Below are 144,179 nucleotides of genomic sequence, written 5' to 3' on the forward strand. Positions count from 1 at the left end.
TTTATTTTGCAACCTGACATATGGCTCCCGAACAGTTTTTGTTGAAATCTCTGGAAATATACATCAAATGTCTTTTGTATCAGAGCTAATTAAGGATTATTATGGCCAACTCCGGACATGTCCTCTGCTATCTGTGCTATGAATCACCCTGCTGGATGTATCCGCTGCCTGTAATGGAAGGGCTGGGAGGTCTGTAATGACTGTGATTTTCTTATTGCAGGATGTGGGATGTGTTCACATTTGCATATATATTACATACTAATTTAAGGTCATTTAAGCGTTAGCTATTAATAAGTCAAAGCAAATATAATCTATTCATGAGTCGGGTTAATGGTTACGATTTATCAGTAAATCAGGCTAAGGAAACAGTGAGCTGAATGCTGCCAGCAATATGTTATGAACAGCAGGCTGATATACTTTGTAATTAAAATTACGTATATTTTGGGTATTACTTTCCTACGCAATTGATCATGTACTGAAAAGTAAAAGGGGGTCAGTCAGCACATACCAATGCGCAGGGGCACGTTGCTATGGCTGAAAACAACACTGTAAAACAAAACATGCAATGCAACAGCTCTCTGCAAACCAAATAAAGTACAAAAATGCATAATAATTGCTAATGCTATACTTTTAAATTAGAGATGCTTGGAAAATACATTTTGTACAAAATTATTTGAGCCCGTCTGCCACACATCAAGGCGATCTCTGTAAGGCTACTTTCACACTAGCGTTCGATCGGATCCGTTCCGAACGGATCCGATCATATTAATGCAGACGGAGGCTCCATTCAGAACGGATCAGTCTGCATTATATTTGCAAAAAAAAGCTAAGTGTGAAATTAGCCTGAGCGGATCCGTCCAGACTTTTACATTGAAAGTCAATGGGGGACGGATCCGCTTGAAGATTGAGCCATATTGTGGCATCTTCAAACGGATCCGTCCCCATTGACTTACATTGTAAGTCTGGACGGATCCGCACGCCTCCGCACGGCCAGGCGGACACCCGAACGCTGCAAGCAGCGTTCAGGTGTCCGCCAGCGGAGCGGAGGCTGAACGCCGCCAGACTGATGCAGTCTGAGCGGATCCGCATCCATTCAGACTGCATCAGGGCTGGACAGAAGCGTTCGGGTCCACTCATGAGCCCCTTCAAACGGAGCGCACGAGCGGACAGCCGAACGCTAGTGTGAAACTAGCCTAAGACAGGGTTCCTAACACCAAATTCTACCATACAATTCAGGGAGTGTAGGTTCCACATCTACACGTTAACCCATTCACAGAGACTAAATACCACACAGGAGAGCTGACAGATCCTCTATACTACACCGCACAGGAGAGCTGACAGATCCTCTATACTACACCACACAGGAGAGCTGACAGATCCTCTATACTACACCACACAGGAGAGCTGACAGATCCTCTATACTACACCACACAGGAGAGCTGACAGATCCTGTATACTACACCACACAGGAGAGCAGACAGATCCTCTATACTACACCGCACAGGAGAGCTGACAGATCCTCTATACTACACCACACAGGAGAGCTGACAGATCCTCTATACTACACCGCACAGGAGAGCCGACAGATCCTCTATACTACACCACACAGCAGAGCTGACAGATCCTCTATACTACACCACACAGGAGAGTTGACAGATCCTCTATACTACACCACACAGGAGAGCTGACAGATCCTCTATACTACACCACTCAGGAGAGCTGACAGATCCTCTATACTACACCACACAGGAGAGCTGACAGATCCTGTATACTACACCGCACAGGAGAGCTGACAGATCCTCTATACTACACCGCACAGAAGAGCCGACAGATCCTCTATACTACACCACACAGGAGAGCTGACAGATCCTCTATACTACACCACACAGGAGAGCCCACAGATCCTCTACACTACACCACACAGCAGAGCTGACAGATCCTCTATACTACACCACACAGGAGAGCTGACAGATCCTCTATACTACACCGCACAGAAGAGCCGACAGATCCTCTATACTACACCACACAGGAGAGCCCACAGATCCTCTATACTACACCGCACAGGAGAGCCGACAGATCCTCTATACTACACCACACAGGAGAGCCTACAGATCCTCTATACTACACCGCACAGGAGAGCCGACAGATCCTCTATACTTGTCACGGACGGTGTACGGGAAACAAGACAATGCAACATGCATATATGACTCACTGGATCCAAAGCTAAGGAACCAAGGGGAGGCCCCTGCACAAGACCTGGCACTTTCCCTGGCTGCTCAGCCTATGCAAAGATCCCAGAGGTGGATGGTTGCATATCCACGTACCTCGACTATATAACCCCTGAACACCCTACAATAGTGAGGGGACACGACCACCGGCTCCCTACACCAGACACGGAGGGAGTCAGGGTCACCTGGGATCCAGCAAACAGAAAATAACAGATAAATGTACAGCACTTAACTTTGTAGCAGACAGGAAAAAAGGATAAGCATGCACACACACTCCAGGAAGAAGTATAAGCCGCCCAGTAATGCATTATGGGGCGGAATTTAAAGGGATGCAATCAGTCCAACTACATGACAGCCGAGAGAGGCTAACGAGATGAGGAACTGAATACCACAACAAAGAGAACTCAAGGAGGAGGTTCTGAAAGGCTTCTGTCAGAGCTTCTCAGCTGTCTGGTTGTGACAATACTACACCGCACAGGAGTGCTGACAGATCCTCTATACTACACCACACAGGAGAGCTGACAGATCCTCTATACTACACCACACAGGAGAGCCGACAGATCCTCTATACTACACCACACAGGAGAGCTGACAGATCCTCTATACTACACCACACAGGAGAGCTGACAGATCCTCTATACTACACCACACAGGAGAGCTGACAGATCCTCTATACTACACCACACAGGAGAGCTGACAGATCCTCTATACTACACTACACAGGAGAGCCGACAGATCCTCTATACTACACCACACAGGAGAGCTGACAGATCCTCTACACTACACCACACAGCAGAGCTGACAGATCCTCTATACTACACCACACAGGAGAGCTGACAGATCCTCTATACTATACCACACAGGAGAGCCGACAGATCCTCTATACTACACCGCACAGGAGAGCTGACAGATCCTCTATACTACACCACACAGGAGAGCCGACAGATCCTCTATACTACACCACACAGGAGAGCCGACAGATCCTCTATACTACACCACACAGGAGAGCCAACAGATCCTCTATACTACACCACACAGGAGAGCCGACAGATCCTCTATACTACACCACACAGGAGAGCTGACAGATCCTCTATACTACACCGCACAGAAAATCCGACAGATCCTCTATACTACACCACACAGGAGAGCTGACAGATCCTCTATACTACACCACACAGGAGAGCCGACAGATCCTCTATACTACACCACACAGGAGAGCTGACAGATCCTCTATACTACACCACACAGGAGAGCCGACAGATCCTCTATACTACACCACACAGGAGAGCTGACAGATCCTCTATACTACACCACACAGGAGAGCTGACAGATCCTCTATACTACACCACACAGGAGAGCTGACAGATCCTCTATGCTACACCACACAGGAGAGCTGACAGATCCTCTATACTACACCACACAGGAGAGCGGACAGATCCTCTATACTACACCACACAGGAGAGCCGACAGATCCTCTATACTACACCACACAGGAGAGCTGACAGATCCTCTATACTACACCGCACAGAAAATCCGACAGATCCTCTATACTACACCACACAGGAGAGCCGACAGATCCTCTATACTACACCACACAGGAGAGCCGACAGATCCTCTATACTACACCACACAGGAGAGCCGACAGATCCTCTATACTACACCACACAGGAGAGCTGACAGATCCTCTATACTACACCACACAGGAGAGCCGACAGATCCTCTATACTACACCACACAGCAGAGCTGACAGATCCTCTATACTACACCACACAGGAGAGCTGACAGATCCTCTATACTCCACCACACAGGAGAGCTGACAGATCCTCTATGCTACACCGCACAGGAGAGCTGACAGATCCTCTATACTACACCACACAGCAGAGCTGACAGATCCTCTATACTACACCACACAGGAGAGCTGACAGATCCTCTATACTACACCACACAGGAGAGCTGACAGATCCTCTATACTACACCACACAGGAGAGCTGACAGATCCTCTATACTACACCACACAGGAGAGCTGACAGATCCTCTATACTACACCACACAGGAGAGCTGACAGATCCTCTATACTACACCACACAGGAGAGCTGACAGATCCTCTATACTACACCACACAGGAGAGCTGACAGATCCTCTATACTACACCACACAGGAGAGCTGACAGATCCTCTATACTACACCACACAGGAGAGCTGACAGATCCTCTATACTACACCACACAGGAGAGCTGACAGATCCTCTATACTACACCACACAGGAGAGCTGACAGATCCTCTATACTACACCACACAGGAGAGCTGACAGATCCTCTATACTACACCGCACAGGAGAGCTGACAGATCCTCTATACTACACCGCACAGGAGAGCTGACAGATCCTCTATACTACACCACACAGGAGAGCTGACAGATCCTCTATACTACACCACACAGGAGAGCTGACAGATCCTCTATACTACACCACACAGGAGAGCTGACAGATCCTCTATACTACACCACACAGGAGAGCCGACAGATCCTCTATACTACACAGCACCAAATAAGAGAATTCAGGGACGTATAACATTGATTTGGCATTATATCTATAATACCAGTGTTTTGGATACAGCCTTGAGTATATTTCGTGTTCTCCTTTTATTCACGTTGACATGAACAGCTGCCACATTAGAACTGTTCCAGAAGAACTCCAGATTTCTAATGTAACAATGTCACAGTCTTTGCCCTTGAGGAATACGTGCAATTTGATTTAGTTTTCCATTGACCTCAGCCATAGCAGACAGTAAAAATAAAACACTTATCATCGAGCAGGCATGTATGATGTCGTAACCAGGACCCCCATGGCCATTTCTTTATTGAATAAAACAATGAGGCATCCCGTATCTTTTCTCTCTGACACAACCAATGAGAATAGACTTCCTTATACCTACAAGCCCAAAAGAGGCCACTTATCTGCCCCCTGGCAACCCACAGTTCCATTACTAGTGAATACATTATCTATTTATTACAAATTACATGTCTGCCTGGAGGCAAATACATTTCACAGACCCAAATATAAAGCCTTAAAGATCCATTTGAATCTAGATATTTTCAGTGAGTAAAAAAAGCTCCTCCATGAAGCGCAACAAGCAGGTACAATGCCCCGTGCTATGTGCATTTCTCAGCTACTAGAGAAAATCCTAGACAACCGCCAAACTCTATTGAAAACTGCGCGAACAACTGTAAAATGGTCAACTCAAGTGTTTCCCTATTAAGAAGGAGGTGAATAAACTATACACATAATGATATAATAGGCCACACAGATCACCGAATTGTCTCTAAATTTGCAGTCGAGTCCCATTATTCTGCCCACCAGCCAATATGAAGAGTAACCGCCACATGCAGCACGGACAGCAGCTAGACGGGCCCGAAGTGACTCCATAAGGTCCTCGTAGGTTTGCACAGGTATCTGGAGCCATGCTGACTGCATCCTACCGCTGCTGGAGAGGACATAGGGGAGGAACCAAAGAGCAAACACGACAATCATCCCACAGATGCTCAATTGGGTTCAGGTCTGGGGAATTAGGAGGCCAGGGTGGTATCTGGACCCTTTGGTCATGCTCTTCCAACCAATGTCGAACATTTCTAGCCGTTGTCTTGCTGGATGATTCTATCCAACCCCGGAGAAGACAATCTGCATGTATGGGTGTACATAGTCTGCAAGGATGGATTCATACCCAAATCAGTGCCTTCCTTATGGATGAGCTGCCCAGAGAATGCCAGAAAAACCTTCCCCAGACCATAACACTGCACCCACCAGGTTGTGTTCCTCCAGGGTGTTTGTTCTCTGATTTTTCTCACCTGACACACAAACATCCATCCATCCATTCGATGAAGCAGAAAATGTGACTCATCGGAGAAGACAACCCTTTACCAACCAGCGGAGGTCCAATTCTGATTCTGCTGCGAACATTGAAAGCCTTTCTGCCCATGTAACTTCATTAGGAGAGGTGCAGTGACCATCCGTCTACTTCAGAGGATGGTCTGAACTCTTGTATAAGACACACGTATGGAAGACCCCTGGTTCATTTTGGTGGTGATCTGCTCCACTGTAGTGTGTCAGTCCGCCCTCCTGCACCTTCCTAGCCGACGGTCACCTATCACATCAATGGCATGTGGTGCTCTGCAGTTTCCACGTCGTTTATTCACCTTGGATCCATTTCTCCACGCACCATACACTTTCACCACAGCAGCACAAGAACAGTTCACAAACTGCGCAGTTTCAGGAATACTGCCACCCGGGGCCCAAAATCCAATAATTATCCCTTCCTGCGACTCTGATACATCACCCCTATTAGGTATGATAGCAGCGAGGGATATGTGTGCAGAATATCACACACCTTATATACCCACCGAGCCAGCTCAGCACACGTCACTTCCTTCATGAGCTACACGCTGTAGGAAGTGGTCAGAATATTTTTCAAATAGCCTAGATTAAAAATCTCCAACCTCTTTTTTTGTACGCAGCTCCCATGCAGATCTACATGTTTTAATGGTTACAGACTACAAAAAAAACCACAGTCATATTCCCTTCTTTTTGTCCATGCAAATAAGCAGGCAAGAAGTAGGAAAAACATAAAAGTTAAGTATAGATCAGAGTACATGCAGGATTTGTTTGCAGTCTGATGCCATACACTGAGACACATGAGTCTGCATGGGAGCTGCAAACATAAAATGGTAGAATTTTTGTGATCAAGACTATTTACTAAGTTTGCAGCTTGTATTTGATGTAATATTAAAGTGTTTTTTTTTCCGGGAATCACTAGTGTGTATGACCTGATGAAAGACTCATACTTACCTGCTGCCCGGCACTCCAGTCCTGCATCCAGGCTCCCGTTTGGCCATCTTCCAGTCCCTTGCTTTTTTACTTCTGGCCAGGGTATGGACATGGTCACCTGCACCTCCTGACTGGCTTCAGCATTGTCATGTCCCCAGGCGGCAGATGACCCAGCAGTGATGTAGCTGCTGAATCTGGTCATTGGCTGCAGCGGCGCAGGCGACCATGATCAGATACCAGCTGTAAACAAGCCTGGGACCAGAAGATGGTTGAATATGATCCAGGGTGCAGGACTGACGTGGCGGTGAACAGGTAAATATGAGCCTTTCATTAGCTTGTACATGCTAGGCTCCTTAAGTATATAGTTAAGATTCCAAGAAAACCCCTTTAAGGAATGTTCTCCTGACACAGGCATTACAGACCAATTATATTCTAAGCAAAACTATTAATGAGGCCAGAACATAATGATTTTGTCTTTTACTTCCAATGCACAACTTTTCTTACAATATGAATTATTTCCATGTATACATACTGTAACTCTTTGGAAACCCCTTCAAGTGAGTCATGAAGACTCAGGGGGCATGCAAACAATAGAAGTGCAGAGAATTATTAATGCCATTCTGTCACAGATGTTATGGCTTCCAGCGTATTTTTATGGAATAGCTGTTAGTTCTGAACATTTCAGGGCCCGTGTGACGGACGTCATCCAGCAGTGAAATAGAAGCTTTACTCTTTGTACGCCGTATAGATTTTTATGTAAGCACAGCCGTAGATCCTGCAGCAAATGGAATGATATTCATCGTGGTCTGGATATGGCATCATGATAAAACTGCCTAATAACTTGGCTGTATTTCATTTAGTCAAAGCATCGATCGATCCTCGTAAACCATTCTTCTTTGTCCAGAATGTTCTCTGAAGAAGCCGCATTCGTTCGGACGCATTATTTCTCTCATTATACAGGGAGAGTACATTGGGTCTTTAATAAAAGTGTGTTAAATTCAATTACATTGTTACAGGAGTTGAAAGTGCTTTTTCTTATAGTACAAGAGCAACATCTCACAAGGATCCAGAATATGGCGCCAATGGCTTGCACTAGGCCCATACGGTACCCATTTGCACCCACATTTATAAGGAGTGTGTGGGTACCTTAACCCATTGCACACTATCTCTGTGCACAAATCAATGGTGGGACAGCATGTTCTATATACTGCGTTTTTGACGCAGCCCTGGCCCCATAGAAGTGAATGGGGCTCCAGTGAAAAACGATCGCATCAGCAAGATGCGTTTTTCACGGATGGTTGCTTAGGCTACTTTCACACTAGCGTTCGGGTTTCCGCTCGTGAGCTCCGTTTGAAGGAGCTCACGAGCGGACCCGAACGCAGCCGTCCAGCCCTGATGCAGTCTGAATGGAGGCGGAACAGCTCAGACTGCATCAGTCTGGCGGGGTTCAGCCTCCGCTCCGCTCGCCTCCGCACGGACAGGCGGACAGCTGAACGCTGCTTGCAGCGTTCGGGTGTCCGCCTGGCCGTGCGGATCCGTCCAGACTTTCAATGTAAGTCAATGGGGACGGATCCGTTTGAAGATGCCACAATGTGGCTCAATCTTCAAGCGGATCCGTCCCCCATTGACTTTACATTGAAAGTCTGGACGGATCCGTACTAGGCTATTTTCACACTTAGCTGTTCTATGCTAAAAATAATGCAGACGGATCCGTTCTGAACGGAGCCTCCGTCTGCATTATTATGAGCGGATCCGTTCAGAACGGATCCGCCCGAACGCTAGTGTGAAAGTAGCCTAAGAGATGCTGTTTGTAAACCTTCAGTTTTTTTATCACGTGCATGAAAAACGCATCAAAACGCATTGCACCCGCGCGGAAAAAACTGAACAACTGAGCGCAATCGCAGACAAAACTTGCTTGTGAAATGGTACGAGTTTCACTAAACGCATCCGGAGCCAATCCGTCACGCTCGTGTGAAAGAGGCCTTATGTAGATTTTCCCATGCCTGCTGAGCCAGGTGATCACAATGTAATTTGGATCCTTATATCAAAGGTGTCCGCCACAATTGGATTGTACAGTGTAGAGCCGCAGAATATTATGCCTCAAGGTACATTTTGATGGCCCGAGACTCGGGCAGATTATTGGGAACGAACGTTCCTGCGGACAGTCGTTCCCAACAATCTGCCCATCCGCTGCTCGTTCATCTGGTGATCCTTCGTTCATGCAGGTATCACCGATCATGGCTTCTGGGCAGCAGATTGTGCGGTCTAAACTGCAATCTGCTGCTCAGAAACCATGAATCTGTATGAGGGATCGCAACAGCGATCCCTCTTCCTCATACTGTGAAGGATATCGCTGCATTTAAATGCGTCTCCTTCACTGAATGAGCAGCCAACTGTCGGGAAGGAACTCTTCCTTCTGCTCAGTCGGCCCGTCTAAATCCAGCTTTACCACAGCATGTAAAGCCAACATAGGATTTGCAGGGAATTGTTCATGTTCCAATTGTTCATGTTCCTTTGCAAATTCCCAGTTATGAAGAAAACTAAAACATTGTCCCGGAGAACAGACACAGGGCTGTTCTTTAACTAAACAGTTGATAACTTTTTCCAAACATATCAGCGGACACAGGAACTGTCATCATCATTACTTACATTTTTTTGAGCAAAAAAGGCTGAAAGATTCTGACAGCCCCAAAACGTCACGATAAATGATGTTCCCTGTCGCTTCCTGCCTGAGTCTAGTTGCTTTAAGCCATAGTATTGGGTGTTCAGCCTCTAAATGTAAAACAGAGTGTTTTTATTCACTGACAGAAAGAAGACATAATGAAAATAATAAGGAGTATTAGCAACTGCTACAAGGCACATGGACTTTAGGCGCTGTTCACACTGGCATGACAGTAATGCTGAATCTATGCTGATGTACACTACTGAATTTAGACAGACCACATTAGAGTTTCGGGTTTGCATCAACATCCTTTAAAATAATTATTTATGGAGGTCGCTGTAATTTTGTAATGTATTTGTTTTATCTTTATTGCTCCAATCTCTCATTCTGGCGGCAGTCACATGACCATGTCCATGCAGTTTTCTTACTTCCTGTGATGTTATGTCCTTGGGCAGGGCAGCAATAGGGGAGTGTCTGTGTAACTAGCTGGGTGGGAGGAGCTAAAAACTAGCTGGGCGGTGCTGGAGCTGTGGCAGAGGAAGGAGAAGTGCATCATGGGTTTGGTTGGATACAGGAACAGGAAGTGCTACATTCAGGAAGGAAACAAACCAGAGGGATTGGTTTACATGGTGAAAATGGGTCAGAAGAGTCCAAACTGAAAATGCGCATATCTGTTGAAAACCATAGTAATCCCAGAAAACCGCTTCAAGGTCATTGGGTTCCGGTATTTTTAAACGTCTGCTCTATTCTTACTTGTAAAAATAGCGGAAAAGATTACAGAAATGCTAACCTTAGTCCTGAACATAAGGCTGGGGCTACACTGCGACATACGTCATGTGACAACAAGTCTGTGACTTGTCTGCAACTTGATGTTACACGACTATTTTAGAGCTGTGATTTGGATGTAAAAACACTGCAAAGTCACAGAAAAGTTGCAGGTGAGTCGCATGTCGTATGCAACTTACTTTAAGGTCAATAAAATAAAACTCACAAAATCCATCACATCAGGATTTGTTGCGATTGTCACTTCACAGTCGCGCCTTGTCACGTGCCGCACTGCGACACCATCGACAATCATTAAATCCTATGTTCCACAGCTTTTATGTGTTAAGTGTGATCCGAGCTTTAGCTAGCACATGGCCTGTTACATATTCTCCCACACAGATATACTCATATTTCACTACACATGGTGGCACATCCTATATAATAAAAGCGCAGTGTGAGTGCGCTGTGTCTGTGTGTGTGTCACCAGTTTTGCACTGGGCATGAGTGGCGGGGCAACAAATCAGGACACAGCGCTTTACACGCGGCCGCACCGCCCACAGCATCGCGCCAACCAATAAGGACACGGCGCTGACACTCTATTTCAAATAACTGTTTAACCCCTTCAATGCCACGGTCCTTAGGGACCGCTGTCTGGAAGGGGCTAACCATCGGGCCCTGGCAGCGGCCCGATCCTTGAAGGGTTAATGCCCCCCACACACACACAACCCCTCTGATCTACCCCCCTTTCAAGCACCCCCCACTTTCAAGATGGCAGAGCGCGCAGCACCCCCCCCCCCCCTTTTTCCTTTCAGGATGGAAAGCAGCAGCGTGGTAGAGTGTTAGCTGTAATGTACCACGGGCCTGTTCATCGTGGCCACAGGGACTCAAATATGTATCCGGTTTGTGCATGTGATGGCCGGGCGATTCATAATTCCTTATGAACTGCCGGCCCCAGAAAGTCTGATAATTTCCACTGAACTGGGGAATGCACTAGAGGTCTTTCCTGTTCAATTAGCTGGGTTCCTGGCTGGCTGAATGGAAGTGTGAAAAGTTGTAAACACTGGTGGACTGCTAGAGGTCCTCTGCCATCTGCTGCTTTGAAGCAGGGCCCCCTGTGGTGCTCACTACCACTGCTACCTTTCAGCTGGTGGCTGGTGTGGGGACATGGCTGACAGTAAAAATTAATCCATATTCCTCACAGACTGTTCCTACTAATGTTTATGCACTACTGTTCTAGCACCTGTTATTGTAACGGGCTTAATGTCTAGTCAATAATAAATTGGGACATTTTATTTTCCTCTCAGTCACACCCATGCTTTTCAGGACTGTCAAAGTGGGTGTAAAAAGTGACAAGAAACATGTTCTAAATGTGAGCTGCACCATGTACCTTGGTGGTGATTTGCTAATTCTGGTGATTTTTGTTTAGTGAATCTTCTCCAGTGAGTGAACCTGTTCACCAGACTGAGACAGTCCTGACACAGCTAAGCTTGCTTACAATACGCAGAGTCTAACCTTGAAATGTATATTCTCCAGTGTACATAATGAACTCTGGTGACGTCCGCTCTTCTGTCTACGGACATAACGTTCATCATTAACCCCTTCAGGACCCTGCCATTTTTCACCTTAAAGGGGTTATCCCATCTTAGACAACGGGGGCATATCGCTAGGATATGCCCCCATTGTCTGATAGGTGCGGGTCCCACCTCTGGGACCCGCACCTACAACGAGAACGGAGCCGGGGAGAGTTGTGGCTGGAGGACCCTCAGTTTCCCAGGGTCCGTCCACCACCAGGCGCAGCTCCCCACCTCTCCCATTGAAGTGAATGGGAGCGCACCGCGCATGCCCGGCCACCGCTCCCATTCCTTTCTATGGGGCTGGCGGAAATAGCCGAGCCAGCGCTCTGCTATTTTCGGCGGCTCCATAGAAATGAACGGAGGGCGGCTGCGCATGCGCCCTCCTCCACTTTCTCCGCTCTGTTCTCCTTGTAGGTGCAGGTCCCAGCGGTGGGACCTGCACCTATCAGACAATGGGGGCATATCCTAGCGATATGCTCCCATTGTCTAAGATGGGATAACCCCTTTAAGGATCAGGCCATTTTTTGCAAATCTGACATGTATCACTTTATGTGGTGATAACTTTACTTATCCAAACCATTCTGAGACTGTTTTCTCTTCACATATTGTACTTCATGACAGTGGAAAATCGAGTCAAAAAAATGTATTTTTATTTATAAAAAAAAGCCAAATTTACCCAAAATTTGAAAATTTCTATTTCTCTACTTTTATGATAAATAGTAATACCTCCAAATATAGTTATTACGTTACTTTTCCCATATGTCTACTTCATGCTTGGATCATTTTGTGACGTTAGAAGGTTCAGAAGCAAATCTTGAAATTTTTCAGGTCTGAAGTCACTTTGTGAGGCTTACACAATAGAAACCACCCATAAATGACCCCATTGTAGAAACTACGCTCCTCAAGGTATTTAAAACTGATTTTACAAAGTTTGTTAACCCTTTAGGTGTTCCACAAGAATAAATGGAAAATATAGATAACATTTCAAAATTTCACTTTTTTGGCAGATTTTCCATCTGAATCCATTTTTCCAGTTACAAAGCAAAGGTTAACAGCCAAACAAAACTCAAAATCTATGGCCCTGATTCTGTAGTTTACAGAAATACCCCATATGTGGTCGTAAACATGCTGTACGGCACACGGCATTGCACAGAAGGAAAGCAACGCCATACGGTTTTTGGACTGTTTTATTGACACCATGTCCCATTTAAAGCCCCCTGATGCACCCCTAGAGTAGAAACTCCAAAAAAGTGACTCCATTTTGGAAACTGCGGGATAAGGTGGCAGCTTTGTTGGTACTATATTAGGGTACATATGACTTTTGGTTGCTCTTTTATTTTTTGTTATTTACAACATTCACCTGACAGGTTAGATCATGTGGTATTTTTATAGAGCAGGTTGCTACAGACGCAACAATACCAAATATCAAATATCAAAGCATTTTTGAAAGAAAAAAAATGATTTTTTAGTGTCTCCACATTCTGAAAGCCGTAGTTTTATTTATTTTTTGGGCAACTGTCTTTTGTAGGGGCTCTTTTTTTCGGGATGAGATGACGGTTTGATTGGTACTATTATAGGGTGCATATGACTTTTTGATTGCTTGCTATTACACTTTTTGTCATGTAATGTGACAAAAAATTGCTTTTTTTACACCGTTTTTATATATTTTTTTTACGGTATTCACCTGAGGGGTTAGGTCATGTGATATTTTTATAGAGCAGGTTATTACGGACGCGGCGATACCCAATATGTCTACTTTTATTATTAATGTAAGCTTTACACAATGATTTCATTTTTTAAACAAAAAAAAATCATGTTTGTGTCTCCATAGTCTGAGAGCCATAGTTTTTTCAGTTTTTGGACAATTGTCTTAGGTAGGGTAGGATTTTTGCGGGATGAGATGACTGTTTGATTGGCACTATTTTGGGGTGCGTATGACTTTTTGATCGCTTGCTATTACACTTTTTGTGATGTAAGGTGACAAAAAATGGCTTTTTTGACACTGTTTTTATTTTTTACGGTATTCACCTGAGGGGTTACGTCATGTGATATTTTTATGGAGCAGGTTATTACAGACGCGGCGATACCCAATATGTCTACTTTTTTATTTATGTAAGTTTTACACAATTTCATTTTTGAAACAAAAAAAATCATGTTTTAGTGTCTCCATAGTCTGAGAGCCATAGTTTTTTCAGTTTTTGGGTGACTGTCTTAGGTACGGTATGATTTTTGTGGGATGAGATGACGGTTTGATTGGCACTATTTTGCGGTGCGTATATGACCTTTCGATCGCTTGCTATTACACTTTTTGTGATGTAAGGTGACAAAAAATTGCTTTTTTTTACACCGTTTTTTTTTTCTTTACGGTATTCACCTGAGGGGTTAGGTCATGCGATATTTTTATAGAGCAAGTTATTACGGACCCGATACCTAATACGTATACTTTTTTTTATTTACTTAAGTTTTACACAACAACAGCATTTTTTAAACCAAAAAAACTATGTTTTAGTGTCTCCATATTCTGAGCCATAGTTTTTAATTTTTTGGGCTGATTGTCTTAGGTAGGGGCAAACTTTTTGCGGGATGAGGCGATGGTTAGATTTGTACTATTTTCGGGGGTATACACCTTTTTGATCGCTTGGTGTTGTACTTTTAGTGATGTAAGGTGACCAAAAGTTTTTATATTTAGCACAGTTTTTACTTTATTTTTTTGACGGTGTTCACCTGAGGGGTTAGGTCATGTGTTAGTTCTATAGAGCCGGTCAATGCAGACGCGGCAATACCTACTATATGTACTTTTATTTTTTCCCCTATTTTTTACAATTTTGTTCCTTTTATTTTGGCAAAAGGATATTTTTTTTTTTACCGTATTACACTTACAGCCAATGCATTCCAATACAGAAGTATTGGAATGCATTGTAAAGGGGATCAGACCCCCTAAAGTTGAAGTCCCATAGTGGTAGGGATGTTGCGGGTATCGAAATTTCGATACCCAATCGATACTTTTGTCCCGGTATCGATACGATACCGGGATTTCAGTTTTTTCGATACTGGGCTGCGCTTCTGCGCAGTCTAGTATCTCTGAACATGAGCGCGCTGCTATTGGCGCGCTCATGTTCTCTCAGCAGCACGGGGAGAAGGAAGCTGTCCCCCCTGTGCTGCTGCCGCTGCCACCAATGAGAAGAGAGGGGCGGGCACACTGCGCCACCAATGAGAAGAGAGGGGCGGAGGAGGGGCGGGCGCACTGAGCCACCAATGATAGGACTATTCCCACATAAGAGTGGCGCCCAGCGATGTCCCAGCACTCACCATTATTCCGGGGCGCCGCTCCGTTCGCCCGCAGTGCCCCATTACTGTCTCCTCTCCTGCTCCACATGCTGCTGATTACTATCGGAGCGATGGGAGGAGACATCAGCTTCACTAGTGGGCGGTCCTTCTCCCTGCGCTGCGATTGGACAGCGCTACAGCCAGGGAGAAGGAACGCCCACTAGTGAAGCTGATGTCTCCTCCCATCGCTCCGATAGTAATCAGCAGCATGTGGAGCAGGAGAGGGAGCACAGTAATGGAGCACTGCGGGCGAACGGAGCGGCGCCCAGGACTAATGGTGAGTGCTGAGACATCGCTGGGCGCCGCTCTGTGTAGCCTAATAGTGAAAGTCTGGAGTCCCATATAAAGTAGTCAGTTTTTAACACAATACAGGAGGCGGGTGCCGACAGGGCCAGTCGGAGGAGGAGAGCGCTCCCTGGCCCTGTCAATCACCAGGAGGAGGGGGCGTTTTTTTGAAAGGAGGATGCGGCGGCTACCAGCAAGTAGACGCCCTACTTGCTGGTAGAGAGGTAATTTACATATTATAAAAGTGCTGTTTTTAAAGAAACTAGCCAACAGAAAAGGGTAAGAGCCCTATATATTGAAAAATCGCAGTATATGGATTTTAATTAGCCTATAAAAAAAAATATTACTTTTGGGGGGTGACAAAAGTCCTTTAATTAGAGCTAGGCATGTATACCTGAGTTAGTCTGTCAATGATTGTCAAAAGATCTGTAATTACCTTATAATAAAAGCTTTCATTATAGTCCCCTGTCCCTTTCCACTGCTCCCTTAATAGACAGTTGCTAGGGCTTGTCTGTCTCCGGCTAAGGCTACTTTCACACTAGCGTTTTGGCTTTCCGAGCGGTCCTTCACACTGCATGTCTGCATTAGGCTTCAGAGTGAGGAGGCGTGTCTCTCAGTAAACCAATCTGATTGGCTGGCAGGGAGCTGCTGGCTACAGCACGTGTGTATGTCGACCTGAGGGAAAGCAGTTTTGGCCTCAGAGAACTGGCAGAGGAGCCATCTTGAGAAGGTCTTCATGTAAATTTTTACAGCCGTAACTAAGGGAAAAACTCAGGGAAAACAGTGGTAAGTGAAGAAACTAAAGATTGCTTTATGCATAATGCTGCTGCAGCAGTAACATATGCTTAAAATAGATTTTTTTTTTATAAAAAAAATGGTTACACTTTAAGTTCCCAGTCCGCCCCTGGTTCTAAGGGTCACTGGGTCCCACAGGTGTGACCGCCTCCAATTAGACGCTGATGTAATATCCCAGTGATACACCTTTTGACTTTGCATAAATCAGTATCACATTTAAATAAATTTAACTTTGTAATATACCTAATTAAGGGAAATAGTATCATACTAAAGTTAGAAGACCACCAAAAGGGAGGAGGAGGCTTATGCAGCTGCAGCTTCTCACTCGGGGTACTAGTAAAATAGCCAAATTGGGAGGGAGAATGAAGAATAACAGGAGGAAAACAGGAAGTTTCAGAACAGTAGAGCTCTCACATCACAGAGACACTGCGTCCATAAAGACAAAGCACAACATGACCGACTTCAGACAGTATATCACAAATGTTAGATTTTTATTACTGGTTCAGGAGTTTTAAAATTACCCCCGTTTAACTTGAATCGACAGAAAAGCAATGATACAGGTCAAGTTGGGTTCAAATGGAGCTTGAGGCAGTTTGTCTGGTTGTTCCATCTGCTAGATGGAGACTTCTTATGTCTCCTTAGTACCATATATAGTACCGGAAGAAAGTATCCCCCTCCTCAGGCTTGGCTATTCGCTCATACTTAACACACAACTCCATCCATCATGAACTCTTCGACAAAGAAGGATGAGATAAAAGTGCAGGGTCCAGATGTGAAAAATAGCTGCCAAATGTGGCTCTACTAAATACAAACAGGAAGAGGGACTCGGTATCCCTTCAATCATCTGTAATGGATCCAGATCACTTTGTAGATATTGGAATACTGCTTTTTTCTTCTTTTGTCGTGCGTCAAAAAGCAAAATAAGATCCCATGTGATTCAGTGAAAGGATACTGCTTATGGGCACCGTATAATGCCAATACAATTCAGCAAAATCTTTAGGTGCATGATAGATGTGCCATGTCTGATGCCTGGATACTGCACTCGGCCTCATGGATCTGGGTTGTTTGAATCTGGCATATGCCACCCATAGAGATCTAAGGGCCATATTGTACCTCCATGTGCATCCGATTCTATACAGAGGCAGATTGAGGTTTTTATCTCAGATATAATGAAACCCTGATAAGAGTTTCTGCTTCTAAAGGAGAATATGGTCCCTATTTGTCCTTACCAATAACCCTCCCCATTTGTGCACATCCATGGCAGATTCAGATTTCTGACTTTTGTCAATACATATCAGCAGTGTGAACATACCCTAAGGTTTATTAAGTCTGGGTTCCTGAAGGGCCTCTCTGTTGCTTGCAGTACCTGTAATATGGCGGGCAATAGAGCATGCAAACTTACAGATTTTACATGGGAGAAAAGTTCAGGCCCATAGATCTCTCTGGGTACCACATTATGGGTATGTACCAGACATATTCACAATCCATCTACACCGACGAGAAAAGGGTAACAATGTTTTGCACTTTTGACTTTCAGGCTCCATATCTCACCATCCACTACAGCTTTGACAACCATCGTTTTATAGACATTTGGCTATCTCATATATAAATTGGACTTGCAACTATTTAGCATATGATTAGTTATGCAGATTCTTGTCATGTGACTGCTTTGTTACTGTAGCAACAATGTAGAGAAAATAAATCGACAACGTGCGGTACTCACCAAAGTAGCAATTCAATTTCTTCTTCATTCTTCCTTCATAGGAAAGTTACATACGGGATACTGGGGCGGACACTCTATTGCAGGTGTTAGCGGCTACGGCCCTACTGCTTTGTTACTGTTTTGCACCTAAAATTCTGAATTAAATTTTTTATTAATTTGTTAGTATTTAGTAAATCCACCTTTGGCTTTCTGCACTGCCTGAATCCCTCTGGGCATGCTATAAATCAGATTCAAGCATGTCTCAACCAAAATCTGTTCCCATGTCTCTTCTACATGTTCCCAATGTTGGTGCATACTGGTCGACTTACTTGAGTACAAATACAGCTTTTTATTCAACTCAACCCACAAGTGTTCGATTATGTTGAGGTTTGGGGACTGTGGAGGCCAATTCAGCACTTCTACTTCATTGTCATTGAACCATTGCTTTGCCAATCTCGATGTATGGTTCAGGTCGTTGTCCTGCTGGAACACTATGTCGTCCTTTTCATACCCATAGTACTCAAGTATACGAAGTAACAAGTCTTGTAGGTTACTCATATATAGCTCAGCATTGAGACCACCATCGATCTTGGTCAAGTATCCAACGCCTTTGGCTGTGAAACAACCCCATATCATCAGGCTTCCTTCACCAAACTTGACAGTTCCTTCAGTTTCTTGATCCAGTAGCCCCCTCTTCCTTTGATTCTTCCAGACCATTTGCTCCCATCAGAGTCCAGTCTATTGACTTTCATCTCATTGCTCCAAATCGCCCAATTCCAATTGTTCACTGTTTTTTGCAAACTCGAGCCGACGCTTCTTATGACGATATTGAAGTCGAGGCTTCTTCAGGTTTTTTTCGGGCCACCATTCTAGACTTGTGTAATGCTTGTCACACGGTGCTTGCATTGACGTCTGTAATCTCCCTATTACGAAGCATACGAGCCGCCTCCACTGCCGTGTTTGTCTCGCCAGAACTGATAGACCTTGTGAGGAGCCGACTTGTTGACTCCGATATTTTGCCTGGACCTCTACCTCTTGGCTTTGGAATGGGTGGACGGATTTAATTTCATATTTTTCCAACTGTTATGGCCTCACATGATGCAGCTTGGCCATTTTCTTGGCCGAGATACCGCTATCGATGAGCTGGATGATGCGGTTTCTCTTTCCTTGGGAAATCTTCATTACTGCTCCTGGATTCGAACCAGGGACCTTTCACTTGGGAATCAACCTAATGACACACTGAGCTATTAGGGAATGTGAGAACAGGTTGTAATGTGTAATGTACAAAAAGAAAAAGATTGTTCCACCATCAGCAGAAAAACAGTAACAATGTAGTTACATGAGAAGAATCTGCAGAACTAATCATATGCTAAATAGCTGCAAGTCCAGATAGCCAAGATGACGGTCTATAAAATGAGGGTAGCCTCTCATTCGTGTAGTGGATGGTGAGATATGGAGCCTGAAAGTCAAAAGTTCAAAACATTGTTACCCTTTTGCTCGTCAGTGTATGTGCAGCAGCCCTTAGACGGTCACGCAGCAGCCCAAAGTATTTCAGGAATCAAAGCAACCCAGTGACCTGCTTACTCATGCGATTATGAGTGGACAAAGGTACATGTGACGGAGCAGCGTCATAATGTCAGGAGCACACAGGTGAATGATGGAAAGATCAGGTTCCACCAACAGAACCGAGCAACATCGAGGTCCCATCACCCTGCATTTCTGTAGCTCAGCCATACTACTTTATTTTTGCTTTATAAGAAGTATTAGACTCTCAGATGTGTATGAGCAGTCACTGGGGGCAGTTATATCCTTTCTGGCACATCTGATTATAATATTTCCCTGCAAACAATGCACTTTAACATCCTAGACAAAATGATATGTTACCGTTGTCCTGGGACCATAAGCCTGATCATTAATGCTTCTCCCACTTATGATTCAGAGAAGGGAAATTGCATTCCTGCTGTATTTTCTCTGCAGCGTTTCACCAAACATGGTGATAAAAAGTGTTTCTTGTTTAGTGTTGTGTGAAGAGACGCAGTCTGATAAAATGTTCTCCGACGCTGCTGCCCATCAGGAAGAACTAACACAACAAGAAGAGAGGGAAAAAGAACTATTGCTACAGGGGCACAATAAAACTCAAATGTGCATGGAGACAGATCTATATGGGGACACGTCAGCAGCGTCCAGACGTCTAAGATGGAAGCGCAATTCATCTATGCAAGCTTCAATGTGCAAAATAATTCACCTGATGGGGTTTGTCCTTTCTCATTGCCTACGCAAGATTGAAATGGAAAGCAAGGGCTCTAGTGATGGGCACACACATTAGATAATTGCCAGCGATTATTTTAACATGCATGACTGTTCCTGGGAGATAATCGGCACAATACGCACTGGAAGGAAATTATCTGCACTAGCTATGGCATTGGCAATGAATATGAATACAAGACCAACAGAGCTTTAAAGGGGTGTTCCGAGATTTTTTTTATAAACTGACAAAGAGCAGGTAGCCTTAGAAAATAAACCCCCCAAAAAAACTAAGTCACCTTATTAAATGTCCCTGCACTCTGTTCCAATGATGACATCACATCCATCGTTCACATGACTGTGGCTGCCAACCACTAGCCTCAGAGGTCACTTTCCATTCATACACATGTGGCCACTGAAGACAGTGAATGGCTTGTGACTGCTGTGGGCCCAGTGAGAACTGGAGCGGCAGGGTCCACAGTCTACGCACTGGAGCAGTAGAACATTTAAGAAGGTTAAAAAGTTTTTTGGGGTGTATTTTACATATCCCCTGCTCTTTGCTAATCTTTTAAAACTCTTGGAAAATACCTTTAAGGGCCCATTCCGTCGTGTTGCGGACCGCAAAACATGGGCACCGGCCATGTGAATTCCACGTCGCCGTGAGGACCCATTAACTTCAATGGGTCCGCAATCGGCAGGATATGGTGAAAGATAAAACATGACCTTTTGCGGAGAGGAGACACGGACCTGGAAGCCCACAGAAGGGCTTCCGTGTATTTCCGCCAATGGTTGCACACAACGAGTTCACACATTCAACACTGGCAAAGCGGCACCACGGCCGTGTGAATGAACCCTTAGATGTATGGACTTCATTTTAAAAGGGCATTCTAACCTTTTTCACGTGGTATTCTCTCACAGTTTTAATAGAGGTATTCTCATCCACAGCCCCCAGAATGTGCCATGAATGCCATAAAGACTTTTGGTTGAAGACGTTACTGCAGACTTGAGAAAGGCGTCCTTGAAGTCCGAAACGCGTTGTCTGTTTCTTAGAAGTTCTAATGATGAAGTTACGGTATAACTATTCTGGTTGTGTTTTCGTACCAAGAGATGTCCCTATCTAGGTGAGTCTGAAGACCACATCTACAAATGGTCTCCAAAAGGACAACCAGAGGAACTTTGAAAGCAGCTTTTCATATGAATGGGGGAAACATTGTAACAGGGGGTGCTATGCGCTGCTGTTCCCCTGCTTACCGCCGCGGTCCCGGGCGCCGCACTCAGCGGTGATCTGTGGCCAGTGCTTCCCATTCACCGCTGCAGTCCTGGGCTCTGTCTGTGTGGGTGCTGTGGTTCAGGGATCCACTCCACAGTTTCCTCTCAGCCCTGGCCACATCATGCTTGCTGTTTGTTTTCTGCAGCACTTCCTTAAGGGCCGGCGCTCGTCACTTCCTGGGCTTTATAGGTTAGGTCATGTGACCTCGCTGACCAATCCTAGCCCTCCTGCGCATATATAAGTGGCTCAGCCCCCTTCCCAGATGCCTTCGTATCAAGGTCCTTGTGCTCTGCTAAGGCTCCTGATAACCACTTGTTTCCTGGCTCATATTTGTGTTATTGGATTCTGCTACCCGTCTGATCCCTGCCTGCTAGCCTCGACTCTCCTGTTGCCGACCCAAATTGCCTGACCTGTACCTGTTCCGCCTGCCCTGACTTTTCGCCTGTCTGACTACGCCTCTGCCTCATCCTTCGGTCCTGCACTGTTGCTCCTGGTAATGACTACGCCTGCACTTCTAGTACCTTTCCCTGGTACCGCCTGGACTAACTGCCTCGTGTGCCTATTCTCCTCATCAGGGGTACTGTGAAGAATCGAGGGGTTCACTTAGACAACGCCCTTAGAGGAGGTAGGACACGTGGCACAGTGGGTTCACACCCGCTGGTTCGTGACAAACATGACATAACTGAAGATTCAATACAAAAACAGTCAAAACAAAAGAACATTTGCAAACGTCCTATGAATATTTGAACTGAGACGTGTTGTTAAAAGCAGAACTTTAATGTCTTCCTGGAGATTAAAATACTTGTCTTTTGCATCAGCAATCACTCGCAGCTTTACCTTCAGGACGTGTGTTATATGGAAAATGGAGCTTCCAGAAACCTGCTTTGCCCTATAAACATTTCTGACAACACCGAGCGATTTTGGCAGTGATCGCCTATGTCTGGTTCTACCTGTCGGAGTAGAGGGCAGGTCTGTGCTGAATCTGACATAATTTGATAATTCATCAAGATAATAACCTGTTGTGTTAAGATCACATTTACTGAAAGCTTACAGAATGTGAATGCCATAGGTAGATATACAGACAGACAGACAGACAGAATATAAATACTGTAGATAGATGATAGATAAATTAGGGAAGGTTAGGACAACCTCTCGGTTGCTGCGGCTTTAGAACAGCCTACTAGTTCTGAGATCTTTATTTATAACTTCAAAGAAATTCTACTTCAATAGGATTGTGCTGATTGAAGTAAAATCTACTCTATTAATGTCAATCTGGTCAAATAAAAAAGCCGCTTTCTCAGATCTGTAACTACTCACCGGGGCGGCTGCAGGTCTGACGTAATGTAAAAACGTAGTCTCTCTCTAAACTGATAAGGGTACTTTCACACTAGCAGTTTTCTTTTCCGGTATTGAGTTCCGTCACAGGGGCTCAATACCGGAAAAAAAAAACGTTTTACCCTAATGCATTCTGAATGGAGAGCATTCGGTTCAGGATGCATCAGCTCAGTCCCTCTTACGTTTTTTGGACAGAGAAAATACCGCAGCATGCTGCAGTTTTCTCTCCGGCCAAAAATACTCAACACTTGACGGAATGCCGGATCTGGCATTAATTTACATTGAAGTGCTCCGGCAAAACGCATGCGCAGACCTTTAAAAATGCAAAAAAAATATATTAATACCGGATCCGTTTTCCGGATCCAGTGTTTCAATGCATTTGTCAGTTTGCATCCGGATTGCCGGATCCAGCAGGCAGTTCCGTCCCGCAAGTGTGAATAAGTAGCCTAAGGCCTCCTGCACACGACCGTATGGCTTTTTCAGTGTTTTGCAGTCCGTCTTTCACAGATCCGTTTTTTGTTTCCGGTTCTGTTTCGTTTGGCATATACAGTATACAGTAATTACATAGAAAAAATTGGGCTGGGCATAACATTTTCAATAGATGGTTCCGCAAAAAACTGAATGGATACGGAAGACATACAGTTGACTTGAATGGAGCCACCGAACGTGATTTGCGGGCAATAATATGACATGTTCTATCTTTCAATGGAATGGAGAAACGGAAATACGGAAACTGAATGCTTACAGAGTACATTCCGTTTTTTTTGCGGAACCATTGAAATGAATGGTTCCGCATACGGAACGCAAAAAACGGCCCGTAAACGGGGAAAAAAAACGTTTGTGTGTAGGAGGCCTAACCTGGTTCTTTGTAAATGTAAGTGATTACTTCATTTATTGGTACCATAATACTACACCTGCTGATTTTTCGGCAGATGATGGCTAATGGGTGTTCATATGAACGCTCATTAGTGATCATCTTGCAGTGTAAAGCCTCATTCACACGTCCGTGCTCAAATCCGTGAGCAGGTGGTCAGTGAAGCATCCGTGAAGTGTCCGTTTTTTGCTGTCCGTGTTGCTTCCATGTTTCACTGACACTGAACAGCTGAGAAAATAATTTTCAAAGCATCTCTTCTTAATGATCCGTGAAACACAGATGCAACACGGATGGCATCTGTGGTTTTCACGGACCCATAGACTATAATGGATGTGATGGATCCGTGATCACGGATAAAATAGAGCGTGCATCTGTGCTAAAACACTGATGTGTGAATACACACATTAAAATGAACGGGGACGTGTGCTGTCAGTGAAGAACACGTACAGCACGCGTCCGTGAAACACTGATGTGTGAATGAGGCCCTAATACTGCCACTGATTACCAGATGAATGGTGCTCAATCATCAGGCAATCCAAATCTTCTGACATGTTAAAAAATTATTGTGTCTAAAAATTATCTGCCGCCAGAAAACCACTATACAGCATGGGGACGAGCGATGGGACAGTGATCGTTCCTCCCTGTGTTGCAGAGGAAAACGCTGTATGTAAAAGCAGTGAGCAGGCAATTGCCGTGAGAGAACTGTCTGCTACATCAGGCTGTGTAATACAGGCTTAAAGGGAACCTGTCACCGGGATTTTGTGTATAGAGCTGAGGACATGGGTTGCTAGATGGCCGCTAGCACATCCGCAATACCCAGTCCCCATAGCTCTGTGTGCTTTTATTGTGTAAAAAAAACACGATTTGATACATATGCAAATTAACCTGAGATGAGTCCTGTCCCTGACTCATCTCACGTACAGGACTCATCTCAGGTTAATTTGCATATGTATCAAATCGTTTTTTTGACACAATAAAAGCGCACAGAGCTATGGGGACTGGGTATTGCAGATGTGCTAGCGGCCATCTAGCAACCCATGTCCTCAGCTCTATACACAAAATCCCAGTGACAGGTTCCCTTTAATGCTGATTGGGCAGAGAACACCTGAATTACTCTGCCTGATCATAGAGAGAACTGTGCAGCCATACGTTTAGCTGCACCGTCTTCTCTACCCCTCTCTACCCTAATCTCTATGATCTGTGCAGGAAAAAAGGTGCTGCCAGAGCCTGGAGAGGGGAGTTACCACCAGAATCCAGGTATGCAGCATTAACCCTTCCACTGTCCTCCACCAGGGATATTAACATTAACCATTTCACTGCCCTAGACCTCCAGGGATCCTTACATTAACTCATTTGCTGCCCTAGACCCCCCTACCAAGGAGCATACATCAACCCCTTCACTGCATTAGACCACTATTTATACAGACCTTAAACCCTTCAATGCCCCTAGACCACCAGGTATACTATCATTCACACATATATATATATATAACAATTACAGCACAGTTGCCTTGCAGCTATGGGGTCCTGGGTTCAAATCGGACCATAGACAACATATGCATGGAGTCTGTATGTTTTCCCTGTGTTTTTGTGGGTTTTTAGAGACTTACTGATGGGGACCTTAGTGTGAGGACAGTGTGATGCTAATGTCTGTAAAGCGCTGTGGAATATAGTAGCGCTATATAAGTGCATAAAATAAATAAAATCACAGGATAATGAAAAATGATGATAGCAGTTGAAAGATTTTGATTTTAGTTGCATAGATGCATTAACTATCTTAACATTCCTGGCTGGAGCATTAAAGCATTAAAGCCATGTTCAGACATGGTGGTTTTGCTAGGGATTTGTTTTTTGTTTTTTTTATATCAGAGCACGCATTGGGATTTGAAACCCTCAGCACGCTTACGATTGTACGGAAAAGCTGCAGATGTTACTCTTCGCAATGCAGAGGGCGAAGTTCGACGTGAAACCGCAGCACAACACCTGCATTTAACACGGGCAGATTCTGCGCCAGAATCGCTGCAGATTTTCTACCACATCTGAAATCACCCTAAGACCCAGTTCAAAAAATTCCTGATCACCGTCCACATCCTTAGCTTCATTTGCAAGCAGCAATGATTGCTCCTGAATGGGGATGAACAATCACTAATACGATTGTTCGTCCCCATCCAGTTTCATTAAGAGCTCATTATGCAACCATGATGCTCAATAAAGAATCCTGGACTCACAGAATTACCATCAGAAATTACATCAATGATCAATTGGTCTGAGGGGCGTCCACACTGCGAGAAGGACCGCGTGACGCTGGAAGTAACCCAGTGCAGCTCGAGGGGGCGAATAGTTGTGTCTCCTCCAGTTCTGCCTTCTCATGTTTGTGGCCAAACTGGACAGTGAACCAGTTGTTCGACTCTTGACTGGATTTTTGAATATCAGTAATTATCACCTTTAATGGTTCGTCTGATGATCGAAACTGCACAAAGTCAAACGCTGTTAATTGGTTTTTGGTGAGGGGAGGGGGGGGTCACAGGACCGGTGAGGAGAGGTGGGGGGGGGGTCACAGGACCGGTGAGGAGAGGGGGGGGGGTCACAGGACCGGAGAGGTCACAATGCAACTACAGTCACGCACTTTGGGTAAAAATGTGGCAGGTTTTCGGTTATGGCGACTATTTTGCAATAGTCATTTAAAAGGGTATTCCTGGGATGCATATATTGATGACCTATCCTCAGGATAGCTCATCAATATCTCATCAGTGGGAGAGTCTGACTACCTGCGCCGCCACCGATCAGCTGTTTCACGTAAATGGGCCTGAGCTGCAATACCAAATACAACCACTACACAATGTAGGGCACTGTGCTCGGTATGCTGTGAGGGGGCCGCAGGACCCTCACTGATCTGATAGTGATCACCTATCCTGAGGTTACGCACCAACAGTGTACTCCCGAAAACCCCGGCATCTGTCAGCAGTTTTGTCCCTATGACACCGGCTGACCTCTTACTTGTGCACTTGGTAGCTGAAGACATCGGCTTTAAGAGCTCATGCACACAAACGGATTTTTCTTCTGTTTCCGTCTCGTTTTTTTTAACGGGTCCGTATACGGAACCATTCATTTCAATGGGGCTTGAAGAAAAAAAACGGAAATGACTCCGTGTGTATTCCATGTCTGTATCTCCGCATGTTCCGCAAAAAAATAAATAAATAGAACACGTCCTATTCTTGTCTGTTTTGCGGACAACGACAAGCATTACAACAGATCCGCAAAAGAAAAACGGATGCAACACAGACATCATAAGTTTTTTTTGAGGATCCGTGTTTTGCGTTATTTTGCAAAATACATACAGTCGTGTGCCCAGACCGACCCTGCGGCGGATCCGTGTGCGGATTGTCCCCATTTGATGGCGCTAATTCAACGCCGTCTACGTGCAGAATGCGCTTTTTGGATTTCAAACCCATGTGTGAAAAAAAATGTGTAAACTGTGCCCTGAATTTCCCATTGGAAACAATAGAAGGCGGCTGCGAAGCGGATTTCAGCACATGGTGTCCAAGCCACTCAACTGTCCAGGAGACTACTGAATAAGGGGCTTCTTCATGACCTCCAAGAAGTCGCAGGTAAGTTTTCCACACACGCACTGTATGGGCCTAGAGGTGACGCAAATGCTCGCACCTGACACTAATAATATATTAACGCTGCCGTCCTGTATATCGCACGTATATTCACACCTACAGCTTCCTGCGTCTTTTCTTTTTTTACCTCAGACACGCGGCCCGCCACCTTCCTCCCTCACGTCCCACCTTTCTGCCTGGCTTGGTGACCACGCCCCCGGGGAGGCGGAGACAAGGTGGGCGTGCTCTAACGGGAGGCTCCTTCTGACGTCACAATCTTTCCCAGCATTCCCGAGCATTCACTGCCTTAGCAACCGCGGAGTGAGACCGAGGCGCGGCCGGGTGAGAGGTCAGCAGGAGAGACACCGAGCCAGGCAACGGGCGGCGGCTCGGAGTCACCGGGAGGAGCGCAGGCCGAGGTAAGAGGAGCCGGAGCCGCTCGTGCTGTCAGTCACCGGAGCCCCGCCAGGAGTTCTGAGGAGATTCCTCTCAGGTGTCACAGGCTGTCAGAACGGGATCCCCCGCCGGATGTTACTCGGTCCACGTTGGCTGCCTGTCACTCCTGAGTGGATCTCTCGCGGACGGATCTCACTGGGTCCTGTAAATCGCAGTAGCTCCACTCCGCTGTTCGCCGGATCACCCCTTGTGTTTATCATTAGGCCGCTGGATCACCTGGGATTACACGTGTCAGGCGATCCTGTTACACTGGATCCCCTCCTCCTACTTCTCCTTCCTCTAGATGACTAAATCTCATCTGGGGTCTGTCACTGGGTGGGTTCCTTCAAACGAAAGATCCCATTTGCTCACTGGATTTCATCAAAGTTTTGTCTCCTCTGTCATGGGACCCATAATACTGTAGATCTCCTCATGCCACTCAGTGGATCCTGTGAAAGTGTAGGTCTCCTCCAGTGGATCCTGTGAATCTTTCAGGTCTCTCACTGGATCAAGTAAAACTTTAGATTTTCTAGTTCTCTCAGTGGATCCTGTGAAATTAGATCTGGTATGTCTCTCAGTGGATCCTGTGAAATTAGATCTGGTATGTCTCTCAGTGGATCCTGTGAAATTACATCTGGTATGTCTCTCAGTGGATCCTGTGACAGTTTAGATCTTGTAGGTCTCTCTGTAGATCCCGTGGATCAAGTAGATTTTCTAGTTCTGTCAGTGGATCCTGTGAAATTAGATCTGGCAGGTCTCTCTGTGGATCCTGTGACAGTTTAGATCTTGTGTGTCTCAGTGGATCCTTTGAACCTGTAGGTCTTGTGTGCTTCAGTGGATAATGGGAAAACGCAGGCCTCCTTGTGGGGCTCTCCGCGTGTCCTGTGAATCTGTAGACCGCCGTGTATGTCTCCCCGAGACGCAAAACAGTTCCCCGTGAATGTCTCCTGGGGAGTTCACCAGATCCTCCTATGTCTGGGGTAGATCCAGGTCTGCCGTCAGTGGATTTCCACCTTTCACCCGTCATTAACGCTTCCTGTGTTGTGATTTGCAGATCGTGCCAGTCGGTTACTGATGACTTCACCCCCAACGATCCGTCTGATCGTTTCTGGCTGCTCTGCCCCATCTCTTGTGGGTCATTTCCTTATGCCCCCCCCCCCCCCCCCTCCCCGTCGCCTGTCGTTCTCTGACTTATTGTAACCGATATTGGATGGATCTCATGTGATCGGGGGTAGGTCTGCCATCAGACCCCGCGCCTTGTGCCCGCAGTGGTTTCAGGATGGACATTTCTGACATATGTGCAATATTCTGTATTAGTTCTGGGAATATTGTCAGCATTTCTCTGCCCCCCCCCCCCCCCCCCCTATACATTCAGCGCCCTTTGTCCGCCAGCAGAGCTAGCGCTCTATCCAACTTGTAAAGCTGTTGGGGCCAGGAAGTTGCATCTTGGAGTAAGTACTTGCATCCATCGCAGGGGTGACTCGGATCAGTACCTTTATGGTTTGCAGAGGGGACAGTAAACCCAAAGTGTCTCGTCTCCCTTCCCTTCTCTGTGCAGGTTCATGTAGGATATTGTTCTCTGTTATCAGCTGCTCCGGACCAGGGGAAGACTGTGGTGTCCCTCAGCAGATCATCTCCAGTGCGGCCTCCTGACATCAGCTGCTCCTCTTATAGGTGTACTGCGCCTTTAAATTTCAGAGTGCAGGCTGTTACCCATGAAGTGCCGTAATCCTGTGCAGCAGACGACAGTGGATTGTCTCTACAGTGTCCTATTGATCCCGCAGAGTTTTTTTTTTTGTTTGTTTGTTTTCTCTTCCCACGGCCGACCGTGCAGCGCTTGCCAAGTGAGAGGTTGTGGGCGCAGCCTGCCATGCGGCTCTCCTTCACCCTATCTCGGAGTTAAGGCTGCCGCTTCCTTGGCGAGGTTTTAACCTTGAGAATTATTATTGGAGATATAATTCTTCACTTCTGCTGCAGAACTGCGAATCCCAGCATGCTCTGACAGAAGCGGACTCTGAGGGTCGTAGTTATGCAAGATCTGACGGGCCACAAGTTGGGCACCGCTGCGGAATTTGTCGGAGAAGTGACACGGTAATATCCCCCACCCCACCCCCCCAGTTCTGCACCACGTAGACAGTGAGATTAATTAACATCTGTCCTATAATTAATCCAGTTTTCAGAATCATTCATGTGAGTTTTGCGGGATTAGCGCTCGGCGACGTCTGAAATCCACGCTGCACATATTAAACCAATTAGGGGCGGCTTTAATCAAACAGCTGTCGAAACCCATTTACTGACGGGTTGTAGGTTTCGTTACTGGTTTTGTTGTAGATGCGAAAAAGGGAATAATATGCCTTGTAGAAATATGCAGTGAGGAAGGGGTTAAAATCTGCAAAAAATACTGTGTGCATTCTGTTTTTTGCGGAACGGAACAGCTGGCCCCTGATAGAACAGTGTATCCTTGTCCGTTATGCGGACAATAATAGGACATGTTCTATCTTTGAATGGAAATACGGAAGGCATACGGAGTACCTTTTTTTCTTTTTTCTTTTTTTTGCGGATTCATTTAAATGAATGGTTCCGTATACGCGGAGCAAAAAACGGAGAAAAAAAAGTTCGTGTGCAAGAGGCCTTAGACTGTAGAAGCGCGCTTGCATATACTCTGAATAGGAAGAGCGGAGAAAGTCACTGCCCGACTCCTTTGGTAGATGCTTATCTTCCCTGAGAACTAGAGGATCAGGCATGGTGAAATCCAACATCTGCTCACAATCTAAGTTCCCTATCTACTATGGCTCTGGAGTACACGGAGGAAACGGAACATACAAACTCCATGCAGATGTTGTGGACCCCAGCGCTGCCACTGAGCCACCATGCCCCCTGTCTAGCAGTAACTGTTCGGTTTCCCAGCAGCGCCACCACAGGGGACGTTACAAGTGCCCATTCAAGTCAGTAGGTTGCCTGTGTGAAGTAGGACAGGTCCTCCAGAGTGAGAGATGCTCTAGGGTACCTACCTCTGACAAGAGATGAGGGTCCTGAACCTTGGTGCCCCCTCAATTAGGTCTGAATTCTTGTATAAGTGTATTAACATAGGTTTTTAAAAACCAGAGTACTGTCAACATGATGTGCAACGTTTTCTACGCTAAAGGGGTTGTTAGAGATAAAAATAATACCGTAACTGTAAGGCATGGGAAGGGATTTAAATAATAAAAGGCTATACTAACCCCCTCCGTTCTAGCGCCACCTCTTGGATCCACCCTGCCGGTCGTGCCCGTATACCGCATGTGACCACTGCTGCTACATTCTGCAGCAGTCATGCATGGTATATGGGACATCATGGCTGCAGCGACAGGGAGGAGTTTGGAATGGCGAGTGTAACAAGTGTTTTATTGACTATATCTTCTCTACCCTTTACTATTTGTTTTTTTTTTTTTTTTTTTTTTTTTCTTCAAACTAGGACAACCCCTTTAAAAGTAGAGGCACAGAATCTGGCCCGTGGATTCCTTGGGTGCTGATCTAGGGACTGCCATTCTGTGCGGGTGCAATGCGAACGCACAGAATCCTGACCCATTCATTTCAATGTGTCTGTGTACATGAGCGTTGCTTTTCACGCATCACTTGCTGCAATTTGCACGCAACGCACATGTTCTATATTCTGCAATATTTTTATTTATTTTTTTCACGCAACCCTGGCCCCATAGAAGTGAATGGAGCTGCGTGAAAATCGCATCCGCAAGCAAGTGTGGATGCGATGCGTTTTCCCATGGATGGTTGCTAAAAGATGTTTTTATACCTTCAGTTTTTTTTTTATCACACGCGTGCAAAACGCATTAAATCGCATTGCACCCGCGCGATAAAAACTGAACGCGATCGCAACCAAAACTGACTTTGTTTTCAAAATCGTGCTTTTCACTTGACGCATTCGCAACGCATCCGGACCTAATCCGCACACGCACATCTGCAAGGGGCCTTAGCAAGCTCCATGAGACTGTAGGAGTCGGACCTCCTAATTCTGTGCCGCTTCCTCTGTAGTATTGTCCCCCACCCCAGCTTAGGCCTCGTGTCTGCACTTCATAATGTGACCAGTGCTGAGCCTTCGTGTTAATGGTGGTCTAGGGGCTTCCACTAGACTCCTCTTGCTAGAAGAGCCTACACGTTGACATGTCAGACCTTTATTGCACACTGCTGGCAATTCATTCCAAAACTTCTAGCAGGAATAATAGAGGAATGGCACAACATAGTCACAAGAATAGATGTTCCAGATACGTTATTACTTGGGGAGTGCAAGTAGTTACTAGAGAATTGAAGGGTCTCCACATAAATGGATGATTGCTGGAGTCCAGGCTCTGCGACCCCCACAGATTATTAGATTTTTCTGCCTCTCTGGTTCTTTGTCCTTTTCTCTTGCTTTTTGGACATTTTACTTTTGTAGCTTGTGGATTTCATTCGGCGCGCACACACCCTGCACAGCTGCCATGTGTAGTCTCCGGGGTCACATATCAGCGCATGGATTCTGTGGAAAGCGGCAGATGTTCTGGGCCTGAACATGTGAATCATACAGTGTAAGGGCTCGTTCACACGAACGTGTGAAGCCCGTGCTGTGGAACGCAAATTGCGGTCCGCAATGCAGGGGCACCGTCCGTGGGGCAGGTGCATGGGGATCGCAGACCCATTTACTTAAATGGGTCCGCGATCCTTCCATTCCGCAAAAAAAGATAGAGCAAGTTCTATCTTTTGCGGTGCAGAAGAACGGAACTCCAGAAAGTACTCCGTAGTGTTCCGTATCTCCGGATTTGCGGACCCAAATGTGATGTGAAATGGCCATGGAACGGTGCCCATGTATTGCGTATCCACAATACAGCAACGGGCATCACACATTCGTGTGAACGAGCCCTAAAGCGGGAGAAAAACGGACACGGCTCCTCCACGAACTCGCAGGTGTCAGTCAGGGCTCCAGTAGGGTGTCGTCCAAACACTCTTTGCTGATTTATTTTCAAACCCCTCGTTTTGTACTTAAAGGGGTTTCCAGAAACATCTGTTAATAGGCCTTGTGTGATGCGGTTTAAGTGAATGGAGCTGGATTGCAATACCAGACCCAGCCTATGGATGGATGTGGCGCTGTTCTGGGAACAAAGCGGATTCTTGTTTATGATCCTGGACGTCCCCTTTTAAGTCGTTTTTTTGGGGGTCTTTCTAAGGAGGTCTCCTCAATATCCGATGGGGGAGGGTGCAAGTCCTGGCACCCCCAACGATCTGCTGTTTGTAGAAGGTCCAGAGTCCTCCGGTGGTCCTGAGAGTCCCGTGTTGTGGGTAGTATTCTGCCCCGTCTTTCAGCGGCCAGCACTCAATGATTTACTTCTCAGGCTGGACTTGAGAGGAGATAAGGAGTCTTTTCCTGGCATTTTCTAGCGGAGTCTTTAATAAGACGCTGAAACTTCCTCGGTCTTAGAACAACACCCTGGAAGTTTTTCGGTTGTGTACTCTGACGGCGTGACTTCATCTGATTGCTTCATGGAGAGCTTCCGACTCCCTTTTGTGGGTTTATAGCCTCTGGTGTGTCAGAGTCGACGGTGATGTAATTCACATTATGGTCTTTTCTTTTAGTTAACTTTCGCTTTTTTTTTTTTTTTTTCTCTTTGAGCATGGAGTCCTTAAAGGGAAACTGTCCAGGATAAACAACTTGATTCCTAGAACCATAAAAAAAAAAACTAGCTGCACCAGTTCTGCCCCTTCTTCAGCTGATCTGCTCGCTCTCCCAGTTTACAGTCATCTACTAGGACCATAAGTCGTATGATCGCGCCTCTAATTGCCACCCGCCCCTTTGTAGTCCCGATGTAAAAGGTGGCTTATGTCATGTGACTTAGACCTTTGCGGATGACATATCGGGGGGCGTTCACATGGCTTGTGTACGGGGAAGATTGGTGCAATAATTAAAACTGGTTGTGGCGTTCCCTCGGTGCACTGAAGCCCTTATTTTCAGACGCCACAACCAATTTTAACGAGACAGGTATTATTTTAAATATCAGGATCAGCAGGGTTGATCCGGCTGACAGAGGTTGGCCAGTCTATATTACTTACTACCCTCCCCGGAAGGTGCTTGGCGCTGGTTCGGCACAATTGCATGATGCTCTCTCCATTCATTTCTATGGGACTTCCGAAAATGGCTCGACTGTTTTCAGAACTTCTGTGCAAGTGAATGGAGACCGCTCACCGCTCCCCCTTCGCCACTCCTTCACTATCAGGGGACCTGCCCCTATCTGACATTGGGGCCACATACTAGCGATATGCCACCAAACATAATCACCAGTAGTTTATTATTGCTAATTCCTAGCAGCAAGCGGGCGCTGTTACCAGCGCGTGTGCAGCTTGTCATATAGACTGGCCCACCAATGATCCCGAGAATTAGGTTTGAGTCCCCTCTTCGCTGCTGCTCCATTCAGGACCCCCGTTCTGTTGACTGATTCCAACGACAACTAGCTGAACAGTGAGTGCAGCTCTGGAGTATATATAGTGCTCTTTAATCTTCTTTTGGCGCCGGGTGTAGTTGTGTATGTTGGGAGCGGGTCAGTGATCCTCGCGGTTCATGTCGTCTGGCTGGTTTCTTCGGGGCCTCCCTCGTAGTTTGACAGGGTTGCCCTTCAGGTTGTCTTGTAGTGTCTGCGCTCATCCAGGTATTATCGGATTACCTGCACGAATCATTATCCCCTTTCAGAACTGAGCGGCACAGTTCTCTCCCAAGGTTCCCGACACATTGTGACGCCTGCCACACACCCTGCTGTTTATGTACAGGAGCTCAGCGCTGCCATAAAGCCCTTAGCCGTCTTTTGGTCTGGGATCCCAGCGGTTAATGGGGGCAGCTTTCAAGTGAGTTTGTGCGCAAAGGGGGAGATTTACTAACAAAAATCGTCCGGAATTCTTGCACAGTTGGTGCCAAAAATCCGGCGTGTAAGCTTTTGCTGCACATTTATTAACTGCTTTAGACACTTTGCAACCTGTTGGACGAGGGGGGGGGGGGCACATGGATTACTGGAAAAAAGGTGTGAATTAGCAGAAAAGGGACGTGGCTTGGCTGCTAAGATATGTGCCAAAAATGCACCAAAACTTGGCGTGTTCCTTGAGAAACAAAGCCAATGAATAGGTGGAGACTAGGCCGGCATTGGCCACTGTGATCAGAACACTGTGAGAACATACAAACTCCGTGAAGAGGTTGCCGTTACTGGAATTCCACCCCAGCGCCTCAAGGCAAGACAGCTAACCACTGAGCCACTATTTTGCCTATGGAAGGAGTTTGCATAAATGTTAGATCCCTTAAAAATCTTTCTGTACCCCATATAAGTCAGTGAGATCTTGAATCCTTTTTGAAAGTGGGTCAGTCTTGTCAAACATGGGGTTGTGCCAAATTTGCAAGATCTTATATCCACGGGATAGGTTATAACGAACTGATCGCTGAGGATCCAACCGCAGCGTCCCCCCTCCAAGACCGGCGGTCACGTTCCTCTGATCTGATGGAGCGGCAGGTCGGGCGTGCATCCTGCCACTCAATTCTCATGGAGGTAGAGGAGTACAGCGCTTGGCTATTTCCAGTAGTCCCATACTGCTCTCCAGCTGTTGTAAAACTACAACTCCCACCATGCCCTTCTGATAGTTGTAGGCCGACTGGGCATGCTGGGAGTTGTAGTTTTGCAACAGCTGGAGAGCCGCAGGTTGGCCATCCCTGCCATAGAGAATTAATTGCAGGGCACATGCTGATGCTCCATCAGTTCGGGGGAACGGAACCCTCGTTGTCAGGATTTGTGGAAATCCCAGCAGTCAGACCCCTAACGATCAGTCTAGGACTCTTAGCGACTGCAAACATGGCGTATTCCCGTGGTAGTAAGATATGCCACCACTTCCTGTTTAGTGGGAGTTTCCCTGCCTTAAAGGGTTTTTTCTATTGATGACCTATCCTCAGGTTAGGTCATCAATATCAGATCGGCGGGAATCCGACACCCCGGCCGATCAGCTGTTTGAGGAGACGGCGCGCGCCGTGCCTAAGTGCCGTCTCCCTTCTCTCTTCCTGCCGGCTGCTGCAGTCCCATAGATATACAGCAGCAGACAGGAAGAGAGAAGGGAGATGGCACATGTGCGTGCGCGCACCTCATACTGCTGGTCGGACCCCCGACCATCTGATATTGATGATCTACTCTGAGGATAGGTCATCAATAGAAAAAGCACGGACAACACCTTTTAAACCTGAGACTGGAGGTCACACAGCGCCAGCTTAAAGTGCTGCAGTTCCTCCTCCGCCAGCTCAGGGGCGTTCTCTTAATACAGTCAAACACGGGGCCCATATTGCAGCCCGCAAACGGCGTGCACTTTTTCAAGTGAATGGGTCAGCGTTCCGCATGCAGCGGCCTCACGGTCGGTGCCCGTGCATTGTGCCCATGAATGTCGTCCAAACCCACATTGTGTATAGAGGTGGCCTTTTTCCCTAATTGCAGATGTAGGGAGGTGGGGGGAGGAAGGTTTTTGGAAGGAAGCAGCTATGTTTTTCTGATCCTGGACAACCCCTTTAAAGTGTGTGTCTGTCTTTAGAAGCCCCCCTCCCCCTATTAATTTGTCTGGAATGATACTACAGCTCCCTGTACATCTGGTGGCAGGTGAGTCCACTCTGCAGGGAATTGGTCAGGATGGGATTTCAGAGGTCGGATGTCTTGGATCGGAACGTCAAGACATTTCCTGGTGATATACCACAGCCATATAAGAATGGAATACCCCTTTAAGAATGACACCCTTGACGGTAGTGTGAACAGAGCCTAACCGATCCTTTTGGATTGCCCAGGTCCATCCCTGTAGATCCGCACTGGTGATGTACACTACATGTCCCAGCATGGAGCGCCCAGCCCTGTGGGTGATCGGCCGCCGGTTGCGTTCTGTTAGTCACAGTTGCTCCATGTTTTGGCTTTGGATTTCTTTCCCGTGAAGCACATGCACTGTCATCGTTGCGGCCGCCGTACATGAACTTGCTAAAACATGAACCTGACATGGCGGATGCAGTTATATAAATAAGAACAATGTTTGGGCGCAGTAAGGAGGGGGCAGGAAGCGGCCGGCGCTCGGGTTTAGCTTTCCCTGGCACTCTGTGCTCTTGTACAGAGATCTCTGCTCCTCGCTGTGAAATAGGAAACCCTAAAAGTCACATCATTGGGCAAAGAAAATGCTGCGTTTACCTTCCGTGATAAACTGCACAATGTGTGTAAGTGGAGCCCCCAACATGTTACCTGAGCATCGAATGCTTCTTAAAGGGGTATTTCCATATTGTTTTACTATTGATGGGGATCCAACCCCTGGGGTCCCCACTGATCCTGAGACTGAAGGTGTTTATTAAGGATATGTTCGCATGAGGGGATTATTCCTCTGGAAACCTTTCTACTGCAGTTTTGCATTCCGTGGATGTGCCCATGGCTTTAACCCCTTTTTAAAGGGGTCGTCCCACGAAAAATATTCTACAGTTTTTAAACCAGCACCTGTATCTGAATACTTTTATAATTGCATGTAATGAAAAAATTAGTATAACTACTGAGTTATTCAATAACATGTATCTGTACAGCGCCACCTGCTGCTTGTTTTTTTTTTTTGTTTTCTTTGTCCTGCTCAGAGATGGCCGCACATGCTCAGTTTCATCCCTCAACTGCCTCCTGAGCTGTGATAGGGAGAGCTGAGACACGCCCCCTGAGCTGCAGCAGAAAAGACACGCCCCCTGAGCTGCCAGCTTCATATAAATCTAGCAGTGCAATGAATGTGGAGACTTCTGCATCCATGTGAGGTACAGGGCCGGTTCTAGCTTTGTTAGAAAGACATTGTCATGTCCTGTATGAGGTCTGAGTCATGGGAGAACCCCTGTAAGTGGAGCTAGGCCTTGTGTGGACACCCATCGTGGTTTCCACACCGAGAAGGGTCACTTCTCGTCGTGGTTTGTAATTCCGCGTGGAAATAGTCAATGGGAAGCAGGTTCTGAACAGTTTTTCGATGCGGAACCCGCAGACAAAATTTGCCATGTGAACTATCCCTTAAAGGGGTTGTCCACCCTGTTAGTGAGCTGCACCTGTGGAGTAATCCATGTTTGCCTGTCCCTTGCCACGTCATTCCAGCTCCTGGGCTCCCTTCACTGGACTTCCAGATCCCGTTTGTCAGGTTCTGCATGGATGGGGTTGTGTGCACTGTTGCAGCCAATAACTGGCTTCAGCAGTGATGTGACCCAGCAGTGACGTGCTGCTCAGCACCTTGCTTGTCCCCGTCTGTCATCTTCTGCACAGGCAGGCTCAGGTGCACCACTGCAGCCTATGACTGTCCCCAAGCAGCATGTCACTGCTGGGATCACATCCACTGCTGAGGCCAGTCATTGTCTGCAGTGGAGCACATGACCCCGGGATCGGAAGTGCAGTAAAGAGAGCCCACTTAAGGTGTATGGGGGTGTCCTGACTCTTTATCGATGGTGGGTGTTATGGGATGAGGGGAAATCGAATCCTGCAGAACAGGAGCAGCTCTCCATTATGGCTCGTAGTTGGGGGTCCTGAGGAGGGGCCCCTCCTGTGTAACGTCCATGCGCACTGATATTCTCCCCTCTCCATAGAAGTAACCTGCTGCGTCACGCAGTGTCCATCCTTTGCTTATGCTTTGTGCTCCGGTTACTTCCCACTTTTTAGCAGGCGATATCTGAGCGCACATTTTGTCGCCTGGTTGACTGTCCAGGATCCCGCGCGGCGCAGCAGGTTCAGGCCGGGGCCGCGGTCCCTCCTCTGGCTCCTGCAGAATTTCCTGGGTGGCCCAAGCCTTTGATATTGAAACTGTGCACTTTGCTACTTGCATTGGATGCCAGCGTGATGCATTTCTGTTCCTTCGCCTCTGTAAACAGGTGTGAACCTTCTGCCGGTACAGAATTATCCGGCCGCTTCGTGTATACAGATGAGGGTCGCAGTATAAACAGACACCGAGGTCCAGGGTTTCCAGGCTTCTGGTGTAGCTGGAGAATAACACGTCTAAGCCATGTGCTCGCTGGTGATCCGTCGACTTTAACCCCTTTCTGCACCTTGACATAATAGTACAAGACGGTGGTCAAGTGGTCGGTGCACACTGACGTACTGTTATGTGTAATACACAGCCGCAGTCCTGCCGTAAAATGCAAGGAAGAGCAGTTAACCCTCTAAGTGCCGGGATCAAGCCTGAGGGGGCCCACGTGGCCGCCAGCCGTGGTCGTCATGTCACTGGACACTGCCTGGGATCAGTGACAGTCCCCAGCGCAGTCTCTTTAAGAAGCCTGTTGGGGTACGAGAGTGGGATGTTCTGACAGCAGAGATACACAATTGACTATTTATGCTGTAAAACTCAGAGGAAATCCCCTCCATTACTCATGATGCCAGCTAGATGCTTTTATGGTGAATCTGCGCTTAGTTGTTGTTGTTTTTTTGCCTTTTTTTTTTTTTTTTAGCTAAATCCCTGAAATTCAAATTATTATTATTATATTATTATTTTTTTAACCAGTGTTTTGGGGGTGACAGTTTTTAGTCACACAACATTTTACTTCTTTTCCTGAGGTTTCCTATAGAGACCTCTATGGTAAACTCCTGAAAAAAGCCAAATCCTGATCACGCTGCGATTTGGTGGGGAAAAAAACATCAATGGATGAAAAAAAATGCCAGGACACGGTCTTAAATCTCCCCTTTGAAAAAACATATAGGGTACATTATTAAGGACCTGCGTTTTAAGCCTAATGCAGACGTCTGTGAGATACCGGATTGGCATTGCAGGAGAGATGGGTGTCATTGATTGCTATGATGCCGTGCGCTCCTGCAATGCCAGTCTGGTATCTCACGGACCGCGTTCCACGGACGTCTGCATGAGGCTTTAGATGTCGGTCTTAATAACCCCTATAGCTGGCGGTGGATCGCCGAAGTTGTGTAGAGGCGCCGATTAGTAAATGCGAGACGGCTTCCTTAGACTATTTTCTACACCTAAGCCGGGCGTAGAGAATGACGAAATGAGACATCCCCCTTCCCCGCCCGCACCACACCAACTTTTTTAGACCTGGCGTGAGCGAGGAAGAAGTCGTAGATTGTCGCACCATGGCTTGCAACAGAATCTGTGCTAGATATACACCATGGTGTATATATCGGGCCCTAAATGACACCCCCCCCCCCCCCCCCCCCTATAATTTCCTTTTGGCCAACATGTAACATCCGACTTTGATGTCCTTTGTTTAAAAAATGGCTAATATTCCAGAATCCGATAAAGCTTCCTTCTGATCTCCAATCCTCCCAAGTTGAAGGTCTGACTTGAGAAGGTCAAGGATCCACTGCCTTCACCATTGCCGAAGGCAGTAAAGTGACCCTCTGGTTCAAGAAAATAAAATTCCTACTTACTGGGGAGTGAACAGAACCTTACATGGTGCCCTCCTTCTCGACTTTTTAGCTGCAGATCCGTCAGTTCCCAGGCTCCTCTTCTGCCATCAGAGATGGTCGCGCCACTTCTCGGGCTACCTGATCCCTAGTGTGCCTTTGGTAGCTCACGACACTTCCAGCTGCCTTTGGATTGGCCAGCACTGCTCACGTGAACAGTACTGTCCAATCCAAGACCAGAGCTGGACAAGTAGGAAGCTGTGCAGCCATCTTGGATGGGAGAAGGAGCCCAGGGATTGGTGGGTGTGCAGCTAAAAAAATGAAAGGAGGTCAACATGTAAGTGTTCTTTATGTTCCCCAGTTTATCTGATTTTATTTTTTCCCCCGAAGCAGAAGGTTGTTTTAACAGTTTTCCTATCCTAATTAAAGTAACCCTCCTACTTGAAGAAAAAAATTCACATAGACTGTGGAACGAACAGAACACTTACCTGGTTTCCTCTTTTCCTCCACCAATTTCCGGGCTCCTCTTTGGCCATCTAAGATGGCCGCACCGCTTCACAGACTACCTGATGCACACTAGTCCAAGACTCTTCCTGCTTGTCCAGCCCTGCCCTCAGATTGGTCAACACGGCTCATGTGATTAGCACTGGCCAATCCAAGGACAGCAGGAAGTTTCTTGGACTCCCACATGCATGGTGTGCATCAGTTTGTCCGAGAAGCCTTGTGTCCATCCTGGATGACTGGAGAGGAGCCCAAGAACTGACAGATCCACAGCTGAAAAGGAGGACACCAGGTAAGTGTTCTGCTTCTCCCGAAAGACCAACAAGGACCGGACGCAATGGATTTTCATCTGTCTTTTGGCCAGAAGTCTTCATTTGTTGTGGAAACGAGAGCAGCTTCTAGCTACCCCGCCCCGGTTTCTCGCGGTTCTCATGTGCTGCGTCTGATCATCTGCTTGTGTTTAGATTTTTCCTGCAAATGTTTGAACAGACCCGGAGTTGGGAAGCAGACTTCCGTCTGCGCGATCAAGGAATATTTAAACACTGAACATCTTGTGCACTTGGCCCGGAGCTCGCGCAGCTCTTTTTGTTAACCGGACTTTTTTTCCTGCATGATTTTTTATTTTTTTTGGGGGGGGAGGGTGGAATTTGACGGGAATTTTATTTGATTTCTAAGATGATAATCTCGATGGATCTGCGTCTTGGTCTTCCGCCTCGTTCTGCCAGTAATGATTCACAAGGCGTTAATTTCTCCTTGCCTATACGCCATTTCTGGGCTTAACCGGAGTTACTACTTGGTTTTTGTAATTCTGGCCTCTCGCTCGTTCTTTTTCCTCGTTATTTATATTGGCTCGCTAGTGCTGTTGGCAACAAATCCACACACAAGTTCCCGCAGTGCCCCGCTGGATTTCTTCCTTATGATAGTAGTTAGTAAAATCCTGCCTTTGTTATTGTGACCCGGCCTCTCATGATCAGGTTTATGATCTACCCAGGCCCCAAAACCAGACGGATCTTCTGTTTTGGAGAGCTAGGGAGGCAATCAGCCGGCTGTAGAACGGTCTGTCGCCAGCTTAAGGCTTTGGTTGATTGTCTCTTACTATTGAGAATTATGGTTGTCCTTAAAGGGCTCACCCCAGGATTGATGTAAAATATGTGAATCGGACATCATATAGTCCCAGGGATGCTCAGCACTCCAACTGTTGTAAAACTACAGCTCCCACCGTGCCCTGCTGTAGGCTGTCTGGGCATGCTGGGAGTTGTAGTTTTTCAACAGCTGGAGGGCCGCATGTTGGGCTTCCGTGATCTAGTCCATGACAATACCTTTCTAACAAAGCTACAATCAGCCCTGCACCGCACATGGATCCAGGCAGTCTCTCTGTCTGTAAGGGGTCCATTCACACATCCGTAGTGTATTGCGGATTTGCAATAAACCTGGCCGGCACCCCCCATAGAACTGCCTATTCTTGTCCGCAATTGCGGACAAGAATAGGACTTGTTCTATTTTTTTCCAGATCCGCGGACCGGAAGTTCAGGGGCGCGCTCCGGAAATGCGGATGCGGGCAGTGCACTGTCCTGCACCATAGAGAATAAATAAATGGGTCTGTACCCATTCCACAGAATTGCGGAACGGGTGCAGACACATTCACGGATGTGTGAATGGACCCTAACCCTGTTTTCACACCTGAGCGTTTCTCAAACGCGCGTTCTACGCGCGTTTTTGTCGCGCGTTTTTATGCGCGTTTTTTGTAATAGTAAACGCGCGTTTGACGCGCGTTTGTGTGATTGACTGCAGTGTCCTATGGCCACAAACGCGCGTCAAAACGCCCCAAAGAAGCTCAAGTACTTGATTATGCGTCGGGCGTTTTACAGCGCGATCGTACGCGCTGTAAAACGCCCAGGTGAGAACCATTCCCATAGGGAAGCATTGGTTTTCATGTGTTTGAACGCGCTGTAAAACGCTCAGGTGTGAACTTAGGGTTAGGCTACTTTCACATCTCTGTTTTTTGCTGGATCTGTCATGAGTTCAGCAAAAACGCATCAGGTATATAATACAGCCGTCTGCATCCGTTCAGAATGGATCCGGTTGTATTATATCCCAAAGGAACTGATCCGTCACAAAATCCATTGTAAAGTTTTCGTGTCCGCAAAAACTGATCCGTCACCATTGACTTGCGTTGTGTTTCATGTCGGATCCGTCTTGATCAGTATTCCACGACGCAGTCAAAAACGCTTTTAAAAATGTATTCTGGTGACTCCGTTCCATTCCGTTCAGGTTTGTCCCCATTGACGAGGAATGGGGACAAAACGGAAGCGCTTTCCTCCGGTTTTGAGATCCTTTGACGGATCTCAATAGTGGAAAGGAAAACGCTGATGTGAAAGTAGCCTAAGGGTCCATTCACACGTCCGCAAATGGGTCCACATACGTTCCGCAATATCGGGAACGGGTGCAGACCCATTCATTCTCTATGCGGCCAGAAGAGATGCGGAGGGCACGCTATGTGCTCTCTGCATCTGCATTTCTGGAGCGCGGCCCCGAACTTCCGGGATTTGGCCCCGAACTTCCGGGTCGCAGCTCTGCCAAAAAATAGAACATGTCCTAGTCTTGTCCACAATTGCGGACAAGAAAAGGTAGTTTTATGGGGGTGCCGGCCAAGTGTATTGCGGATCCGCAAATCACTGCGGACGTGTGAATGGACCCTAATTGTCACAGCTTTCAACACTAACTACAGCTGGTAGCAGTTGAAGGATGGGACAGAGCATCAGTAGGTGGACCTGCTCAGTACTATACAGATTAAACACCAGGGGGCGCCATTATAATGAAGTAAAGCATTTTTGTAACTGGAAGTAAATTAGAAACCTAACAGGTTTTTCCTTCCGATTTTATATTAAGGTAACATAAGGTGATGTCTCACTTCAGCAAATAGCATTTATTATGTAGAGGAAGTTTAATACAAGGCACTTACTAATGTATTGTGATTCTCCATATTGCCTCCTTTGCTGGCTGGTTTCATTTTTCGATCTCATTATACACGGCTCATTTCCATGGTTACGACCACCCTGAAATCAATCAGTGGTGGTCATGCTTGGACGCTATATGAAAAAGCAGCAGCCTATGTGCACTCCCGTGGTCCCGGCCACCAGAGAGGCCAGTGCTTTTTCCGATAGTGTGCAAGCATGACCACCACTGATGGCTTGAAGGGTGGTTGTAACCATGGAAACGAGCAATGTTTAATATGATGAAAAAATGAATCGAGGCAATATGGACAATCACAATACATTAGTAAGGGCCTTGTATTAACTTTGTCTACATGATGAATGCCACTTGCTGAAGTGAGACGACCCCTTTTAATGATGTTACAACCCCTTTAATATCTTGCCACAGGAAAAAAAACTGTAGCCCTTTTTTTCTACCCCATTCTATACAGTACTGATTGAAGGCCACATTGGGACACTTTGCTTATATGTGGTTTCATGATCCTAATTATTTAAACCATGTTTAATGCACCCTCTCTGTCTCACCAGGACCTTTCGCTCAGCTGAGAGAAGGCTCATTTACATGGCGGTATATGCTTGCCTCATATTTGCAAGTAAAAGATGTGAACAGTGTTTGTTTTTTTGTTTTTGTTATTTTTACTTGCGGTGCAGAGATAGCGGTTCTCTGTAGGAGAAGCAGTTTTTTTTCTGTGGCTTTCGAGGAGGCGCTGTGCTGATGCGTCCGTCTGTTCCTCGGCCGTAGATTGAACCTGTCCTGTGCGAATAGTTCAATGACCCAGCAATTTCCTGTGAAAGGGCTTCCTGTGATACCGCTCTGAGGCTTGAAATATTCTCCATCTATCAGTTGGGTCCTGGAAATGTAAACATCAGGCGGTATGTTTGTGCTTCACCTGACTCGCAGGTGCGTCCCCTGGCAGCTGCCGCACTCACGTGTGATTTATACAGCCCCCGGCCTGGATCTATTGCTTGTGGATGGATCCATCATTCTGCCTCTACAATGGAAAACAAAGCGACTTTGTGAATAGGTGTTAGCGCCAACGTTTCCTATTGTTTTTTGTTTCGCTGGATTTCGTGCAGGCAATGGCACATTTTCTAATGGATTAGCACATTTAAAAAAAATATAATAATAATTTTTAACACTTGGTCAGGGACTGTACGGGGCAGGAACTCCAGCTTCGGCAAATTTACAGAAGGGTGGAAATGTCTACAGAGCAGAGGGGAAGCTAAGGGAGCAATCAGATCTCCATCAGAGATGATCCGGTAAGCTGCTAGATCCCATTCTAGTCAGTAGGGATCTGGCGGGGATCTTTTGAATCCGGCAATGCCGGATCCAGTGTATGCAGCCCAAGTGCCTATTCACACGACCGTATGTCTTTTTTAGTGTTTTGCGGGCCGTTTTTCAGTTTTTTTTCTTTAGTAGTATTTCCGGTATCGTTTTTCCGTATGCCATATACAGTATACAGTAATTGCATATAAAAATAAATTGGGCTGGGCATAAAATTTTCAATAGGTGGTTGCGCAAAAACGGATACGGAAGCATCCGGAACCTAATCCGTCACACTAGTGTGAAAGAAGCCTTATCCAGGGTCATCCAGAGTGAGTGTGGTCCTCCTAATAGATGTGCAAGGTAATTTTTATTTATTTATTTTAGGGTTGTAGCGGGTATCGAATTATCGATACCCAACTGATACTTTTGTACCGGTATTGATTCGATACCAGGATTTGACATTTACCGATACTAGGCTGCGCTACTGCGCAGTCTAGTATCAGAGAACATGGCACACGCTGCTCAGTGCACTCCATGTTCCCTCATATCTCTCTCTCCTCATTGGTGGCAGTGGCAGCTTATGATTGGAGCCCCAGCAGTGTAATCCTGGGGCTCCGTTCGGTTTCCATGGCAGCCAGGACGCTACTGAAGCCCTGGCTGCCATGGTAGCCTCCCTGCTGCTGTGTGTTCTATACACAGGGCAGCAGGGAGAGTGTAAAGTCATATTCACCCTAATAGAGCTCTATCAGGGAGAATAGGACAAGGGATAAAAAGATCCCAGGTTCTGGCCCCTAAGGGGGCTAATAATTATTAAATAAAGTAAAAAAAAAAATATATATATATATATATATATATATATATATATATATATATATATATATATATATATATATATATATATATAATCTCAAACACCAAAATATAATGTTTTAATCAACCCCTTTCCCAATTTTATATATAAACAATAAACATATTACAGTACATATTGCCACGCCCCAAAAAGTGTGAACTATTAAAATATAAAAAAATTCTCCTATGCAGTGAATGCACCTTTGAGACTCCAGCTGGTGTGAAACTACAACTCCCAGCATGCACACTTGCTCAGCTGTCCTTTTAATATTATATGCTAGAGCTTGGTTGTCAAAGTCCTATTACAAGGCATCAACGAGATGAAAAGCTGAAGTCTCAGCGGTCGCGTGGGGCGCTCTCCTCCCGGACGGTCACTTTTCTGCGTCCCTCAGGTACTAATTATGTGCGGTTCTGCTGAATGCATTGCCGTGTCGGCCAGCGGTAAGAACTGTGTAGGAGGAGAGGTCGCCTTGGTCATGTCTGTGTATGAAACCATCGGGGGCAGCGAGCCCTATTATGTCCGCCGACGTCTCTGTGGTCTGTTTGGTAATGAGTGTCCCCGGGAAGTGACGGCTCTGCCAGTGTTCAGATTAGACAAGGACATCTCAATGTTTTAATTATAGGGGACGGTCTGACATATTGGGTCTGCTTCACTAGAGAGAGAGACTACAATACACAGAGTAGGGACTGTGTAAGGGTCTGTGCAGTAAGGTCTTTAGGGCTTCTTAAAGGAGCCCCCTTCATTTTACGAATCTGCTGGGTTGTCCTCCTATGTAATCTAGGTTTTTATGCTTCATTGCAGTAGATGTGCTCCTGACAAAAGGCAAAACAAATTACAGTGCACAGTGCCTGCTAGGGCTAGCTCCGGGCACAGTGCCTGCTAGGGCTAGCTCCGGGCACAGTGCCTGCTAGGGCTAGCTCCGGGCACAGTGCCTGCTAGGGCTAGCTCCGGGCACAGTGCCTGCTAGGGCTAGCTCCGGGCACAGTGCCTGCTAGGGCTAGCTCCGGGCACAGTGCCTGCTAGGGCTAGCTCCGGGCACAGTGCCTGCTAGGGCTAGCTCAGCTGAATGAACTGATGTCTTTCACATAGAGATCCATTGCTTCATTCTGGGAGTAAAAGGACTTTTAATCCATATGCAGTTAAGAAGTTTAGTGCATCGAGGGCGGACCCGAGTGCTCCTCCTGCTTCCTCTGCCAGCCCCTCCCTCTTTTTGGGCCAGACGAGATGATTGACAGGGCCAGGTTCCTACATAATCGAGAAAATGAGGGGGGGGGGGGGTTGAAAGAAGCAGTAGGAGCAAAGGTGCACAGTGTGTCTTTGGTCCGCCCTCAGTGCACTTAACTACTCATTTGCATATGAATTAAAATTCATTTTTCTCCAGAATGAAGCAGTGGATTGTGGAGTGACAGGTATCCTTACCTACAGCCTTACAAGGCACTGTGCCTGATGAATCAGTCGATTTTCTTGGTGTCGATCTCTGCCATAGTTAGTGCCCACTTCTTGCCTCGGGCAGCTGCTTATTTTACATCCTGTTCTTCTGGCCAGGACAGGTCCTCAGCTGAGGCCATCTTACCTTGGGCTATATTTATGCTGGTTTCTTCCAGGCCATGCGTTATTGGAAAAAAAAAAAAAAGATCCATTGACTTGTCATCCAGAGTGACGGGTTCCATCATGTCAGTTGGTTTTCTGGAACAGCTGTGCGGAATAATGTGTTGCAGCGTCGGCGGCCGCCATGTGGCGCTGCGTTGTGGTGGCCGCCATGTGGCGCTGCGTGAAAATAGTGTAGGGATCCACTCACAAGAGGCCATCTTGACTTTGTGAGTGGGCCTAAACATTTTAGATTTTTATTTTTTTTTGTATTTATTTTATTATTTTCTCCTACTATCCGCTGGATTCTCGGACGCCTTCTTCCCCCACACACACCCAACCTAGATAGGGCTAGGTTTCTCCTAGGAATTCCACTGACGAGGGGTCCTAAAGGACTATGAAGTGTTGTCGGACCAGATGTGTTGGTCTAATTAAGTGCTGCCCAACCCCGGTATTTCCAGACGCCTTTTATGTAGGTCACTGGAAGCGGCACCTTGCCTTAACCTTAAAGCTTTAAGTTCTCTACCACAACACGCAATGGCCGTGCCCACATCCTGAAGGTCTCGGCTGGTAAAACAAGTATTTTTGGTCAGCCCCGGCTCACAGGTCACGTCTTGGCTCCGCTCTCTCTAATCGCGACTGGTGCGTTCTTTGAACTGTGTTTAAAAATTCCTCGTCCCGTTGCCGCCTCTTTTTTGCAAATGAAACGCGTCGAGTCAGCGAGGCCGCCGCACGCAAACACTTGTCACAGGGATGACAATTAGTTTCTCAGTTGGTGCGGGCGTGTGAAGCGAGGGCCGTCCGTGGGCTGTAATCCTCCCCCCGCCAGAAGCCTTCACTTCTCATCAGATAAAGGTCGGTGCGGTTCATGTTTCTGTGCCGGCCAGAACTGACTCCTCTTATCTTTTTGTGTAGATCACCTTCCTCTCCGGCGTATGGGAAGTGACGCCACACCTGTGTCTGTTATACACATTTTTAGATAATCTGAAGGAGAATCTGTCCTCACTAAGCAGAGCGCAGGGTCACTTACTTTATCTGGCCCAGTCTGCCCTGAATGGCGCAAGTTGCGCGTCGGAGACCCCCCCATATTCATGAGCTCACGACTCTTCTCGGGGTAAAAAAGATGTCAGTCAGCAGCGGGAAAGGGGGACGGTGAGCTCATGAATAGGACGGTCTTGTGTGTGCTCTGTATTGCACGGCTTGCACTGGTGCTGTTCAGTACAGACTTTAGTCAAATGCCTGGGTCACTTCAAGGGATCTGTCATTAGAGTAGGGCGCCATAAAACTGATTGCCTTTCATTGTACACCTCTTAAGAATGTTGGTGCATCTGGGGTGTCCAAGAGCCAGAGGGGTTTTCCAAGATTTTAATTCTGATGACCTATCCTCAGGCTAGGTCATCGGTATCTGATTGGTGGGGGTCTGACACCTGGGACCCCCACCAATCAGCTGTTCGAGAAGGCACTGACGCTTGCAGTAGCGATGCGGCCTGCTCGCCTAGGCCATGTGATGTCACGTTCATCGGTCACATGGGCCTAGAAGCAGCTCAGCCCCATAGAAGTGAATGGAGCTGAGCTGCAATACCAAGCACAGCCACTATACCACGTACAGCGCTGTGCTTGGTGAGCTGAGAGAAGGTCGTGGCACTTACAGGAGCGCCAGTGCCTTCTCAGACAGCTGATCAGCGGGGGTCCCGGGTGTCAGACCCCCACCGATCAGATACTGATGACCTACACTGAGGATAACTCATCAGTATAAAAATCTTAGAAAACCCTTTTAAATCTCCTACGCTGACATATAGTCTTTTTGGCCTCATGCCCATCCACTTTTGAGGATATGTTCACACAGTTAAAGGGCTATCCTATGATCAAAAAATTTAAATCTGACATTATATGGCACATGGCAATCTTTTTATAACAAACTTAGAACCAGCCCTGCACCTCACATGGGTCCGGAGATCTCCCCATTCAATGCTCTGCTAGGTTTACTGGCAGTTTTAGGGGACATGTCCTTTCTCAGGGGGACGTGTCCTTTCTACTGGAGCTGGTGGCGGTTGAAGAATGGACCTGAACATGTGCTTCCATCTCAGCAGGACAGAGAAATCAGAAAAAGCGCAAACAGCAGGTGGCGCTATACAGACAGGTTTCAGTGAATATCTCACTGGCTATACTCATATATTTTATATTTTTTTTTATTTTTTTATGACTTGCAATGACAGAAGTATTCAGATCCAGGCGCTGGTTTGAAAACTGTAGAATATTTTTCATGGGGCAGCCCCTTTGGATTCAGTCAGGATCTGCAATCAAAACACCAGCAGCTTTCCATTGACTTCAATGGGGAAACCGCCAGTGTGTGCACATTTCGGTGGTTTTTTTCCACTGCTGCAGAAGTCTTTATGTTACTTCTTTGAAGCGGATTAAAAGCTACTTTCACACTTGCGGCAGAGGATTCTGGCAGGCAGTTCCGTCGCCGAAACTGCCTGCCGGATCCGGAAATCCGGACGCAAACGGATGCATTTGTTAGACGGATCCGTCTGACAAATGCATTGCAATACCAGATTTGTCTTTCCAGTTGTCATCTGGAAAAAAAACGGATCCGGTATTTATCTTTTTCACATTTTTAAAGGTCTGCGCAGACCTCAAAACCGGATCTTTTTTTCTGGAACACTTTGCATTTCAAATGAAAAATAATAATAAGGCAAGTGATCAGGATTTTTGGCCGGAGATAAAACTTCAGCATGCTGCAGTATTTTCTCCAGACAAAAAACGTAAGAGGGACTGAACTGATGCATCCAGAACGGATTGCTTTCCATTCAGAATGCATTAGGATAAAACAAATCTGTTATTTTCCGGTATTGAGCCCCTAGGACGGAACTCGATACGGGAAAACAAAAACGCTAGTGTAAAAGTGCCCTTAGCCACATTTTTCATCCGTCAATGAGGAAGGGCTAAACTAGCTAGCATTTTATTTTTATTTTTTTGCCAGTGTTTACACCTACAAAGGCCGCTCTGGCTTCTGCCCCTGTTTTTTACATGGCATATTTTAGCTGTGTGAACAGACCCTGAGAAGTGGCAATAAATACCGTACGCCCCCAGTTCCCTTCCTTGCCGGTTGCTGTCTACATGACTTCTCATTTCTAGCGGCCGTTTTTCTCCTCCTGATAACCTTCCTGCTCCGTCCTCTTCACGAACAACGCCATAAACCTTAATCAATAGAAACAGAAAGTTCAGATCGATGGACAGAGTCAACAGCGTTATCTCGCTAAGCGATACAAGGATGTGGACGGTGGCGTTACGCAAGACGCTATCGATCCCGTTCTCAGCTGCGATGCCTGACTCGCCCAAAAACCGTTGTCCAACGTCACTGTTTATGCACTGACTAGCAACTCTTCATAGGCCGAGCTCCTTAAAGGGGTATTCCCACCTTGGACAGCACATGCCATAAATGTCTGATAGATTCAGGTCTCGCCGCTCTCTAGAGCAGGGGGACCCTGACCACAATTTAGCCCAATAGCTGCTTCACTGAGAGTCGGGGGATCCGCATCCATCAGACATGTATGGCACTGTGAGGGAAAGGTGGAAATATCCCTTCAACCACAAGGGAAGGAAAATGATATTTTTTTTATTTTATTAAACTTTATGCCATTCATCCATGTGGCCACTGCAGCCAATCTCTGGTGTCTGCAGAGACACGTACTTTCAAGCATCACCACCGAGGCCAGCGGCTGGCTGCAGCGGTCATGTGAATGTAGGAGAGTGGTGAAGGAGGGCTCCCGGCACCACTGGAGCATGATGGGATTTAACAGGCCTCCTTACAGGGGACATGAAGCGCCTTCTGATGTGAATTTGGAGCGCGCAGCCACGTTCCAGACTCCTCAGAGGAGTGGAGGCTGACACAGCAGCAAAATGACCGGATCCATATGCTCCATGATGTTGGAATCGGAGGTCCTCAAGCACGTATGGATGTGATGCTCACAGGTCTCCATAAGGGGAAGAAAATGACCTTGTGTGTCTGGAACTGATCTCCAGACACACAAATTTCTGCATCAAATCTGCCAAATGTGAATGTCGGCTTAGGAACCGGACTGCCACGGTTAGGACATGATCTGCCCGTCATCAGGGTGACCAAACATCCAGCTATATCTGTAGTAGTAAGTCAGAGCAGCTGGGTGACTTGTACAAGAAATCTCCAGCATTAAATACTGGTGACTCGTGCTTCAGTCAGAGGTAAAGTGTTGACTACATTCGCATGACTGAAGCTATTAGGGGTGATTAAACTTCCTGGGGAGAGGTGTAAGGCCTCATGCACACGAACGTACACTGCTCCAAAAAATAAAGGGAACACAAAAATAACACATCCTAGATCTGAATTAAATATCCTTCTGAAATACTTTGTTCTTTACATAGTTGAATGTGCTGACAACAAATCGCACAAAAAAAAAAAATGGAAATTAAGTTTTTCATCCCATGGAGGTCTGGATTTGGAGTCACACTCAAAATTAAAGTGGAAAAACACACTACAGGCTGATCCAACTTTAATGTAATGTCCTTAAAACAAGTCAAAATGAGGCTCAGTAGTGTGTGTGGCCTCCACGTGCCGGTATGACCTCCCTACAACGCCTGTGCGTGCTCCTGATGAGGTGGCGGACGGTCTCCTGAGGGATCTCCTCCCAGACCTGGACTAAAGCATCTGCCAACTCCTGGACAGTCTGTGGTGCAACGTGACGTTGGTGGATAGAGCGAGACATGATGTCCCAGATGTGCTCAATTGGATTCAGGTCTGGGGAACGGGCGGGCCAGTCCATAGCATCAATGCCTTCGTCTTGCAGGAACTGCTGACACACTCCAGCCACATGAGGTCTAGCATTGTCTTGCATTAGGAGGAACCCAGGGCCAACCGCACCAGCATATGGTCTCACAAGGGGTCTGAGGATCTCATCTCGGTACCTAATGGCAGTCGGGCTACCTCTGGCGAGCACATGGAGGGCTGTGCGGCCCTCCAAAGAAATGCTACCCCACACTATTACTGACCCAATGCCAAACTGGTCATGCTGGAGGATGTTGCAGGCAGCAGAACGTTCTCCACGGCGTCTCCAGACTCTGTCATGTCTGTCACATGTGCTCAGTGTGAACCTGCTTTCATCTGTGAAGAGCACAGGGCGCCAGTGGCGAATTTGCCAATCTTGGTGTTCTCTGGCAAATGCCAAACGTTCCTGCACGGTGTTGGGCTGTAAGCACAACCCCCACCTGTGGACGTCGGGCCCTCATATCACCCTCATGGAGTCTGTTTCTGACCGTTTGAGCAGACACATGCACATTTGTGGCCTGCTGGGGGTCATTTTGCAGGGCTCTAGCAGTGCTCCTCCTGTTCCTCCTTGCACAAAGGCGGAGGTAGCGGTCCTGATGCTGGGTTGTTGCCCTCCTACGGCCTCCTCCACGTCTCCTGATGTACTGGCCTGTCTCCTAGTAGCACCTCCATGCTCTGGACACTACGCTGACAGACACAGCAAACCTTCTTGCCGCAGCTCGCATTGATGTGCCATCCTGGATAAGCTGCACTACCTGAGCCACTTGTGTGGGTTCTAGACTCCGTCTCATGCTACCACTAGAGTGAAAGCACCGCCAGCATTCAAAAGTGACCAGAACATCAGCCAGGAAGCATAGGAACTGAGAAGTGGTCTGTGGTCACCCCCTGCAGAACCACTCCTTTATTGGGGGTGTCCTGCTAATTGCCTATAGTTTCCACCTGTTGTCTATACCATTTGCACAACAGCATGTGAAATTGATTGTCGCTCAGTGTTGCTTCCTAAGTGGACAGTTTGATTTCACAGAAGTGGGATTGACTTGGAGTTACATTGTGTTGTTTGTGTTCCCTTTATTTTTTTGTGCAGTGTATATTCTTTTCGTGTCCGTTCCATGAATTTCAATGGGTCCGCAAAAACGGTAGTTGCTGCGTGTGCATTCCCTTTCCATATGTCCGTATTTCCGTTCCGCAAAAAAAAAAAAATAGAACATGTCCTATAATTGTCCGCATTACGGACAATGATTGTACTGTTCTATTAGGGGCTAACTGCTCAGTTTCACAAAATACGGAATGCACACGGATTTCATCCGTATTTTTTGCGGACCGCAATATACCGTACATACGGTCGTGTGCATGTGGCCTAAGTGGCGCAGACAGTAGATGTGGCACCCCTCCACGTAGAGCCGGCGTGTTTACTGAGCTGCATGACTTCAGCTTTTTGAAGGGGCCTGAATGTCCTGGTATATTTTCTGTAGAAGTCCTCCGTCCGTGGTGACCTCTTGGCATGTTCCGCTCCAGTAGATCTGGTGGCGGTCTCCCGCAGGTCCTGTCCATGCTGGTATCTCCGAGCTCCGGTTTCCTCAGACTGCTGATGCACCAGCGGCGATAAGAATCTGCAGAATCTGGGAAAACCGAGCTTCTGTACACTGGAGAGAATCCGTCACGAGGGGAGTTTGTGAAGCCCGCTTCTCCTGAGTCGCCGCCGTTGTAACATGCGCCAAATGTACTAGATGTCACACGTGGCCTGTCTTTAAAAATAAGCCTTTTTGTGTAGAGCCGTCCCTCCAGTTTTTGTACAACACCCTCCTACTGGAGTAAAAAAAAAGTTTGGTTTTTGTTTATTTTTTTTCTGACTTTTCATGGACTTGCCCCTACCTATTAAACGTAAAGGGGGTCTCCGCCCTTTTCTTACTGATGGTCTATCCTTTGGATTGATCATCAGAATCTGAACGGGGCTGAGCCGCGGCCTGGCCAGTGAGCCTGCGGGAGGCAGTGTGAAGTCCGTGGCGCTACTGCGAACGTGGCTGCCTTCTCAAACAGCTGATCACTGGGGGTCCCGGGTGTCAGACGTCACAGATCAGATGCCAATCAGTAAGAAAAGGAGGAGAACCCCTTTAAGTCCAAGGGGAATGTTTTCAAGCACCTTCTGCTAGAATACTGGTGCAAGAAAATGGTTGCACATTTTTGCAAAAGCCCCTTTTTGGGAGAGTGCGGGGCCTGAAACATTAAAGAAGCTTACAGCAGTTTTCTTGCTCAACTTAGGCCTCATGCACACGACCGTTGTGTGTTTTGCGGTCCGCCAATTGCGGATCCACAAAACACGGATGGTGTCTGTGTGCGTTCCGCAATTTGCGTAACAGCGTGGACATCCATTAATATAACTGCCTATTCTTGTCCGCAAAACAAGCGCCATCTGAAGCAGACTTGCTGAAGGTTTCCATACAGCTACAATAGACTGCTTTAGCGGTTTTATGTAATTTTTTACATAGGGACCAGGAAAAAACTGTGGGGATGACATGTTGCAGCTTTGCGGTGGATTTCAATTGTACCTACAGTGAAAAACAGGCCCCGAAACAGGGTAGGCCAAGGGTAGGTAACCTCCGTCACTTCAGATTAGGGCTGCAGTAAACGAATATTTTTGTAATCGAGTATTCTATCGATTATATTTCTCGATTCATCGAGTAATCTAATAAGAAAAAGCTACTTAAAATAACGTACGTAATTAGGTATGTATAAAGTTATTGGTTTGAAGGGGTTAATAACTTTATACATGCCTAATGCCAAGGTGCTTCCATTAACCCCTCCAAACCAATAACTTTATACATGCCCATTGGGTTTGGAGGGGTTAATGGAGGCACCTTGGCATTAGGCATGTATAAAGTTATTGGTCTGAAGAGGTTAATGAAAGCACCTTGGAGGTGCCTTCATTAACCCCTCTCTAAACCAATAACTTTATACATGCCAAGGTGGTGCTTGCAGCCTCCATTAACCACTCTCTCTCCATCTGCCTCCCCCCAGCCTCTTATCTGCCTCCCCCCAGCCTCTTATCTGCTTGCCCCCAGCCTCTTATCTGCCTCCCCCCAGCCTCTTATCTGCTTGCCCCCAGCCTCTGATCTGCTTGCCCCCAGCCTCTGATCTGCTTGCCCCCAGCCTCTGATCTGCTTGCCCCCAGCCTCTGATCTGCTTGCCCCCAGCCTCTGATCTGGCTCCCCCCCCCCCCAGCCTCTGATCTGGCTCCGCCCCCCCCCCCCCCCCCCCCCCCAGCCTCTGATCTGCCTCGCCCCCCCCCTCCAAGCCTCTGATCTGGGGGGGGGGGGAGGTCGCTCCTTCTTCTGTCTGTGCGGCGGATTGCTAATGCTTACAGCATTAGCAATGCGCCGCACAGACCTATGAGAAGGAGCGACCGGCGGCCACAGCGCACGTGAGTATAATGCGCTGCTCTCTGCTCACTACTAACATACCATGGCAGCCAGGGCTTCAGTAGCGTGACTCCTGGCTGCCATGGTAACCGATCGGAGCCCCAGCATTACACTGCTGGGGCTCCGATCGGAACTGACACTGCCACCAATGATGGGGGGGGGGAGGGGGACCCTGTGGGATATGGCCGGCACATTCATTGGTGGCGCAGTGGCCACAGTCCCTCCCCTCCTCTCCTCCTCCCCTCCCCCTCCTCCTCCTACTTGGTCTTCAGCGGCAGCCGCGCACAGTGGGGAGGGAGAGACTCCCTCCTCCTCCCTCAGCTGTGCCGGCCGCTCAGTCCTGCCTCTCTGCCTCCAGAGGACACGGAAGCGGTGAGTGAGACGCTTAATTTCACTCCCGCTCCGTGATCACGTGATCTGAACGATTCCTCGATGCAGGGAAACTGCATCGATGAATTTTTTGACTCGATTTAATCGAGTTATTCGAATAATTGTTTCAGCCCTACTTCAGATGTTGTGAAACTACTACTCCCAGCATGCATACTTAGGCCTCTTTCACACTACAGTATTTTGCGTTCCGTATACGGTCCGTTTTTTGCGTTCCGTATACGGTCCGTATACGGAACCATTCATTTCAATGGTTCCGCAAAAAAACGGAATGTGTTCCGTATGCATTCCGTTTCCGTATTTCCGTTTTTCCGTTCCGTTGAAAAGATAGAACATGTCCTATATTTGGCCGAGAATCACAGTCCGTGGCTCCATTCAAGTCAATGGGGCCGCAAAAAAAACGGAACACATACGGAAATGCATCCGTATGTCTTCCGTATCCGTTCAGTTTTTTGCGGAACCATCAATTGAAAATGTTATGCCCAGCCCAATTTTTAATATGAAATTACTGTATACTGTATTTGCCATACGGAAAAACGGAACGGAACAACGGAACGGAAACGGAACCACAACGGAAGCAAAAAACGGAACAACGGATCCGTGAAAAACGGAACGCAAAACACTGAATGCAACATACTGTAGTGTGAAAGAGGCCTTACTCTCCTCTTCTAAGAACTCACATAGAAATGAATGGAGCATGCTGGGAATTGTAGTTTCACCACAGCTGGAGTGCCGAAGGTTGCTGATCCCTGCGGTAGGCGATACCGATTAGATTGGTAGTGTTCTGGCCACTGGGACCACAAGAACGGGGACCCCATACCCCTGAAATGCTGCACCAGTCATTCTCTATCAGACTGATGGAAATAGCAGAGTCCAAGCGCGCGGCTGTTTCCAGCATTCTCATAGAGATGCATGGAGCAGCAGTGCGCACGCTCAGCCTGACACTCAATTCATTTCAGGGCTTGTGATCGGTCGAAGTCCCAAAGGTTGGATCCCCATCCTGAATAACCGGAATACCCCTTTAATAGTGCATTCAGTGGTGAAGCTGTGACATGTCAGGTCTGATCACATCCTCACTGCCACCGTTCTGGGGCCATTCACAAATATCTTGATGCCCATCAAACCCTTTGTTTTTTGTGTCTATGGGAAATACAAAATCCATATTCGAGACGTCGTCCTCCTCTGCTGCATTATTGGCCCCAGATGCCATAAGGATATATAGCCGGCCGGGGTCAGGCCTGGTGGTGCCTCCGCTGCCTGCTCATAGAATCGTACAATCTGCGGTACTTCTTTATCCTTTTAGGTTATGTGATGTTATAACCAATTCATCACAGTGCATTTTTCTTCTACATAATGAGGGGCACAGAGGCGACCCCTATAGAAGCCTATGCCGTGTGTAATCGGGGGCACACAGGTACAGGAGACCCCTATAGAAGCCTATGAATTGTATATTCTTCATACAGTTGGGCTTGTGTTTCGCTGTCCTACATCGTGTGTATGGGATCGTACCGCAGACCCCTACAGCAGCCTATGGAGTGTATCCTGCGTACGGCCGGGCAGGCGTGGAACCATCGGACTTCTATGTATGACGTCACTGGTAATTTTTAGTTGCTTGTAGTTCATTTGCGGAACAGCCGGTCCCTAACAGAACATCATTTCCATGTGTTTGTTTTTTTTGTGTTTTTTTTTTTTTTTAGGGTGGGTTTGTAGCCCCATTAAAGTCAAGCAGACACTGAAAAAAAAATACATTTTTGTGCATGAGCCCTAATAATCAGCTCTGTGTTAACTGAATTGTGGTACTGAGCTGCAGTGTAAAGCATGTTGGAAGGGCAGAGCAGCAGTCCAAAGGGCCCGAGAATCGCACAGATGAGCGCTCATAGCCACACTCATTAGCGACGATTGGGCGGTGTAAATGTTTCCCCGGAACGCCTGTTCAATGGGTAATTAAATCGTTTGTGTGAACACAAAAATCCTCATTTCCCCGACAGGAGTCTGTATGGGGAAGAGCGATGGCATTAGTGATCATTCCTCCCCTTAGTGTGGAGGAGATCGCTGCATGTAAATACAGCGGTCTCCTCCGCTAGCGATCATCAGATTGTTGAGAAGGACCGCTTTACGGTCCGCAAAATGGAGATTTGCAAAAATTACGGATGACGTCCCTGTTGGATCCGTCTTTTTGCGGATCCTTTGTAACCATGTCTATTCTTCTCTGCAAAACAGACAAGAGTAGGACACGTTCTATCTTTTTTGCGGATCTGCAGAGCAAAAATATAGGCGTGTGAATGGGGCGTAAGTTTGTGAATACAAATCGCTTTATGGAAATCTGCATCCGGTGCGTGAAATGTGAGCAAACATAAAAGAAACTTACCTCTACTGTAAGGGCCTTTTTTGGGGAATAGATAAGGGTCCTGAGCAGGAGACTCCGCTCTAACTCTTGCCTAATATTTACCAAAAGTCGCAGAGCGGCTGATAAATTACTCAGTGTATTGCTAGTAGTCTGACCTCTAGTGGTTCTTTTTCAGTATGACAGGTTCATATTCACTAAGACTAATCTAATTTAGCATGTGCACAATATAGCTGCATAAGTGAGCGGAAAGTAGGCGCAGGTCTAAAATTTGCGTAACTCTCCACACAAGAGACGAGAAAATGTACGCCAGCTCTGGAGTGGAGTAGAAATTACAGTTTTTGCAACTAAATCAGGTGCCCGATAAGGTTTCCCTATGTAGGTCGGAAAAAAGGTGCAAAAGTAAAAAACCAAAAACTTCTGAAATCTAAAAAATCAAAACCAGTGAATGAAGCGCAAATGGCTTCAAAACGGGCACATTTTCAGTAGTAAATGTGAAAAAAAAAGTCTAAAACATAATTTTAACACCTAAAAACAGGCACAGACCCTAGAGTAAATGTGCCCCAATGAGCTGCCTCTCTGCAGACCTTGTATTAGGACATGGCTATTTTGCAGCCGTGCATTATGGGAGCCACGATTGGGCGGTTAGGTTATGTGTCTGACAGCAGGGTGCAGCTAAACTGTTGTCTGTTTCCATGGGCAACCAGTAAAATACTGAAAGCGGCCATGTTCTGGGGAATGCAATGGGAACGTGCCTCCCATGCAGTGAGTGACTGTAATCTTCTGGCCGCACAGACACATAGGACTCGCACGTCTTCTGTATGAATCTGTAGCTCTGTTCACACCTGTTTTTGTTCTTCTGCAGATTTCCAGGAAGACGACCAAGGATTTAAAAGGGGTACGAGCAGCTGTCGCCCTTCTAGGTGAGTCCTGATCCTCCGCTCTCCTCTCCATGCAATCCCATATATACCCCTGTGGCCACTGAACACAATCCTTCTGGAAATGTCTGCAGTCTATAGCAAGAAAAGAAAAAAAAGTAAAATATTCATTTTGAACACATTAAGGCTACTTTCACACTAGCGTTCGATCGGATCCGTTCTGAACGGATCCTCCGTCTGCATTATATTGGCAAAAAAAAAAGCTAGTGTGAAATTAGCCTGAGCGGATCCGTCCAGACTTTTACATTGAAAGTCAATGGGGGACGGATCCGTTTGAAGATTGAGCCATATTGTGGCATCTTCAAACGGATCCGTCTCCATTGACTTACATTGTAAGTCTGGACGGATCCGCACGGCCAGGCGGACACCCGAACGCTGCAAGCAGCGTTCAGGTGTCCGCCTGCGGAGCGGAGGCTGAACGCCGCCAGACTGATGCAGTCTGAGCGGATCCGCATCCATTCGGACTGCATCAGGGCTGGACGGAAGCGTTCGGGTCCGCTCGTGAGCCCCTTCAAACGGAGCTCACGAGCGGACAGCCGAACGCTAGTGTGAAACTAGCCTAACAGTGGCCGCATTGCCGAGGAAAATGAAGTGTTAATATATGCAAATGAGTCTCTAGGAGCAACAGAGGTGTTGCCGTTACACCTAGAGGCTCTGGTCTCTGCACTTTGATTGACAGGACCTGATCACTTTACCCCCGGCCTGGCTCAATCCAATAAAGTGCAGAGGGTGCAGCAGTTGCAGAGAGATCAGAGCCTCTAGGTGTAATGGTAACGCCCCCGTTGCTCCTAGAGGCTCATTTGCATGTATTAAAACATAATTTTTCTCAGCAATGTGGACACATATGAACATGGGAACAACACAGACGCCTTCAGCTGCCAAGCGCACATGGAACAGGTCAGCCAGTGTCATAGCTACAAAACTGCTGACAGATGCCCTTTAATGCCGTGCCCGGCCGTTCAAGTGAACGGATCCAGCTGCAGTTGCCTACACAGCCAGGAAGCTCAGGATTGGTGGGGGTCCCAGAGTGATGACCTGTCCTTGTGAAGTGCCATCATGTCATCTGATGGGAAGACCCCTTTAAGCGATACTGGAGTTCTGATGTAAATGACATTTTCTTCTTGCAAAATGAGAATATCCAGAAAGCCGATAGCAGCTGCGTGTGTCTGTGGCTGGCGTGGCTTGAGGTCATACAAAAGGGGGGTTTGCGGATCCCTTTTGTACAGATCTGTCATAAGGCACCAGCACAAATCTGGGGGTCCGTGTACTGCATCTCTTTATGCCTCCAACTTCATACTGGATTCATATTTTTTATTTTTATTTTTCACCATTTTTGGCCTGTATGAAAAATTATCTTTGGCACCTATTGAGCCAGTCTTGTGGAAACTAAATGCTTTCCGTGATCCAGTACAAAGAGTACAGTGCGTTATCCTGCTGACGGGGGGGGGGGGGGGAGGGAGAGAGAGGGGAGTATAGTGCACCACGCCCCAGATCCCAGTGATCTCCTTCCTCATGCCGTATGTATGTTGCGGTCAAACGGATGACATCCTTATTGCATGCATGTTTTTTTGTGGATCCATGGTAACAATGCCTATGCTTGTCTGCAAAACGGACAAGAATAGGACATGTTCTATTTTTTTGGTTAACTGACCTATGGAAACGTAATGCACACAGAGTCATTTCTGGTTTTTTGCGGACCCATTGAAGTGAAAGGTTCCGTCTGCGGACCTGTAAAAAATTTTTTAAAATTATTTCTAATTAAATTATTGGGAAAGGGGGGGGGGGGGTTGTGACATTTTATGTAGCCGAGGACGAATCCAGCGACTTATCGGAGTTAAATGTATCCTATAGTATAACCAGCCTGCTCTCCCTTTCATCGCATTGGACACACTGCCACCTAGTGGCTATTTCTGTCATTCCCCCGTTTTATAGGGATCTTAGAAGTGAGATGCTACAGTACCGCCGCTCATTGGGAAACATTATTTGATTGAGGGGAAAAATAAAAAATATCTTCCTTTTTTGAATTTGTTTTTAGAGCTCAAATTCATACCTTTTACGCCCAGTCCTTGTCTCTCTGGAGCAGCCCTCTAAGAGCTCATGCACATGGCCGTATTACAACTCCAGTAATTACCCCTCTACTGTACCTGCTTATCCCTCCGATTTTATACATAAGTGTATGGTCTGGGATAACATCCAATCATGGCACGCACGTTGGTGGCTGTACGAGGAGGTATAAGGCCCCTTGCAGACGAGCGTGTCCGGATGCGTTCCGGGTGCAATGCGGCAAACCGGCGCAATTGCAGTCAGTTTTGACTGCGATTGCGTTTCCTTTTTATAGTGCGGGTGCAATGCGTTTTGCACGCGCGTGATAAAAAACTGAATGTGGTACCCAGACCCGAACTTCTTCACTGAAGTTCAGGTTTGGGTCAGGTTATAAGGGAAAATAATAGCATTCTTTAATACAGAATGCTTAGTACAAGGTCAATTGAGGGTTAAAAAAATAAATAAAAATTAACTCCCCTCCTTTAATTGATCGCGTAGCTGCCGGTCTCCTGTTCTTTCTTCAGGACCTGTCAAAGGACCTGTGGTGATGTCACTGAGCTCATCACATGGTGCATCACCACAGCGATGGACCATGTGATGTGACGTCACCACAGGTCCTTTAGCCGGCAGCTCATGATTAAAGAAGTAAGAAGAGATCTGCAACTACGCCATCAAGAGGAGGAGGCGAGTTAATATATATATTTTTTTTTAACCCTCAATTGACCTTGTACTATGCATTCTGTATTAAAGAATACTATTATTTTCCATTATAACCATGTTATAAGGTAAAATAATACAGTGAATAGACTGTCACCTAGCAACCATGCGTGAAAATCGCACTTGCTTGCAGATGCTTGTGATTTTCACGCAGCCCCATTCACTTCTGTGGGGCCTGCGTAAACACACAATAAAGAGCATGCTGAGATTTTCACGCAACGCACAAGTGATGCATAAAAAACACCGCTCATGTGCACAGCCCCATAGAAATGAATGGGTCCGGATTCAGTGCGGGTGCAATGCGTTCACCTTGCGCATTGCACCCGCGTGGAAATCTCGCCCGTGTGAAAGAGGCCTAAGTCCATAGGCACCATACTAGAGGGGTTCCTTGCATTGTGCATGAGGTCCTAATACTGATGGAGCTATAGGAGGAGACCCCATAGACTGCATCCACGGTGGCCACATTCTGTGCAGCGCTCTGTGGCCGGTTCTGCTATCCGAATTCCTATGGATCTTCTGCACATGGTGCGGAGTCTGTGGAAAGCTGAGTGGCTACCCCTGTGAGCCGCCGTCATGCTTCCCATAAGCTGTTTCACAGTGGGTGGAGGACACGGGGGAGGCCTGGACGTCCCTACCAGAATATATTGGTGATATATAATTTACACGTTGTATGTGTGACTACCAGGGCTGTGGCGTCGCAGTCAAAGACAGTCGTAGAAATGTACGGACTCCGGATTAAGAAAGTATCTGTTTTTTAATACTGTGTAATTTATTAACTTTGATATACATTTACTAATGTTACTCATAAGGCCTCATGCACACGACCGTTGTTCTGGTCCGCATTCGAGCCGCAGTTTTTGAGGCACGGATGTGGACCCATTCACTTCAATGGGGCAGCAAAGGATGCAGACAGCACTCCGTGTGCTGTCCGCATCCGTTGCTCTGTTCCGTGGTCCGCAAAAAAAAAAATAACCTGTCCTATTCTTGTCCGTTATATTAATGGCTGTCTGTGCCGTTTCGCAAATTGCAGAATGCACACGGACGCCATCCGTTTTTTTGCGGATCCGCAATTTGTAGACTGCAGAACACACACCGGTCGTGTGCATGAGGCCTAAATGTTTTATTTCCTGTCAATCTAAGGCCCTTATCAGATTCGGGGATGAGCAGGGTGTTCTGGTGGCGATGATCCGTTCTCACCTCTCCTGTCCCTTATGGGGGTTCTCCCATGACTAATGTAAAAAAATAAAAATCAGACATCCTATAGTACATGACTGTCTCGGGCTCACACACGACCGTTGTTTTGCCGTCTGTTTTTCACTGATCCGTTGTTCAGTATCTGAGTTTTTTTTTTTTTTTTTTTCTCCGGCTGGGCATAGCATTTCTACAGTATGGATCGATGAAATACGGATGTGTTCCGTATTTTGGGGATTCTGAATGGAAAAGGATCAGCTCAGAATGCATCAGTTTTGGCTATGTTACAGATAATAAAAACGGATCCGTTCTGAATGGATACAGACGGCTGTATTATCTGAACAGATCCGTCATGGACTTATCCACACAAAATGCGAGTGTGAAAGGAGCCTTAGAAAGCTAGACTCAGCCCTGTACCGAACATGGATCCAGAGATCTCCACATTCAGTTCCTTCTGCTGGCGCTCTAGGGAGGGGCGTGTCCCTTCTGCTGGCGCTCTAGGGAGGGGCGTGTCCCTGGCACTATACAGATACATTCTATTGAATAACTCAGTGGTTATATTACATTTTCAATTACATGCAATTACAAAAATGTCCAGATCCAGTAGCCTGTTGGCCATTAATGAAGGAGTCGGACCTTTTACTTTACCACCTCCACAGCCTCGGTGACCACCACACCAGCTATACTGCAAACCTCCTCTAGACTGTGCTCAGCAGTGGGGATCAGTCTCTGTGCGGATGGCAGTAAACACAGGCGAGTAGACGTCTGTCGGGGTCATAATGTCCATTAATGGATTTTTCTCCAACACAACAGTGCCCCCTGCAGGAGGGGTATATATCATGTCATCCAGAGGCCAGTGTACTGAATCAGTTCAGCACAGTGCCTTGTTTTAGCCAAAGAAGGGAACTGCACACGTTGCAGATATGTATGCCGAAAATCTGCATCAAAAACACACGTAAATCCTCACTTTTTATCATACTTTTCATGCATTCTTTTGTTTTTATGTGTTTTTTGTTGTGGATTTTCAGTTTAACAGCCCCATTGAAGTCTATAGAGAGAATACCGCTCTGCAGAAGGTGCAGAATCACGCAAGCCATTGACAGGCTACAGATTCTTAGATCCGCACAGCACGTCCGTTTCCACACGGAAGAAAAAAGCAAAGTGTACATGGGCTTTGTCATCACTTCCCATTCACTTTGCAGGTACTTGGTTGCGCTACTTTTTTTTTTTTTTTTTTTTTTTTAACCTATATTCCGTATCGTCTGCAGGTACGCTAAGAGTCCGTTCAGATCAGTCCTCTGATCTCTCCTGCCCCCTCAACCCTGTGCTTGGCTCCAAAATCATATGAAATGTGAAAATATATAAAGTTACAAATGTTAACTCCCTATTTCAAAACTAAACCTAATTATAACCAAATGCAATGCTGAACTCTTGTTTTAAAGGGGTATTCCAGTTGGTACAAGTTATCCCCCACAGCAGCAATAGGACCCCCACTGATCACGAGAACGGGGGCCCTGTACCCCCTGCAGACCCCTAAAATGACTGGAGCGGACTGGAGTTCCGGAGATAGGTGAGCACTGTACTCGGCTATCTCTGGAACTCCCATAGAAATTAATGGAGTGGTCATTTGCATGTGTGACGGTCCGCTCCAGTCATTTCAGGTGTAGGGCCCCCGTTTTCATGATCAGTGGGGGGTCCCAGCTGTAGGACCCACACAAATCTTGGTTATCCCCTATTCTGTGCATAATAAAAACCAAATACCCCTTTAAGTCAAGAGCTTCTGAATTCTGCATTCTGTGTACCATCCACTAGATGGAGACATTGTCCTGCTCTGTTCGGCGCCGTCACGGGTCCTGGGTTTTGTAATAACTTGTTGTTACAGCGTTTTTTGAACTTTGAGTTCCCATAACGGCTCACTTGGCGCTTGTCCTGAATTCTGCTGTTTTGGTAACTGAAGTTTAAATATATTTTTTGGATGATTAAATTCTAACTATTTTAGCGTTTAAAGTTTTCTGGTATTGATACCGGGGAAAAAACTGATCAGTTTTAGGCTACATGCACACGACTGTATGTGTTTTGCGGTCCACAAATTGCGGATCCACCAAAAAAAACACGGATGCCATCCATTTTTTTTTTTTTTTTTTTTTTTTTTTGCGGATCCATTGTAACCATGCCTAAAACGGACAAGAATAGGACATGTTCTATTTTATTTTATTTTTTGCAGGGCTGCGGAACAGACATACTGATGCTATCCGCGTGCTATCCGCATTTTTTGCGGACCCATTAAAATGAATGGGTCCGTATCCTAGCCGCAAAAAAAACTGAACAGACACGGAAACAAACAACGTTCGTGTGCATGAGACCTTATCCTAATGCATTCTGAATGGAGAGCTTTCCGTTGTATGCATCAGGATGTATTCAGTTCAGTAACCCTTACGGTATTTGGCCGTACAGCATGCTGCAGTATTTTCTCCGTACAAAATTCCGAAACACTTTCCGGCGTTATTTTCCACTGAAATGCATTAATGCCAGATCCAGCAACAAGTGTTCTGGCAAAACTGATCTGGTTTTCTGGTCTGTGCATGCTCGACCTTTAAAAATGCCAAAAAATAAATAAAAATACTGGATCAGGTTTTCGAGATGACACCGGAGAGATGGATCCGCTGTTTCAATGCATTTGTTAGACGGATTAGTATCCGGATCCGTCTACAAATGCTATCCGTTTGCACACTGATCTTCATAACGCAAGTGTGAAAGTACCCTTAGGCCCCTTTCACACGAGCGTGACGGATTGGGGCCGGATGCGTTCAGTGAAACTCGCACTATTTTGCAAGCAAGTTCAGTCAGTTTTGTCTGCGATTGCGTTCAGTTTTTTCCGCGCGGGTGCAATGCCTTTTGATGCGTTTTTCACGTGCGTGATAAAAAAACTGAACGTCTCCTAGCAACCATCAGTGAAAAACGCATTGCACCCACACTTGCTTGCGGATGCAATGCGTTTTTCACGCAGCTCCATTCACTTCTATGGGGCCAGGGCTGCGTGAAAAACGCAGAATATAGAACATGCTGCGATTTTCACGCAATGCAGAACTGACGCGTGAAAAACAATGCTCATGTGCACAGACCCATTGAAATGAATGGGTCTGGATTCAGTGCGGGTGCAATGCGTTCACCTCACGCATTGCACCCGCGCGGAAATCATGCTCGTGTGAAAGGGACCTTAGGGCTCAGTATTTTGCGTTCCATATACGGACCGTATTTTGATTCCGTATACGGAACCATTCATTTCAATGGGTCCGCAAAAGATGCAGACAGCACTCTGTGTTCTGTCCTCAACCGTTGTTCCGTGACCCCGCAAAATTTATGAGACCTGTTCTATTCTTGTCCGTTTTGCGGACAAGAATAGGCTTCTCTATAATGGGCCTCCTGTTCCGTTCAACAAATTGCAGAAGACACACGGGCAGCATCCGTTTTTTGCAGATACGCAATTTGCGGACTGCAAAAAAGGCACGGTCGTGTGAATGAGCCCTTAGACAGGTGGACTTAAGCTTAAAATCGAATTCTTATCATATAAAACCTGTGGTCCGTGTCGGGCATCAGCCCCACCAATCACTGGAAAGGGGTCCCAAGTTTGATTGGAGCCGCGCCCCTGCATCCCTTCAATGGCTGGAAACATGTTGATATGGGTTTGCTCATGGACATGGACGTTCACGGCTTAAACTCATAGGGACAGACTGCGGCTGATTGACTCGGGCCCCTAGTGTGTTTTTGGATTGTTGCAGAAGACCTCCCATGGATATTAGGGTAACCATGAGGGTGTGAAGTGAACCTGTGACCCTCTGGGGCGAGGCCACCGTGCTGGCATGTAATGCACTTACCAACTGGCCTCCTATTTGTTTTACTGGACGTGTGAAATTCTACAAGATCCGAGGTTTGTTTTTTCTTCCCTCCACAAACTCAGATGTTTCTCGTGTCCGAAAGTTACAAGACGTTCAACGTCTCAGCCAAAATCCATGTGGTTATTAGCCCTCCGACACACGGATTATAATGGGAGCGATCCCAGATAGTTCAGGGTTCAGGTGAATCGGTTTTGAGATGCCCACTGACATTTAGGGGGGTGTTCACACCTGATGTATAAGCTGCAGGTTTGTTTGTGGAAAATCCACGCTGTGCGGGAAAAAGGCTGCAGCAGAATCCACACACGACTTGGCCTGCGGTAAAATACGCTGAAATGTGCCTCAACATCCGCCATGGAGCGCTGGCAGCCGCGCTGTGGATTTTCCACAGGATAGAGGATGACTAATTGATCAGTGGGGGCCCGACTGCTGGGGCCCCCAGTGATTCTGATGGAGCAGCAATTCGAGCATGAGCGCGGCTGCTCCATTCATTCTCTATGGGACTGTGGAGAAAGAACGCTGCCCTCTGGCAGTCCCATAGAGAATGAATGGAGCAGCCGCGCTCCTGCTCGGCCCGCCACTCCATCAGAACAGGGAACGGCACCTCCGTTCAGGCCAGATTCCCCCCCCCGCCCCAATCTCTAGAAAGTAACAGCCACTCTAATCCTTATATAATAAAGCCTGCAGCTTTCTAATGTACGTTGTGCTTCTGTTCCTCAATATTTTCAAGCGCTCTGCTTGCTGTCAGTGAATGAGAACACACTGATTTAGGCTACTTTCACACCTGCGTTCAGGTGTCCACTCGTGAGCTCCGTTTGAAGGGGCTCACAAGCGGCCCTGAACGCAGCCGTCTGGCCCTAATGCATTCTCAGTGGAGGCGGATCCACTGAGAATGCATCCGTCTGCCAGCGCTCAGCCTCCACTCCGCTCAGTGAGCGGACACCTGAACGCTGCAAGCAGCGTTCGGGTGTCCGCCTGGCCGTGTGGAGGCGAGCGGATCCGTCCAGACTTATAATGGAAGTCAATGGGGACGGATCCGCTTGAAGATGACACCATATGGCTCAATCTTCAAGCGGATCCGTCCCCATTGACTTTCAATGTAAAGTCTGAACGGATCCGCTCAGGCTACTTTCACACTTAGAAAAATTTTCTAAGTTATAATGGAGACGGATCCGTTCTGAACGGAGCCACCGTCTGCATTAATATGAACGGATCCGATCGAACGCAGGTGTGAAAGTAGCCTTAAAAAGGCTTTCCAAGATTTAGTACAGTTCAGTAGGGCGCAGGCGGCTGGGTAAAAAAATAACCTTTTTAAAATGCTGCACTGTCACTTTGATTCCTGCTGTAGCGACGACGTCCTGTGACCGCTGCAGCCAATCGCTGACCCCTGTTCCTGAAGGGTACGTGAAGTGCTTGGTGCAGTGGTCATAAGATTGAACAGTGCATGACCGCTGCAGGGACAGGACTTGTTTTTGTGTTTTTTGATGTTTTTGTTTTTGGGCACATCCCACAGCTCCCTTGGAGATCACCTTTAAAGGCTTAAAGGGGTATTCTGGTTGCTACAAGTTATTCCCTATCCACAGGTGGGGGTCCTACTGCCCCATACCCCCTTCAGTGCCCTTAAAATGAATGGAGCGGCCGGTTGGGCATGCGTGGGGTTGCAGAATTCGTTTCTATGGGAGTTCCGGAGATAACAGTACAGCGCTCACCGGAACTCCCATAGAAAGGAATGGAACGGCACATGCACGCCGGGCCCCCTTTCTCGTGATCAGCAGTAGGACCCCCACGATCTAATCCCCTCACTTGTAACAACAACCGGAATACCCCTTTAAAGCCCCAATACACCTAACAGCTGAGCGTTTGCTACAGTTGTATCCAGTCTAGAGAACACTCCGCTCTTCAGCCCTTTGCCTGCACTGATACATTGTAGCAGAATGACTGAAATGATGATGGTGACTGACGCGCTGGTCTGACCCTGGGTGAGCGCCCGTGGTCTGACCCTGGGTGGGCGTCCGTGGTCAGCAGGTTAGTTGTCAGATCCGCTCTGGTAATGTGACACTCTGCGTGATGCAATGTAGGTCACAGCATGGAAAGCCTCTGTCCTCAGCCGGCGCTGGATCTGTAGGGCTCCATGCATGCGAGTCATGGCCGGAGCAGGTGATGGCAGCGGGCGAGCCCTCGCTGAATCAGACGTCAGCTATTCCACACGACACGCGCTGGAAACTGGCAGCAACTGCGCGGCACGAGGCTGAGCCCTTTACATGCACATAAATGGCTGCTGACTAATGCTGTCTTTGCTCGTCTTTTCCCTTTTTCCCCCACATCTATTCAGCAAAGTGACCAATATGGATGCAAATTGTCTCCCTCCACCCCCCATCCCCTCCCTGAAACGTCTACTTGTATCCCCCATGTAAAAAATAATTCTGGAACATGTTATTGTTATGATATTCATCTATTAGACCTACTAGAAGTTTAGGAAAGAATTGCCAGCCGTCTGCACTAAGTCTATGGCTACATGGCTGAAAAGTCGTGCAACATTTCTTCTAATGATGGTCAATGGTGTCTCGATGCAACATGCTGCGACGCCGCAGTCGCACAAAAGTCTGACTTGGATGCATTTGTTTCTTACTGTCGCAGCATGACTCTTTGCAACACCATTGCCTCTCATGACAAAAATTGTCACCGACTTTACAGTTACAGGAAGCGACACATGTAGCTGTACCGTAAAGGTCCAGCTGGGTGTTACCAGTTGAGGGTGTGTCCCTGCACAGTCCGACACTGGCAGCACCGATTGAATGTCAGACAGTGCAGGGACACACCCCAGAGTGCTGGGAACACCCTTTATTGCAGGATGCTGGCAGTTCGTTCAGAACTTCCAGAAGGAATAATAGAGGAATGGCGCAACATAGTCGTAAGAATTGATGCTCCAGAATTGTAAGTAGTTACCAAAACAGACGTGTCAGGGGAGGGGACTGGTCTTGTTCATATACATTAATAAACGGCGCCGATAAGATGGAGTCGCCGATCGTAGCGGTGATGAAAAGCAGTCGCTGCAGAGGGACATGACTAGGCGGAGAGCGTCCTCCCCGTAGGTAGAGGCCACAATCCCACATCTGCTGTAAACAAGCGTTCCTGCCCTGCTTATAAAGTAAGGCAGGTCACAAGTGCCCCCTCCGATGCCATGGTGAAGCCCACCTCTGCCAGTGACCTCCTTTCTGTGCCAGCCACGTTCTAAGTCATGGAAATTGAGGTTTGCGCATGAAATGTTCCAGATTCCTTTGTTCCCAGTCACAGCACGTGTCGCTGTTTGTACAATGTCATGATTGCCTCCTCATCACATGCGGCTCCAAACATCCCGGCCCCATTTAGTACATGTTTATTCGGCTGGCGCTGCAGAACTACATCTCCCAGCAGGGCCTGGAGGGACAGAACGTTCTGAAGCGTTAGATTGCTTCCCTGTTGCACGCCGCCGTCTTCTTTCGAGGAGATTTCTGTCTCTGTGAAGTCGGATCCTGGAAAGAGTTTCCTCTGTTCCTTGATATAACATGGTTTTATAAGGCCGAAAAAAGACATCTGTCCGTCCAGTCCGGCCTGTTCTTCTGGTGTCGATTGCGACATCCGGCACCTGACGCGCCGCCCGTAACGGGACCTGTGTGGCCGCAATGTACACCAGCTTCAGATTGTGTCCAGTGCATTCTGGGAAAACGTCTTGCGGTCCTTCGGTTCTTACCCTGAAGGTCCCACGCACACGACCGTATTTTTTGTGTGGATCAGATGCAGATCTTTTCAGTAAGGCTGCAAAAAAGGGGACAGCACACAGTGTCCTGTCCACAGCCACGTGTCCTCAAAAAACTGAGCGCGCGCCGCCAGTATCCGTGTTTTGCGATTTGTAGACTGCGGAATTGATGCAGTTGTGTCCATGAGGCCTTAAAAAGGGTTGCTACCTCACATTTTCTGGGATTGTCCCAAGATAGGCCCTTACTGGTCTGAGGTTGGCGCTTTTCTGACCGGCATTATTGGAACCGAAATCCGACCGGAACCCATGTCCTTCCTGCTTAATGTGGTCCCCAAACGAATCAAAAAACCCGCACTTAAACTGCTGCTACTGATTCTAACAGCAGCTCGTTGTCTAGTTTCCCGATCGTGGAAATGCCCCGACCCACCACGGGTCTCTGACTTGTATGCCAGGGTAATGGAGGTCCGCACTGTGGAGTATTCCACTGCTATGTATCGGGACAAAATGCTGTATGGGACATTTGGGACACTTATTGGGCTACTGGGCAACCTTGAGGAATCTGGATAGGGTTTGGTTTCCCCCCCCCCCCCTCCCTCTCTGTCTTTGTTCATGTCTCTTGTCCTGTTTGTTGGTTTTCTGTTTCTGATATTTTGCACAGCAGTTTTTTTTTGTTTTGTTTTTCTTCTCTTTTTCTGCTTCTTAGGCTAGTTAGAGATGGACATAATCTCAGTTGGATTAATTCAACGCTTTATTTTTGTCTGGTATTTATTGCTCTGTCATTGAATATTGTCAAATGTTACATATGCTCATCCAATATGTATGTGATGTGCTCCTTGGAACTTCTGTGCATTATGACATTATAAGAGTGTATTCACGTTTTATGTTTTATATACCATAATAAACATACAATTATCCATGCCAATGCATGGATTGTGTCTGCATTGGCCGATCAGCTCCGTCCACTTTGATAGCCCTGCAGCACCAGACACAACCCCCAACAAGATCAGCCATGTTGGGGGTCTGCAGTCACCGAGCCTTCGCCTACACTAGGGGGTCACCGCGTGTATATCAGAGTGGAGTTCTTCCTAGAGGAGACCTCTAGCCTGCTGTTTTTGGCAGCCGCCCGCTCCTCCTGTCTCCATGCTGTGGATTCATCATTCATGATCTTAATCCAGTGTATAAAGAAATTGGATAAATTGCAATTCCCTAATGCATGATTATTATTGGCCGCTATCCACATCGTAGCGGTGTAAATCCCTGCAGCTTCCCAGACGGTAGCAGACGTGGCTGTTTTTTGGCAGTCTGGGTCTTGATTGGTTTGCTGCCTGCGGCCTATAGTTACGATGCAGCGACCTGTGTGATGCCGGTAATATTGGGGGGTTGCTATGTATGCAGTTCTCTGATCCACAGATTCGGGTTCACAGCAGATGTCCTTATTTAAGGCCTAATGCACACAATCGTATGTATTTTGCAGTCCGCATAAAATGGATCCTCAAAAAATACGAATGTCCGTGTGAATTTCGTATTTTGCGGAACTTAACAGCTGGCCCTTCATAGAACAGTCCTATCCTTGTCCGTAATAATAGGACAGGTTCTATTTTTTTGCGGAACGGAAATACGGAGTACCTTCCGTTTTTTTTTGTATGTTCTGCATACGGTTCGCAAAAAAAAAACCAGTTAAATAAAATACGTTTGTGTGCATGAGCCCTAACAGAGGGAGCTGCTTCCCTTTGGTCTCCGGGGTAAGTGTTTTGTTTGTGGCTCTATTGGGCCCCCTGGTGCCTGTGCTGTTGGCACTCTGCGTTCTGAGAACCCTTAGCCTGTGGCACTGCCTTGTGATGTCCGGGATGTGTTAATATTGCGTGCAGTTGGCAGGGTGTGCCCGCGCTGGGTAAACATTGCGTATCAGGTGCCACAAACATGCTGTGTGCTCAGCCCTGTAACCTCATCTCCCACGTCAGGTCCTGACTTCCAGGGACTCCGGGAGCGACACTTCTTACTGCTGCCTTCACAGAGCATGTATCCCTTTAAGGCTACGACCGTTGTGTGTTTTGCGGTCCGCGGAACGGAGCAACGGATGCGGACAGCACACAAGGTGCTGTCCGCATCTTTTGCGGCTCCTTTGAAGTGAACGGGTCTGCATCCGAGCCGCCAAAACTGCGGCTCGGATGCGGACCAAAACAGCTGTGTGCATGAGGCCCAAGCCTACTTCCCCTGGATCCAGCAGGGGATCGGCCAAAAAAAAAAATTGCAACAGACTGCGTCCATTCAGAACTGATCCGGTTGACCTTTATAGTTGGTCTGTCACCAGGAGATTTTCTTCTGCGTTCATCTATAGAAAAATAACTTAATTTTTTTATTTTTAAGTTCATATGCTAATGAGCAGTTACGTGCTCTGAGGGCGGGCTCAAGCCACTCTGTGCACCCTTGCCTTCCCCTGCCAGTCCCTCCTTGTTCTTGATTGACAGGTAGTTCTCACCTGACCCTGTCAATTAAGAAGAGGGAGAGGCTGGGCAGAGGAAGTAGGAGGGGCAAAGGTGCACAGAGTGGCTTCGGCCCGCCTTCAGTGCACTTAACTGCTCATTTGCATATGATTCCAAGTCCTTTTTCTCCAGAATGAAGCAACGGATCGCTAAGTGAAAGGTGTCCTTACATTCGGCTGAGCTAGCCCGACAAGGCGCTGTGCCTGGTTTCTCAGTGGGTTTCCTGGTGACACTCCCCAGCGCGTCTGTTCTTGCCACAGGTTTTCACCCTTTGCCACAGATCAGGTATACTCCAGGTAAATTTGTGGCACAATCTGCATTTTTTATTTTTTTATTATTATTATTTTTTTTTTTTTATTTTTTTTTTTGCTGAAATCCACAGCAGACTTTTTTTTCCTTCCCTAAATTATGGCCTCAGTGCAGCCATAATGACTGTCGCCCGGCTCCCCAGATAATAGGAAATGACAGGTAAATGTCCCTCGTCTCGTGCACAGCTCATGGCGCTGAGGTATTCGAGGTATGCGAGGTATGCAGTCACTGGGTGTCACGAGACCAAAGTCCGGACTTCCCGGGGGAAATACCAGGAATCCTTTCTGCTGCAATAGTCAGAAATCAGTGTGCACAGCGCCATACATTGTATAGTGGCCGTGCTTGGTATTGCAGCTCAGCCCCATTCACTTCAATAGGGCTGAGCTGTGTCTAGGCCATGTGACCAATGAACGTGACGTCACTGGCCTAGGGAAAGCCTGTCCTGAGGATGGGTCATCAGTAGCGTTGAGCGAATCGGGTTTGGATTGCTGTGTCCGAACTGTGGGCTCCCCGGAGATGTTTGCGAACCTGCGGGCAAATATAGCAAGACTTGCTTCGTCCCACGTGTTTGACGTGGCAGTTTGTTTATTCACATACATTAGTGTCCTAATCCAAAGCTGAACTCTGCTTCGCTAAAGAGCCAAGTTCGGATACAGCCACCCAAACCCGATTCGCAGAACGCAAGCCATCGGTATCAAAATCTCGGAAAACCCCTTTAATATGAAAATCGGGAAGAACCCCCTAAATAATTATCGGAAATATAACAGTCTGGAGGTCATGCCCCCGCTTACCAGGCCCCACCCACTTCATTCAAAGTGCCACTTCCGCAAAAACTTGCATCTGTTGTACCCCAGAAAACCGCTGTACAGCTTGTGATCATTTCCCCCCTTGAGATTGTTTTATTGTCCTTTCTTTTCTACTGCTTGTTAATGGTGCTGAGCTGCAGTACCAGACACAGCCTGTGGATAAGAGTGGCGCTGTTTCTGAGGGGGAAAACCCTTCACCCCCTCTGAATCCCATCCGTTATTTACTGTTTTTCACGGAGCCTACGCCAGTAGCTGAAGTTGCGTTGTATCGCAGTCGGCTCTGCTGTGCGGACTCTCTCTGGTATTCAGCCCTGTGTATGTGAATGATGAACACATCGTCGGCTCTGACGTCCCAGGGTCGTCTCCCCGCGAGCGCGTTCAGAGCTGAGGAAGTCTTGCATCTTTGCTTTTCACATGGCCCCAGCTCAGGAACTGAGGGAAAGAGAAGCTGCCAGGGAAATGTAAGATTGTGGGGGAGCGGAGAGCGTGAAGCGCGCCGGAGACATCAGTGTGTTATGTATGTGCACTGGAGGCACCGTGACCGATCCACCGGTGACATCAGCGTGTTATATATGTGCACTGGAGGCACCGTGACCGATCCACCGGCGACATCAGCGTGTTATATATGTGCACCGGCAGCACCGTGACCGGTCCCCTGGTGACATCAGCGTGTTATATATGTGCACTGGCAGCACCGTGACCGGTCCCCTGGTGACATCAGCGTGTTATATATGTGCACTGGCAGCACCGTGACCGGTCCCCTGGTGACATCCGCGTGTTATATATGTGCACTGGCAGCACCGTGACCGGTCCCCTGGTGACATCAGTGTGTTATATATGTGCACTGGCAGCACCGTGACCGGTCCCCTGGTGACATCAGTGTGTTATATATGTGCACTGGCAGCACCGTGACCGATCCACCGGTGACATCAGTGTGTTATATATGTGCACTGGCAGCACCGTGACCGATCCACCGGTGACATCAGTGTGTTATATATGTGCACTGGCAGCACCGTGACCGGTCCCCTGGTGACATCAGTGTGTTATATATGTGCACTGGCAGCACCGTGACCGGTCCCCTGGTGACATCCGCGTGTTATATATGGGCACTGGCAGCACCGTGACCCAGGTGACTTCAGTGTGTTATATATGTGCACTGGCAGCACCGTGACCGGTCCCCTGGTGACATCCGCGTGTTATATATGTGCACCGGCAGCACCGTGACCGATCCCCTGGTGACATCCGCGTGTTATATATGTGCACTGGCAGCACCGTGACCGATCCACCGGTGACATCAGTGTGCTATACAGTGGATATAAAAAGTCTACACACCCCTGTTAAAATGTCAGTTTCTGTGATGTAAAAAAATGAGACATTTCAGAACTTTTTCCACCTTTAATGTGACCTATAAACTGTACCGCTCAATTGAAAAACAAACTGAAATCTCTGCTCTATACAGTTCTGCAGGGTCCCCGTGTTATTGCATTGACCAGGATGGTATAATACCAGTGTCGGGGGGGGGGGGGGTCTCTGCTCTATATACAGGTCCGCAGGGTCCCCTGCATTCTCACTTCCCTCAGTCATGGCATCTCGATGACATAAGATTAGCCCTGGGAATTGGAGTAAAACCTCCCCAGAGAGTAAACCCTGTGGCCTCCTCTGTTTGCTCTGACTGGCCGGCCGCTCCTTCTTTTATGACGCTCTTTTCTTTACAGAAAGTGTATATTTAGCAGGAGGATAATTGAGACATTTCGGAGAACCTCTTGCATTCCATGGGAAGGTCCGGGCCTGGCAGGCGTCAGGATTTCACCATCAGTGCACCCACACATTTTACTGCTGGGCTATAAAAACTTCCTCCCGGGCCACTAGAAAGCATTGCCGTGGCTCGTGGACTGCCCCGGCCTAAGCTTCCCTCGCCCCAGTCTATGGCGATGACTTTCCTGGTCTGGAATCTTCCTCCTCTAGCCGACCGCAGCAGACACGTGTCAGGCCAAGTGCACTCTATGGCGACATTATAGCCTCCGGCACCAAGCTTCTCGGATGTTGTTGCCATACCTGTTCACTGCCGTGGCACAACGGGATCAGTAAAGCGACACTGTTTTTAATTTAATTAACCCCTTAGTGACCACTAATCCGCGTTTTTACTGCTAAACGGCTGGCTTTAATCAATCATCACATGTACCCAAAATGGTGCATTAAAAACTAAAACTTGTCCTGCAAAAAAATAAGACCTCGTACAAGTACATTGATGAAAAAACATAGTTATAGCTCTTGGAAAGCGATAAAAAAATAAATAAAAATGTGCGTGGCCACTAAGGCATTAAAAGGGACAATGGCGTGGGGACAGTGTGTTTTTGGTGAAACGAAGCGGCCACAGCAGATGCCCTAAGTAAGCGTGCATGGGTGTCAGCGTGTCCCTCGGAGCGTGGCTGATTGTTCAGTGGACGGCTGTTTCTCCCCGGTCTTCCTTTGCTCAGCTAGGCCGAGGGAATGGGGAGAAAGCTGCTCATATCTCCAAGAATGAAAGGATCAGGCAGTAAATATCCAGAGTGCCCGATTCTTCTCTGCCCCAACATGAGCATTAGGGGAGAGCTGGGAGGCCCAAATCCCCAAGATTGGGTTCGGCTGACCTCAAACTACTGTTTTTGTTTTGTTTTTTAGCTAAAGAAAACACTTAAACATAAAAAAAAAAAAAAAAAAAAAACACTCACCCATCCAACATCCTATTGCAGCTCCATTCCCTGTCCTCTCCAGAACGGGAAGCGGCTTGGTCGTGACCGCTGCAGCCAATCTCGGGCTTCGTTGGTCACGCAGCTTGAATGCTACATCACAGCAGCGGTGGGGGGGGCCTCGGACAGGTGGATGTTTTTTTTTTTTTTATGTTCAGGACCCCACGGGTCGTTAACTCCAAGGCTGGACAACCCCCACCCTGCAAGGGATACCTGCGAAGAAGTGTATACTCGCTACTTCATTCCCACCTCCCTGCACCTCTTCACTGGTTTCCCATTCCTCTGTCCTGCATGGACGGGGCCCCTTGCCCAAATGACACGTTTCAGTGGTGACAAGGGGACACGTCGGCCATCCGCTGGGGCCGCGCACATGACTTGGTCTGTGTAGAAGGGCCGCGCACATGACTTGGTCTGTGTAGAAGTTGATAGACGAAACCGGAAGTGGATAGAAGGGACCAGGAATGGGGCTGCAGGGTGCAGGTGAGCATAGATTTCTTCGCAGGGACCACTTGGGGTGGGGGAGGGATCAAAAATTATTTTTTTTTTTTAAATGGACAACCCCTTTAAGGTAGAGAAATGCCCCTCATCCAGGATCATGTGACTGAAGCCGCGGTTTACCCCTCCGCTCTTGCAGTCCTGGTGAGAGTCCAGGATCCATGCGGCCCTGACGTTTTCTGGGTCAGGTTATCAGGAAGCGAGAAGCCGGCAGATCCTGTCCTCTCTACCTGGAATCCTGTCGCTTTCCCATTTGCATAGACTAACATCCTTGTACGCGGCCGCAGGATGAAGGTGAAGCTTTAACACGTTACAGGCTCTTATCTAACACGTTTCTCAATTTCCTGTTGTTCCTCTCTTTTTTTCACACTTCTCATTGCCTACAATGGAGATTAGTATGGCACTACAACGCTCAGCATGACCTGACAGCTCCAGGCTCGGGGCAGCAGTCTCATGGTAGTGTTGACATCAGGGGTGCCCGGTGAATGGAGACGGGTGGTGGTCACCTGCGGTGCACACGTGGGATTGTTCCACACACAAGAGCTGGGATCGCTCCAACATACACACGCTATTACGCAAGCAGCCAGGAGGTTCGTGGAAGCGGACACAGCCGAAGTGCTGGCGCTCTGCTCCTTAAAGGAGACATCTCCCATGACTATAGAAGGGGCATAGTCACCTTCCTGGGCTTTATAGGAGTCCTCCTGCACTGAAAATGGGGCACGTGACTGGAGACTCGAGAGCAGTGTCCTGAAACTACAACTCCCAGCAAGACCTGACAGCCTGTAGCGCCCCTGCTGTTATGAGACTGCAACTCCCAACATGCCCCCACTGTTTGTGGCATGCCTTTATTGCCTGCAGCTGTGGTCTCCCACCTATGTCTCTGGTGTGAAACTGTGGCTGCAAGGGAATGCTGGGAGTTGTAGTTTTATGACTGGGTTCAATCAAGTTTATTCCCCAAAAATATGTATTCTGAGTAAAGCCTTAGGGTGCCCCTACCACCCCATCCCTTATATATGTGTGTCCTGGGATAATTACAGGGCTCTTCAGGGGTCCTTAAGCTGCTTCCTGGCATTGACCATATCCTTCTTTACGTCTCTTCTGGTGCAATGTCAGACCCTGTTACACAAATTTGATTGCTAAACCTATGTAGACGCAGAGGCTTTCCTGCGCGTCGTCTGCCCGTTACCACACGGACCTGGAGCTCAGGTTGGGGCCCCTTGATAACGGTCAGTAGAGATGGTGACTCCTGTCAGGCTGCACAGACAGGGACGGGATGCGGCTGATATCGGCCGTTCACCCCCCTCAGACACACAGCATGGCATCTGAATGACCGTGGTGCCCCGGCTGGCTGGCGAGCAGCCATTGTCGCTGGTCTGTTTAGAAGTGTAGTTACCCCCTCCACCTCTATAAGGCCACATTTACACGCCTGTATTTTTGATCTGCGGCCGATGCGCCGCTTTTTTTTTTTTTTTTTCCCCAGATTGGATGTGGACTCATTCATTTCAATGGGGCTGCAAAAAATGTGGAGAGCACACTGCATGGTATTCGCATCCATATGTAAGGCCTCTTGCACACGATCGTATGTATTTTGCGGTCCGCAAAAATACGGATGACATCCGTGTGCATTCTGTTTTTTGCAGAATGGAACAGCTGGCCCCTAATAGAACAGTCCTATCCTTCCCCGTAATGCGGGCAATAATAGGACATGTTCTATTTTTTTGCGGAATGAAAATCCAAACGGAATGCACACTGAGTACCTTTTTTTTTTTTTTTTTTTTTTTTTTTTTTTTTTTTGCGGACCCGTTGAAATGAATGGTTCTGTATACGGTCTGCAAAAAAAAAAAAAAAACGGAACTGAAAGGGAATGAAAATGTGTTTGTGTGGCCTAGGATAGAACATGTCCTATTCTTTTTCCATTTTGGGTCCACACAAAAAAAACAACAAACAGATGCAACACGTATTTTTTGTGGATCTATTTTTTGGAGACCTCAAAATACACATTCATGTGAACGCACCCTAACTCAGATGGCCACTCTAACACAGGACTTTTTAAAAAAAATGTTTGCCAAATGATTTCCTAAGTAGTCGTTATCAGTTCCTGGATGCCAGTACTTGTGTTCTGCTGATAACGCCCTCCGCTCGCCGGTGGCGTCCGCAGTCTTTATTTTTTCCCAGGATCCTTTCAGCATCCATGTGCTAATTGAGTCTTATCGGGCAGTTTGCAGCTCTCCAGCTTCTCTCCTCCCCACTAACTGGCCCAGTAAAAGGGTAGTTATCCCTTTCATTATCCCAGCAGGTGGTCGTCTGGTGAGAGAGCCCCCGTCTGAGCGCTGGCACTGGCGGCATCCGTCCTCGGCGTGCTGCCGGCAGTGATAGTGATGCGACATCCAGACACAGATAACACCCATCGTTCAATGACGCGCTATTTTAACACTCATGTTTACACATCCATTAAAGGGGTATTCCAGTCTCCTAAAATGGATATCCCATCACTTTATGATGGGTGTGACCTTAGAAATTAGGGGTCGTAGTATTGCGGTCCCTTTGATTTCTTTGCATGCCCTGCGCAATCCCTCCCCCATTACACAGCGCTATGCCTATACTACGTAAGATGGGAATACCCCTTTCAAGAGAAGATCCGATAAAACTGGATGCATGGACGCATTTCGAGCTAGCTAATAGTCATGACTGCGGAACTGCGTCAGCCGTGTCTGCTTTTTGCACCGATGAAACTCCCTTTTTATCGGACCTCTGCAGGGCTGGATCTCCTCTGTGAATTGGGCTTGCTATCTGTGATCCACACGCCAGGTCCTGCTGAAGGGCCGATCCTGCAGCAGCGTGTTCATGGCGTTCATGCTGCACGTGGAGCTCCTCCTCTGGACACTACGATGTGGATATGAAAGCTAGCGTATATATAATTGGCGCAGGGACTGTGCATTCCTGTGGAGCCCGGGTGACTCTGTGACTAATGAATGGCTGCAGCAGGCGCGACATCTTGCCGTTTCCTAGCAGTGCATCCCTCCCGCTACGCTCATACCCGTATCTGTAGATTTCATTTTAAGGGTTGTTTTTTTTTTGTTAGTTTTTTTTACCAAGACCATGTAATGTCTCCTGGGAGTCTGTGGACGCTGCAGATGTTTTGCATTGTGTTCTCTCGTCAGGAAGTTCCCACGTGTCTAGGAGGCAGGAAGGGGTTAACAAGAGGCGCTTGTGTAACTCGTTGCAACAAACTCAGCCGCGGTGGTAGGGTTCTCTGCTTTAGCCTGTAGCTCTTCCAGTTCTCAAAGCAGTTGCCCCCTAAAAAAAAAAAAAAATAAACCTCTGCAGTGTGTCAGTACAAGACCTCCCTACAGCCGCCGCAGGCTTGGTCATCCAGCTTTCCCGGGCTCCCGCCTGTCTATTTGCAGTTTAAGGACTAGGCAGACTTGCTGTTTCGTAGCCTGAGAAAGCTGGGTGGTACTGAAACTCGGCCCATATTGGGTGTTAGCCCCCTGAAAAGCAAATCTGGGACAGAACTAGGCACATTGCCATTCAGAAGCTGGGAAAGCTGGGTGACTCCTCCCTGGAAGCGGCCATGGCATTGGTTGTCGCCCATCTTTCCCAGGAACCAGTGTAAGGGCTGTGGGTCTCCTGATCTGATGGGAGTGCTTGTTGATGCCTCGCTTGGGGTGTGTGCGGAGAAGACCTTATTGACTGTAATCAATGGTGGTTGTGTGCAGTGAACACACAGTAATCTGCCCGGTTCAGACTGGTGGGATGTGAAAGTCCCAGCGGCCGCCCCGTCGTCTTTCAGATTTTTATTTTTATTTTTTCCTGTTGTATCTGGCCGGGGTTGTTCCAGTCCTCGTCCTTTCTCTGTGTCCACAGCGCAGGTACTCTACGGGGGAGGGGAGAAAACACTTCTGGAAATGAGATCCAGGGTTTCCACGAATGCCGATTCACTTCACAGCTCCCTGTACCCGCCGGGCCGAGGGTCTGGTCCTCACCAGTCCTGGGCTGGTCACCTCAGATTAGATTGGATGCAGATATGTATTCAGGCCTGCAGCATTGTAGGTTAAGAGGTTAAAGGGGTCCTCTAGGGTAAAAGAGCCTGTACTGATATGAACCCACCAGCAGTTTTTTTATTTTTATTTAAATAATGCACATGGCAGTGTATTACAGTGGTATGCTGCCACGGCCTGTACTGCAGTGCATGGGTGGCATTCACACTGCATTCCCCCGGCGCATATCTATAGGAGTATAGCCGCCTCCATCAGACTGGTATAGATAGATAGATATATTTATCATTTTTATTTTATTTCAGATGACCGATTCCATCCGTCTTTGGATGTGGAAATCCGTGCACAAAATCCACCAAGTGAACGATCTATGCTCACGGTGCGTATTATGCACGGATTTTCGAGCAGCTCAGTAGATGAGTTTTTTTAGAATCTCCTTTACCCGATGTGTAAATTAATTTGCGGTGCAGATTTAAAAATGCGCAGCCGGTCCATTGTGCGGTTTGCAGTGCCACGGGTGAGATCTGGTGCAAAAAGCGCATCAAGATCTGCAAATGATGGTGCGAAAAACTGAGGAGGAGATCCACACAAACTACAGTGCGCGCGCCCTTACGTGAGATGGTCAGCCGCTCCCAGTGAGCAGGTTCATCTAAAGCGGGGATGATGCCCAACCTGCTGTCACAAAACTACAACTCCCACAGTGCCCCGCTGTAGACAGATGGTTGTAGGCTGCTCAAGCATGCTGGGAGTTTTAGTTTTGCAACAGCTGGAGGGCCGCAGGTTGGGCATCCCTGATCTAAAGGATAAAGCCAATTTTAGGGAAGGGGCGTGATTTGCAAAATTTGTGACAAATCTGCATTCATTACAAATGCAGAGTTTGCTGCAGATTTTCCCCTGCTGCGCTGCATAGGTGAAATCCGCAGAATCCATTGGCAGATTTTGATTTTCAGGTCAGTTTACGCTATGGATTTTTCTGTTGCGTGTCACACTCTCCAGGATTAGTCGCCCACACTTTGCATGTTTTAAGGTTGACTGGCCCTTTAAGACAAAACATACAATGTCTGACAAATACGATGGTGATCTAGTCGGCGTTGTCAGGATCTGGAGTACATATAAACCACTCTCCTGTGCTGCGAGGCCACACTCCCTGGGAGATCTCCCTTGCACCCTGTGATGACAGGCACCCGTCCCTTCCGATAATCCCACTCTGCACATTCACAACTCCTCCAGGAAGGGGTTAAGGTATTACGCAGGTGAGGGCTATAGGTGGATTTGTGAAGTTCCTGCCGGAGTAGGTCACGGCTTTTATAGGTCGTCGTTGTATAACCTGATTACAGCTCTGCCATTGTCATCCGGCCTGAGGTATAGTGTGCCTGATGAACCCACGTCATAACAGCCCATGTCTGATGCCAGCCTGTGCCACCTCTATACTCTGAAGAATATACCGAGACTGTCCCTCCAAGTATACCGCAGCCATATATTACCCATATCTGCCTCTGGGAAAGCTGGGTGATATCCAATATGGGCGCTGCTACAGCTCTGACAGGGGTTGGCCCCCTGAATGGTAACTCTTCGGCACTGGCAGATTTTACCACCCTGGAGTCTGAGAAAACTGCATTGAATTCACACTATTCATGGCTGACGCGGACAGTAAATCTGCATCGCATCTGCTCCGTGTGAACATGAACCATCACTGCAAAAACGGATTTGGCGCGGTGCTATGTAAATCAATCTCATTCACTTTGTAATGAAACCTTTAGCTACTGTCTGATTGCTGTCAGTGGATGTAAACCTTATACCCAATTCTCCCTGTGGTTTGACATGACCAGATTGAGTTTGTAGTCTGTGCCGAGGAGCAACCGAGGAATCTGTGCTGAGGAGCAACTGACCAATTCAGTGACGCTGAACCGACACTTTAAGCCTTTTTTACTTTTGGTTTTTGCATGTAGGAAAAGGGCAGTAGACGAGCCCATGGACCTGCAGTGCCCGGCCGCTGGACGTTTGATGAATGCCCACCTGTCCCAGGAGGAAGCTGCTGCCTCTTGTTCTGCTTCCTCCTTTTCTCACTGACAGAAGAAACTTTTGTTCCAGTCAGACAAAGAGATTCACGCGATGACAGATATAAAATATGAGGCTATTGTGGTGGATTTTCTCATAATTGTGATGGCTTATAAGCTGCCAAATAGTGATCCTCCCCCCTCCCATCCGCAGCGTGGACTTTGGGGAGCAGTGACCGACGCATCGGACTACAGGGTCCAACCTAAAGTCTGCACTACCATTGTCTGGGACGCTGTGGTCTGTTGCTCCATGTCATCAGCCGGTTCATGCAGAAAAGAGCTGACATGAAGCTGCTTCGTTACACTTTGATCAGTTGTAAACTCCCGGGCAGGGTGAATGTAGGTTATAGGGCCGGTGTAGTGTCAGCAGTGTCAGGTGGATGTGAGGGGGAGGGCACCAAGCACGTGAAGTGATGAAACTGGAAGAAAGTGCCCGGGCAGGACTCCTCCTGACAGCCTGAAACTCGTTGTAATCTGAGAAAAAAATCCCCTTCTGCTGTGGGAGGGTTATGAGATGACACCGGAGCTTCTGAAAGTCTGTGAATGACCCCCGATCACCAGTGATTTCCAGTAAAGCTCCTTACTGACATTCCTCAGAGTCCCGCTATAATTCTCCATTCTCAGGCGGCATCTGAGCTTCTACTGTAAAGCTGTGCATACATGGAGGTTCTCCAGGATCACAAAAACATGGCTGCGTTATTCCAGAAGTACTAGCGCTACACACCTGTCCATTAGTTATGTCCGGTATTGCAGTACCGCAGACAGCCTGTGGCACCGTTTCTGGAAGAAAGCAGCCATATTTTTCGAATCCTTTACAACCCTTTTAAGACCTATACAGGCATGAGCCACCACTAGGGAGAGCGTACGGCATGCTGGTTTATCTATGGAACTCCCTAATAAAACTGTATACAGAAAGCTCCCCCTAGTGGTGGCTGCAGACAGCTAGAATGTTCTCTTCCACCTCTAGAACTATGCAGGGGCTCCAGACTTTATACCTAAAAATGAGATTGTGTTAAAAAGTGGAGATTCACATTGCAAGGAGACCCTAGTCCTCAAGAGCAGGAGCCGCTCTGTTCTAGGGTCCAAGAGCCTCTTTCTAAGAAATCTAAAAAATAAATAAAAAAACATATGGACGGGTGCACGCACCAAACCCTAAACCAAGGGTAGGGCTCTGGCGCAGTGTGCACAGAGCTGTAGAACGGCGGCTTTACAGAATTTTATCCAGTTGGATCCGATTTGTACAAGAGTCGACCTGGCTCGCTCCCCGGCCGCCTGATGCCCGTGGCTTTATTGCTTTCTAACTTGTCTGGACCAACCTTCCAGTGCAGCGGGTTGGAGCGACTTGGCCGACTGCCCACTCCATTTACTGAACCCTGCACACGGCGATTACTTTATCCTGCTGTTTACAGGGCATCCGAATAATTGCACAACAGGAAACGCAGGCGGCATCGGAGTCTCCGGACATATCGCCTTACGGCATGTGTGGCACATCAAGGGGCACGGCCCCAGCCGCTTCCTCTCATTAGTGCCAGTGAGCGGGACAAGTGGCATCGAAATGATAGACTCTCAGACCCCACACGCCTTTTTTTTTTTTTTTTTTATATATATATAATTTCTGCATCCAGTATCATGTAAGGGAATGGGATTTTAGAGGTGAGCGCTGTGATGCTGCGGATTGTCCGCTGTGGCATTGCACATGGAGAATCCGCGGTCTTACAGCACAAAGTGCGCAAGCTTTTGGAAATCTCACATACACCCTGCGGAATAAACCGTCTTGCGCTGCAGGTTTTTTATGTCTGTTTATGCTGCGGGCTTCACTCGCACAAAACCCAATTGCAATTCCTGCTGCAATGCTTTGCCCAGATCCGTTGTGGAAAATCTGCATTGAACTCTCTACGTTGAGCTGTACCATAATGTGTGTTTTGGGGGTTTGGTGGAAGCTTTGTAAGGATTTTGGGGTGCAGTTACTGTTTAAAGGGGTTCTCCTGAAGGTAAATACTGATGACCTGTCCTCAAGTGTTTGAGGAGGCCGCGGTGCTCCACTGAGCTCTGCAGCCTCCTCGCAGCTTACCAACAACAGCATCATCCATTGAACTGGTATTGCAAACCAGACCCATTCACTCGAATGGGACTGAGCTGCACCTAGGCCACGTGACCAATCAGTGGGGTGCCAGATGTCGGACCCCTGCCTGATATCGATGACCTTTCCCAGGATTAAATCTGTTTTCCGAGACTTGAATACTGATGACCTATCCTCCGGATAGGTCATCAGTCTTTGATTGGTGGGGGTGCGACACCCAGGACCACCACCTATCAGCTGTTTGAGAAGGCACCAGTGCTCCTGTGAGTGCCGCGGCCTGCTCTTAGCTTTCCCTAGGCCAGGGGTAGGCAACCTCCGACACTCCAGCTGTTGTGAAACTACAACTCCCAGCATGCATACTTGTTCTGCTCTTCTAAGAACTCTCATAGAAATGAATGGAGCATGCTGGGAATTGTAGTTTCACAACAGCTGGAGTGCCGAAGGTTGCTGATCCCTGCCCTAGGCCAAGTGATGTCGCGTTCATCGGTCGCATGGCCTAGGTGCCCCTCATTCAAGTGAATGGGCTTGAACTGCACTACCAAGCACAGCCACTATACAATGTACGGCGCTGTGCTTGGTGAGCTCACAGGAGCGCCGATGCTTTCTGAACAGCTGATTGGCCGGGTCCCAGGTGTCGCACCCCCACCCATCAGGTATTGATGTCCTATCCAGAGGATAGGACATCAGTAGTAAAGCCTTTTGAACTCCCCTAAAACCCCTTTAAGAATCTGAACAAGTGGCATCTCACCCAGGAGTTTATTCATAACCTGGTTTAAAAATAGTTCCATATATCTCTCTATGTATGTGTGTCAGACATATGTACGTCACGATGAGTAGCACCACATGTGACTGTAGTGTCTAGCCTGCTATAGCCGGCGCTGCCCTGGAACCTGTCCTAGAGAAATCTACCGCTGGCACCTGGCCAGGGATGCACGTTATCATATGTGACACTTGCAGTATCCTCCGTGACGGTGCATGGATCCCGTGATCGTCGGTGTGATGTCTGATTGTTGCGTTGCTTCCTCTCAGTTATGTGAACAATCCAGACTTTCTCTCCACGTCATGATTCGGGATACAATGGACAGGTGCACCCGGAGCCACATACCTGCAGCTCCCACGCGGCAGAGGAGCTGCGTTCATTCAGCAGTTTACAGGGGCCAAGCCTTTTTTTTGTTGTTGTTTGTTTTCTAGCCTGTACAATGAGTCACGGGCTCCGTGATGTCGACATCGAGCTCCGGCCACTGATGTAAACAGGTTGGTGTCACCGGAGCCCAGCGAGGGCCACTTACTGAGCAGGCCCCACATATATCCTCATGTCGTACAGCGAGCTCCTCTACGGACACACTAAATCTGCCGGATCGGGAAGTTGGGGGTGTTCCCCCCCCCCATCTGCAGCCCAGTCCCAATAATGCCTCTTCAGCATCCATGGGCCATGACCCCTGTGTAAGTAAAGGGGAGACGCGCAGCCTTCTGTTCCCCATGATTGACAATTCCAGGTCCCCATAAGTGCAGCGCGTCCGCTGTTGTCATCCATGGCCCACGTCCCTCCTCAGTGCTATGTAATTAGAGGGTCTGGTTCCAGGTTCTGCCCCTCCGGCCATGTGTTGTGATGTCTTGAGGGTTTGGCTCGGTGCCACCATTCTGGGATTTGTGTGCTTTCTGTCAAATGCTGACACTTGTGCGTTATAAAGCCCTGGATCATTGCACGTACCCCCTGCCGGGAATCCACTACTGTACTTGTTGTGACACCCAGATATGTGTCATATTGTACTGGATGAGCTCGACGGATGCAGCTAAAGGGCAAATCCAGAGCAGATGGTCTTCCGGTCGGTCGTAGATGCATGCGAGGAGATCACGTTCCCTCTGCAGACCAAATTGGATTATAATGGAGCCTGTCATGTCTGTCTTTGTGACGGGACGAATAGGACTGCGTACAGAACTATCTTTTCATCAGGAAGGACAGTGGAGGTCCAACTGTGCAAGACAGCTTACATCACGCATCCACATGCTGTGCGCTGATCTCTTGCTTCCCAGTATAATTGATCATATCCCACACTATAACTCACATACTGTACCGGAGGCATTGGTGCACGTTTTGATCAAAATGCATAAGCCCACCAACCTCGTTAAAGTGACCTCTTTTGAGTGGGTGCCTACTCTAATTTGGTGCAGCTCCCCTTGGCGACCGCCACCACACGGCACCCGCAGGAGGCGTGACCCAGCACTGCTGCTGTCGGACTAAGCCCCCTTGGCACTGGTTCCCAGCAACCACACAGTACCGCATCATCTGAATAGATGCCATGGGACTTGTGGCGGTCACCGTGTGGTGCTGAGCCAAATTAGAGTACATACCGACTCAAAATGTCCTCTCTTTTGGGGGGGGGGGGGGGGGTTCTATTTGCTGCTAATTTTACTGACCATTGTTCTATGCATTTTTGTCATATTGAAGAAAGACATATTATCTCTATACAGAGGTTTGTGTTTAGTTGGTATCGGTTATCATGTGGTGCTGAGCCAAATTAGAGTACGTACCGACTCGAAAGAGGCTACCTTGGAGTGGTGTCTGGGCTTATGTGTTTCCATGAAAATGTATAGAAATGTCTTGTGTAAAGATTAATTATGGCATTGTATACTATTAATTATACTAAGAAGCAGTAGGTCACTGCATAGCATGTAGATGGGCGATTTATGCATTTTTTTTATTTATTTTTTTGGCATCTAAAATAAAGCAACTTTGCAAATATTCCTAATTTGCATATTGTTGTGGTGCAGGCTGTATACTTCGTGTAGACCGTCCCTGCTGTCATATTGCCATCCAACTTCATTCTAACCTACAATACCAGTAGTAATGGGGCACACATTATATGACTGCAGGACCAGACTACACAGGGTTTGTTTGTTGTCTGTTACCATGGAGACACCTATGACTGCATTACACACTACAATAGGAGATTTTGTAACCTACTCTTTCCTTTTGTCTCTATCCATAGGCTTCACCAAAGATGTCTACCAAAACAACCAGCACAAATAACATAGCACAAGTACGGAGAACCGTCCAGCAGCTGAAAGTGGAGGCGTCCATAGAGAGAATAAAGGTAACCGTCTGTCTCCGAGACTGCAACGCGACATCCCCAGGATGATCGGAAATTCCACAGCATTAGATGTCGGCACCAGTAACATCCTCTATTTTTCTCCCCCCCCCCTTTTTTTTTTTTTTTTTTTTTTTTTTTTTTTAGGTTTCCAAAGCATCAGCCGACCTCATGCGCTACTGTGATGAACACGCCAAGAACGACCCTTTACTCGTGGGCATTCCTGCCTCAGAAAACCCCTTCAAGGATAAAAAGCCGTGCATTATATTGTAGTATCCAGCGCGAACATCTCCACCGTCTCTCGTCACTTACACCGAGCAGATCCTTACTCCCATGATACCCAGGGGTTCTGGTTTCCACATAAAAAGAAACAAAATAGAAAAAAAATAATGCAAACTCTTTAATCTATACCAATGAATAATTTTTTCCCCCCCTTTTTTTTTAGTCTTTTCTTAACCATACTTCTTCTTTTCGGGACTGGGGGCGGTCATTTTTGTTGTATTTCATGATTTTTTTAATTTTTTTTCTTTAATGTGCAGTGTCTACTCCTCTAGTCTACGTGTTGCTAGGAAAATTCTTATCGAGACCAAAGTTGCTTCCGTTTTCTGCACAGATTAGCGCTGCAGAATGCAAATAGTGAAGTGCAACTCGAAGTCCGTTGCCATAGACCTGACCTTTTCTCATTCCAAGGCCTTTGCCCGGGTCCATTTTTATCTTCTAAATCCAGAAAATCTTTAATTACTTGAACCCATTGCTCATGTAGACTAGGCAACCATTTTGCAGAATCTGTCTAGCCAGAGGCCCCCCCCCCCCCCCCTCCTTCGATAGTTCCTATAGGTTCTGTGCTAGTCGGGCCACAGAATGACTGCTGATGCTGAGTGTAGGCACTGGAGGTACTTCAAGGCACCGTATATGACCACTCTACATTCCCTTTACTCATGCATAGAGTATTTTACGGACCCTTGGCGACGGTTGGCACTCCAGTCCAAATTTTTGTTTATTAGGTGGTGCTAGCATCCCACCGGAGAAGCAAACGGGCAAAGGCCTGTACAGAAAATCCATATAGACGCTGACCTATCTGGAAGCCCCATCCACCTGTAATTAGAGCCATGTAGCACGAGGGACAGTTTTATTTTGTTTTACCAAAGAAGTTCCATGCTCTATCTGCATCACTTACGAGAGCGGTGACCGCCGGGGAGGATCTTATGCTCTTACGCTTGGAAGCCTTGACTTGCAGATTTGCATTACGGACAGTATTGCATTGCTCCTGAAGGAGCGCGACACAAGATTATTGCAGCATCATTTACGGATCCCTAAGGCCCAGGCTGTTAACCAATGCCAGTCAGCTGCAGGACAATCCTGCCTGGCTCCATGCAAACCAACAGGCTGGAAACCTGGCGTGACGAGCCCGGGCCCGACGTCTCCTCTATCACCAGTGTTTAGTATTGGTCCCACCATGGGGGTCACCTAAGATGTCTCCATCCTTCTCATCACGTTGGTTCTTGTTTCATCTTCACGTCAGTGTTTTATAGCCAAGTATTGAAACCATGAAGCCAAAGGACTTTTTTTGCACTCGGTTCCTCGTCAACGGTTTTTAAAAGAAACACCTACCCCCATCATAAACACAAGCCTAAAATCAGCCAAGAAAATTGTGCCGAAAAATTATATATTTTTTTGCGTCATATCCTTTTAACTAAAGCCGGTGCTTCGAGATAACGCCATGAACCGTAGAAACTCCCTACGTAGTGAGAAGACTCCAGTCTGTTTCTATTAGAAAGCCTCCTCCGTGTGTATTTTTTTTTTTTTAATTGGTGAAGCATTTTATGACATGGTAAACGGGGGGCGGGATGTTTTTTTTTGTACGAGGTGCTAATGTGATGTCCTGTGAGGGCGGGCGGTTGTTTCTGTCGATGTGAGAATTTCTAGTACACTCCTCATGTGCCATAGTGGTGGCTATTGTATATATGTATTCATGGCTTGCCAGGACAGAGAGGGTTAACGCATTCTACACTACGTTCTAGGGGTATGATGGGTGTTGTAGTCCAACGCCTGGTTGGTTAAGGATCGCTGTGTTTTTAATTAAAAATGATCCGTATTACAATGGCTGCCGATGTATTTTACACACCACTGGGTGTTCTGTCCTCGACCCTCTTCTCAGACCAGCCATTTTGTGGGCCGCATCGATGGCCGGAACAATCGTGGAAGCCATTTTATTTTTTTTTATTTTTTTTTACAAGCCCCCTTGTGCCATTGTATAATGGATGTGGGCTTGCACAAAATGGCTGCTCAGGGGGTGCAAGGAGAAGGTATATTTCTAGGGGGGGGGGGGGGTCTTATCATGACACTTTATAAAATAATATACTTTATATGGAGTATACGGGCGTTTTATTGGGGGGTTGTATGACCACTAACAGACCAAAATATGGGAACGCAGATCCTCGTGTGGAGAGGTTGTCTATAAATCCAGTCAGGTCGCTGCTTTAATTTTTTAAAGAAAAAAAAAAAAAGTTTGATTCTGGTTCCTAGGGACTTGATTTAGTTTGGTTGCTAGGGGATTGATTGGTTGCTTAGGGACTTGGTTTCCAGGGGGCTTGTTTCCCATAGCAACCAGTCACAGTGCAGCTTTCATTTCTCGAATGCAGAATGAAAGCTGTGCTGTGATTGGTTGCTTTGGGCGACCGTTTCCCACTCCGGTTTAGCCAGTTTGATCTGAACACTGGTTTCCATGGGCAACAAGGTTGATCTTCTTTTTTTCTTTTCTTTTTTTTTTTTTTTCCACAACGATCCTGGTTTTAACTCTTTCCCCTCTATATTAGTCCATAGGATGCAAGCCATACCCCCCCACTAGCAGTAATGGCAGCGCCGGGGGTCACTTCTAATCTGTGCTCTGCTGATAAGATTATACGTGTTTTGTGACACAAAGCCAAACTAGGAAATAACCGCAAGAATCGAGGAGAACGGCGAGAGGACTGTGTGTGTGGTGTAATCAACCGTATAGCAGGGATTGTGCTAATGGATGATGGGAGTAGTGACTGGGACCAGGCATCGTCTTCTGGGGCGGAGGGCGGTGGGATTTAGTCAGGAATGCTCCTGTCCTTCCATCGTAGGACCTGTGTGAACTGGGCCCCATGAAGGGAAGTTTCACTAAATCGAGGACTAGTAGCCGTTCTGATCCAGGTGAGGGGGAAGGTGACAAAATGGCAGCCATCACCCTGAGAGTGGTCGTTACGTAAATGGAGGGGAGAAGAATGGGGGAGGGATATTTATCATGAGGGTTATATTTGTAGTCCATTTTCTGTCAGTCTGCGCTGGAGTACTTTGCGCCAAATTTAATCAAACGGCACGTGTTAAATTGGACTTTTCTTTTAACCTAAGACTTTTGTCTAGAAAAGCTCCTCCAGTTTTCTGCTCCCCCTCCCCCCTCGCTGGAGAGTGGCTTTGGGACTTCTTTTTGTGACTTGGACCCAGTGAAAGTCGGAAAAAAATATATATATTTTTGCAACCATTTTGGAAACCATTCTGGAGTACAGAGCGCGATAAATTCCCCCAAGGTGTTATGGGATGCATCAGTATATATTTATAATGGGTGAAAGGAGGACTAATCGCACACCGATCACAGGCTGCAGCGGACATGAGTGCAGATGGCAGCCGATCGATCGGTGGTGATGCCTATCCTGTGACTCTCCAGTGGTTGAAAAACTGCAGACCATGCTGGGAGTTGTAGTTTACTAAAAGCTGGAGAACGAAACACCACTGCTGTAGACCATGTATTCATCCCTTGTGTTGGACCCATAAGGACTTGACAATAGGTGGGTCACAAAGTGTCTCCCTGCAGGGAACCCCAGCGATCAGCTGTGGAGAAAGCTGGCAATACGTGTTCAGTTTCCCCACAGTGCCACAGCAGGGGAGACACGGTATTACACGGTGTCCGTTCAAATCAATGGGTTGCCTGTGTAAGGCAGGACAGGACGGGTCCTCCAGCACGTGACGCTCTTTGTAACCGCTCTCCACTCTAGCCAAACGATCCTGAAAAAAACGACTCTGCTCTATTAACCCAGAATTCCATAAAAGGGGCGGGCTTTGTAAAACCTTCATCCATTTATGCAAGTGCCACTGAACAGGAATGTACCGCTCCATCCTAGCGGACTAAACGTAGAAATACCTTGCAGTGGCGGGTATCCTCTACACCAATAATCTCTGATCCCTGAGCCAATGCCAAGGATGGACTTAAAATCTTAAGGATTGGCCACTGATTGTCTCCGTAGTCTACTGCTACGGCCGTCCGCCATCTTGACAAAGCACCTTCCCAGTCCTACTACACATTCCTGAAGCCACCAGTGGCATCTATGTATTATGTCTAAAACGCTATTTGCCATTTTGGGGGGGGTGGATTAAAAAAAGAGTAAATAAAAATGATCTTTTGCGCCACGAAAAAAAAGAAAAAAAAAAACGTTGAATGTGATTTTAATTTTTTTTCTAAATCATGATGCAACATTGTGTTCAGTTGTGTTTTTTACCCTGTGAGATGATTGGTGGATTTATGTTTTTTTTTTTTTTTTTTTTATATTATTATTATTATTATTCCTTAGAGCTGTGGTGCTGCATGGCATTGTGAGGGGTCTATTCAGAGACCCCCGGGAGGGGCGTACGTTGCGTTTTCTCCTCATCGTGTTTAGCAAATATTTTTGAATCCTCAAAAATAAATAAATAAATAAATCTGCTGATCTTCTAGAGGACGACTCCTTTCTTTTTATTCTTCAGCTATTTTTGTAATCTATATTTTTCTAAACTGACAGATTCACAGTAAATTTAGACATTTTCAACAGGATTTGTATTTTTGTTTTTTCGTATCGCCCCTTTCGGGTGCCAGTGGGGCTCAGGAAGCATGGGCAGGCATGTAACGCTGGCACCTGAGGGGTTATTGCTGTTTGTAATGAGAATTGTGAAGCATCTTGTTTGGCAGCAAACAAACCCAGCACCGACGCGGCGGCCATTTTGTTGTTGGGGTTGGCCTTTTTTTTTTTTTTTTTTTTTTTTAAGCCTGGAAGTACACGAGTTGTCTACAGCCATATCAGATCACTTTCAGGTTAGAATTTAGAAATAAGATGGATTACGATTGGTTGATATGAGCAGCACCTTCGCCATCATGGCCTCCTTTATGAAAACCCCAAAAATGGCCACCAGTAGTTAAAGTTGAGGTTTCCTTCACCCCAGTTGTTTTTTGGGAATCCTTGGCTTCTCCTTCATTATCCACCCATTGTCTTAAAGGGGTTGTCCAGAATAACTAAACCTTCTAAAATCTCCCTAAAAAAACAGCACCACACCAGTCACTGGGTTATGCCTGGTATTGCAACTCAAGAAAAGTGAGGTGTATCTGCAGTACCATGCACAACCTGCTGCAGGTGTGGCGCTGTTTGTAGAAGAAAGCAGGTGTTTTTCTAATTTTGGACACCCCCTATTAAAGGTTTTTTCCCAAAAGGTCATTAGGGGTCTGACTCAGCTGCGGCCTCTTCGTAGTGTACACCATATAGTGGCCATGCCAGGTACTGCAGCTCAGGCCCATTCATTTAGATAGGATTGGCCCAAGCACCGCAACCCTTTCAAACAGCTAATAGGAGGGGGCACCAACCACAAAATGGCCTCCGCCCACATCGTCTGTCGCTGCCCTGTTTGCTTTGCTGATGATGCATTTAAAAAAAAAAAAATTGAAAAACTTTGTTTTTATCTTTTTATTGCTGAAATTGCGAGCTGTAACCCATCAGTATAAAGTCCACAATCCGTGCCGTGTCCCCGGGCTGTCGGTGAAATGCTTTTTGTATGATTGTGTGTTTTATGTTCTACCAGAATGGTTCTCATTTCGCAAGACGCAGCAGATTGTGACTCTGTAAAAACTTTACCGTGCAAATACATCAAAGTTGTAGCCATTTACCGTGTCTCCTTCTTGTGTCTGTGCCTTTTTTATTGGGGGAGTGGGGGTGGAATCGGAGGGTCTCTGATGGGCAACTTTGGTAAACTTAGAGGTTTAATTTTCTTCTCCATTCACAGCCAAAGTGAAAGCAAAGCATTCTGTTGCTTGCTCCTTGGAATCTTGGTTAAACTGTACCCTGCAGCAGAGCTCCCACAATGCACTGCTACCCGAAATCCGGCATAATTCCAAGTTTTGCTTTCTCCAGGATTAGAAAATGATGGCCACTTTCTTCCAAAAAACAGCACCACACCCGTCTATGGGTTGCGTATGGTATTGCAGCTCGGCTCCACTGAAGTGAATAGGGCTGAGCTGTAATACCACACACAACCTGTAGACTGGTGTGGTGCTGTTTTGGTTATAAGGGAAAATAGCATTCTGAATACAGAATGCATAGTACAATAGGGCTGGAGGGGTTAAAAAAAAATAATTAAAAAAAATGTAACTCTCCTTAATCCACTTGTTCGCGCAGCCGGCTTCTCTTCTGTCTTCATCTTTGAGGAATAGGACCTTTGATGACATCACTACGCTCATCACATGGTCCATCACCATGGTAAAAAGATCATGTGATGGACCATGTGATGAACGCAGTGACGTCATCAAAGGTCCTATTCCTCAAAGAAGATGACGGAAGAGACGCCAGCTGCGCGAACAAGTGGATTAAGGGGAGTTAAATTATTATTATTTTTAACCCCTCCAGCCCTATTGTACTATGCATTCTGAATTAGGAATGCTATTATTTTCCCTTATTACCATGTTATAAGGGAAAATAATAAATTCTACACAACGCCAGAAGAAGTCCGGATTCGGGTCTGTGTACCAAACATGCCGATTTTTCTCACGCGCGTACATGACGCATTAAAACGCTTTGCACTCGCGTGGAAAAATTGCGCATTTTCCCGCAACGCACCCGTTCCATTCACCTTAATGGGGCTTGCAGGAATCCATGTGCTTGCTGCCCCATTCAAATGAACGGAAATTATTTTCAGTTGCAGAGTTTTCTGCCACGTGGGAAGACACCCTAATAATTACTGCTGTCCATGGCAAGGAAAAAAAAGCAACTTTTTGAGACAAATCAAGTGCCCCCTCTCAAGCACGGAAGTGCAGGTAGATGTGGCCATCTTGTCCTTTAATTCTCCCAGGCCGGGGGGGGGGGGGGGGGGGTCCAGTCATGTTACCATGTAATTTAGGGCTCGTGCAAACGACCGTATGCCCTCCGAGAGCGGCATACATTGTGCACACAGCATCCTATGATACTGTGATGCTGTGCGCATCAGGCTGCCCGCGGGGCTATTATTCTGCATGCATATGAGTGCAGGACAGTAGTCCCGCGGGCGGCCCGATGTGCACAGTATCATGGTAACCTATGATGCTGTGCGCTCCCGTGCACACAATGTATGCCGCATTATACTGCAGTTTTTATTGAAATGCAGCAACTTTTTTTTGTGCACACTATTGTACATCAATTGCACTGGTGGTGTTTGTACAGCGCTGTGGAATATGTTGGCACAATAAAAAAAAAACAACAGGAAGTAAAGAAGCTGGGGACGCACGGAGCCCGAGGACAGCAACACAGAACATGTTGTCAGATTTGCTGGCCGAGGGCACGCTTCCCATCAGAATAAATATTTAAAGTTCTTTTGGCGACTGCTATCATGGAGTGTGGGAAGACGGGAAATAGTGGGTGACTGGGAATGTGGATTCAGTTACTGGGATTCCTGGACATAAGGAGTCTGCTGGAGATATGGATAAAACTGCAATGGGGGGGGGGGGGGGAGGAGAGAGACAGGTGCTGTCAAGGGTCAGAAAGTGAGAGTTCATCCGAGGAGAATGCAGAGTCCGATAAAGGGAAAGCTGTAGTGCAGACACCAGAATGTGCAAATCATCTTAAAGGGATCTTCTCAATTTGGACGTACTGTATATGGCATTTCCAGCAAGATATGCCACGAACATCTGAGGTTTGGTTCTCACATCTGGGACATGCATTTATGTGAACAACAGGAGTCCCCTACCTTTGTGGTGAGGCGGCTACTAGATCCAGAGGATGAATGGACAGGTGTCCACTCAACTATGGTAGCATGCTTGGCCGTTTCTCTAACAACCATGTAAGTGAATGGCAAGAGATGCAGACATTTACACCCGTCTCTGGAGGACCACAGTAGTCCATGCAGTTACCCGTCCCAGAGGTGGAAGCTGCATCTATTGGACATGTGGATATTACACTGGAATACCCCTTTAGAGACCACCCACACAGGCCTTAGTTTGCTACAGCAAAATCTCATTCATTGTTCTGCTGTAAAGTGGATGCTGTGGACTTTCCACATGGAAATCCATTGCTAAAAAATCCTCTGCATTTCTGCCATTCATTTGAATGAGTGAATATTGCAGTGAAAAAAAAAAAAATGTGAATATGCTGCAGTTTTCTCTGCATGGAACAGTGGTTTAGTCCAGGTGCTCTCCATCTTGCACTCTGTCAAACATCGCCAGTCTGATCGCAACACGTGAGGTGAACGCATTGCACCCGCACTGAATCCAGACCCATTCATTTCTATGGGGCTGTTCACATGAGCAGTGATTTTCACACATCACTTGTGCGTTGCGTGAAAATCGCAGCATGCTCTATATTGTGCGTTTTTCACGCAACGCAGGCCCCATAGAAGTGAATGGGGCTGTGTGAAAATCGCAAGCAAGTGTGGATGCGGTGCGATTTTCACGCACAGTTGCTAGGAGACGATTGGGGTGGGGACCCAATGTTATTTTCCCTTATAACACGGTTATAAGGGAAAATAATAGTATTCTGAATACAGAATGCATAGAATAGCGCTGGAGGGGTTAAAAGATTTTTTGAACTTACCTTAATCCACTTGTTCGCGCAGCCGGCATCTCTTCTGTCTTTGAGGAATAGGACCTTTGATGACCTCACTACGCTAGTCACATGAGCCATCACCATGGTAAAAGATCATGTGACAGACCATGTGATGAGCACAGTGACGTCATCAAAGGTCCTATTCCTCAAAGAAGAAGACAGAAGAGATGCTGGCTGCACGAACAAGTAAATTAAGGCAAGTTAAAAAAAAGTTTTAAATTTTTTTTAACCCCTCCAGCCCTATTGTACTATGCATTCTGTATTCAGAATGCCATTTTCCCTTATACCCATGTTATAAGGGAAAATAATACAATCTACACAACCTTGAACCCAAACCTGAACTTCAGTGAAGAAGTTCGGGTCTGGGTACCACATTCAGTTTTTTATCACGCGCGTGCAAAACACATTGCACCCGCACAATAAAAACTGAACGCAATCAAAACTGAATGCAATTGGGTACCTACTCGCGCGGGTTTGCCGCAACGCATCCGGACACGCTCGTGTGAAAGAGGCCTAAGGCCTCCTGCACACGACCATAGGTGTCCCGTTGCCACATTGCAGACCTGCAATACACGGGCACCGTTCCTTGTGCATTCCGCATCATTGATGCAGACCTATTCACTTAAATGGGTCCGCAAATCCGGATATGCGAAACAGAACCACTACGGAGTGCTTCCATGGGGTTTTGTCCCGTACTTCAGTTCCACAAAAAGATAGGACATGTTCCCTTTTTGAGGAATGGGTGCATGGGTCCGCGATCTGCCCTGAGGTCCGTATTCATGCATTGCGGCCATGGGGCGCAGGAGGCCTAAGGGTGCTGGCGCACATCACGGCTGTGCTGTGTTTTTGAGGTTGCAAAAAAAAAAAAAAATGCAATTTTTACAACATACCTGCAAAAACACAGCAAAACTGAATTACATTACCATATTTCCCTTCCCCTACAGTGGGGGCAAAATGTCACTGCGTCTTATGGGGTGACTACTAATTAACGCTTCCTTTAAGAAAGTGCTCATTAGTACAGGAGGACCAGGAAGTGGTGAATGCAGCGCTCCCCAGGCTCTGTACTCGCCACTTCCTGATCTTCCTCGGCCGCTCGCTGTGCGGTGTCAGGTCACAGCACAGTGCATGGCAGGAAGAAGCTAGAAAAGTGTGGATGTTGGGAGCGACGGCCGAATCAGGAGCAGAAGAGGCAAGGTTTTTTTGGTCTGCTCTAAGAGGGTCTGATCTGAGGTATGCTTTGGAAGGGGTCATTTACATTGGGGGTCTGAATAGAGGGGGTCTTATTTTCCTTCTCTAAAACCTAGGTGCGTCTCATGGGGTGGGGAAAAAAAAAAAAATACAGTAATTATAGCGTTTTCCTTTGCTGGCAGAAAACACCATAAAACACTTAGTTTATTGCAAAAAAAAAAAAAAAAACAATTGTGGCACAGCTGCAAAGTGTGCCGACACCCTCACAGTCAATGCATTTTCCCTTAGGGCCGATTCACATGACCATGCGTCGGCCACATCTAGACCGACTGCGGCTCCTCTGACCCCAACTGATGGCATCATAGCGATTTATGATGCAGGGAGTTCCTATCTGATCATAGGTCTCTGGTACTATATTCACAGTAAGTAGACCTGCGATTAGATATGTACTGACTGTATCAAATCACTACCATGCAGTCCGGTCAGGGAAGCGGTGATCAGTGCAGAAGATGCGGCCAGAGTTTTCCATAGTGAACTTGGTCGTGTGAATCAGCCCCGAGTTTGACCAATACAAGAGTTCCAACTCCATTACATGCAAGATAAACAAGAGGAAGACTCATTTGTCTTTAAAATTTTATTTAATACTAATATTTAAAAAAAATAACAATGTAAAATCTGGTTCTCTTAACCATTCGGAATATAAAAGCAGACAGTACCAGCTCAGTGAACTCATCGAATAGGTAACAAAGTTGCATAAATAAGTTTAAGAAATAAATTAACTTTTCATATCGATAACTTTAAATATCGACCATTCTTCTCCATTAAATAGCATCTTATATAAAATACGTCAGACACGTAGAGTCCATTTACTTCTGGGAATCCCCGACTCCTCCTGAACAATAAAATCTGGTCGCCTCCAAAACGTGAGGTGGTGCCGCAACAGACGTGCTCATCTCCTCTTCCATATTTAAACAGTTTTTCTCCTTTCTCCCAATGAAACACAATAGGCAGCAGCCGCCCAGTCATGTCCACTTGTCAGACAGAAGGCCCTGCTTTACAGGTGGAAGCGTCCTCTGGAGGGAACAGTACATTTTGTATTTTTGTTTATATTATTTTTAAAACAGAAAGTGTCCTATGGAGGTCCGACAAAGCTCATCGCTCGGGGAGGTTGATCACAGGCACCCACTGATCCAAATAACGGCTCTCTTTGCAGAAACTGATCACTTGATTGATGGCGGGATCCTTCAGCTGGGAAGCATGTGGATTCTAGAGAGGAAAAAAAAAAAAAAAAAAAAAAACAATTCAATGAACTGTATAAAAAAAAAAAAAGTACATTTTGTATTTGAAAGACTTACAAAAGAGGGTCTCCTTAAACAGCGCCCTCCCTTGTCCATGGCCATGTCTAGTATTGCTCTTTCAAGTCAATTGGTTTGTAATACAAGACACGGCCAAGTCTGGAAAATAACTCAGAATAGCCTTTAAAGTGAATCCACCAAACATACGTCAAACGTAGAAGCACTTGTTGCACTACATCCTACTCTACCTGTGGAGTCCGTTACTAAAAGACATGTCCGAACAAGTTAACGGGCAGGAATGCCCCAGTGATGAGATCACAAGCAGTTGTCCAAAGTCCAACTAGAAAGAACTGAGAGCGCAGAGAGCAAAGTCACTGTGATCTTGCATTACCGAAACTCCGTGCTGGGGCGGGGGCGACACAGGGAGCTTAGGAATGTGGGAGTGAGTCAGTCTTACGGGAGCTTGGGAACGGGAGCTGGCAGTAGAGAGCCGAGGGCTGGGTAGGACACGCTCACAATACCCTCTGAGCGTCAATTGTTCTGTGGGGGGGGGGGGGGGGGGGCAGGAAGCGCTGCCACCGGGTGTGGTGAGAGGTGTAGGTGTAGGGGGGACAGTCGAGAGCACAGGTGTCCTTTGTAAGGTTTATCACACAGGCTCTGTATACCTCAGGGCATTAGATATCAAGAGAGCGAAAACTATTCTGCACAAAAAAAAAAAAAAAAAAAAAGGGCATTGCACTAATAATGACCATATATCTGCATGTGCCTGCTAATCGTAAACTGCAGCCAAATATAAAATCATAAAAAATAAAAAAAAAAAAAAATGACCAATACTAGATCATATTTGGATCTGGACTGCAAAATGTAAAATGCAACGTTACATCTACCACTCAAAAAAGTCTGGGAAAGTTGGGCGACAACCCGTATATGGCGGTAATATTAGTTGCCTCTCTGCAATGTCTGAATTTGCAATGACGACAACTCAAGGACCTGTTTTACTTCTATCAGGCAGCGGTTCAGACAGGTGCGGGGGAGACTGTGTGCTTGTGAATGTCATCCCCTCCCGGGGATTGTACACATAGTAACCCACAACAATCCCCTCTCGTGAAAAGCCTGAAATTCAGCAGAAACCACCCCGGCTCCCTCCCTCCCTGAGAGAACGTCACCTACGTTGATCAGAATACAATGCAGATCAGCAGGTTCCCCGGCCTTGTCAGCGCCGCCCAGGATCTCGGCCAGCCGGCTCATGTTGCTCACTCGCAGGATGTTGATGTCATTCTCGCAGCAAAATGCCTGGATCAGAGTGAAGTGAATCTGCAAGGCGACATCCTGATCTTCCGTCTCATCCGTGGCCAGAAGACAAAGCACCACATTGTCTGGGTCCCTGCAAGGTACAAATAAGAGGGCTGGTCAGGACATGCAGCACAAAGCAATCAAAACAACAACAACAACAAAAAAACTGCAAATAAATAAAAGTGTACAGGACAGAAAACTGGGGGGGGGGGGGGGAGAGAAGGTATGAGAGAAAATGCAAAAAAAAAAAAAAAAGTATATAACAGGCAGAAAACTATACAAAAGTATATAAAGACAGAAACTGCAAGATAATTTACATGCATAGTCTGCAACATTAAAGTCAGTGCAGCAAATATGTTACCTGACCGGCAGATACTTAGTATTTATACCAATTCTGAATAAAGGAAAATTAGGGCACTACAACGCTCAGCATGCTCTAGGATCTGGAGAGCTGCACCCTCTATATAGGTCATCATGTGCTCATGTAAGGGCACAGTGACACAGGACACGCTGAGGGTTGTAGTCCCCCTGATTGCAGTGAGCTGACACTTACACGTTGAGCAGCTTGGCCGCCTCGTACACCCCGATGGTGATGGTCCTCTGCAGCTTGGCTTTGCTCAGCACCTCCTCCAGCGCCGACCCCACAATGTCCATCCTGCAAACAACACGGGCACCGGGTCAGCACCCTGCACAGGACACCCGGCGGGTCACACAGCAACGGTCACTCATCCCATAGACAACTGTCAGCGACGCAAACTGGAAGGAAGGGTCACCCCCACATCCTTACAACAGTCATGCACAAAGCACAGCAGCCCAGTCACCCCATAACAGAGACATGCACCCTCAGAGCTTCACCGAGTCACCCCACCAGGGGGGACACAGCCGAGCCCCGCGGTCACAGGCACCGGTCACCCCGGGAATACTGCGCGCTCCTTACCTTCCCATGCTTTGCTCTCCAGCAGCCAGCTCCTCCAGTGTCATAGTGCTCCCGACAGTCCGTACAGTAATCCTGCTGCTGCCCGTCACTGCTCCGTGTGTCACTCGCGCGTCCTCTCTGTACTTCAGCTCCAGTGTCTCTGGCTCAACTCGTCCCCTACCCGGCTACATGTGCCGGACTCCCAGCCAATCGGCGCGCACCTCATTAACATACCGCCCTCTGATTGGCTCTGGGCTGGGGCTCCAGTCAGCACGACAACCCGGCTACTACTTTGTAAAGGAGCGAGTACGAAGGCGCGGGCTGCGATTGGCTGGCCTAGGGATGAGGGGCGGCGCTGTTGTAGGAAGACGGTTGCTAGGTGATTGGATTGGTGGCATAACCCTTTCGGTGCTGGAAGCGGCTCCTGGCATTGGCTGCTGCTCCTCACAGAGGATGAGCAATGGTCAGGCTGTGCCCATCATGTCCTTTAAATAATAGTGATATCATCAGAAGTAGCCCCCCCCCCCCTTACTGTAAAAACTACAGGTAGCACCTCAGCTCTGTGACCTGAAGGCAATGCATGGATAGGAGCTGATGGTTCTGCCAGTAATGTCCATTCTTTCTGATAACTGCCGTTTTGATGACAAAACCAATAAAAGTGTGTTCAACTGGTGCAAAAGTCTACCCCACCAATATGTGGGCGCCCCAAATCTGTGCGACACGGGGTCACAAGGCTCTGCGGGGAACGATGACCACCCCCCACCCCCCCTTATTCCTGGCAGTGGGATCCCAAAATTACTAATTTTTAGCATAAATCCATCATAATCAGTGACAGAGGTACATAAGTAGCAGTCAGACCTGGGCTCTCGCTCTTTTGGGGCCCAACGGCCTCCACTTCCAGACAATATGGAGGCGATCATGCTCAGTCACAAATCAGCACTTCCTATTTACATCCAGTGTGATGTCATCACTTACAGCGGGACCCCAGGTAGTCACCCATTAGGCCGAGGTATGACTTCATGATGTGTAACGCTCAGCTGAAAATCTGACAGGCAGTAAAAATATCATAACCAAAAGCATAAAACTTCCGGAGACCGATATACCGGGTGCAAAAGTCGCGGTCACACCCGTGTCCTTGTGCCTAAGATGGCAGCAGAACTAGGAATGGCGTTTCATGGCGAGGGGCCTGTAATGATTTGCATTAGGGCCCGTGAGCCTCAAGCTACACTTTGATAATATGCCTTATGCCCGTTTATATAGGAAGCGCCGCAGAGTGGTGTCTGTTGCCTAGCAACAAGCCCTGCTGTTATAGGTGACTACCTTGGATCTCCATGCACAAGATGACAAGGCAATAAAAATGCGATGAATGACGACCAGTGTTAGGGCTCATGCACACGGCCGTATGTATTTTGCGGTCCGCAAAAAATGCGAATGACGTCCGTGTGCATTCCATATTTTAGGGAACGGAACAGCTGGCCCCTAATAGAACAGTCCTATCCTTGTCCGTAATGCGGATAATAATAGGACATGTTGTACTCTTCTGCGGAACGGACATACGAAAAAAGGAATGCTGACACATTGAAATGAATAGTTCCGCATACCATCCGCAAAAAAAAACCGGAACAGACGCGGAAAGAAAATACGTTTGTGTGCATGACCCTAATCTGTAGGGAAAGGGGAAAAAAAAAAAAAAAGATTGAATGAGAAATTGTAGTGTGACTAAAACAAAACATGGCAGACATTAGCAAACGGTGCCCAGTCATCGGGACGTTACGGAACAAGACCGAGTGCAGTACGCTTTTAGATATTTTTTTTTTTTTTACAGTGTAGTAGAAAGGAATAATGCACATCTCAAAAGATGCAAAATGCAAAACCTGCACCAAATCTTCACTCTCCACGACCTCGGTGGAATGTTTCACCTTGATGACTGTGGGCTGTTAGGTTCTGTTCACACTACGACTTGTCATCCATTTCAGATTTGCTTGCGTTACGTTGATAAAACTGATAAAAAATAAATAAATCTGATGCAGCGGAAGACACCGTATTCCAAATGGGTATTGCAGCGTGGTACGAAGCTGGACCGCAGCCACGTAAAAAATGTTTGCTTATTTTAGGTGATGACCACACAGGGTTCTTTATTTATTTTTTTGCAGCAGAATTTCTGCCGTGGTTCTGTGCCAATATCCGCAATTAATCCACGGTGCAATCCACATGCGGAGTTGCCACCGATTTGGCAGCAGAGTTGCCTGTGCATTGCAAAGTGTGAATACGCAGTGGAAATCCACATGATAACTTGACATGCTACGATTTAAAAACTCAATATCAGCTGCAGATTTTTGTAAATTCTCACCCACTTTGCTGCAGCTGTAAACACTGCAGATCTTCCCACAATTCTGCCCTGTTAAATTTGCAGCATCGCTGTTCAATGGAAACATACACTACAGAAAAGTTCTTAAAGGGGTTGTGCACCTTTGGGCAGACCTGTGAAGAGAAACATACTTACCTTCTTCCTGATGCTGGCTCCCGGCTCCTTCTCTCCCCGGCCTCAGCTGCTGCGCTGCCAGAATGCAAAGTTCCATTTTGACGCCACTGCAGCCTATCATTGGCCTCAGCGGTGACCTGCCCCCCTTGCGTCATGTGACCATTTAACATGACGCAAGGGGAGCAGACCACCGCTGCGGCCAGCGATTGGCTGCAGCGGCATCAAAATGGAACTTTGCATCCTGGGAGCGTAGGAGCAGAAAGCCAGTGTCAGGAAGCAGGTAAGTATGCTTCCCTTTGCAGGTCTGCCTATGAGGATGGGGTTTGACAAACTCCCCTTCCCCCCAAAGACATACCCCCCTTTAAGGTCCCCATACACATTAAAATACTGTCTGTTGATAACTATTAAGATTGGCGGAAATTTACCAGCAATTTCTTTTAAATCTGTCTTGCAAAATTTTAAAAGATGCAGATAAAACCCGCAACACAAATTCAGTCGATTTATGCTGCAGGATTTTTCTGCAGCGTGTCGGTGACATTTCTGAAATCTCGTCCCCTCTGCTGGTGCTGCACATAGTAGTATTATGCCACGTGTGTCCGTACCCACATATTTACTTGTGGTTTTTGGTGTGGATTTTAGGCAATTCTGCTGCGGATCTCACCATTCCTTTGAAAAAAGTGAAATGTGCACAAAAGAACCACACAATTTCAGAATGTGCACGAAAGAAAAAGGCAAAGCATACATGAGAGTTTTAGATTTTTCTCATACACTTTGCTGGTACTGTATTAGGGCCGTTGCACATGACCGTATGCCCTCCAAGATATACAGTCCGCGAGCGGGCCATATGTCCCGGAGTGGCATTTATCGTGCGCATGGGAGTACACAGCATCATAGATTACAATGATGCTGTGCACGTCGGGCCGCCCGCGGGACTATTGTCCCACACAAATAAGATCATGAGTGCAGGACAAAAGCCCGGCGGACAGCCCGATGCGCACACTCAATGCCGTTCCAGGACAGTATGTCTCGGAGGGCATACGGTCGTGTGCAAGGGCCCTTAGGCTCCATTCACACGTCCGCATCCGTTACACAATTGTGTGGAACGGGTGCGGATCCATTCATTCTCTACGGGGACAGTGTGCTGTCCGCATCCGCATTTCCGGAGCGCGCCGCCAATCTACCGGTCCGTGGCACCAGAAAAAAATAGAACATGTGCTATTCTTGTGCGCAATTGTGGAAGAGAATAGGCATTTCTATGGGGGTGCCGGCCGGATGTATTGCGGATCCGCAATACACTCCGGACATGTGAATGGACCCTTACACTGCATTTTTTTCTGCATGGGAAAAACATGCATAATCCGCATCCTGAATTTCAATGCTGAATGGAGCTAAACTGCTAGCGCCAGTGTCGTCCATACACCTTGTATCATGGCTATAAATTATGGCTGCATGAAGTGCAAAAAGGCCTTCCATGGAAAACAATGGCAGGCAAACTGTGCTGCTGTAGGTGGCTTCTTGGAGCAATGGCTGCACCAAAATTCTGACAGAAAAGAAACCAGTGTGAACAGGGCACAAGGCTACTTTTCACACTTGCGTTGGAGGCTCCATTGGCAGCAAGAATACGGCAACCTGCAGTGCATTGCTTTTCTAGCTGCCATATTGATGTAAACCGCAATAAACCCGCCACAGACCACATGTGCTCATCAGGTGTCACTGGGATCTGCTATACAACAGATTCGGGACAGGGTCATGGCTTCCGAGAGTCAAAATGTGCATACACAATCTAACAGGGCCCCCGCCCTCCATGAGCCATTTTTTTAACACTTTGCGTGTAGGGATGAGCGAACGTATGTTTTTGCTCGACTGTACAAGGTTCAGGGTTATCTAAGAACTCCATTATGGATTCCGCTACCACGGACCATAAGTTATGATCCGTGGTAGAAAAATCCATAACAAAATTCTTAGATTACAGGAACCTTGTAAACCGAACTTGAAAACACAAGTTCGCTCATCCCTAATTGTGTGTATTTGGGAGTTCTTTGGGCGACCTACTGCACCCCTTATAGCTGCGCCCCTGGCAGTGCCACTTGCAAAAAGGCCTTATTTTCCCACTGAATTCAATGGAGGTAAAAAAAACATGGACTCTTGAGGTAAAATATTGGACATGAAGGCGTGCGGTGATGGGAGGGCGCACCCTGGGCCTTTTGGGGGCTTCTGCCTGCTCATTGTTGGGATGCCCTTGATGGTGATGGTTGGCAGAACGTGAGGCAGGCGAATGGCTGGTGGAGTCAATGACCAAGTCCGTTTGGTTTCCGTAAAGTCTCTTGTTACTGAATGGATGATAGGGGTTGCAGTACATATTGCAGCAATAGGTACAGTTTTGAGGTACATTACAGAGTGAGCCTTTCCCAATAGCTGTGTGTAGGCAGCAGCAATGATGGTAGTGATAGTGCAATTCCACAGGCTTGCAATCCCGTCAACATTAACTCTTTCTGCAATGCCCAGTCTGTGGAGTGTAAATCCGTCTTGAAAGTTGGGGGAAGAGGGGGCTCACGAGCAATATACCAAGGCCACAAGCAGTAAAGTCCTTGGCAATAAACAAGCGTTAACCCACTGTCTTCATCCAGTACGACCTCACTCCCCAGTAGTGTTGAGCGAACTTGTGTTTTCGAGATCGGCGTACAAGGTTCGGGCTATCTAAGAATTCCGTTATGGATTCCGCTACCACGGACCATAACGGAATTAACATGCAGGACTGAGAAGATGGGAGTGGTGGTTGTGAGAGGGGTAGTAGTATTCACAGTTCACTGTGGCAGTCCTCCCTCTGGGGCTGTGCAGGGACCCTCGGGGCACACCCTGGTGGTACTCTGGCTCCTGCCTGGTGCTGCCCTTGATGGTGATCAGTTGTGTGGTGTCCTTGCTGCGGTCCACACCTCAGCCAAAAATGACAGCGTAAATGCGCGCAAAAGCCATAATGCATGGCGTATACATATTTTAATAGTACGATTGAGCCACTAATTTTCAGTTCTATATTCATATTTTATGTGAGGAAAATGTTCCCTGATGCTTATATCTGCATCTATGTTATGATACTGAGAGATAAACAGCTTTGCCTTTTTAGGTTTAAGTAGAATTAGGCCATTTACTGGGCATGCTGGGGCTTGTAGTGCCACCTCAGCTGTATACAGCCTTTATTCAGACACATGGCGTGTTTCTGTGGCGTTTTTACACATGGAGATGCTCAGTGCTGATAACACAGGACACAATGCTCGGCCGCACGATTTACTGCTCCCCCAGGGACTGGGTGACAAAAATCCTCTGCCATTCCCCGCACTGAGGAAGGGTAAAGCGCGGGTAAATCACACTGTGGTGACGTCAAGATAGAGGGCGGGGACATGGCTGTTGCCACGGCGCCCGAACTGACTGGAAACCGCGTCGCTCCCGGGGCTGGAATGCAGGAAGCCGGTCACGTGGTGCCGGTCTCCTCTTCATCACACGGTGCCTTGCACAATGCTGGGGCTTCCTGGCAGAGTGTGAGGCTGTCACCTGACTGCAAGTGGCTGCTGCGGAACCTCTTGCGGATACGTATTCAGTAGAATACCTGCTGCCGAAGTAACAAGCAGCCACGTCACAAGAAAAATTACCCTAAAAACTGTGGAAATCCAAAATTTGCGCAACCCCAACGCTGACATAGACGTGTGGGCCGCATACAAACTTAGGGCCATAAGACTGTGTTCACATCTGCATCATTTTTCTGTTAGGTTCTTGGAACAGAAAAATAAAAATAACTAAAATAAACTAAACACAGCAACAAATCTATCGCATGGCAGAAAAGAACGACACCCCATAATAGGGTCCATCGGGTGCCTGTGCAGCAAGCACAGGAAGAGGAGATGTGGCATTGACAATGATGGGGGTGGTAGCTCTCACAGTGGCAGTCCTCACCCTGTAGCTCCCTGGGCCGTGCGGTGATGGGAGGGCGCACCCTGGGCCTTTTGGGGGCTTCTGCCTGCTCATTGTTGGGATGCCCTTGATGGTGGATGGTTGGCAGAACGTGAGGCAGGCGAATGGCTGGTGGAGTCAATGACCAAGTCTGTTTGGTTTCAGTAAATAAAGTTTCTCGTTACTGAATGGATGATAGGGGTTGCAGTACATATTGCAGCAATAGGCACAGTTTTGAGGCACATTACAGAGTGAGCCTTTCCCAATAGCTGTGTGTAGGCAGCAGCAATGATGGTAGTGATAGTGCAATTCCACAGGCTTGCAATCCCGTCAACATTAACTCTTTCTGCAATGCCCAGTCTGTGGAGTGTAAATCCGTCTTCAAAGTTGGGGGAAGTAATATACCAAAGCCACAAGCAGTAAAGTCCTTGGCAATAAACGAGCGTTACCTCACTGTCTTCATCCAGTACGACCTTACTCCCCAGTAGTGTTGAGCGAACTTGTGTTTTCAAGATCGGCGTAGAAGGTTCGGGTTATCTAAGAATTCCGTTATGGATTCCGCCACCACGGACCATAACGGAAGGGACATGCAGGGCTGAGAAGATGGGAGTGGTGGTTGTGAGAGGGGTAGTAGTATTCACAGTTCACTGTGGTAGTCCTCCCTCTGGGGCTGTGCAGGGACCCTCAGGGCACACCCTGGTACTCTGCCTGGTGCTGCCCTTGATGGTGATCAGTGGTCAGTCAGGTGCGAGGGCCGGCAGATGGTGGAGACAATAACCGGGCCACTGACTGCGATAAATACGGCTTCTCTTCTCCTGAATGGACTTTTGTTCCTTCTAAAATAACGGATCTCAGACGGAAATGGCTAAGGGCTCATGCACACGGCCGTGCCCGTATTGTGGCCCGCAAACAGCGGGTCTGCAATATGTGGGAACCGGCCGTGTGCTCACCGTATCGCGTATGCGGACCCATTCACTTGTAAGGTGTATTTTTTTATTTTTATTTTTTGCGTTGAGGACAGAACACGGACCCATTCAAGTTGAATGGGTCTGGATCCGTCTGCGGAATCCGCACGGATGGTGCCTATGCATTAGGGAACGCTAATCGCGGTCCCCAATGCACAGAAAGGCTGTGTGCACGAGGCCTAAAACAGTAAATGAGCATAACAGAGGCTGAAAATACAGGATCCAATTTTTTTTCCTTTATTTTTCTGTTCTTCTGAAGGATCCGAAGAATGGAAAAATAAGCGGTGGTGTGAACCCGGCCTAACCCTCAGCATTTACAATTTCGTGGTGCAGATTTTGCGGTTGTGGAGTTCCAGCAGATGCACTTGTGATGCGCGTGCAGAATTCGCTGCCGATTCCTTGCAGGGATGCACATTACTACGTCATATGGTGCAGGCGTCCGCCGCCAGGTAAAGGCATCCATACAAGTAGATACAAAATGCATTTTGTTAGATGACATAATAATTCATGAGCTGAAGTTGAAACATAATCACAAGATCCTCCCTCATCATGTGTGTCTTCAAGTTCTCTCTTGAGGAGTCTCCCGGCCTCATTTGTGTATGTGTGTCAGTCTGTTGCTAGGATGTGTGTGAGCGGCGGCTGTCTGCTAATATTTAATGCTCATCATTCGGAAAACAAACACATTGTCACAAGATGCTGTCATGAGGAGGATGCACCGGTGTCTAGTCACTGGGACGCGCGAGGAACCCTGGACCTCCTGTACGGAGGCTGTTTGTGACTCTGTGCACCTCGACTCCAATGGAGGCAACGCCGATGAAGCGCCCAGCGTCTCCGTCTAAGGCCTCCTGCACACAACTCCAAAATTCGGATACCGGCTGTGTGCATCTCGCAATTTTTGCTAGCCACATTGTCAAAAGCCCTATTCTTGTCCGGTTTGCATTGTTCTATTTTTTTTAGGCCTGGACATACGGATGTGGACGGCACACAGCATTAAAATTAATGGGACCGCATCCAATCTGCACAAAATGCGGATCTTATGTGGAAAAAATATACAGTTGTGTGCATGAGGCCTTCTTCACAACGACAACTGGTGACCACCAAGTCATTACTGCCACTCACATCCAACCTCAGTGTAATGTTGGTTACAGGAATACCCAAGGGGTTAAAGGGATACTTCCGTCAGAAAGGGGTATTCTTTAACTCAATAGTCATAAAAAGAAAAAAAAATTAAATTATTGCCTTTTTTACTATTTTGGCAGTACATTACCACTGAAAATAAAATACAGTCCTGATCAAAAGTTTAAGACCACTTGAAAAATGGCAAAAAAATCCTATTTAGCATGGCTGGATCTTAACAAGGTTCCAAGTGGAGCTTCAGCATGCAACAAGAAGAAATGGGAGTGAGACAAAACATTTTTGGAGCATTCAATTTAATGAAAACAACGAATAAACTGAAACAGGCTGTTTTTCAGCTGATCCAAAAGTTTAGGACCACACCTCTAAAAAAAAACTAAACCCCCCCCAAAACAGAAATCCAACTCCCAAACATGAACTCAGTAAGGAGTAGCTCCGCCGTTATTGTTTCGGCATGCTGGATGCAAGCGTTTCCATGAGGTGAGTGGGAACATTTCTCCAAGTGGTGAAGACGGCCGCACGAAGGCCATCTACTGTCTGGAACTGTTGTCCATTTTTGTAAACTTCCCTTGCCATCCATCCCCAGAGGTTCTCAATTGGATTTAGATCAGGGGAACACGCAGGATGGGCCGAAAGAGTGAAGTTATTCTCCTGGAAGAAGTCCCTTGTCCTGCGGGCATTGTGTACTGTAGCGTTGTCCTGTTGAGAACCCCAGTCGTTACCACACAGACGAGGGCCCTCAGTCATGAGGAATGCTCTCTGCAACATCTGGACATAGCCAGCGGCCGTTTGACGCCCCTGCACTTCCTGAAGCTCCATTGTTCCACTGAAGGAAAAAGGACCCCAGACCATTATGGCGCCCCCTCCACTGTGGCGCGTAGAAAACATCTCAGGTGGGATCTGCTTGTCATGCCAGTAACGTTGGAAACCATCAAGGTTACATTTTTTCTCATCAGAGAATAAAACTTTCTTCCACCTTTGAATGTCCCATGTTTGGTGCTCTCTTGCAAAGTCCAAACGAGCAGTTCTGTGGCGTTCAAGGAGACGAGGTCTTTGAAGACGTTTTTTGTTTTTGAAGCCCTTCAGGTCTCAGATGCCGTCTGATGGTTATGGGGCTGCAGTCGGCACCAGTAAGGGCCTTAATTTGGGTGGAGGATCGTCCAGTGTCTTGACGGACAGCCAATTGGATCCTCTGGCTCAGTGCTGATGAAATTTTTTGGGGTCTTCTACTTGACTTTTCTGTTCCATAACCCTCAGGATCATTTAAGAAATTCCAAATGACCGTCTTACTGCGTCCCACCTCAGCAGCGATGGCGCGCTGTGAGAGACCCTGCTTATGCAGTTCAACAACTCGACCACGTTAAAAAAGGGAGAGTTTTTTTTGTCTTTGCCATCACAACGTGTGACTACCTGACAGAAAATGACAATGAATCCACATCTTTGCACAGATTTGGCCTTTTAAAGGCATGTGGTGCTAAACTATGGATCAGCTGAAAAACAGCCTGTTTCAGTTTAATCGTTATTTTTCAATTAATTTAATGCTCAAAAAATGTTTTGTCTCCCTCCCATTTCTTCTTGTTGCATGTTGAAGCTCCTCTTGGAACCTTGTTAAGATCCAGCCATGCTAAATAGGATTTTTTGCCATTTTTCAAGTGGTCTTAAACTTTTAATCAGGACTGTACATTCTATATATAAAATTCTTCTGCAGCGCAAATATATAAAACGTTTATATAGATAGGTAATCTGCCTAAGGCCTCTTGCACACAAACTTTTTTTTTTTCGTTTACGTTCCGTTTTTTGCGTTCCGTATAGGGACCGTATACAGAACCATTCATTTCAATGGATCCTCAAAAAAAAACAGAAGGTACTCCGTATGCCTTCCGTTTCCATTCAAAGATAGAACATGTCCTATTATTGTTCGCATAATGGACAAGGATAGGACTGTTCTATCAGGGGCCAGCTGTTCCGTAAAAAACGTAATGCACACGGACGTCATCCGTATTTTTTGAGGATCTGTTTTTTGCAGACCGCAAAATACTGAAAAAGCCATACGGTCGTGTGCAAGAGGCCTGAGCCGCATTCAAGGCATCGCACCCAGCCAGTCCTCCGTACTAACGAGGGGCAAGCACCCTGAAACAGCTGTCTGCGGATGGATTTTCCCTTGTCAAATCCCAAGGCTTGTTGGAAAGTCAGATTTTGACTCATAGGGAGCAACTTCCCAGAGGTGGTCCCTAAAATACAGATACCTTCTATGTGCATTCCATATTTGTATCACTTCCATCAACAGAAAGGACTATTCTCATTTACAATCTACCCAAGAATAGGACATGTTCTATAATTTGTAGAAAGGCCACATGTGTTCAGGGCCCTATAGAAATGAATGGTCCAGTGTGTTATTGTCACATTAGATAGGGAATAGTAGAGCCCTAAATTCCACCCACACCACTGCCCCTACCTACTTGGACGATCCACCCTAAATGGTGAACCCCAACTGGGCGACGGTCCCTATTCTGGCTGTACTTTCACACTAGCGTTAAAGTTTTAAGGTATTGAGTTCCGTCCTAGGGGCTTAATACCGGAAAAAAAAGATTCAGTTTTGTCCTAATGCATTCTGAATGGAAAGCATTCTGTACCGTATGCATCCGGATGCCTTCAGTTCAGTCACTCTTACGGTATTTGGCCGGGAGAAAATACTGCAGCATGCTGCGGTATTTTCTCTGGCCAAAATTCCGGAACCCTTGCCGGAATGCTGGATCCGGCATTATTTCCCATTGAAATGTATTAATGCTGGATCCGGTACCAAGTGTTCTGGAAAAACGGATCCGGATCTGAGACAGAATAAATGAGCTAACCAATAACAAGCTTAAGGCTACTTTTACACAGGCGTTTTTCTTTTCCGGCACTGAATTCCGTCCTAGGGGCTCAATACCGGAAAAAAACTGATCAGTTTTAGGCCTCTTTCACACTACCGTTTTTTTTTTCCGTTTTGCGGTCCATTTTTTGCGTTCCGTATACGGTCCGTATACGGAACCATTCATTTCAATGGTTCCGCAAAAAATCTGAATGTGTTCTGTATGCATTCCGTTTCCGTATTTCCGTTTTTCCGTTCCGTTGAAAAGATAGAACATGTCCTATATTTGGCCGCAAATCACAGTCCGTGGCTCCATTCAAGTCAATGGGTCCGCAAAAAAAACGGAACACATACGGAAATGCATCCGTATGTCTTCCGTATCCGTTCCGTTTTTTGCGGAACCATCTATTGAAAATGTTATGCCCAGCCCAATTTTTTCTATGTAATTACTGTATACTGTATATGCCATACGGAAAAACGGAACGGAACAACGGAACGGAAACGGAACCACAACGGAAGCAAAAAACGGAACAACGGATCCGTGAAAAACGGAACGCAAAACACTGAATTCAACATACTGTAGTGTGAAAGAGGCCTTATCCTAATGCATTCTGAATGGAGAGCAATCCGTTCAGGAAGCATCAGTTCAGTCCGAGATAAAATCTAAGTGGCTTTTATGGGGGGTTTTAGTTGTAAAAAAAGAAAGAAAACACTAGACTAAAGTCATGTGTGTTGGGGCCCTTAATGGTTCATGGAAAACTACTTTTCGGCCCCTACCACTTACTGATCATATAACCTCACTTGACCTGTAAGGTGTAAAGCCGCTAATACGTGTTTATTTTCCACTATGCAGAGCCGGATTGTTACCCACTGATGTAACAGACAGTCTGCCCTGTTTGTGCAGCATTTATTTCCTATGGAAAGTGGAATCACCCAAAGCACCGCCACCCTCTCCTGATCAAATGGATGCGCGATGGAAAACAGTGATGTGGAGCAGAGAGGCTGCAGCAGCGAGAAATGCATGGAGGGCGAAGAGATATCCGTCAGACACAATGCCTGCACGGTGCATCCCATATTTTGATATTACAGGGAAGCGCTCAGGGTTAGGGCTCGTTGTGATGCCCGTTGCCGTATTGCGGACCGCATTTGCGGATCCGCAATACACGGGCACTGTTCTGTGGTCATTCCGCATCACGGATGCGGACCCATTCATTTCAATGGGTCTGCAAATCCGGAGATACGGAACACCACGGAGTGCTTTCTGGGGTTCCGTTCTGTTCTTCCGCACCGCAAAAAGATAGAACTTGCTCTCTTTGCGGAACGGAAGGATCGCGGACCCATTCAAGTGAATGGGTCTGCGATCCCCATGCGCCTGCCCCACGGACGATGCCCGTGCATTGCGGACCGCAATTTGCGGCCCACAGCACGGGCTTCACATGTTCGTGTGAACGAGCCCTTAGGCCTCTTGCACACGAACTTTTATTTTTTCCGTTTACGTACCAATTTTTTTTTGTGTTCCATATACGGAACCATTCATTTCAATGGATCTGCAAAAAAAACGGCATGTACTCCGTATGCCTTCCGTTTCCGTATTTACGTTCCATTCAAAGATAGAACATGTCCTATTATTGTCCGCATAATGGACAAGGATAGGACTGTTCTATCAGGGGAGAGCTGTTCCGTTCCGCAAAAAACAAAATGCACAAGGACGTCATCTGTATTTTTTGCGGATCCGTTTTTTGCATACCGAAAAAGCCATACGGTCGTGTGTAAGAGGCCTTAGGGCTCATGCACATGAATGTATTTGCTTTCCACTTCCGTTACGTTTTTTTGCGGACCGCATGCGTAACCATTCACTTCAATGGGTCAACAAAAACAATGGAAAGTACTCCATGTGCATTCCGTTTCCGTATTTCCGTTCCGCAAAAAAGTAGTGCATTTCGTATTATTGTCCGCAAATCACGGTCCAAGGCCCCATTCAAGTCAGTGGGTCTGCAAAAAATATGGAACGCACACAGAACACATTGTATGTCATCCATATTTCATCAGTATTTTGCGGATCCATACTGTAGAAATGCAATGCCCAGCCCATATTGCTCATGTGTTTGGTGATTAATAAGTTAATGTTTCTGATCCGCAAAAAACGGATCGCATACGGAAACCATACGGATATGTTTTGTGGAATAACGGAACGGAAGAGGAATAAAAATAAAAAAACCTCACATACGGAACAACGGATCCGTGTGCATTCCGCATCACGGATGCGGACCCATTCACTTGAATGGGTCCGCAAATCCGGAGATGCGGTGCAGAACGGAACCCTACGGAAGCACTAAGGAGTGCTGTGGTTTCCGTTCCATGCCTCCGCACCGATAAAAGTTGCTCTTGATCTTTTTGTGGAACGGACAGATTGCGGACCTGATTTAAGTGAATGGGGTCGCGATCTGCACGCGGCAACCCCATGGTACGATGCTCGTGCATTGCGGACCGCAATTTGCACAGCATGGGCACAGAGGGGCAACGGTCGTGTGAACAAGCCCTTAGGCCTCCTGCACACGAATGTAAGGGCTCCGTGCCCGTGCTGAGGACCGCAAACTGCGGTCCGCAATGCACGGGCACCGACCGTGGGGCAGCTGCGTGCGGATCGCAGACCCATTCACTTGAATGGGGTCCGCGATCCGTCTGTTCCGCAAAAAGATAGAACAAGTACTATCTTCTTGTGGAACGGAAGCACGGAACGGAACACCACAGAAGCACTCCGTAGTGCGTCCGTGGGGTTCTGTTCCGTGCTTTCTTTCCGCATCTCCGGATTTGCGGACCCATTCAAGTCAATGGGTCCACATCCATGATGCGGAATGCACACGGAACGGTGCCCGTGTATTGCGAATCCGCATATGCGGTCCTCAATACAACGGGACACCTACGGTCGTCTGCAGGAGGCCTTATAGTGGCACAAAACCTGAAGAAAATAAAAAAGGTTCCTTTTGTTTTGCTGATTTTGAGTCATTTTGTGTCATGCTTTTCATGAATACCCATAGTAGCTATCACAATACAGCTGGTCACACTTGTTCAGCGCGCTGTCAGCCATGTGACAGATGTGGAGGAGGAAAATCTCAAAACAGAGATTCTGTCTAGCGCTTCCTCTTGCAGTTTCAGATGTTTTTTTAAGGTAGTAAAAACAAAAATATATAAAAAAAAAATGAATCCATATATAACGCATATCGGGGCTCTGCCCATCCCTGCACACAAACGTATTTTCTTTTCGTGTCCGTTTTTTTGCGGACCATATGCGGAACCATTCACTTCAATGGGTCTGCAAAAAAAACGGAAGGTACTCTGTGTGAATTCCGTTTCCGTATGTCCGTATTTCCATTCCCAAAGAAATAGAACATCTCCTATTATTGTCCGCATTACGGACAAGGATAAAACTGTTCTATGAAGGTCCAGCTGTTCCGTTCTGCAAAATACGGAATGCACACGGATGTCATGCGTGTTTTTTACGGACAGCAAAATACATACGGTCGTGTGCAAGAGGCCATAGAGTGAGGAATCCAGCTATCCATTTTCTGAGACAGGGGCAGAGCCCCCAAATGCGTTATATATGGATTTTATTGTTTTTATATTTATGTTTTTTTTTACTACAATAAAAACCAGTTGAAACTGTGAGAGGAAGCGCTGGGCAGAATTTTTTTTTTTTAGATTCTCCTGCTCCATTTGTATCCATGTGTTGCTCCATCCTGATGTGGTTAATCGGCTAGCCTGTAACCCGATGCCACATTGGCACACATGCGCATACAGTTGTTGAGACTTTACACAACACGCAAAAGTGAATCTAACTTCTCATATATCGCAATATCGGTATCGCCCTATGCCCGTGTTCTCAGCCGTTCTGATGTGACAGATCTGAGGTTCCACAATTCACTGCTATCTAGTAGCAGGTCCAATCTATGATATACGCATGAACCTGGGTGCCCATGTCACCTAAGGCTGAGTTCACACGGGCGAGATTTCCGCGCGGGTGCAATGCAGTAGGTGAACGCATTGCACCTGCACTGAATCCTGACCCATTCATTTCAATGGGGCTGTGCACATGAGCATTTTTTTTCATGCATCACTTCTGCAATGCTTTAAAATCGCAGCATGTTCTATATTCTGCGTTTTTCACGCAGCCCTGGCTCCATAGAAGTGAATGGGGCTGCGTTAATAACGCATTGCATCTGCAAGCAAGTGCGGATGCAATGCGTTTTTCACTGATGGTTGCTAGGAGATGTTGTTTGTAAACCTTCAGTTTTTTATCACGCGCGTGAAAAAAGCATCAAAACGCATTGCACCCGCGCGGAAAAAACTGAACAACTAAACACAATTGCAGCCAAAACTGACTGAACTTGCTTGCAAAATGGTGCGAGTTTAACTGAACGCACCCTGAACGCATCCGGACCAAATCTGTCACGCTCGTGTGAACTCAGCCTAAGGCCTCATGCACACGACAGTATTGCTTTTTCAGTGTTTTGCGGTCCGTTTTTTACGGATCCGTTGTTCCGTTTTTTGTTTCCGTTGTGTTTCCGTTTCCTTTCCGTTTTTCCGTTCCGTTTTTCCGTATGCCATATACAGTATACAGTAATTACATAGAAAAAATTGGGCTGGGCATAACATTTTCAATAGATGGTTCAGGAAAAAACGGAACGGAAACGGAAGACATACGGATGCATTTCCGTATGTGTTCCGTTTTTTTTGCGGACCCATTGACTTGAATGGAGCCAAGCACCGTGATTTGCGGACAAGTATAGGACATGTTCTATCTTTTCACGGCACGGAAATACTGAAATACTGAAACGGAATGCACACTGAGACACTTCAGTATTTTTTGCTGAACCATTGAAATGAATGGTTCAGTATATGTTCCGTATACTGAGCTCAAAAAACGTCCAGTATACTGAACGCAAAATACTGTCGTGTGCATGAGGCCTAAGTCTACTTCCACACTTGTGTTGTTTGATTCCGGCAGGCAGTTCCGTTGCCTGAACTGCCTGCCTGATCAGGCAAACTGTATGCAAACGGATGTCATTTTTTCAGCCTGATCAGTCAGCAAAAATGCACTGCAATACCAGATCCATTTTTTCGGTGTCATCAGGCAAAACGGATCCGGTATTTATTTTTTTAACATTTTTAAAGGTCTGCACATGCACAGACCGGAATACCGGATCCGGCACTAATACATTTCTACGGAAAAAAATGACGGATCAAGTGTTGAGTTTTTTTTGGCCGGAGATAAAACCGTAGCACGCTGCGGTATTATCTCTGTCCTGAAAAGTCAAAAAGACTGAACTGAAGACATCCTGATGCATCGGTACTTTCACACTTGCGTTTTTGTAATTGATCAGGTATATTCCCATGCATTCTAATTGAGAGTAATCTGTTCAGGATGCATCAGGATGTCTTCAGTTCAGTCTTTTTGGCTGATCAGGCTGAAGACTTTTTTGCATAGGAATGTATTAGTGCTGGGTCCGGCATTCAAAATACCGGAATGCCAGATCCGTCCTTCCGGTCTGCACATGCGCAGACCGAAAAAAAGGTGAAAAAAATAAATGCCAGATCCGTTTTTCCGGATGACACTGGAAAGACGGATCCGGCATTTCAATGCATTTTTCTGACTGATCAGTCTTACTAATGCCATCAGTTGGCATACGTTTTGCCAGATCCGGCAGGCAGTTACGGCGACGGAACTGCTTGCTGGATCTCTCTGCCGCAAGTGTGAAAGTAGCCTTACTTGCCATTCAGAATGCATTACCCTGGGTTCAGACCTGAGCGTTTTACAGCGCGTTCCTACGCGCTGTAAAACGCTCAACAAGGAGAAACCAATGATTCCCTATGGGAATGGTTCACACCTGGGCGTTTTACAGCGCGTACGATCGCGCTGTAAAACGCCCGACGCTCAAAAAAGTACATGCGCGACTTTGGGGCGTTTTGACGCGCGTTTGTGGCCATAGGACACTGTAGTCAATCACACAAACGCGCGTCAAACGCGCGTTTACTATTACAAAAAACGCGCATAAAAATGCGCGACAAAAACGCGCGTAAAACGCGCGTTTGCGCAACGCTCAGGTGTGAACCCAGCCTTAGGGTAAAACTGATCAGTTATTTTCCGGTATAGAGCCCCCTAGGTCTATGTCGGAAGAAAAAAACGCTAATGTGAAAGTATCCTTATACTGCTAAATAGTGCCCATATAATATTATCATGCAGTACTTTATAGCCAAATAATATTGGCCTACAGTGATCAAGTTAAATAGCCATATAGGGGGTCATTTACTAATCTGAAATACGACTAAATTAGGCATATTTCAGACTTACCGTTGCGCCGCTATCTGCGACTTTTCCCCGCTCACGCCAGGTCTAAAATTGTGGGCATGGAAGTGGACTGGCCCGTCTCAGTCATCATTTTCTACACCTGTTTTAGAAATAGAAAATGGTCTAAATGTAAGACAGCTTGGAACCGGTCTTACATTTAGAACCGAACTGTGAGCGAGGGGTTATGGCCGCCACGTTCCCCAGACTTGTCCACATGCGATTTTTATTGGTGGGGAAATTTAAAACGGAAAACGTCCACAAACAATCCACGTCCCCTGGATGAAGTCAAGGAGAACATCACAAACACCATCCGCAGCGTGACGAGCCGCATCAGCCAACATAATCCGACCTGAGCGGGGAGCACTCTCTGCATCTTCTGTCCCTTGTGGGTAAGGCTACTTTCACACTAGCGTTTTTGCTGGATCCGGCAGGGCTCAGCAAAAACGCTTCCGTTACTGATAATACAACCGCCTGCGTCCGTTATGAACAGATCTGGTTGTATTATCTTTAACATTGCCAAGACGGATCCGTCATGAACCCCATTGAAAGTCAATGGGGGACGAATCCAAATTCTATTGTGGCAGAGAAAACGGATCCGTCCCCATTGACTTGCATTGTGGGTCATGACGAATCCGTTTTGCTCTGCATCCCAGGACGGAAAGCAAACTGCAGCACGCTGCTCTACGGTATGAGAATGGAACAGAATGCATTCTGGAGCGCTCCGTTTTGTTCAGTTACGTTTTGTCCCCATTGACAATGAATGGGGACAAAACGGAAGCGTTTTTTTCCCCAGTATTAAGACCCTATGACGGATCTCAACACCGTAAAATATTAACCCTAGTGTGAAAGTAGCCTAATAAAAAAAAAAACAACAATCCACTTGCTCGCTCATCTTGTCATACTGTGGCTGGAGGAGACTACTTTCTCGTGGGCCACCCTGGGTATAATTTTTTTAAAGCCTAGTAAGTCATATGGACGCAGACTGCATGCGAATCTATTAATTTCTACGGGTCAAAAAAAAAAGCAGACAGTACGTAGATGTCAATCGTTGTGCTGTCTGCATCCGTGTGGCCATACTGCAAACTATAGGACATGTCAAGAATAGGTATTTCTACTGATAAAAATGCACACAGCTGGTATCTGTATTTTGCGAATCCGTGGTTTGCAGACCGTAAAATGGATGCGGTCGTGTTCATGAGCCCTAATATAGAGGGTGTTGTTTACTAAGACCGCCTTTTTGCGTCGGCCTTAGATTCACTCTTACCCTGCCAGAAACCTCGGCTAATTTATGACTTCTGGCTGGAGTCGTTTTTTTGTCAACATTTACGCCTGTTTCCAGAAGTAAATGTTAGTGAATTTGCTGGGGCCAGGGTCCCGCCACAGCGTCTGACACTCCCCCGTCACGCCCAACTGTCGAAAATGGCGACAAAATATTGTCCCCCCACCCTCCAAAAAAAAGGGACTTGCATTTCATTATTTTTTTTTACAACTGAAATTGTCACAAGTCCCTTGATAAATGATCCCCAGAGTGTCTGGCGCAGCAACTGAATGGCCAGCATGGTCGGGCTATCCCTCCTATGGTGATAACGGCTGATAGCTTTGGTGGGGTTTCCGAAACTGAAACCCCATTCATCACTGGGTCAGCATCAACTGAACAAGGGGTTGTCAAGATGAGATCCTTCAATTTTTTGCATTGGGCGACAACCTGACTACTTAGTGAGCCTCCGCACGTGGCGCCACTGAAAATCAGTTCCATTCATCTGAATGGGGTTGTTCTGGCGGCAGGCGCATGGATTTCTGCAAGTCTCTTTCAAATGAACGGAAGTGATTTTCCAAGGCCTCATGCACACGACCGTGGTGTGTTCGGATGGCGTCCATGTGCGCTCCGCAATTTGCAGAACGGCACGGACAGCCATTGATATAACTGCCTATTCTTGTCCAGCAAAACGGACAAGAATAGGACAGGTTTTTTTTTTTTTTTTTGGCGGGGCCACAGAACGGATGCGGACAGCACACAGAGTGCTGCCCGCCTCTTTCGCGGCCCCATTGAAATGAATGGGTCCGCATCCGAGCCGCAAAAACTACGGCTTGAAGAAGGACCAAAACAACGGTCGTGTGCATGAGGCCTAAATCTGCCGCTTACGAAGGCTCCCTTCCATTTATGCTGCACAGTTGCAGCCCTTAATGGTCTTTGCCCTTTATCCTAAGTGCCGTTTAACCGCGCAGGTGCCGGTGTAATACTTGGCAGAGCGCCATGTCAATAACTGGTATTTTATGGCCTCCAGATTCTCAGCTTATGATGTCCCATGACTGGAGAGTGAGAGCATCGCACTGATAGCTGCCATATTTGTCTAATAAATGATGACACTGTTACGTAAGATTTCCCCGGTTTCCAGGCTCTCGCCAATACACAGCTGGAAGATGGATTTTGCAATTACAATATATTGTCTCAGAAGTGGAGTAAAGGTCGGCCTGACTTCACGCTGACTCATATTATAATCACCCTCATGACACAATGAGAAATCTATGAAATAATCCACTCGGAATAGCAGCAGCAGCAGCAGATGAGTGAAGGGATTCGCTCATCTCCGTGCATGTTCGGGGGTCGCAGGGCTGCGGGTTTGCACGTGACGGGCACGAGGTGTAGCTGTAATCGTGGAAAATCATTCTAAGTCCCTGGAGAGGAAATGAATCCAGAATACGGAGCAGGGTAATTGCTGGACACTGTCATCTGGACGATGTGATAAGCAGCAGCCTGCATGATGTAAGCCGGGAGCAGAATTCCTGCCCCGCCGCAACAATGGACTTAAAAGGGAGCTCCACCTTTACAGCCACTGAAATATTAGCTACTTGCATACATGCATACATTGCCATCTGTTTGCTAAAATCCTATTCAGCAACATCTATGTTGTATCTGTTTCTGGGAAAGCTGGGTGATAACCCATGCCTTCACATGCTGCGGATTTTGTTGCAGAATTTTCAGCGACTGAAAATGAGTTCCAATCATTGGAATAGAGCAGCAAGCACGTGGATATCTGCAAGCCCCATTCAGGTGGATGGAACTGATTTTCAGTCGGGGAAAATTCTGCCCAAAAAAATCTGCCGCGTGTGACGGCACCCTTAGGCCACCTGCACACGAGCGAGTTTTCAGCACCGATGCAATGCGTGATGTGAACGCATAGCACCCGCACTGAATCCTGACCCATTCATTTCAATGGGTCTGTGTCGTTGAGCTTTTTTTTTTTCACGCATCAGTTCTGCGTTGCATGAAAAACGCAGCTCTGCGTTTTTCATGCAGCCCTGGCCCCGTAGAAGTGAATGGGGCTTCAGTGAAAAACGCATTGCATCCACAAATGAGTGCGGTTGCAATGCGTTTTTCAATGATGGTTGCTAGGAGATGTTGTTTGTAAACCTTCAAAACGCATTGTACCCGCGCCGAAAAAACTGAACGCAATTGCAGACAAAACTTACTTGGGAAATTGTGCGAGTTTCACTGAACGCACCCGGAGCCAATCCGTTACGCTTGTGTGAAAGAGGCCTTAGGCCACCTGCACACGAGGGCGGGTGAACGCACATAAGATCCGCATAAATTTCCATGCGGATTTATGTGCGTTTCTGCAGCATATCTGCACCAAAATCCGCAATGTCCATTAGCCGTTTATGGTGAGGATTTGATGCAGTTTTGCCGCAGATCTCACCCTTCCATTGAAAAGGGCGAAATCTGCAGCTAAAACAGCAAACTTAATTGACCTGCTATTTATTTTGAAATCCGCAGGTCAATTTCCGCACTGAACAAATCCACAAAGTGTACATGAGATTTGTGTAATTTCATACGCTTTGCTGGTTCTGTAATGTGCTGCGGTTTTTCCGTGCGGAAAAACTGCACGTATTCAGCAACGTGTGCAGGTGGTAGCGGCAGGCAGGGTGTCTACGGCTCCGCGGTACAGAGATGCGGTTATGGCGCACCCTTCGTACAGGCTCCAGGTATACATGCAGGACATTCTGCATGAAATTTATCATTACCTCTGCAGCTGCCAGAAAAAAAAGCAATTTTCAATGTGCACCTTTTACTATCCTGTGGGGTATATGAAACAGAATATGCTACTGTGGTTATTAATTTTTCTGTTAAAAAATTCCATTAAGGCCCCCGGCACACGGCCGTGTTTCACAGCCGTGTACGGGCCGTGGAACCGCGGCCTGGATCCCTCCTGAGAGCAGGAGCGCACGGCGTCACTGGTTGCTATGACGCCGTGCGCTCCCTGCTGCCGGCACAGTACAGTAATACACTGGTATAGATCATACCAGTGTATTACTGTATTGCGGCTGCAGCAGGGAGCGCACGGCGTCATAGCAACCAATGACGCCGTGCGCTCCTGCTCTCAGGAGGGATCCAGGCCGCGGTTCCACGGCCCGCACACGGCTGTGAAACACGGCCGTGTGCAGGAGGCCTAAAGGGGTTGTCTCACTTCAGGAAATTATATTTATTATGTAGAAAAAGTTAATGCAAGGCACTTACTAATGTATTGTTATTATCCATATTGCTTCCCTTGCTGCCTGGATTCATTTTTTCATCACATTATACACTGCTCGTTTCCATGGTTACAACCACCCTGTAATCCAGCAGAGGTTGTCTTGCTTGTACAATATAGGAAAAAGTGCAAGCCTCTCTGGTGGCCGAGACCATGAGAGTGCGCCTAGTCCAGTATTTTTTCCTATAGTGTGCAAGCACGACCACCACTGATGGATTGCAGGGTGGTCGTAACCATGGAAATGAGCAATATATAATGTGATGGAAAAATTAATCCACCCAGCAAAGGGGGCAATATGGATAATTACAATACATTAGTAAGTGCCTTGTATTAACTTTTTCTACATGATAAAATACAATTTGCTGAAGTGAGAGAACCCCTTTAAAAAAAATGTGGTTGGTAGAAAAACAAAAAATTAAAATAGCACGCTGTCCGCATCCGTCCTACTGTTCCGTGGCCCCGCAAAAAAAGACGGAGCATGTCCTATTCTCCGCAATTGCTATCTTAGGGCTGGCCGTGTAGGCGGGTCCTAATTAACAGAAGGCGGGGTAAAAAAGTGGGCGGAGCCAGTTATATCTTAGTGCAGCTCAGAATACCGCCCCAGCAGAACAAAATATCACAGTGCATCATAAAATACTGCCTCCCCTCATTCACACGTCCATGTGCAAATCCGTGAGAAGGTGGTCAGTCCATGTTCCATCCGTGTTTCACTGACCCTGCACAGCTGAAAAATTATTTTCAAAGCATCTCTTTCTAATGATCCGTGAAACATCCGTGTTGCATCCGTGGTTTTCACTGACTCATAGACTATAATGGGCGTGATGGATCCGTGAACACAGACAAAATAGAGAATGCATCCGTAGTAAAAACACGGATCCATGGACCGTGGTAAAACACTGATGAATACAAACATTAAAATGAATGGGGACGTGTGCTGTCCGTGGAGAACATGTACAGCACGCGTCCGTGCAGGGGTGCACCACCAATGAGGCCAGGTGAGGCGATTGCCTCAGGCGGCACCATGTTGGGGCAGGAGGGGGACGCGCTGTATCAGTTTTTGCCTCAGGCAGCAGAAAGGCTAGGTGCACCCCTGCGTCCGTGGAACACTGACGTGTGAATGAGGCTTTACCGTCCTGAGAACGGCGATACAGTTAAATTCAGGAGCGCACCTGCAGCCGCTGGTCAGGTGCATAAGTACCAGAAGCTCCTAGCATTAATTGCTAAGAGGACCAGAAGTACCCGAAAGGCAGCCGTGAGGCGGGCTCCGGCGGCCCCCTGGGCATCGGCCCACCAGGAAATTTCCCTGTAGGGTCTATGGCTGGTCCACAGGGGGCCAGGAGCTGTAGGAACTGTAGTAAGGTTGGGGACATCCCACATGGACTGTTATGGCAGCCATATTTTTTTTACCCAACCTTCCCAATAGAACTAGCCCTGTTGCCCATAGCAACCAAACAGAGCTCAGCTTTCATTTCTTACTCTGCTCTGATAAAATGAAAGCTGCGCTCTGATTGGTTGCTATAGGCAACAAGTGCAACACTCTTTTTTTAGAAGTTCTGATAAATTTGCAAAAATGGCAGAAGATTAGACATAAAAAGAACTTAAAATTGTCACTTCAGTGGTTCAAAATATCTGCGCCTATATTCCCACAAAAAAATGGCCTCACGTAGGAAACACCACGTAAACAGCGGGATAATACCTGGATCTACTGTAGTTACATAACAAAAGACCCGCAGCCTCCCTCCGTTATCTGCACGGCGACGGATTAAGAGGCGCGCAATCTCCAGGGACCCTCCGGCTATCCAGTCAGGCACCCCTCCTCCACAATCGTTGGACTAGTCTGGCCAGGTTATTTTGGATTCTCCCACTACAAGACAGGGGCGTTTTACCGTAATTATCATAACAGGAGAAAGTCAAGTGCGGCTTCTGCTGATCGGAAATCAGATTTAAAATAGAAATGGAGAAGGAAAAGATAATTTGAATATTAAAGAGGGCAATGGGCAGTATTGTGAGGGGGGGATCTTTATTATTTGGAGAACTACAAGTCTCATCCTGTCCCCTTTAACAGATATGTAGCAAAAATTGTATAATACAGTGTCATTATTTTCATAGCAAGGTATGCCTAAATGGGAAAAACATTGCAACTGTGTCCAATTCCCTGCAAGGGTTAATGAGGGAAGGGTGTTGCTATTTGGGCAGACTCAAAAGCTTTGGGAACCCAGCAGGACAATGGCTGCAGCCTGGTAACCAAAACCGCACGTGGAAAACGCTGCAGGCCACCGCCCAGGTTGCTCCAGGTGAGTTTCAGTCTGCTCTGCATGACAATGAACTCGGTTGCATGGTTAGTTTTGTTTGGAGTGACCCCCATCCCCCCAAAAAAACCTCCAGTATCTTTTGGAGGGGGTCCTGTGATGATAATGCACAGCATTGCAAATATATAGGGGTGCAGACAGTGCAATAGTAACCAGTGCACCACGCCTGACTATGCCTGGGGGCCCAAGGGCAATAGCCAATGTGAGAGATGCTATGCACTCAGACACGATGACCCACATTCCTGGTAATGTCCCAATTATTGACTGTGTAAAACTGGTTTGTTTATTAACACCAGGCACCTAATAAGTGTTCCTCCTGTGTGTTGGAGACATAATAGCATTGAAATGTGCAATTCCTGTAATCTGCACACAAAAAAAGTCAATAAATAGACTCTACTGTAATCTCAGCGTGCTGTGACGGTAGAAATTGATTGTGTGCTATTAGCACTTTTTGGGTGTTTGCAGATGGTGGTTTTGCACAAATCCACAGCATTTTCCAGTATCCGCAAACAGAATGAGAGAGAAATTTCTCCCAGAATGCTGCACGAAAAAAAAAAGCACCATAATTTTATTTTTATTTTTTTAGAATTGAAGCATGGCTGTTTATGCTTTGTAATGCACACTGTGGAATTCACAACAAATCCACGTGTAAAAATTGTGCAGATTTTGTTGCACCCTTATTTTTTTTTTTTTAAATGCAAATTGTCTTGTGTGGACATACCCTTCAGGGCTCATGCACACGGATGTATGCATTTTGCAACCCACAAAAAACGGATCCGCAAAAAATAAGTATGACCTCTGTGTGTATTTTACGGAACAGCTGTCCCCTATTAGAACAGTCCTATGCTTGTCCGTAACGCGGGCAATAGTAGGACATGTTCTATATTTTTGTGGTACGGACATACGGAAACAGAATGCACACAGAGTAATTTTTTATTTATTTTTTGTGGCCCCGTTAAAATGAATGGTTCCGCATACGGCCCGCAAATGGAACGGACACGGAAAGAAAATACGTTTGTGTGCATGAGCCCTTGAGTAGCATGTGATCCCTGTTTGGGGGGTGGTCTAAGACTAGTGTCAAGCTAACTTGTGTTTTAAGTTTGGGTTCGGGTTATCTAAGAATCCTGTTATGGATTCCAAATTCCGTTATGGTCCATGGTAGCGGAATCCATAACGGGAATCTTCGATAATCCGAATTTAGGATGCCGAACTTAAAACACAAGTTCGCTCAACACTATCTAAGACTATATTCGCACATGGCTGAGTTGTTACAGAATTTCTATGACAATTTATTGAGACTCCTGTTTCATACAACGCTGGGAGTATCTTCAGGATAGGTCATCAATATATCAGATCAGTGGGGGTCCAACTCCCAGCCCCTCCGACAATCGGCAGTCTGTTCCTAGGTCTGCCTGTGTGGAGATCTTTCCGATTCAAGTGCTGCAATACCAAGTACTGCCACTATACAATGCATGGCACTGTGCCTGGTATGCTGTGAGGAGGTCACAATGTTTATTGCAACACTGCAGCCTCTTAAAAAAAATAAAAAAAAATAATGGGTAGTTGGACCCCCCCCCCCCCCCCCCACCTATCAGACACTGGTGACCCACCCTGAGGATAGCTAATCAATATTCTACTCCCAGAAAACCACTTTAATACAAAGTGTGTTGGAATAAGGGCTCACGTTCATGTATATTGGGTACACGTCTAATGCGCATTTATTTGCGGATTGCATGTGGACCCATTCACTTCCATGGGGCCACGTGCAGACAGCACACGGATGTCATCCATCCATGCGGCTGTTCTGAAAATGATAGAACATGTATTCAGTTTTGCTAACAGAATAGGCATTTCTACACCAAGACCCGCAGTGAGGGCTCATGCAAAAACGTGTGCTGCTCGAACAGTCCTATCCTTGTCCATAACGCAGACAATAGGACGTGACAAGGATAGGACTGTTCTATTAGGGGCCAGCTGTTCCGTTCTGCAAATTACGGAATGCACACGGATGTCATCCGTATTTTTTGCAGATCCTTGTTTTGTGGACTGCAAAGTACATATGGTCGTGGGACTCGTGTGCATGAGTCCTTCAGATGCATCCACTTAAATTTTTCTTTATTTTTTTTTAAATCTTTTTACTATTCTGGTTCTCATTCATGGAGGTGATATCAGGTCATGAGGGTGGGATACACAGCAGAGCATATAAAATAGCAGTATGATGTAATTACAGGGTGGATCAGCGGGCGGGTGAATGATATGAAAGACATGAGGGTCCCGGTTGTTGTATGGCAGGGTGGGGCGCACGTTGGCCCGATGCCAGTGTTCTATGTATCATATTGAGAAATGTACGGTGAAGTCTTCACAGGGTCGCACTTTGCAGCTCTGATGTGTGGGAGCCTTGTAAATGAAGAGAATTCTCACACAGATCAACTGTACTTCCAGCTCTAGACATGTGAAGAAGCCAGTGCTCCGGGGGAAAGGAATCCTCTGTTCCACGTACGGCGGGGGAGGACGTATTCCTGAAAATCCTGATGTTCCCAGTGTGTGAGCGGAGGAAACATTGGTGAGAAAAGAAAAACGAGACGGGAATGGTTTTAATTTATGGATTTCTGGCTCCTTTAATTAAGAGCACCTGGGTATAACGTACGGGAAATCCGCTCGGCCCGCGAATCAGTTATCGTGGGAATGGGGCCTGTGCTAAAGTCAGTGATTTCAGCTTGTGAACTGAGGTTGGTAGTTGGCCCATCGATTCATGAAATTCCAGTCGAATAGGTCACAGTAGTTCATCCCCAAAAGCTGAGTGAGGGGATGTTCATACGCGGCGGATTCCGCAGATTTGCTCCGTTTATTGCAATAGCAGCAAAGTGGCTCATCCTCAGATTGTATCCTTTGTCTCGCATAGAGTGAAAACCACAGCAAAATCTTGCAGATCTTGACATGGATTTGTTGTGGATTTTGTGCAGCAAAATGTACTCCGAGGGGCGCGTTCACACAGCCAAAAATACATGCAAGAAAAATCCAATCTGCATTTGCTGTGGAACCTGCAGTAGAAATCGGAGTCCATCCCTCAGATTTCTGCTGGGGCGTTGGAGTTTGTAATGCTGCTGGTCCAACCATGAATTAGCCCCAGTCAATGGGGCAAATCTGTGTGCGGCTATCCGGATGCGTTTTATTTTTGGTCCGCATCCGATCTGCATTATTTGCGGATAGGATAAAGACTAATTCATTTCAATGGGTCCGCCAAAAATACGGACAGCACGCGGCATCCATAAGTCCATTCCCTAGCCCCACAAAATGGGTAGAACATGTCCTATTCTTGTTCGTTTTGCAGACAGCAAAATACCTACGGTTGTGTAAAATATACCCTTAATGTGGATTCCGCCGTAAGGTGACATTTTATTTCCACGGTTGTATAAACGGGAATTGTGAATTTCCACTGGAAGCCATGGGGCACAGGTGGTGTCACGTGGATTTTGTCACGGGACATCCGTCAAAATCCACATAAAATTCAGGTTATGTGAATGTGTTCTGACAGTCATAGTGCACCTGTAATGATGGCTTCCGGAGGAATTGAAACAGCTGAGCAGTGATGGTATGTTCGCCAACGAACACATGCGGGCTGCCATCTTTAGTAAGGTAGACTCACCCGTCCGGCGATGCACAGGTAAGCCCTTACCTGTGCTGGTCTGAAATCAAATGCAGTCACTGGGAGCTGAACAGCCGCCGGGGGCCTTCATCGGGCTGTTCTCGGAACTGCCTGCTCCCGGTGACTGCATTTGATTTCAGACCGGCTCCCGGCACAGGTAAGGGCTTACCTGTGCATCGCCGGACGGGTGAGTCTACCTTACTGGCGAACACTGCGAACTGACCATCACTGCAGCTGAGTAAAATGTAACAGAAGAGGATGAATCAAGGAATTGTATGTGGTAATTTGATGGAAATGCCGTCTAGGGCTACACGGCGGCATGTGTCGCATAACTATTTGTCGCAGCAATGTTGCTCAACATTTTATTATAATGGTAATGTACTGCCACTCGACAGTTGCAAAAAATCCATCCAAGTTGGAATGACGTACACATATTACCTTGTGATCTGAAAGCATGGTCAGAATAAACCGTACTACATGTGCCCCCCCCCCCCCCCCCCATATGCTAACGTTAGCTTCCATAGCACACAATATCACGGACTGAAAAAGCGACATGGAGTCCAGGCCCAAATCAGAGGGGTCTTGCAGTTCATCAATTTGAATGATCGGATCGAGAGAATTTTACAATCCTCTTTACTGGACCGTGAATACGCCCCTCGTGTCTGACCAGCCATGGAAGCTTTCATCTCTACTTAGATAAATGCATGCACTGTGAAAGAAACGATCAAGGAATCAAATCTTTTGTTCTGTGTAATTATATCTATTTTTGTGTAATTTGTTTGTTATGTACTAGAAAGATATGTGCGCCTCCCTGCGGGTGTGACGGGGTCCGGAGAACTGAACACAATAGGTTTGTGGCATGAAATTTCATTAATCCTCAAAATGACAGGAGGTGCGTGTCGGCTGTCATTCAGGTTTATATAGCCGTCTAAAGCCAAGGAATCTGAATGCGTAGACAAAAAAATCAACATTTTCAGCATATTTTTAACCCTCCAGGCCAAACCACTACAGCAACCTTTAGCACACCAGCTGTTGTGAAACTACAATTCCCAGCATGCACCATTAATTTCTATGGCAGTTCTGAGTAGAGCAATGCAAGTATGCTACTGGGAGTTGTAGTTTCACAACAGCTGGATTACCAGAGGTTGCCTACCCCTGTACTGTACTACACTGTTAGAGAGACTCCCTGTGTCATGTCCAGCACCCTCTGGCCCTGCCCAAGATGTAAGACAAGTGCATCAGATTTAGGCCTCATGCGCCGGCTATGGCCGTATTGAGGCCCGCAAACAGCGGGTCAGCAATATACGGGAACCGGCCGTGTGCTTCCTGCATCACGGATGTGGACCCATTCACTTAAATGGGTCTGCAATCCAGAGCTGCGGTGCGGAACTGAGGCACGGAAGCACTACGGAGTGCTTCCATGGTGTTACTGTCCGTGCCTCCGCACCGCAAAAAAAAATAGAACATGTTCTATTTTTTTGCGGTGCGGACGGATCACGGACCCATTCAAGTTGAATGGGTCTCGATCCTTCCCGGCCGCCGCACGGATGTTGCAAATTGTGGATCCCCAATGCACAGAACGGCCGTGTGCATGAGGCCCTATCTGGAGTCTTCCTTTAAACCACTTATCCCACTGTCATCGAGAACTGTTATTTAGGATTTAAAGGGGTTTTACGCTCTTGTAAATAAAGCTTAAAGGGGCTATCCGGGAATTTGATATTGATAACCTATCCTCAGGATAGATCATATCCACCTCGTGACACCCCTGACAATCAGCTGTTTGAAGAGGTCACTGCACTCGCCAGCAGTCCATTGACTGCTGCGGTCTCTTCACTGCTTTCCAAGTACGGCGCCGTACATTGGATAGTGGTTGTGTTTGGTATTGCAGCTCGGCCCCATTCACTTGCTTAGACCATGTGCACAGTAGCCTGGGAAGAGGCCGCAGCTCTCGTGGAGCACCGGGGTCTCAAGAGCTGGACCCCTGAGAATGGGTGATCAATATCAAATCCTTGGATAAATCCTTTATTTATTACATAACTGCTGCATTGCGACACAAATGACAATCATTACATGAAATGTTGTGTGAAATGTGCTGACTTGTAGCTAAACCCTAAATGCAGCAGAGGTTTACCTTGGGTCCCCATGCAGAACCTGTAACGGGGCCAACCACTGGGGTCTTAGATGGTAATAGGGCCCGGGTGCGACTGCCATCTCTGCTCCTGATATAGGGGAACTCGGAGCTGATGCAGTCAATTGATATGTGATCGCAGGTCTATCATCATGTCCGTACAGTACAATAGAGCTGCACTCGCATATGAACTGACTGTATAATAAAACACTATGATGCAGTCACTTCGGGTCAGGGGAGCCTTGGCCGACGCACAGACTGTGTTTTCCGGGCAGATCGCAGTCATGTGAATCAGCCCTTAAGCTATGGAAAGGAGACTTGTCATAGTGGAGAACATGAAGTACTCCCTAGGGTTAGGGTACACAGCTCCTGGTGCAGGCAATGGGTAGGTGCAGATCTAGCATAGCCGTCATGGCTCCATTATAAACAGAAGACATGACACCACTGTGAGCACCGCCTGATGGTATTCTTTCTATGGGCCCCCTATGATCCCTTCGCTGAGGACCCTATGGCAACCACATATAGTGGAGGCAGACATACATGCGAGTTGCCCTTTCCGCTAAGGCATGCTCAACCTGCAGCCCCTCCAGCTGTTGTAAAACTACAACTCCCACAATGCCCTGCTGTAGGCTATTCAGGCATGCTGGGAGTTGTAGTTTTGCAACAGCTGGAGGGCCGCAGGTTGAGCATCCCTGCGCTAAAGGCTATGGGAGTTATGGACACATATGAGCCACAATGGAGAGGACCACCTCTCATAATCCTAACAATAGGGACGACACAAGGAGCCGCTGCTCTGCCTTTGTTGTGGGGGAAAAAAAGAACTGTTTACATGGCAAAATAGGGCGACTGGTGCTTTTCCACCCTTGGAGGGACTACAATGACTACCACGTCTGGCCAGCTGTGGCGCTGCAGCACTCCTGTGTTATATAATATAATATGTTTATGTCCTGCATCCTTGCGTGAGGTGACAGACGAGTCAGACGCAGACACCTATGACCTCACCTGACAAAACTGCTCTGTTCCCTCGCTAAATAATCTGCTTTATACAACACCCGACTGTGATATTCTTCTCTAAAGTGGCTTGAGAGATCTGTGCCAGAAACAAAATATAGGAAAATTCCTTTAATCCGGCAGTAACGGGACCCAACGGGTGCTGGATTATCAGATTTTTCTGGATTATAAAAAAAAAAAGTTATGGTGAATGACAATTTCTGGAGTACCAATAAATTTTTACTGTATGATATATCGATGGTCACAACTGAGACCCTAGGCCATGGAGGTGGAGGGGGTACAGTAAATGGGTCCGTTGAAAACTCGGCTAATACACAGTTTGTCATCCGCGTCTGTGATTCCAGTCCGTCAAAAAAATATATCCTCTCCTATAATTTACGCGGAAAACGGTTTGCGGACCCATTCAAGTCAATGGGACTGCTAAAAAACACGGAGGCACACAAGATTGTCTGCGTCTGTTTTTTTTCCTATCATTTGCATGGCAAACTTGACTTTTTTTTTTACTTTCCTTTGTCTGGTGGTCCGCCAAAAATAAAGACAAACGGAACAACGGAACCCCGTTCTGTCACTTTTCACAGTTTAGTGGAGGTCCTATTAATTTCTATGGAGCTGTGGAAAAAAAACTGATAGTCCTCAGTTTTTTTTTTTTTTCTCCGTGTCTGTGATCCGCGATTCCAGTCCTTCAAAAAAATATAACCTGTCCTGTCCTGTCCTATTCTTGTCAGTGGAAAACTGAGGACGCACCCATTCAAGTAAGTGGGTCCATTTAAAAAAAAAAAAAAGGATTCACAACTGGTATGTCATCCGTGTGTTTTTTTTTTTTTTTTTTTTTTTTTTTCCCTGTCAGACAAAAAAAAAGGAAGACACAAGGAAACACAACTGAAGGCCTCATGCACACGAACGCATTTTGTTTCCGTTTAGTTTTTTTTTGCTGATAGGATGCGGACCCATTCATTTCAATGGGTCCGCAAAAATTGTGGACAGCTCACCGTGTGCTGTCTGCATCTGTATGTCTGTCTGTTCCGTAGCCCCGCAAAAAAAATATAACATCCTATTCTTGTCTGTTCTAGGCATTGTTACAATTGATCCGCAAAAAAAATGGTTGTCATACGGATGTCATATTTATGTAGGTGCGCCATTTTTTTGCATCTGAATTTGTCTAATTTCTACTCCACCCCAGGGTCGGTGTTCTTTGTCTGTTTTCAGTGGGGAAGTGCGACTTTCTTTTTTGCATTTAAAGGTGCACTTTCCTGAAGACGTGCGACTTTTCTCTGCACAGGTGCGACTTTTTTCATGCGCAAATAAATAAGACCAGTCTAAGTGAATATGAACCCGTCTAACTGGACAAACAACCACCAGAGGTCAGACTAATAAAAATACGCCTCGCCTAATTCTTGAACGGCTGAGCGACTTTTAATAAACACTCTGCAACAGTGATGGCCAGTTTACCTTACACATGCGGGCTGCCATCTTAAATCACAAATCCGGCGAAGCACAGGTATGTCCTTACCTGTGCCTGCGCCACGAGCCGGTCTAAAACAAATGCAGTCACCGGGAGCAGGCAGTTCTGAGAAAAGCCCGATGAAGGCCCCCGGCGGCTGTTCTCGGAACTGCCTTCTCCCGGTGACCGCATGTGTTTCAGACCGGCTTGCGGCGCAGGGACAGGTAAGGGCTTACCTGTGCCTCGCCGGACTTGTGATTTAGGATGGCAGCCCGCATGTGTTTGCAGGTGAACGCAGTGAACTGGCCATCACTGCTCGGCAAACGAAAGACAGCCGAATGAAATACGCCCGTCTAATTTTACGCTTAAAAACAGGCGAACTTAATAAAGGCGCCCCTATGAGTCCATGAAAAATCACTGGTGCAACACGGATGGCATCGGTGTTTGGTCTGTTTTTCACTGACCATTAGGAGATGCTGTGGAAATTATTGTCCCTGAAATAACGGACATGCAGACCAAACGCGGATCCTTCACCGATGAAACGCGGACAGATTTTCAAACAGACACAGAAATGTGAACAAGGCCTCACCGAGATCAAAGGGATTGGGCAGTTGAAATCCAGATCTTGATCTCCCGCGCTGTTGAGGGAGTCGGGAGGTCCCCATAAACATTAGATGGTTGGCTGCTCCTTGCTGTCTGAAGGGGCTTATTGACCCTAAAGCCACATAAAAGGGCCATTAGTGCTATTTACTGTAAAAGTTGGGAGGACTTTTCATTGGAACACAGGAACCTTCTGGTCAGCAGTACTATAAATTATATACTGTATAGTGGTTGTCAGGCCCTATTACAGATTTTGCATTGGGGCCCTGGAGCCACTTTTGGTTACGCCTCTGTTCACTCAGTGCATTGGTTACATGCTGTTGCTGTGTGCGATAAACACCTGCGGGTGACACAGGTGACAACAATTTTGCAGGTGCTGTTGTCTACAGACTGTTTACTGGATACCTGATGTCAGGGATGCAGTTTTTTTCACCGTGTGTTTACGAGGAAGAGCAAAAAAAAAACTAAACAAAAACAGATCATTAAAAAAAAAAAAAAAATCCTTGTTATTAACACTCGAGTATTTGTTGAAAAGCTTGGCTGGTTTCTGAGCATTGAAAACACCAGTGATTAGTGTGAGGATGGAGCTGTTTTTCATGTCTGGAGACTGTAACGGATTTGTAGCGAGTTGCAAAAACATCAAGCCTTTGAAGTGGGGGCTTGCAGTGTAAATAGTGACTGTCTGATGTTACATTGTATCCTGATGACTGAAAATTGCTACATAAATGCCCAGGCTCATTGTGGATTAACCAGTTCACCTCCAGGTAGCTGCATGAAAGGGACTCCGAAATGAAGGCGCATAGCTGCCAAAAAGGGAGATCTAGGAGTGTGATTCAGTATGTGCCCCCTTACTGATCACTTCTTCAGTGTGTGTGTTATAGATTTCAAATCTTATTATGCTTCTTATAAAACATTTTTTTTTATCAGGTTATTATTTTTTTGGGGGGGCCCAACGCTCTAGGGTGCTGCCCCATACAGGTTGTTTGTTGCAGTTTTTGAAGCCAATTACCACATTTGGCTATGCCCTTATGGTGTATTCAGACAATAAAATATGGGGGGGGGGGGGAGGTGCGGACCCATAGAAATGAATGCGGATTGGACACAGATGAATATGGTCGTATGCATGAGGCCTGGATACAAAGTCAGCAGAAATATAACATTGTGCAGAAATTAGTAAGAAAAAATAAAGAAAAGCACGTAGTGCCAATGTCAACCTAAGGGCTTGCGGATCCGCAATACGGGAACGGAATACACGGGCACCATTCCGTTGTCATTCTGCATCACGGGTGCAGACCCCTTCATTTCAATGGGTCCACAAATCCGGAGATGCGGAACGGAAGGACGGAACAGAACACTACGGAGTGCTTTCTGGGGTTCCGTTCCGTGCCTCCGCACTGTAAAAAGATAGAACATGCTTTATCTTTTTGCGGAACGGAGGGATCGCAGACCCATTCAAGTGAATGGGTCTGGATCCCCATGCACCTACCCCACAGACGGTGCCCCTGCATTGCGGACCACAATTTGCGGTCCACAGCACGGACTTCACACGGTAGTGTCAACGAGCCCTAAGGCCTCATTCAGATCTCCATTTTTCAGATGTCTGCTGTCCATAACCCATTGATTTTAATGTGTTTGTTCACACATCAGTGGGTTTCCATGGACCGTGAGACAGTGGGAAAGATCATGGAGACATGCACCACTTTAGTCCATGACTCAGACCAAACGCACCCACTGAAGTCTATAGGTCCGTGAAAAACCACTAATACAACATGGATGCCATCAGTGTCCTGTCAGTGATTCAAGGACCATTGGTAGGAGATGCTTTGAAAATCCCTTTTCAGCTGAGCAGTGTCCGTGGAATACGGGTGACATACAGAACAAACGTGGATTCTTCATGGATGGGATGAAACATGGACTTTTTTTATTTTATTTTTTGTCAGACTTCAAATGGACAAGGCCTCATTCACACTTCTAAGACAATGGTATGTCCAGGACCGAATAGTCAATGTTTCATCTGTGTTTAATTCACAGTTCTATGATTTTCAGTCTTTTTGTCATCCGTGTTTCACGGACACCGCTAGGCTTAAAATTTATTGCCGATGCCCCTTCTAGCCATGATCTGTGAAAACCATGGACCCAACACGAACGGCATCCATGTTGTGTTGGTGGGTTTAATGAACCCATAGAATAATTAATAAATATTTATTTAAAAATTTTTTTTTTTGTTTAAGGCCTCTTGCACACGAGCATGTGCACCCCGTAGTCGTGCTGTGGCCCGCAATTTGCACGAACACCAACCTTGGGGCAGCCGCAGCGGATCGCGGACCCGATCACTTTAATTGGTCCGCGATCTGCCCGTTCTGCAAAAAGATAGGTCATGTTCTATCTTTTTGCGGAACGGAAGTACAGGACAAAACCCCACGGAAGCCCTCCGTAGGGTTCCGTTCCGTGCTTCCATTCTGCATCTGCAGATTTGCGGTGCAGTCCTCAATACGGCCACGGAGCGCACACGTTCGTGTGAGAGAGGCCTAAGGCTGGGTTCACACTTGAGCGCTTTACGCTGTAAAACTCAACAAGGAGAAACCAATGATTCCCTATGGGAATGGTTCTCACCTGGGCGATCGCGCTGTAAAATGCCCGACGCCCCAAGTAGTACATGAGCTTCTTTGGGGCATCTTGTCGCGCGTTCCCGTACATAGACTTTCGTCTATCCTCAGGATAGGTCACAAATATCCGATTTGGGGGGGTTTGCCACCTGACACCCCCGCCAATCACTTGGATGAAGGGAAGGCTGTCTCCCTGTGTGAGCGCTGCCTTCCCTTCATTGTTTACCTGCTCGCCGTCGACAGCACAGCGCTAAGCAGGTGTAATTACAAGCCGTTCCATTCATTTCGATGGGATGGCTCGTTCCTATACACTTGAATAATACGGCTTGTAGTTGCACCTACTCACCGCTGTGCTGTCGACGGCAAGCAGGTAAACAAATGAGGGCGATTGGCGGGGGTGTCGGACCCCCACTGATCTGATATTGATGACCTACAGGATCCTGGCTGTATAACTCATTCCTAAGGTCTCATGCACACAGACGTATTTTTTTTTTGTCCGTTCCATTTCTTTCCATTATGTGGAACCGTTCACTTCAATGGGGCTGCAAAAAAAACGGAAATGACTATTACGGACCAGGATAGGACTGTTCCATTTTACAAAAAGCGGAAAGGACACGGCCGTTATTTGCGGTCACGTGCATGAGCTCTAACAGTGTAACACAGAGATCAGAAACCTTTGGCACCCCAGCTGCTGTGAAACTACAACTCCCAGCATGCACATTTATTCGGCTGTCCTTTGTAATTCCCATAGAAGTGAGAGGAGGATTCTGGGAATTGTAGTTTCAGAACAGCTTGAGTGCAGGAGGCTGCTGGTCCCTGTGTATTGGATGTGAATGGGGCTGAGCTGCAATGCCCAACGCAGCCACATGGACAAGAGGGGCACTGTTTGTGAGGGCAAAAGAAGCAGATTTAATAAATGAAGACTTCATTCTATAAAACATGACTAAAAAGCACATGGTGGATTCTCCTTGTTTTGGAAAATGTGAAAAGCGCAGCCGCTTTTGCAGAGCTGATTGGACCTTGGTCTCTATCATTCCTCCCGTGCCACTTAGGTTATATCACCTCTCCAGGGGCCAGCTTTTCCCAAAACAAAAGAGTTATTGTCATAAGCTTTTCCACTATAGCTGATCGCTGGTTTCCATTCTGTTAGTGCTGGTGGAGGAAATGGGATAGGCTGCTGGGGATTTTTGTGCACATTTAAAGCCCTTTTTGTTATTTTAACTTTTTTTTTTTTTTTTTTTTTCCTCCTTTAAATATTCATGTTGCACAATTTTATTCTGCCACATGTGCCTTTTGTATTGCATAACTATTTAGTAGGTATTGCCTTATCTTATGTCACGCACAGAGCTTCATCACCCAGAGGTTTAAGCTGAAATCGCACCCGTGCATGTAAAACAATACAGGGTATGTAAACTTCCGCAATCAATTTCTGTATTGCTCCAATGCGTCAAGCTGCTTTGCAAATAACCTCCTACCGTTTTGTGCACACAGCTCCTATGTGTCTCCATAGATAGACTTCAGACAAACCCTATGTGGTCTGATCCTGCAGCCGGGGGTTAATCACTTTGCCCCCTATGTGATCCGCAGATTAGCAAGAACAGGAGCTAGGGCAGGCATGCTCAACCTGTGGCCCTCAAGCTGTTGCAAAACTACAACTCCCAGCATGCCCAGACAGCCTCCAGCTATCAGCCTATGGCAGGGCATTGTAGGAGTTGTAGTTTTACAACAGCTGGAGTGCCGCAGGTTGAGCATGCCTGAGCTAGAGGGAGTAACATCATTGTATGGTCTGACAACTCAGAGTATCGCAGTAACCGCAATAAGGAGCTCCAATGGTTGCTAGAGTTTCCCTTTAAATGTAGGGTTGCCTTTGGTATAGTGTGGGGGTAACGAATGGCAGTGTGCACTGTCCTGTAGGATTCATAGGGCGACAGTGAGAAAATTAATACCCCCCCCCCCCCCCCCCCCCCCCACTGTTCTGCTGTATTACTGGATCACTGCCAAATACAAACTTGCCCTTTTAAAATGGATTTTGATGGCTTAAGATTTTGGGGTCCACCGAACAAGGCATTCAGACTCGAGCAGCGTTGTCATATGTATTTACAATGCAAATCTACAAGTCAAGATTTCTGGCATAGTCACGTCTATACATCTTAAGATGACTGTGCCCTTACACCTTGGATAGCTGGTGCTCATTCTCCTGAACACATGCATGCTCGGCTCAGCAGTATGTGCACCTGGCGGAGGCTTCCTTCCTATGAGACCAAAGGACCAGACATGTTGACATCCAGCATGCCCAGTTCTGGGACACCTTCATACACATTAGATGTTTGGCCGATCATGCAGAAATCGTTACTTTCGGCAGATGTTCATCTAATGTGTGTGAGCCCTCTTAACTGCATAGATTAAAGGGAACCTGTCACCGGGATTTGGGGTATAGAGCTGAGGACATGGGTTGCTAGATGGCCGCTAGCACATCCGCAATACCCAGTCCCCATAGCTCTGTGTGCTTTTATTGTGTAAAAAAAATTGATTTGATACATATGCAAATTAACCTGAGATGAGTCCTGTACATGAGATGAGTCAGGGACAGGACTCATCTCAGGTTAATTTGCATATGTATCAAATCAATTTTTTTTACACAATAAAAGCACACAGAGCTATGGGGACTGGGTATTGCGGATGTGCTAGCGGCCATCTAGCAACCCATGTCCTCAGCTCTATACCCCAAATCCCGGTGACAGGTTCCCTTTAAAGTCGCAGACCTAGAGATTAATGTCCCTTAGGCCTTATGCACACGACCGTATGTATTTTGCGATCTGTTAATTGTTAATCCACGAAATACGGATACCGTCCTCATTGCATCCACATTTTTGCAGAGCCATTGACTTCAGTGGGTCTGTGGTCCACATTTTGCCATCCAATATGGCCTCATGCACACGGCCGTATGTATTTTGCAGTCCATAAAATGCGCATTCCCAAAATACGGACGACGTCCGTGGTACGTCTGTTCTGCAAGATAGAACGTAACCTATTCTTGGCACCAAAATGTTGTCCACAGACCAATTAAAGTATTTTTTTGCGGAACGATGTGTGATTTGGTTTGCTTTCCACATCCGTACGTCCGTCCTGCAAAAAGATAAAATATGTCTGCAAAATGCAGACCACGAACCCATTAAAGTCAATGGGTCCACACAAAAAAAAAATGCATACTGAAAAAATACGGATGTGGTCAGATAGAAAAACGGGTAGAGTTATGAGGTGGAGGCTGATTCAGCGCTTCTGTATTATGACCACAAGACCCGAATATACACTAACCTGTGATGGATGAATCTACACTAACCTGTGATGGACAAGTGACATCACTGTGGTGCGACAGATTGCTGTGATGTCATATGGAATTTCAGCTCCTTTTAGAAATGTCAGAGAGATATTGTTAAGGAAAAAAACACCACAATGCACGAAGTATTCCTAATATCAAATCATATCTTTCTAATATATTCAATCGGAATAAAACATACAATAAAACGATGCATAAAGCAGGTGCTTACCTACCACCTAGTAAGACCGGACGACCCCCTAGATTTCAAAGTCAGCCATGTCTAACAGTGGACAGCACACGAGAAATATATCAAACCTCGGGCACAAAATAACAGTATAGCACTAAATAAATGTACATTACATGAGGCATTGGTTTGAATTATAGCCGAGGTATACCGACCAAACAAAATGGCCAGGAGCCCACGGTAAACCCCCTAGAGCGGGGATGTTCAACCTGCTGCCCTCTAGCTGTTGCAAAACTACAATTCCCCGCATGCCCTGATGAGCTGTAGGCTGTCCAGGCGTACTGGGAGTTGTAGTTTTGCAACAGCAAGAGGGCCGCAGGTTGGACATCCCTGCCCTAGAGGAAGTATGCAAGCGAAACGTGCGTTGGGGCTCCTGGGCATCTCGTTTGGTCAGCATGCCTCTGCTATCGTTTGAACCTATGCCTCATGTATATTAGCATTACTTATTTATTTTTTTACTCGGTCATATACGGTATGTCTTTTGCAACATTAGACTTTTTGGTCTATGCCCAATTTGTATCCCTGGATTGATACCCTTAAAAATGTCTGCCTCTAGGACTTGCTTGTGAATGTTGCTTAGGCTAAATTCACATCTGTGTCGGAGGCTACATTGCAGATTTGGTCAAAAGTAGTGGACAAAAATTATTATTTTTTCTCCTGAACAGACCCCATTATAGTCAACAGGGTCCATTTGGTGCCATTCAGTTAGTTATGTCCCGGATCCAGCGTTTCCATTATTGTCATTGCTCTGCTCTTATACTGGAGTGCATTAAGGAAGTTGATGGCGCAGCGCTGGTGTGAACCAAGCCTCACCAGCCCTGTCCTGGAACCTTGATACCTGTGTTCTTGTTCTGCTTTTATTTCCTTGTTGGGAAACTTTGTACAGAAACAACTTGGATGGATTACAGAAGTTTTTTGCTGGGACATGTAGAGTCTTACACCCGGCTGTACTGCCACCTAGTGGTGAGCTCTAGAAGATCTGTCGATCAGTGATTGTACCCTTGGAAGGTAGAGCTATTTTCTATCCCATAAACAGTAATGTATCCCTTTTGTTGTTGAGCATGTACATACATATATAATGGATGAGTTGTAGCACAGGTCACCATCTGCATGGAGTTTGTGTGTTTAGGTTTCCTCTGGGTTCTCCAATTTCCTCACATGCTACAAAAACATACCCTTGGTTTCCTGGAAGTTGTCACCAGTGTGTTTTGCTTCTGACACATTGTAGACTATGATATAGTGATGCCGTTACAGGATTATTAGCCCTCTGAGCGCAGTAGCAGTTTAGGAAATCCCTGCATTAGGCAATGTGTCAGCTTTGCCCGGAGTGCTCCTTTAGGCCTCATGCACATGACCGTATGTATTTTGCGGTCCGCAAAAAACAGATCCGCAAAAAATACGGATGACGTCCGTGTGCGTTCCGTATTTTGCGGAACTTAACAGCTGGCCCCTAACAGAACAGTACAATCCTTGTCCGTAATGCGGACAATAATAGGACATGTTCTATTTTTTATTTTTTTTGCGGAATGGAAATACGGAAACGGAATGCACACTGAGTAACTTTCGTATATAATTTTTTTATTTTTATTTTTTCTGACCCATTGAAATGAATTGTTCCGTATACGGTCTGCAAAAAAAACAAAACGGAATGGACACAGAAAGAAAATACGTTGGTGTGCATGAGCCCTTAACCAAAGTCCTGATCGTTAGTCCCGTTTTGCTGATTCATTATTTATTTACTGCACACATTTTTATGTTTTAATTTTTGCACGTTTCGCAGTGTGACTACAATGGCTTGTAACTGCTGGAAACGTCCTCCAACATCCCTTCCTGGGAATTTCACAGCATTTACAGGGCGCTGTACTGTAATTGACAAGGATCTGAGGTGTTTATGAAGCTGCTGACTCCTCAGTGACTTCTGGACGATTATATGACACGTTTTTTGGATGTCAGGACATAGAATGTGAGTAAACCAAAGTCGTGCAGTGTTTGGGCTTGTTCACACGAACGTTTTTTGCGTTCCGTATACGGAACCATTAATTTCAATGGTTCTACAAAAAAAAAAACGGAATGTACTCTGTATGCATTCCGTTTCTGTTTTTC

The 144,179-nt window shown here is 46.8% G+C and overlaps 2 protein-coding genes and 1 long non-coding RNA gene across 3 annotated transcripts; 1 reads left to right on the plus strand and 2 right to left on the minus strand.

Moving 5' to 3' along the window:
- Positions 1 to 7,505: 7,505 nt before the first annotated feature.
- On the minus strand, positions 7,506 to 27,700 carry LOC122944064. The gene is made up of 3 exons (XR_006390931.1): positions 27,630 to 27,700; positions 9,696 to 9,818; positions 7,506 to 8,022 (listed from the first exon to the last, which is right to left on the minus strand). It is a non-coding gene; the product is annotated as an uncharacterized LOC122944064 (long non-coding RNA).
- A 72-nt stretch (positions 27,701 to 27,772) lies between these two features.
- On the plus strand, positions 27,773 to 94,928 carry GNG12 (G protein subunit gamma 12). Its single transcript, XM_044300797.1, has 4 exons — positions 27,773 to 27,900; positions 59,302 to 59,359; positions 88,902 to 89,006; positions 89,148 to 94,928. The coding sequence occupies exons 3-4, from the start codon at positions 88,914 to 88,916 to the stop codon at positions 89,271 to 89,273; spliced, it is 219 nt and encodes a 72-aa protein (XP_044156732.1). The 5' UTR covers positions 27,773 to 27,900; positions 59,302 to 59,359; positions 88,902 to 88,913; the 3' UTR covers positions 89,274 to 94,928.
- A 4,710-nt stretch (positions 94,929 to 99,638) lies between these two features.
- GADD45A (growth arrest and DNA damage inducible alpha) lies at positions 99,639 to 102,705 on the minus strand. Its single transcript, XM_044301303.1, has 4 exons — positions 102,545 to 102,705; positions 102,161 to 102,262; positions 101,485 to 101,698; positions 99,639 to 100,285 (listed from the first exon to the last, which is right to left on the minus strand). The coding sequence occupies exons 1-4, from the start codon at positions 102,586 to 102,588 to the stop codon at positions 100,172 to 100,174; spliced, it is 474 nt and encodes a 157-aa protein (XP_044157238.1). The 5' UTR covers positions 102,589 to 102,705; the 3' UTR covers positions 99,639 to 100,171.
- Between the last annotated feature and the right edge of the window lie 41,474 nt (positions 102,706 to 144,179).

This window comes from Bufo gargarizans, chromosome 7, assembly GCF_014858855.1.
Source record: "Bufo gargarizans isolate SCDJY-AF-19 chromosome 7, ASM1485885v1, whole genome shotgun sequence".
Taxonomy (NCBI): Eukaryota; Metazoa; Chordata; class Amphibia; order Anura; family Bufonidae; genus Bufo; species Bufo gargarizans.

What these genes read in the sequence shown, in the direction of transcription:
- GNG12 (XM_044300797.1), top strand. Translation starts at nt 88,914, where the DNA reads ATGTCTACCAAAACAACCAGCACAAATAACATAGCACAAGTACGGAGA. An exon ending in CGTCCATAGAGAGAATAAAG is followed by an intron (nt 89,007 to 89,147) that starts GTAACCGTCTGT and finishes TTTTTTTTTTAG; the next exon opens with GTTTCCAAAGCATCAGCCGA.
- GADD45A (XM_044301303.1), bottom strand. Translation starts at nt 102,588, where the DNA reads ATGACACTGGAGGAGCTGGCTGCTGGAGAGCAAAGCATGGGAAG. An exon ending in GGAGAGCAAAGCATGGGAAG is followed by an intron (nt 102,263 to 102,544) that starts GTAAGGAGCGCG and finishes TGTTGTTTGCAG; the next exon opens with GATGGACATTGTGGGGTCGG. An exon ending in TGCATTGTATTCTGATCAAC is followed by an intron (nt 100,286 to 101,484) that starts GTAGGTGACGTT and finishes TTTCCTCTCTAG; the next exon opens with AATCCACATGCTTCCCAGCT.